Genomic DNA, 144,179 nt, shown 5'->3' on the forward strand with positions numbered 1-144,179 from the left:
ACCACCAAAAGTGTGGTACAAAAAGATAACGACAAAACAGAGGAGAGAAATTGGACCAGCCCAGGAAGGTGAAGAAGTCGCCAATTATCAAGTTCAAAGTTAAACAAAACCACGCCTATTGGGGACAAAAAGCATTGTGAAAAAAAACCCTCTCACGACAGAAACAAAGGAAACCAAACCATCCCCATGAGCAGGGGAACATAACTTACACAAACAATGCCCACAGACATTTGACAAAAACGTTTGAGAAAACAAGAAGTTATAATCAAAGAAACTCAAATCTCAACTTCTTTTCAACTTCCAATCAAATAAGAGCATCAGCTCTATTTACACACAAGAGCAGATCTACAAGGACCTTAATGCTAGAAAAACGATCAAACACAGGTAAAACAACAATTCTAAACAGAAGAGCTACTCTGAAGCTGTTTGACAGAATATTGGAGGAAAATCAAATTCGAAGCAAAGACATAAAGATCATAGAATTCGCCAATAAAGGGTGGACCGATAGAATCTTCCTACATATCACATCACAAACCATAAAGAAATGATTGCTCCTCACAGCTGGTAAACTTCATAAAATGGGATACCATCTCCGGGAAACGACAACGGAAGAGAGAGGACACGACTCACACTCCACAGAGCGAGAAGCAAGAAATCGGCTAAATGAAACTAACGGCCTTAACAGGAAAGAAACTAATACTGCAGTTTCGACCATGACTGATCAACCACTACAAAATCCATCAAATAATTCAAGAAGCAGAGACAGTGACCTTAATGGAGACAGATCATCAACCAAAAGAAACCATAATGATTCGATCTGGGAGCGAAACAAAATAACGTCTTCTCGCCTGCCCTCTCGGACAAATTTCCCTAATGCAGAGAGGGATCAAACTCGAAAACCAGTAGGCCCAAGAGCCAAAATTGACTGGAACAATGACAGTCGGAAGAACACAAACTGAGCCCCTGTAAAAATAGCACACAGGAAGACCATTGACAAAGAATCTAACAGATGGGCATGGATTCCTGCCGCTCTGGCACTATACACCAGAAAATAGCAACCACTCATAATTCCTGACTGTCATAAAATGAACGTAGCCAATGGAAACACTCCACAACAAAGATTAGTAATTGGATCATGGAACACTGGAGGCCATGCACATCTCATGACGGTCGGAGATATAAATATAGGCCATTTTGACCTTTTAAGCCTTCAAGAAATGTGGCTCCTCCTCATTCCCAGCATAGACGGTTATGAGACCTTACTATCTCCAGCACTTAAGGGAACCAAAGGTCGCCCCACATCGGGTCTTTTAATTGCGATTCGCACAGGAAGGAGCCTGCGATCAGTATGCAGTCTGGTCTCGTCCAACTTTATTCAAGCGGTTCTTCTGGAATGGTGGACCTCATTTTGCTGATCAACATCTATTGGAACCCCGCAGTACAAACAACAAAAAACTTCTTTGATCCCATCAATTCAATCTTAATGGAAGTGACAACGGCTTATAATGTGTCCCACATACTTATATGCAGAGACTTGAACGCCAACTGTCCAGATTCAGGAAGAGAAAATGTACCATCACAGAGCCAAAAATCACCACAGAACACAATCAACCATAAGAGGCCGTGCATGGACCGACCTCATGGACTCTTGGAACTTGCACAACTTAAATCAACTAGGCAAATCCTCACCGCCATAGCCAATGTGGGAAAGTGAGGGGCACAAGAGCACCATCGATTACATTTACGTTGCTAAAGAACTTTACTCAGTCATCAACTCATTCAAAGTAATCAAAACAACTCGTAGTGACCATAACATCTTAACAGCATCATGGCCAACAACCAAAGAAATACAACTGACAATGAATCACAAGGTTGAAGTTAACTCTCAAGGGACCAGGCTAAAGCTGACAAAAGAAGCAATCACCCGGATTACGCAAGCTACAAGGGACAGCACATCCTCAATACTGACGTACAGGGACCATCAAACCTGGACTACTGCCCGCTCTTCTACCCTTTCATACTCCAAAGACCAATAAAAACTGGCCCAGACAAACCGCATCTGCGTAGATACAACGAGGAGCTCAGAGCGAGGAAGGCAAGCACGCAAAAAGCCTCAAGGCGTGCGCAAATCCATCCATCATAACAAAACGTAGCGCTAGCTGCTGAACTAAGAAGAAGCTACAAAACTTTGTTACAGACTTCTCGTAGCAGACTCTACTAACACGAGGTAATACTACGTGCAATCTGAGGCAGAAATTCCAAAGTTGTCTGGCCTATAGTTAAAGACACAACAACAACCACAGACACAGCAATACTTAACAATGTCAGTGAGCATGCATGGCTGACGCATTACATCAACTTGTTCAAACCCCCAACAGCTGGTCCACCTAATGCTGTAAAACTAGTCCCTTGTGCATGGGCAATCGTATATGACAAACCAACTATCTTGGAAAAGATTAAGAGGCTAAACAACTCTAGAGCCCCGGGCTCTGACGTAATTGACGAAATATACATCTAAAAAAGGACCAAGAGGAATGGGCAACACTGATCCTTGAGATCTTCAACAGATGCTGTGCCACAAGAAACATACCCGTGTCCTAGAATACAGCCAACATAGTCCCGATTCACAAGAAGGGACCAAAGAATGACCCTAAAAACTACAGGCCAATAGCGTTGCTCGATGTTATAGGCAAGCTATTCGGGTCTCTCATCTTGGACGCATTTCACGACTGGCAGAAAGAATCAAAAACAGCGGACCCCTACCAATCAGGGTTTGTAAAAAAACCAGGGCACGTCGATTAATATCATGCTGATCAGCATACTGAAGGCCAACAAGAAGGAGGGTCACCGAAAAATATTAATAGCCTCTATAGACCTGGTCCAGGCATTCGACCGCATGAACAGAGAAAAACTGTGGCTAAAATTGAAGAAAATTAGATGTACAGCTGCTATCTTGGAGCCAATCAAAGCCTCACACCACAACACTTCAATGAGAGTGTGCCTTAGTGCAGCAGGCCAGCTATCTGACCCCATAACGACATCAAGAAGGGTCAAGCAAGGCTGCCCCCTGGCCCCAGCTCTATATAATGCTTATATGGCTGAAATAGTCAATACTTTTTTTAAATTTCATTTATTTATTCATTATTTATTATTAATTATTTATTTATTTTAGCATCAATTAGTTTTCAAGAAAACTTTAAATGCATATGGTGTAATTAATATTAGAAAAAAAAAAACGAAGAACCAAACTAAAAGTTACACAACTATATAGGGAGGAAAATTTGAAAACAAGAAAGACTATATATCTAAATTTAGGAAAATGTCTCTCACAAAATTCAACAATGCCAAAGTCAAGGATACTTTTCCTCCCCATCTTAAAATGGACCACCTCTCGTGCAAAGTTCTCAAAATGAAATAGTCAATACAGAAAACGACACCCGTTCTTTTCCTCCGACAATAGGAGAGTCCAAGGTTACAAGGCTCCTCTACGCGGATGACATAATCCTCTTGGATTAAACAGCCATTGGATTACAGCGCCAGTTAAATAGCCTTTCGGCATACTTATAGAAAAATGACCTAGACCTCAATGTAAACAAAATAAAGGTGATGATCATCGGAAACACAACACAAAAGACAAGAAAATCACATTTGTGCGCGAATTCAGAGAAGCTGGAAATAGTGACAAGCCTCACCTATCTGGGAGCCAATCTATCCTGCAACAGCATAGAAATGACTATGCAGGAGCATCCCTACGCAAAAACAACAACCTTGGCAGCCCAAGCTTCGATCTTGTAAAGCAAGTTTTGTAAGTTTTCACTAACACCAGTGATAAACTTCGATAAAGCTAAAGCCACCCCAGCTATCACATACGCTGCTGAGGCAATGCCACAATTACCATCTACACTCTGGATCAAACTCAAAGGCCTATTCTGGCGCAAGGTCTTAAAGTTACCAACCTCGACCCCTATGGCTTTAATCAGAAAGGAACTCAGCCTGTCATCATTGAAATTTGTGGTAGAGAGCAACAGCCTGCTATTTCTGGGAAAAATCTTAAGAAAGCCCAGACCGAAAATACTCGACATCATCTACAAAGAAATGACCAGTGGGAAAAGCCGGATGATGGCAGCCTGGTTAAAAAGTCACTTAGACCTGGTGGATACAATCGGAAGCTCCCAATGGGACTTGAACGCATCCCGGACAAAGTTAAAGAAAAACTCAAAATCTGGGACTGGATCGAGACACTGGAAAAATCAAAGGAGTATAAATCAACCACCAACTTGACATTGAACACTCAAAAAGTGGACGAGGTTTGCAACTATTTAAAAATGTTTCCCGACAAGGGCACTACGTACAACTTACCTAAGAGCCCGCTTAAACGTTTTGAAAACGAATGTCCTATTTTTTCATAAGCAATCAGTGAGCAATACGTGCCGTTACTGTAAGAATCCAGCCCAGGTCAAGACAGTGCGGCATCTTCTCTTGTCATGCCCAGGGACTGCAAAACTAAGGACCATGTACCTACAACCACACAGGCACAAACAGCTTACACTGGACGAAGAATCCTGGTGGAACTGGATGATGAGTGGAGACAATACATCTCTAACTATTGCTACAGCAAAATTCCTACAGAGCCTGGCACTTGAAGAAAAAGTCAAAATTCCGACTTTACATGGTTGAAAAAACAAGTCTAAAGAAGACCATTGTCTAAATTTGTAAAAATTGTCAAAGTCACAATTAAACACAAAAAAATAAATAAATTGCTGACCGGGGAACAATGGTACTGTGTACACGGTAAATGTATGAGATACCTCCAGCCAGTACCCTTACTCTGTTGATTCTCTGCCTGTGTCTGTCCATATAATTTTGAATGACCATGCTCACATGTATTTGTTCTCAGGCAAAGGCCATTCTATGCTATGGTGCACTTATTTTATATCTCATTAATAATCTCAAGTACAGTAAAAGGCAAAATTCATTATACAGCTTTAAAAAAATAGGTTTTGTGCTACATGTCTTTTTAGGTTTTCTTTGCTATTCATATGCTGAATAAAAATGCTACAAAAGCAAAGGCTCTTTATTTATTAGAATTAGTTATGGGGAGGACTGGAGATCTAACTAATTATACAAACATGGATGGCCACCCACGGCCTTTGACTTAACGATGACAAAACAGAGCTCCTCATCGTTGAGTCCCCAGAATAACTGGCTAAACTGTCCACACAATACAAATCCATTCTCATTGACAGAATCCCCATCAAAGGCTCTCACGCATTTAAAACTCTAGGTTTCTACCTCGATTCAGGTCTTAACCTTAACAAACAAATCATCACCACAGCATCCGCCACTAACTAGACTTGCAAACTGATACACGCTTGCAAACCCTTCCTGTCCACGGCAAGCTGCACCACAATTGCCAGAGAACTAATCCTCTCCAAAGTAGACTATTGCAATGCCTTATACCTAGGCACCAGCAAAAGCAATACCTCTAAACTACAAACTATCCAGAATAACGCACTTCAGGCAGCACTTGGCATACCCAAATCACAACAAATCTCACACGTGGGACGTGACACCAATTGGCTCTCCATTAATGACAGAATCAAACTCAAAGCACTCAACCTCACACATAAATGCTTGTCCAACAAGGCCCCTCTGTACCTAATGGACAGATTCTCAAAACACACTTCCATACGTCCCATCAGAAAAGCCCAAGCCAATAGCCTCAGAATACCCAGGTTCAATCTCATAAAACTGGAGGCGCCAGTTTCCCAGTCTTAGCAGCACAATTGTGGAATTCCATCCCTGACCCACTCAGAGCAATATCCCCCTTCCAGTGCTTCAAATCCAAGGTAAATAAATGGCTGCACTCCCTAGACCGTTGATGAGACTACACCCAATGCATAGACTACCCATTGTATATACTACCTTGTAAATTCCTTTGTATATTCCTGCTCAACTGTATATAACACCCTATATGTTCCTTGGATTGTATGTATATTGCCTTACTGTCATACGCAACTTTGTAACCTGATCTGCGCCCAGATGCCTCCGGGCCTGGCACGCACCATAAATGAATAAACAATTACAATTACAATTACAATAATATAAGATCATGTGTCAGGAGGACCAAACCTTCAACTCCACAATCTGCTCAATTTCCAGGCAAGTAACTACTGAACTGCACGCACTCAGGCAATGATGCATGTTCCGGGCCGTGTAAACCAACTTTTTGCTCAAGTGGCCTGCATGCATCCTGGACCGAGCATTAAAGTGCAAAGCATGTTAAATGATGAGTAGTCTCATTGAATGAAAAGGAGACAGCTGGTGGTGAAGCAATAGGCAGCATCTGGCATGGATGTACTGGCTACATATCAGGAATATTTTGGGACTGAAATAGTGGCAACATGTGTATATTAAATGGCCATTTCAATGGAGAAAAAAAAGGAACTTTGTCAAAGTGCTGTTCCCAAGTACAGTATTGAGTAAAGGCAAAAGGATTAAAGGGTAAGAAAAAAACAGTAGTTGGGTAGGGGATAGGAGGGGGGAAAGCAATGAAGCATGTGTGATGGGCCATCACCCTCACAAAGGAGAAGGAGAGCAATAAGTGACCGGTCAAAATAATGCAGTATCTGCCAGACCGTATTGAAAAAATATTTTTTTAAAGACGTTTTCACATGGAGACATTCTTTTCTAGGCTTCTAATGCTCTGGGCTTCTAATGTTCCGGGTGGCTGCTCGATTGATTTCCAGTGGCTGTCTCTGAATTCTTTTACTCTGAGTCTCATTTGTGTGAGTTTTAGTTCCCATGGAACTGACCATTGAAGATACATACGAAGTGCTGTCATCTCTAGTCTTCTGGGAGGTTCACCAATGATTTGATGGGACTGTGTAGGTGATGGTTGCTGTTTATTTGTCTATTCAGTTACTCCACAAGTGAAACCTATCAGTATCCAGACTTTTGCCCAATGTTATCTACCTGAGTTGGCCTCTGTGCTCGTGGCCACCTTGGCTTTGCTGCTGTCTGGGATATCACTCCAGCATCGATTGATTCACACATCACACATTACAAGATGCTTTCGGACTCTGTATATGTTTTGTAGTTCAGTTTGTTATTCATTGACAGCTAAAGCTAAATGCTTATCATCTAGTTGTGTACTATATGTACAGGCATCGAACGTTGAGTTATACACCTTGGAAACAAATGTAACCCGCCTTTCCCCCCTACAAGAAGATTCTCTCTGCTTTTTGATCCATGGACTACAAATGATCAACTTCTTCTTGTGCTCTTTGCAAAGTGAGGGACGACATTTCTGTTTTTTGAGGATGATATACATTGTCTAGATGAAGGGAATCTGTGACTCCATGTTTCCCAGTTATTAGGGTGTTTGGCTGATAGGACATTATGTACAGAATGGGTGAAAACAGTGTTTTTTTTCTTATCCTACATCTTTGCTGCAAAGCTGATCTGGTTGAGGGGTGTTGTAGCGGCAGGGGCTCTGTAGCAGTTACCCCAATTACGGGGAGAGAGATACTCGGGCCCATCAAAAACTCTCGACCGCAAGAACGGATGACTCAGCAATGGCGGAAAGTTTATTGTCTTTATTATCTAACAAAACGACAGGGATCACACTAGGAAAACATGAATTCTCTAGGGTTCTCATCTTCTGAGCATGTGTCACCAGTTTTAATCCAGGTGTGACATTGCGAAACCAACCTCCGTCCCCGAAACCTATTGGCCATTCACATTGGTCAGTTTAGGCAAACTAGGTATATGTCCTATACAAGTTAATTCTAATATTGAATAGCCATATGTGGTGGCTCCTCCTGGGTGAAAGGCCTAAGAGTGAGGTGCATCGGTCGTGTCTCAGTCTTTGGGCTGAGAGCTGTGTGTGGGTCATGAGGACCATACTTGAACCTCCATCTTCAATCCCCCCTCTGGTCGACATGCTGACCACACTACCTACACAACTCTCTCTGTTCACATGTAACTTTGGGAGTCAAACCTTTGTTATCCCTCCAAGATGTCCATGGTATTTTGCATTGGTATCAGGTAATATTATCCCCACCAAAAATATTGCCGTACATATGGCTGTCGGGAATAGCCGTAGGCGATATTTTTGGCGGGGATAATTTATGGACTAAATGGATGGGGGGCATTGCGGGTGTGTCCCCCGCTCCCTTTTAAAATATATGAGGGTTGCGGGGGTATCCCCCGCAGGTTCCATGGGATAATATCGCCGCAATAATATGGCGAAATGTTTGTATGGCAATATATTTGCGGCGATATTATCACATGGAACCTTTGCATGATCGTCCAAACTCCATGTCAAGTAACTGCAATCTCCATTAGGCTTGCACCAAACCCATTTTCCCAAATTGTCACGGGTGTTGAATGGGACCTCGAACACTGTACCTGCTGGGTTATTTATGATTTTAGCATATTCCGTATGTTTGTCTCTTCATCTTCTTCAGTCTCTAAGTCTACCAATACTTTCATCCCTATAGTCATTTCAGTGGTCTATTTGCATTGCGTGATGTCTATTCAGTTGACAATAAGGGTGAATAACACTAGTGCCAGGGCTGCCAACAGTAGCTTCAGTCCGTTGGCCATCCATGTTGGTATCCATGAAAAGATATAGCCAACCTTGGTCCTTTCCTACTGTATTCGTTTCTGCCTCCATCTTAGCATGCAGCTCTGATGACCGGGTAATGACCTCTGTCAGGGTCCCATTGTCTTCATCATGGGCAGGAATAAATGTACAGCAAGGAAATCTGATCTTGGTACAAACGCCTCCCTCCATGACCGCAAGGAGGTCTAGAACATTAAACTTAAACAGGACTAGGGGTCGGTGTAACCTGTACAGAATCCCTAACTCTTTTCACACACAATCGTCCAGGTAGAGTTAATTCCTTCTTATTTGCATCTTAGATTAAATCCACACTACCTCACCCTCCAACCATGCCAACTGGGTCCTCCAGGAGAAAGCTAACCCTAGTCGATGGTGGTGGGCCGCCTATCTAGGGTGAGGGGCAGAAGGAGGCTGACCCTATTCCTCTCGATAATTTAAAATAAAACACACTGGAACACTTTGCGCTGTTTCCAGGGTGGTGAGTTCTCACAGGGACCCCAATCTCTTTATTCACCCTCTTTCATGTGCACTACCAACATTCACTACTTCAAAAGTAGGGTGTCCCTTTAATAACGGGAGAACCCCTAATTCACTTGGCTGACCAGTTTCAGTGGTGTGGGCAGCTGACCATTTTTTTCAGGGCCTATGGTGTTGCAGTATACACTAGCAGACTGCTGTCTGGTGAGCACAGCACCTGCAAGGGGACGTAAATGGGTGGATGGACAAAGGAGATCGCAAATTGCCAGTCTAGCGCCCATTTGTTAATAATGCCTGCTCATAGTATCCTTAAAGGACTACACACAACGTACCCCCAAACTCTTGTAAATATCCTTACCCCAGTGGTAGCCCCAGATGAAGGTGCCACACCCAATCAGTAGTAAGAGTGGCTCGTCTCCCTTAGAATCGTCCTCTTGTGGTGCAGAGTGATAAATGCATGAAGCATTGTTCTCTGGTCTTTGGAATTTCAGTTGCTACAAATGCCCTGGATGCACTCATGGCATAGGGGATGAGAGAACAGACATAACAGCTCTTGCCTGTGGTTTGTTTCGCTACCCTGGCCATGTGTTTATACCACATGTAGTTTGAAATATGGGCTGAATCCGTTAGATAAGAATTTACCTGACTGAAGTCTATGTCTGCCCTGCGCCTAAATCTCTTTACTTCCTGAGCAGTGCTCATCGCCTGCCCAGATATGGCTTCCGTGATGGCATGGATAGGGGTTACGTTAGTAGGGGTTAAATAAAGCTTGTGCATGTGAAAATGACAATCTTAGTAGAACAAAGAGGGTAAAGAGGTAGAGACAGCAGAAGGCACAAAACATGATCACAGCATTTCGTTTTACATTCTCCATTTGTTACTACTGAGCGTTTTCTTGCGTTGCTCCAAGGGTCTGTAAAACTCACCCGAAAAGCCTCAAAAATGCTTAGTTATGAGGTTATTGTGTAAGGTTAAGCTCTATGTCTCTAGTATTGGGCGAGTACTCCGTAGAACAATCGCTCCCAAACTATACAGTTTCTCAAATCACTGAGTAGGTAAATGATGGCAGGGTCCCCGTGGGTCAACTGTGGGTAGGTCTGAGCTACCTAAAGCAGAAAAGCATGAAAAAACAATTGTGAAGGAATCATCGGCTCTGTTTCTGACTGTATTACGAATCTAATGAAATACTCTTGAAAGGACATATGTCAATTGGGGACCATATATCTCGGACAGTCTGTACTTTCTCGATGAATACCTATTGTAAGGAAAAGGAAATGAGCCTTGTTACGCGTATGGCGGTAATGCAGCGGTAACTTCACCATGGCAGAGTTAGCATTTCCGCGTGTGATCCAGCAGAGTTATTGATGAATTACAACCTGGCAGGCACACGCACAAACCAATGGAGGTACAGTAATTTCACCCAGCAGAGTTACTGCTGAACAACCTGGGGTATGACTTAATTCTGCCAAAAATTGGCAGAATTACTGTTAGCCCCATAATGGTCAGCGGAATTATGGCTGCCGGAATTTGTCACCGCCATAAAGGAAGCACCACAGTGGCCATTTTGGAGATCACAATCCATTGAATATCTCGAGACATCTGTCATCCAGACACCAAGCCAAGGCCAAACATGTCCACAGGAAAGGGCAATGTCATTGTGCCCGATATGAAGCAGCGGAATCCCAAATTCACTGAGCAGCAGCTCACAGTGTTGGCAGAGCAAGTGGTCGCCCACTGTGAGGAGCTGTATGGGGCATCGCACAGGTAGACCACACAACAGCGCAAAAACAATGTATGGGCGGAAATCAGGGACAAGGTGGTGGCCGTAGGGCACATCCAATGTGAGGGGGAGGACATGAAAAAGAGGTGAAATTACCTTAAGACCAGGCTCAGGAGCCTGATCTCCTTCCACCGTCGGGAGACAGTTGAACCCTTGCAACTGACACCGTGCAAGCAAATAGTCGGTGTCATCTTGAACATGGTTGGGATCGAGGGCATGGGCACGGGCGAGCTAGGAGCCAACAGCCAAGCAGAATCTGGTGAGTATCACAGTGACATATGCCCCAATGAATGGACAAGCCTGCTGGCATACACAAACACCCACACTGCCATGCAAGCAAGCGACGTGAACCCCAGTAAGCAATCTCCCTCCATGTGAGGCATCGGGCCGCAATGACATCAATCAGTGGCCACAGGACCCCCCTGACATGACCCTGACATGACCCATGCACAGTCAACATAGCCACCATGCAACCAAACAACCTGTCCATGCACAACTGTGAACAGTCGTGACGCAGCCACTGGCCCCTCGACTACAATGTCCCATGTGCATACACATTGAGGAGCACACATCTGACAAAATGGCCACCTGACCCACAAACAACCAAATGCACTGCACCCACCTGACTGCACCACCAGACACCTGTCACCAACAGTCCTGATGCACCACTGGACAGGACAGTCTGTGTCCCAACACATTACAGGGATGCACCACCGAATTCAGCTGGTCAACCCACACCTGGCTGTCCAGATGCAATGCATGCCATATACACAGTGGGTGACACATGATGCCAGCCCCCCACACCTGATGCCCAGCACACAGTGACGACATAGGACAAGTGACCGTGAATGTTGATTTACCAAGCCCCTCAAGCCAATATGGTAATGCACATGTCAATTTGTCCCAACAGGAACACAAGCCACCCAGGAAAGGAGCGAGGAGGCTGGCCACTCCACAACACCAGCACCAACCACTGCCAGCAAGCAGCCAGGACAAGGCAGAATGGGAAGTGGGAGTGTGCACCCAGGAAGAGGCAGAAGGCCATCAGGCCACCAACAGCCACTCCGGCTGTCTAGACAGACACGCCTACGGAGCCAACACAGACCTCAATTGTGAAATCCGTGCCACCGGAAACAAGCCAGGACATGGCCACAGCAGGTCCGGCCACGGATGCACAGGTTGGACCCGGTGGGGACAACAGCCTGCAATCACAGCAGGCCACTGCAGGCACGGTAGACGAGCAGTATAAGGATGCCTCCCCTGCAACCAGTCAGCTACATTTTCCCATCTGCTAATTTTGCCATAGTCCTCCCCCCCTGCGCAGCCTCTCCCCACTGCACACACCAACATCGCATTGTGATTCCCACCATGCCCTATGCTATGAGATGGACTCATCTGATGAGCAGGCCAGGAAAGCTCACTGTCAAGGCCAGCATGAGGACCATGACTGAGGACAATCACAACGGCCACTGCCTGTCCCCACACTCAAGGACCATCTGGACCGGATAGAACAGAGGCAGGTGGAAATGCGCGCCATCGCACAGGAACACTTGGTACATGTTGAGGACATGCGTGACTGCATCCAGGGAGCCTCGAGACAGTTGTCGAGGTCAATCAATCGCCTATGCAACACAGTGACATGCAATGTAAGCATGTGCCTCACAAGTCAGAGGGTGCGGGAGCTGGCTGAACAACAGTTGGACTAAGGGGTGGGGGTGGGAGGCGGGAGTTGGAATTTGGGATGCGGTTGGGCGGTGGGAGTAGGTGTTGGGGATGGGGTTTCCGTGTTGCCAGAAATAAACAAACTTGAATCATGATCAGTTTGTCGGTTTTCATTCCATGCAATTGAGACATATGCATTAATTGCATGTATGGGGGTCATGTCTCTGTAGTCAGAAAAAGCTTTCCATGAACTCCAGGCAGACCATCCATCCTTCCCTTACTTCCCCGTGTATGTCCTGTGGTTCCCTGTTCCCTCCTCCAGCCTCTTCTTCGTCAGAGCTAGGGGAGGTCGTAGTCCTCATCATCAGCCATTTCTACATTCCTACATATGCACATGTTGTGCAGCATGGCGAAGACCACTACGATTTTCCCAACTTGTTTGGCGCTGTACATCAGTGCACCGCCTGTGTCATTTAGGCACCTGAACCTGGATTTTAGAAGGCAAATTTCCACTCGATACATGATCTTGTTCTCCTCAGCACCTCATTATAGGCTGTCTCCTGTGGTGTGGCAAGGTTTCCCACAGGGGTCATTAGCCCTGGAAACTGTGGGTATCCAGTGTCACCCGCAAAACATGAATGGACTGTGTGAGATATGGCAGTGTGTGGGCCGGGGAACAAGTCAATGGTCCTGATGTGTATACCCCTATGTGCCTGACTCAGTGGATGGGCACGGTGCACCTTGTGTGCATCAAGGTTGATGGGACATGGGCCACATAGCTCACTTGCAGTCATTCACACTGTGGGATTCAGCAATCATGTGGTGACTGTCACTGCTGTGGAACTGGCATTTCAGTGGTCAACTATGGTGTGGCAGTACACCATGTAGTGTACATGGCAATGTTTACATCGATTGTACGTGGCCCTGACTGTGTGGCGCTGCCTTGCATGACTGGATGCCCTGTATCATCAGATGGATCATGTCTGTGTCCTGGGGTGGGTCAGTGAGGGTGTTTCGCCTATTCTGTGTATTGGTGTTGTTGCATCATGGGACTTGTAGTTCATTCACTTTAGTGTTGCTCATGTACCCCAGGTGTGTGCCGGTGCTTTTGCCAGTCAGGACTCAGTGCTACTTACCCCCGAGCCAAGTAATGTCCTCTGTGCCGCTGCATGTAAGCCGCTAGGATGCTATTGCGCAGAATCAGTGAGTCATGTGTGGCCCCAGGATATTGGGCACAGCAGTGACTGATGGTGAGGTCGGCATTATGGGTCGTCTGCACATTGATTGAGTGATATTGTTTCTGGTTGTGGTATGCCTGTTCTGTTGCCTGGCAGGGTACCAACGCCACATGGGTGCAGTACAATGCCGTAATGGTGTTGGGGAAATGGGCAATGCTGTAGAACCTTGCCTTGACTGCATGCACCTGTTCCTGGGTGAGGGGCATGGAGATATGCAGGTGTGTGTGCATCCTTAGAGCATCCAGAACTTGGTCCAGCACCTTGGAGAATGTGGCTGGGACATGCCATGCAGTGTCCCTACTGTGTGTTCGAAGGCACCTGTGACACAGAATTGTAGGACTGCCACAAGCTTCAGCAGGGGACGGGGGTGGCTGTTCTGATGTAAATGGCACTCTGCAGTTGTGCCTGTGTCAGGGTGAGCAGTTTGATGATGGTTGGAAGGTCCAGTTGGTATATTGTGACTAATTGGCTGTTTGTGAGTGTCCATGGGGATGGTCGGACACGTGGCATGGGTGCCCTCGGCAGGATGAGTCTCCTATGCCTTTGTTGTGCCGGTCTCCTTCCCTGCTGTGGTCCAGTATGCTGCTGTAGCTCGATGTCAAGTAGTAGGTTGTAGAGTCCATAACCTACGTCTACTTGTGGCTGCATGTTGCTTGGATGTGTGTTGGGGGTGGGCCTTTTATACTCCACTTGAGTGGATATGGTGCACCTAGCCCTTGATCTATGACACCTGTATGCATTTACCTCCACCTCTTTTCTGGAGGTAATTGTGCTGTGTTTTTGGCAGAATTACCTGTGATTTTTGGAGGTAATTCCGCTATTTTTGTACATGTAATTTGGCAGTAATGGGTTTTTGTTATTTGGGGGTACTCCCATCGGCGGAATTAGCCGTGGCGCTGAGTTCGCTGATTCTTGGTGGATTTACTGCTGGGGGTAATTCCGGAGGTAATTCCGCAGGTGGAATTACCGGCAACTTTTGGGTCACTCGTAATTTGGCGTAGTGGTAAAGTTGGTGGTGACAGAGTTACAACCAATTCTACCACTAAACGCCATACTCGTTATGAGGCCCAATGTGCCTAATTTAGGTGTGCGTATTGTCCTTCCCTAACTCTTTGGTGCTGGACCGGGTAAGCCGCAGTTGTGGTTCTTCTTCTTTGTCTTGTTCGTCTTCTTGCATCAAATCATCTTTGTTTGGGCGGGAGGAGGTCTCACCTCGGAAGGGCTTAACGTCTCCAATGTAGTTCCAGACCGTCTTACCGCTCAGTTTAACTGCACAACAGTCTGTGGCCTTCTCTACGATATACGGCCTGTCAAACCCGGGCTTATGCCAAAGCCGGACAAAGTTATTCAACAGGACAGTGTGCCCAAGGTAAAGTAGTGGTTGCTTTAGAAATCCTTCTTTCATTTCTGGGGTGTTATCTTCTTCATTGTTCTTAGACCTCTCCCGCCTTGCTTGCTGTTGTCGAGAAATAAAAGAGGCACTGGCCATCAAAGAAGCGACATATTTTTGCATTTCATTTCCAAACACGCCAGAGGTGTCATGGTCATCAGTCAATGCCCTAGTGGGAGGAGCCAGTGGAAGCTGCTTGCACGGTCCAGTTACCACCTCATGGGCGTTAAGTGGTTGTCCGATCTGGGCTGTTTGCACAGTGCAAACAGGGCTAAGGGCAAACAATGGAGCCATCCCTTTTTTAAGGTGGCTTTTATTTTTGCAATCTTTTTGTTTGAGCAGGTCATTGAAGTGCTCACAGATCCCATTCGCTTGCGGGGGATAGGCACAGGAGAATTTTTGCTGTTTCCCCAAAAGAGTTATGATGTTCTCAAAAGACTCAGTTATGAAATGAGGTCCATTGTCAGGCTGCAGGTCCTTGCACACCCCCCATCATGTTAACACCTCTCTAACAAGGAATGTTGAAGCTCTGAGAGCATCAGGGTGTGAACAGGGACTGGCTTCGATCCATTGGGAAAATGAGCACACACTCACTATCATTTATCGGTAGCCCTGGCACACCTGGATCATGTCTATGTAGTCTATGTGGAGGTATTGAAAGGGCCCGATTGAGCAGGGTATTAATCCTCTCACTACACATAAAGTATGCCCTGCTGTAAATTTCTTACAGGTGACATAGTTTTCTATGAATGCAGCTTTATGCCCTGCAATATTTTGACAGAACCACTCTTCCCCAATGTGTGCAGAAAGTGCGTTCTTACCCAGATGAGTAGGATAGTGCAATTGCGTGAGCACAATCTGAAATAGTGCTTTTGGATTCACCAGTTTGCTTGTGCACTCCTGTCCTCACAAAGCACCCATGGGGGATATCAAACATTCCCTTCTTACCCATAATTCTTTCTTCACCATCAGCGCCCTTCCCTGAAATTCTGTTATCTGCGTGGCTGGCAAAGTGTTATAGCCTTCCTTTAGAATCATATTGCGCACATGTATATGTGTGTCCGATGGGGTATAAAAGTCTATGATTTCGGAGAAATATGCTGCACGCTTCACTTCCGTGAATATGGCTTTGTTGCCTTGACAGACAAGGTCCTGCCCCCTCCTGTGGGCCTTGCACTTCACCACTGCTATGGCTGATGTGAGTTTCAGCGTGTCTTTGAGTCTGCCCAATTGGGCTGTATGCTGCACTGGTGTGCCATCAGTACGTCATAGGCCCCTCCTCTGACATCGTAACAGCACAGAGTGTACTGTGGATGTCATGTAGGCCAATTCAGAATGCACTGTAAAGTCCTGGTCCCTGCACGCTTCTAATGCAATTATGAGAGCCACTAATTCTGCTGCTTGGGCTAAAAAATGTTAAGGCAACCTTGCGCCTGCTATTACTTCAACTTTCCTATCTGTCTTAATTCTCACCACTGCTGTCCCGATATTTCTTTCTCCCGTTGTATGGTCTATCGTTGGAGACTCATCAATATAAAGCACTCCTCTGCCCTCAAGCAGCTTCTACCCCACTTTGGGAAGGTCCTCATACTGTTCCATGTACATAGTACAGTTGTGTACATAGTCTCCCCCCTCCACTGGTTCAGCTAGAAATGTCGCTGGGTTTACATTCCTGCACCTCACCACCTTTCTCGCTGGATTCAAGATAATTACCTCCTATCCACAAGCTCTCTGCGTGGTCAACGTACTCTTCAGTCTTTCGTAGATTGCAAAGAGAGCATGCTCCACGTAAATCGTGGTGCTACATCCCATTGTAATACTCACTGACTTTTCTACCCCGAATGCGGCAGCAGCCAGAGCTTGTTCACATGGGTAATGTCCTCTTATCACTAGGTCTAAGAATCCAATATAGGAAAATCTTAATCCTAATTTCCGTTTTCTTCTTTTGAGAGATTTTTATTTTAGGTTTAATAATCAAACTGACACTCAAGCCATTTCATTAATGAACCCCCTTCAAGCAATTGGCTTTAAGCAACATGTAAAGATTGAAACACACAACTCTGGAAAAATATTAGACTGGATTCGTACAGACATTCTTTGTATTGACTCCCTCAATATTGAAGCTTGTCCTTTGTCAGATCATCAAGTATTGTTTTTTGAAATTGCCTTCCCTGGTGAGGCGTGTAGACAGAAATCTGAGAATTTTAAAAAAAGGAAGAGCCTGACAAAACTCTCTCCTACAACTATTTAACCCTTCATTGCTCCTAACCTGGAGATTTTGCATACCTTTGACAATGTCAATGACCTTGTACTACACTTTCAACAAACTCTCCATGATGCGATTAACACACACGCCCCCATTCATACTAAGACACTAAAAACTGAAACCATCAAAAATACATGGCTTGATTACAATGTCAACAGAACCAGAAAAGATAAAAGACATCATGAAAGACATTGGCGTAATAACCCCTGTGCTGAGAGTTCATTAGCCTACAAAACAATTGCTGAGAATAAACAGGCTTTCCTTTGTGCCAACCAGCTTAGAAACCAAGAATCTGAAACGCTAAGCCTAGTTCGAGAGAACTATTTTTCATCCTCAAAGGACTGGAGGGTAAGGCCACACCTAAGGCACCTCCATTCGTTTCCAGTGAATGGTACCAAAGCATACAGAACGAATTTATGAACAAAATTACTAAGCATAAACAATCGTCTCTAAGGAACTTTTATTTGATTCTATTCTACCTGATGATGGAGATATTCCTGTTAATCTTCAAACAGAGGAGGATTTCCCCTGTTTTTCAATTCACCAAGTTATTGAGGACGAAGTCAAAATCATTGTTGAAAAGCTCAAACCTACTGTCTGTTTGGGAGATAGTTTCCCATCACAAACCTAAAGGACTGCCTGAACTCTTAACTTCCGTCAATCCCAGAATGTTAATGTGTTATTTTCTGATTCAAACATTCCCCCCTCCTTAAAACAAGCTTTGATCACACCATTGCTTAAAGGAAAGTTTAGATACAACTTTATCCAATAATTATAGAACAATAACTAATTCTCCTTTACTTATGAAGATTGTAGATATAATTGCCTATCTTCAACTCCAAGAATACAATGGCGAACATCATATTCTATGTGCTGTGATGGATCCTGTAGAGTCATCATCAAACCCCAGCCTAAAGTCTCCTCCCATGTGGCCAAGGGAAGGCGGCCGCTACCTGATCCTTACAATGGGGGTGATATCAGGGGGAAGGATCACATGGGAATAGATGGCTATCTGGGGCAAGTGGTGACTCCGCTAGGAGAGATGCACTATTTATCTTCTTCTGTGGATGAAAGTGAAAACATTCCCAGGTACCTAATTGCATATTGCCAATATACCAGTCCCTCCCATTTAACTACCCAAAGAACCTGTCATGGGAAAGCATAGAGAGAGAATAAGGTTGGTGCCTCAAGAGTTCAAGACTTAACATTGAAAACTTTGAATTGTTCTAATTCTGTCTTAAATAAAAATCCACATTCCAATGTGGAATTGCAAACCCTTTCACAACTTCTCCTTACCCTAATAACTCTCAATATATAAAACAGTCTGAATTAACTGAAAGTAAAATAGAACAAACTCATGTCACACAATCCTCTATGGACCTCAGTAACTATAATGCCAGTGGTATTGGGACGAGGAAGAAGGACTCAGATGCAATAAGGATTCATAATGTTGCTTATTCAAAGGTGTGGTCTAGTTGCTGCAGACCAAGGCACCTGAGAGGGATATTTAAATTCCAAGATGAGGCACAGCTGCAGGAAGGAGGTAAAGGAGAGGAAGAGGGCTGAGGAGTTATTGAAGGCTTGAAGGCCGTGCGGGAGGCATAGCTGATGAAGCGGAAGCTATCTAAGGTGCAGGAGCAGCACGAAAATAAGCACACAAGCAAGAATTTCAGAGTATGCGCAGCGGGAAGCGGCCTGTGAAGAAGAAGCCCAGCTGCAGAGGAGACATGCTCGCAAAGCAGCATACGGCAAGTCAGTGAAGCTGCAGAAGATCCACAGTGCTGCCGGAGCTCCAGAAGACCCACGTACAGTTTACCAAAGGTATGCAGAAGGAGAGAGAGCGGGCTGGATGCCAGAGGTCCACCACGATGCCTAACCGCAAGAAGGAGATGCCACAGAGAGCCAGTGAGTTGGCTAGAATGAAATGCTAACACCGGGGGGATCCATAAAAGAACGTTGTTACAAAATAAAAATGTTGAATAAAGAACAATTAATGAATCGAAGCAGAAACCATTTGAGTTTGAATACCGAATAAGTAAAGAAATAGAACCAAAGTGGCAGAGATGTAAAGTCTGTTGTAAAGGACTAGCAGTGGGAAAAGATTATAACAAGCATTACTTATATCCAGAGGGTGAGAGAAGATCCCGTTATAACTACCATTGGTGAAAGCATATATCCTCCATTGCCAACAGCCAAGAGACTGTGAAACCATACAGAGGTGACAAGGGCGCAAATCCTCCTTTTTGGGATCTCAACTGGGGGAAACTTGTAAGCCAAACTTCCAGCAGTCAAGAGACTATAAGAAAAGACAGTTTTTGTGCATCCATCCCTCCAAGAATGACTGGTGTGGAGAATCTTAGAGTCAACATTACCATAAAGTTTGAAAGTAGTTGTAGGAGTTTTCTTCCTGGCAGGTCAGTATAGCAGGAAAGGGATTATAGTAGTTAGTCCTGGCAGGCGAGTGCATCAGGAAAGAATATGGTTTGATGACATGCCTCCGTGACAGAAAGGTGTGGTGAAAGAACTCTTTGTTGAATTAAGGAAATCATTTTCTTTAACATTGGTTTAAAGGTACATTACGAAAGGTTGAAGTGCTATCCTGACAAAATTAATTCATTTGAGGAAGTTGTTCCATGTTAACTGAACAATTGCATTGCTTTGAACTTGTGTTATGAAAAAAATATATTTATATTTTCAAGAAGAATATTGTGAAAGACATCAGGTTTTTTTTACTATCAACAAACCTTTGTGGAAGAGACATTTATTGTTGCCACGAGAAAGACTTTTAGGGTAATTCATGGAATAAATGGTCGCCGGAAAGGGGATCGCAAGCATGAAAATCGCAGCGCAAGCGTGCTAAAGCCACGCACGCAGTCATTCGTCGATTCATGGAATGTGCTGCGCATGTAAAACCTGGGATGTGCGCCAAATCCATGGGTGGCGCACGTGGGTGCACACGTCACTAAATGCTGTGCGCGACACACACAGGGAAAGCGCACATCGTGTAGTGCACACAAGAAAAGTGGGCAGAACACGGGGCGTAACAAGCGGAATGGGGAACAACGCGTGAAAATGTGGGCGTTACGGGGGAAGTACGGGAGCTAAATGCTCGCAACGCCCACACGTGCGCTAACAACACGCATTCATGCAATCGAACAGGGGAAACCTGTGCGCCAAAAAAGACACGCTAATCCAGAAACACGTATGCCAGCAGGAAGCAGGCGTAAGCAGCCCCGCGAAGCATAAAAGTGCGCGCAAACAACAAACAAGCTCATACGCTACGATGAATATACCGTTCCTCGCAGCAGTGGTCGTGGGACACCGCAGGAAGAGGAGGATAGCCAGGCCCGCATTTTTTTACCCAGGACCAGCCTTTTTGGGATGCCTGATGACCAGGTGTATGGGAAGTACAGGTTTCCACCACTAATAATCCTAGAACTGGTCAGGGAGTGGGAGGATGACCTCACACCACCCACCCTGTGCTCCCAAGCACTGAGCCCCTTGGAAAAGGTGCTCAATGTACTGCACTTCTTGGCTACTGGGTCATTTCAGCAGACAAGTGCCATAGTTGGGGGTGTCTCACAGGCCACGCAGTCACGCTGCCTACAACAGGTGTTGGCGATAATGACAGCACGCCCCTCAGTCCACAGGCACATATACATGCCCAGAACACCTGCAGAAAGGCAGGGTGTCGTCCAGGACTTTTACGGATTGGCACACTTCCCCAAAGTGCTGGGTGCCATTGACTGCACCTATGTGGCTCTATGTCCTCCCTGGGCCACTGAGCACATCTATCGAAACCGCAAGCCTTGGCATTCCATCAATGTGCAGGTTGTATGTGATGCCAAGGGAATCATCACCTCAGTATATGCCAACTATCCGGGGTCCAGCCATGATAGTTTCATATTCCGAATGTCACCCCTAAACCGGGACCTGGAAGCTGGGCGGCATGGTGACACATGGCTAATTGGTGAGTATAAATGCCTCTGCACATGCATGCATGTCAGACACTGAGAAATGGGAAAACCCCACTAATGACAACCATTATCACCTCCCCAGGGGACAGTGCCTACCCTCTGAGCACCTACATGATGACGCCAATACGGAACCCCACCACACCACCCGAGGTAAGATACAACACAGCCCATATTGCAACCCGGGCATAGCGGAGCGCACATTCGGAGTGCTGAAGTCACGCTTTCGCTCCCTTGACCGCTCGGGTGGGCAGCTGCTATATGCGCCCCCAGTAGTGTGTAGGATCATAGTGGCAGCATGTGTCCTGCACAACGTTGCAACCCGGTGGGGCGTGCCAGTGGACATGGTGGTGCTCCCACATCCCCAACCACATGCACGCCCGCTGCGCATGGGAGGTGAAAGGGCAGGTGGTGAGGCAGCCCATACCCAGCTTGTGGCAAAAATCTTCACCTAAAATCTCACCCCTGTGGAGTTCAGACAGGCCTGGCACATACCAGCTGACAATTTATGATGATGACAAAAGGGACAGTCAACTATCACAACCATACCACCCTGAGATTGTTTACCTGGAAGTGCTACATTGTGTGCATCCTTAGCTACTTAAACACACCCAATGCTGTGTCAGTAAAAGGCACACATTCATGCAGCATGAAGGACTACCCCCTTGCAAAACACTACAAACAAATAGTGGCATGTCACCCAAACCCTCCCTAACCCCATCTCAGATACCCAACACACCATGGCATGGCATGCAATGTGAAAGCAACCAAATTAATGCACATCACATGACACAAGTGTCACAAAGTGCACCGTCCCAAATAGAAACAGGCCACAGACAATTGCCTCTCACCAATGAAACAAAAACAGCACACGTTAACAAATACTTACCAGCAAGACAAAACATCAGTACAGGATACAACAGTGGCAACATATCACAGTAAAACATTAAAGTAGTGCAAGTGTCACAACCTGACTAAGGCAGCACATCGACCCCTTCCAACTGCAGAGTGTTGCTTGTAGGGAAATGTGGCAGTGTACTGCATACAACATGAACTGCATCTGCAAAGGAGACGGGCTCGTTAAGACATGAAGAAGCTACATGTATATATCCAAAAAGTCCTCTATGTAAAACCATATACAAATCCACCATGCAGTGGAGAAATTAACAACAATCCCCACTAGGGATGTATACACAGTTTGGACTACAGACTGCCCACACAATTTATGGGAGCCCAATGCCTCTGTGTAAGTTACTGTCACTTGGTCATACCCTTTGCGAGCCCATAGAAAGGGAAAGCAGGAGGGGAGTATGTGTCAGGAAACCAAGTTTCTAACCCAAAGACAGGACAAGCCTGCATGTGCCCAGCTGGAATACACAGTGGATGCCTACGGGAGCCACACAAAGCAACACACTTTAACATTTATTCACAATCTGAAAGAAAATGGTTATGAACAAAAAAGTAAATGCAAATCAAATATACAAAAAGAAAAAGTAAATGTAAAATAAAAGAAACAAATAAAATAATAAAGTAAAAATCAGAAGCATAACCAAATAAAAATAAATGTATGAAAATCAAAATAACAAATCAAGAATTAAAATAAAATAAAAATAATAAATAGAAAAAAGAAGAAGAAATAAAGATAACACATGAATTAAATACTAATTTCATGTAGCAAATCGGAATGAAATGTGAAAAAACCAAAAAAAAAGAAAAAAAAATCTAAAATGGCCATGTGTCGACCGGGGGGGCACCCAGGAGGGATGAGGTACAGGGTGCACCCCAACACCCACATGCGTGGATGTTGAAAAAAAAAAACCTCCATCGTCTCATGGCCTGTACGGCTACCCTACGGTGGGAGAACTGTCGTCGCTGTCATCACCCTCTGGTGGTACATCAGAAGGTGGGCATGATATGGGAGGCAGACCACGCAAAGCCCTGGCATGCTCCTCCATGGCAGCAAGCATGCGGATCTGAAAGGTTTGGTTCTGCAGGATGATGGTACGGAGATCCCCATGCAGCACCTCACGGGTAGCACGCATTTCTACCTGCAAGGCCTTGCGTGATGCCGGGATCTCCTCATGGGTTGCCTGGAGCTCAGCTGAGAGTGTGCGTGTTAGCTGCTCCAGCTGCTGTTCTGACCTTGTATTCCAGGACACCTCAAATGCACCCAGAGTATCTCTGAGGGACGTGTGTTCTAACCTCAGGGCATCCCTGTGGGCCTGTGACTCTGCAGATATGGCTGTGCGCACAGTCTCCAGTCCAGCCCGTCGGTCCATGTTGGACGCCAACATGTACTCCCTGTGTGAGTAGCAAATGGACTCTGTGGCCTGCTGCTAGAGCTCCACCTGCCTTTCAGGGGGGAGAATGGAAGTGGCCACCCTATCCATGGCCTGAGCCATCATCTCACACGATGCCCCCTGTTGTGCTGCTATAGTGTAGATGGAGTTCTCCCACACAGTATTGCCTGGTGGCGCACGGCCACTGCGTTGGCGGGCACCACACCTGTTTGGGGCAAGGTCATGTGCACCTTGCTGTGCTGGCACTGCCTGAGGCTGCAGGACTGTATTCCTCCTCTGATCTGCTGGCCCAGGAACAGGAGCAAATATTGTGGAGTGTGACCCTGCATCCGTAACCGCCACAGGCGGACTTTCCAACACTGAATGCCCCATAGAGGGGTCTACCCCCAGTGCAGGTGGGTTGGACAGAACAGCATCCCTGCCAGAAACACTCACCTGGGATGGGACATATGTCTCAATGTCAGATTCAGCACCTGATTCATAAAGGTCTCCCGAGGTGTACCCAGAGACACCCGTGGACAGTATGGTCTGTAGAAGTAATGGGTTTTCACCCACCACCACCCCACGTCCTTCACTGGTGACTGGTTGTGGCTGTGAGAACTCCTGCATCTGCACCATCTCCTTCTCATCAACAGCATCTAGTGCCTCATTGTGAAAACAAAAACAAGATATCGAGGCTGAGTACCCCAAAAGGAAATACACCAAACGCGGGTTACAAAGAAAGATACAAAGATCTTTAATCTACACTGAACAGTTTCAAAGGACAAAGCAACAGATAGCTATTGGCCCTCAGTACAACACAACGAACTCCAGCACTGTTCGGTGTGCTCAGTGAGTGGGGCTGTACATTAGAATAGGCGCACCTTTTATACTATGAGAAACATGATGTTCAGCCCACCTACAAGTTAATACAAGTTAATACATCACGGATCTAGGGTTCGTGCCGGGTTCATACATCTATACATTTAGGGTTTACCATTAATACATTCACTAACAAGTCACAATGGCAACAGTTTGTTTTAGGATTTCCCGTAGAGCCTTCTCAAACAGTTTTATACAATGCAGTCAAACAAGTGTTCACATTTCGGTATTTGAATACATTGTGTTTAACATATGCTCGCGGATTAGCTTTGTTGGCGCAGGTAATCCTCTACACACAGGTCAACGAAGGACAAGATCTCAGTTCATGACCCTAACATGTGGCCTGCAGGCAAGTTACATATTAGTTTGTACACAGAGGTCAAGAGGGCCATGTTACATTCGGAATGACACTGTGCACCATCTTAGGACACAGGGTGATTGTAGAGAGAGAATCTAAAATGGCGGATAGACCTAAAATGGTGGCTTACTCAGATCTAAGGTCAAGACCTTGCAACGCGGATTTCTTCGTAAGTGGCTTGTAAGCAGCTTGGCGTAGGCCAATATACATATATTCATAGTATAGGATGCACGATATGATTTCCTGTTCGACATCATCACCTGCAAAAACATAAGAGAAAACTAATGGAAACAGGCATGAGCACCATAGCCCACACACATAGGCATGATGAGGTAGACATTGAGTACATAAATGACACATGTCACACATGACAATAACTCTGGAATGCATGCACTGGCAATGAGTTGGAAGGGGAGGCAAAAATCAGACACTGAGGACTCCAAGATGGAAAAGCAATACATGTGCTGCATGCTGGATAGCACCGGCATCACACATTAGCCTGTGAGTGGCATGGACAATCCGCATACATGACACTTGCCAGCACACAGATGGCACGTAGCATAGCCATGGCAGATTTGACAAGGACACCCAGATGGTAGCAAATCTGTACTGTCACCCATCCATGTGAGATGGACATCATGAAATAGAACATGCAAAAAAGTGTGACAAAACATGCATGTGCCACATGCTGCAACAAATCCAGTGTTCAATAATGCAGTGATGGCAGGCACATGGATACATCAATAGTTGGTCACTTTGGCATGACAGAAGACAATTGTCATGTTGAACATTCAAAGAGGTCCCCAAAGTGATTGTGTGCAGGCCATGTGTAGGTGCACATTACTCAATCAGCCTGATTGGTGAAATCATTCCCATAATAAGGAAACATATGTGGGCCATTGTGGGGTGTAATCTATGTCTGAAGTATGTTACATTTGGGGCAGAAGGACACAAAAATGTGTGGTAAACATGCAAAGGATTTCATCAATCAGGCAGAATGAACAGGAAAACAGTATGAACAATGTTGTGGCAAGATGGCAGTTGAAGGGCAAGTGCAGTAATCAGGTGCAAATTGTCAACTGTGGTCAGAAGGGATACTTGAAAACCCAAGGCCGGGGTATGGTTTGGAGGCACCACATGGGTGACCCATAGTAACGCTTAATCTGGTCCGTGGTGCACTGCCAGTGCGCTCAACGTAGGGCTCACTGGCAGTGCATCGCGGACCAGATTAGTGCCCTTGGATTTGTCAGGCGCACAGCTGATGATTGCTCTAAGCGGTGGAATGACCTCAAACGCAGAGCAAAGAACAAGCTGGCTTCCAATCATGCCTCTACTCTGGTGACTGGCAGTGGGTCTCTACCAGAGGAGGAAGTACTCACAGAACATGAGTCTATCGCTGGAGGGTTCATCACAGAGGATCAGATCCAAGGCGTGGGAGACCTACCAGATCTGGAGGCAATGTCCAGTGAGTGGCCATGCATGTGTGTGCAAACCATGTGTATGTTACTTGGGTGATGTGTTCTGATTGAGTGCCAGGTGAGGCTGTGTAGTCATGACTGCTATGGGTCACCCATGTGGTGCCTCCAAACCATACCCCGGCCTTGGGTTTTTCTGTGCATGTGTTTGGCACTCCCCGTGTTGCATATGACGTCAGGCTAACCTTCGGATGCTCATGCTGTTGTATGTGTCTGGATGGTGCTGCCTGCTGCAACATTCCTGCTAATTTGCACATGTGTGTGGGTTCAAATGATAGGTGTGTTGGGGATTGTGATGACATGTGTGAAGTTTGACACTGCCACTCTTGTGCAACTGTCATCTGTATATCAGACCATTGTGCAGTGCCCTGATGGCTGTGTTCTGCCTCTCCCTGTCTGCAGCGTCAACTGATGAAGAGGGCAGAGACGGTGCTGTGGAGCACAGCGGCAGGGATCCCACCGCCAGCCAGAGACGCAAGGCCCAGCTCCCCTCCCAGGTTGTCATCTCGTTGGGGAGTGAGGGGTCTGGTGCCGCGTCCACGGCCGCAGCTGCCGAGGGTAGGTCCAAGAGGCAGAGGTCAGAGGTGGACTCCTCGGCAGCAGAAGGGGCAGCTGAGACCCCACAGGAGCCTATGGAGGAAGATGGCACCGAGTCATCCAGGTTGGTGGAGGGTTTTGTTGAGGAGGAGGCCGTGGAAGGGCCACATACGGGATATGGAGGGGGGATTCCACTGGTGCTAGTGGTGCAGTCCAGGGACAGGAGGCAGCACAGGTGGCCACGGAGGTGTCTGTTTGTAATCCTATCCCTGATCCTGTGACTGCATCATCCCGCACCAGCAGGGATGCCTTTGTCAGACCCGTTTTCAGGGAGGGGATCCGCTAACAACAAGTGGCCTCCCTCACCCTGTGGACGTGGCAATCCGGGACCGTGTTGAGCCTGTCCTGGCTTGGGTGGCATTGCGTCAATTTGGCATCCGGGATAACGTTACTTCAGATGCCTTGTTGACCGCGTCGACTGGCTAGGAGGGATCACCGATGCTGGGTTCCTCCATATGCTGACCCCTTCCTCAACTGAACCCCCTATGCGCCAGTCGTCCTCCGTGCCATCTTCCGGCCCATGAATCACCTGGGCCCCTGTGGAGCTGCATCTGACCCAGCGGCCAGGCTGGTGGATGACACATCCCTGCCACAGTCGGGAGTCGGAGATCCAGCAGGGGTGGCTATCCCAACAACTGGACCCCAGCAGGAGGAGGACGTGCAGGCATCAACAGGCAGGCCACATGCATGGCAGCAGCAGGCTGAAGGTGGGAGCAATGATGGCTCGGGCCATCAACATCAGAGGCGCAGGCATTGGCAGAAGGGCAGGTGGACCCTGGATTGGGAGTGTCTTCCGTGTGGCAGCGGTTGGGCCAGCAAATAGATGTGGAGCAGCGGCAGGCGGAAAAGGCATGGCTCACTATGGTCAGGGCGGAGAACTCCATTCGCAGGGTGCTGAAGCGGGCTGAGTGCCTCAAGGAAATTCGCAGGGAGTCGGAGGTGGACATGGCATTATCCCTGCAAGACCTTGGGGCCAGGGAACAGGCCCGCCTCCAGGACGTTGAACAGGAGTTCGATGATGCCCTGGCCCGGGAAATCAACAAGTGAGCCGCAGGACTTGCCCGCCACCATTGTATATAGTTCATTAGTGTTAGGTTTCCTTTCTATTTTTCTTTCATTTGGGCCGCATGGACTATGCCCCACCTTTTTGAATATAGTTATTTATTAGGTAGGGTTTTTTGTAGGTTTCCTTTGGATTGTTGGGCTCATGGACCCTGGATTTTTACATTGTATATAGTTCAGGACTGGATTTGAGTTCATTGATTCTTTTTTCCCATGGAGCAATGGTTTTCTATTTTTTTAACCTTTGGATTTGGTTTGATGGACAAACCCTTTTGAGCTATTTTCATTTGGATTTATTTGGATTCAGCATTCATATATTGTTCATTCATTTTTGAAATCCAGCCTTTTCTTAATTATTTTTTTTCTTGTGTGATTTTCTTTCATTCCGTTGATTTTGTATTTAATACATTTTGATTTCATACTTCATTTGTGTGGTATTCTCTCATTGGTTTTGTGCATGTCACGATGTGGGTTTTCTCATTCACTTGCCCCCATTGTGTGTGTCTGACGGACATGTATTGATGTGCATACTTGTCATTTGGGATCTATCATGACATGGGGATTTCAATGTGGAGTGGATGGAATACTTGGTTGGGTGTTTGGACTGGGGTGGCGTGGGGTGGGATTTGGGAGGCCATAAGGGCCATGAGTGTGGATCGTGATGACGTGTTGGGGGGGACATGAGTCGGGGCTTGCTGGCAGGTGCCCGTCACTGCTGGGTGGGTGGGGTTGCAGGGGGACATGAGTCGGGGCCTGCTGGCAGGTGCCCGTCAATGGTGGGTGGATTTTCGGACATGAGTCGGGGCCTGCTGGCAGGTGCCCGTCACTGCTGGGTGAGTGAGTGGGTGGGGGACATGAGTCGGGGCCTGCTGGCAGGTGCTAGTCAATGGTTTGTGGGTGAGTGGGTGGGGGAACATTAGTCGGGGCCTGCCTTCAGGTGCCCGTCAATGGTGGGTGGGTGAGTGGGTGGGAGGACATGAGTCAGGGCCTGCTGGCAGTTGCCCGTCACTGCTGGGTGGGTGAGTGGGTGGGGGGCATGAGTCAGGGCCTGCTGGCAGGTGCCCGTCGATGGTGGGTGGGTGAGAGGGTGGGGGACATGAGTTGGGGCTCACAAGTGCATGTTGCTATGTGGGCTGCCTGCAGGGCATGGTGAGGTTTGTACGGTAGTCCCCTGTGGTGTGGGCTGCCTGCAGGGCATGGGGAGGGGGGAAACCGCACACCCGGGAGGGCCAACGATGCCAAATCGCGTGTGAAACTCCCAGCATACCCCACAAATACACGTACCCCACTCGCACAAGGCCTATCGCATGTGAAACTTCCCGCGCACCCCCACAAATACACGTATCCCGCTGGCGCAGGGCCTATCGCGTGTGAAACTTCCCACGCACCCCCAAATACACATACCCTGCTCCCACAAGGCCTATCGCGTGTGAAACTTCCTGTGCACCCCCAAATACACGTACCCCGCTCGCACAAGGCCTATCGCGTGTGAAGCTTCCTGCGCATCCCCAAAATACACGTAGCCCGCTCGCACAAGGCCTATCGTGTGTAAAACTTCCCGCGCACCCCCCAAATACACGTACCCCGCTCGCACAAGGCCTATCGTGTGTGAAACTTCCCACACACCCCCCAAATACACATACCCCACTCGCACAAGGCCTATCGCGTGTGAAACTTCCCGCGCACCCCCAAATACACGTATCCTGCTCACACAGGGCCTATCACATGTGAAACTTCCTGCGCACCCCCCAAATACACGTACCCTGTTCCCACAAGGCCTATCACTTGTGAAACTTCCCGCTCACCCCCCAAATACACATACCCCGCTCGGACAAGGCCTATCGCGTGTGAAACTTCCCACGCACCCCCCAAATACACGTATCCTGCTCTCACAGGGCCTATCGCGTGTGAAACTTCCCGCGCATCCCCCAAATACACGTATTCCGCTCCCATAAGGACTATCGCATGTGAAACTTCCCACGCACCCCCCAAATATACGTATCCCACTCGTACAAGGCCTATCGCATGTAAAACTTCCCACGCACCCCCCAAATACATGTACCCCGCTCGCACAAGGCCTATCGCGTGTGAAACTTCCCGCGCACCCCCCAAATACAAGTATCCCACTCGCACAAGGCCTATCACATGTAAAACGTCCCGCGCACCCCCAAAATACACGTACCCTGCTCGCACAAGGCCTATCGCGTGTGACACTCCCCGCGTACCCCCCCAAAATACACGCAGGCACCCCATCCACCCTGGGCATGCCCCACAGGCAGCCCACTCAACCTCCCCATGCCCCACAGGCAGGCCATCCACCCTGGACATGCCCCACAGGCAGCCCACCCCACAGGGGGTGCTTTATGTACCCAATTTACCTGGCGCGAGCAGGGTACGCATATTCCGTGGGGTGCGCCAGTACATTTTTACACTTTTGGCTGCCGTGAGCGGGGTACACGTAGTATTTTCACACCATTACAATGTACCGGCCCTGTAAACTGGTGCAGGTTTAGCGCGGCCCTTTGCGCTGCATTGGGGATTTCAATGTCTTTTCCTTGTGCAAGGGGCGTTCTTGGGGGCCTAACTGGCGCTGCGGGATGTTCTCTGCGCCAGCGCTCAAAATGGCCTGGAAATTCCATGAATACGCGGTGCGCCAGAATGCTGTTTAGCGCACATGGCTGGCGCACGCTGGCGCACGCTCCCTCTCTGCGCTGCTCGTGTGCGCTACCTCTGTGCTGAAATCTATGAATTACCCCCATAGTGCTTGTAAGAGACTTTTTTTTCTGTTACCGTGAACAGAACTGTGCTCAAAGTATTCCTGCATTGAACCAGAGTTCAACCATGGTCAAAAGGAGGTCTTTGCAGACTTTTAAGTTTGTGTTGAAAAACAGTTTTGTGCAACTATAATTAGCCATACTTTCCTTGAATGGTTTTGTTGTTTATTTTAGTGTGAGGGTCAGACACTTTTTGGACACTATGTCATTTTTCTTTAGTTTTAGTTGTCTAAGCAGGGACATCCTTATTAGGCTAGGGAAAGATAGGCGTTCATCCAACCCTTTTTCCTTCAATAAAATGGCAAACTTTGAGAAAACGTTACCTTTATATCCATCTTGCATTTCTTACCCTGTCACAATGCCCACAAGTCTGGCTTTAGGGCTAGACATAGAACAGAGTCAGTACTATTAAAGCTAAAAGCCAACATGAATAAGAACATTGAGACAGGGCATACTGCAGTTCTTATGCTGTTGGATATGTCCGCAGCCTTTGATCTGGTCGATCATTCGTTGTTGATAAAGAGACTAGGGGAGTAGCCAACTGCTTGGACAGTGCAGCTATCTGGATTAAATCCTTTTTGGGGCTACGCATTGTGATGGTAGTAATAGGTGACTCACACACACCCCCAGTGGATCTGGAGTGTGGAGTGCCACAGGCTGCATGCCTCTCTCCAACATTATTTATGTATTTATTTATTTGCATTTGTAAAGCGCACGAGCAGCCTGCAGGCATCGAGGCCCTGGAGCAGAGATTGTCTTATATGCACATATTTGGCTTAGTTACGCAGAGATAGTTAGCTCTTGGTTACATTGAGCTTAATAAACAATGTTGCATTAGTTACAAGTGGCGAAATTGCTATAGGAGAGTGCACTAGCTTGTGGTAATGGAGTGCAGCAGTAAGGTGATCTAATGAGGCCTCAGGTGAACAGCAGGGTTTTGATTAGTTTCCTGAATGCCAGGTGAGATACAGTATTCCTAGCGTGTGGAGGGAGGGCATTCCAGTGTGTTGCTTCCAGAACTGGGAAGCTGGATCCTCCTGATCGCGCTCTCCTTGTTTTAGGAACAGATATTCTGTTCACATAGGATGATCTGGTGGGTCTTGTAGGTTCTTGCTTAATAACACTTTCACCAGGTATTGGGGTGCCTGGTTGTGGAAGCATTTGTGAGTTATGGCCAGGGCTTTGAAGGCTATCCTCTCCTTGATGGGGAGCCAATGGACTTGTTTTCTTGTGTCTGAAATGTGTTCCCTTTTGGAGATGCCAGTGGCTGCCCTAAGGGCGTTATTCTGGACTGTCTGTAGTTTGGAGAGGTTTTTATTGGAGGTTCCTAGGAGGAGGCTATTGCAGCAGTCTAATCTTGATCCGATTATTACTCTTGCAATGGTAAGACAGTTGGGCTTCGAGAGATATGGTCTAATAGCATTGATGAGTTTGGAATGATAAGCAGAGGTCGAGGCAATGGCATTTACTTGTCTGTTCATTGAGAGGTCCGAGTTGAGGTAGACTCCTAGGGTTTTTACAGTTTGCAGTACTGGGATTGATGAGTGGTCAATGGTAAAGGAGCTGTACTGTTTATCCAACTTCTTAAGTGCGGCTGTGTGAACCAATTATCAGAAGCTTGGTTTTATCCCCATTGAGGCATAACCAGTTTTCTGCCATCCACATTTGAATTGTGGATTAGGTTGACTCGAGGGTGGCCTTGTTGGCTTCGTAGTCACCTGTCAGGGAATTGAGGACCTGTGTGTCACCAGCATAGTTGGTATACATGATGCCCAGGGCGTCCATGATCTGGAACAGTAGCCGGGTGAACAGGTTATATAGAGTGGGGGAAATGCAGGATCCTTGAGGGACTCCACATTTGATGAGGCTTGGGAGTGCACAGACTGAGTCGGAGAAGACTTTCATAACCCTTTCCTGAAGAAACGAGGTGATCCAAGCTATGGCTGTAGGGGAGAAGTTGGCGGCAGTGGAGAGGTGGTGACAGAGAGTATTGTGATCGACCAGGTCGAAAGCCACTGATAGGTCGAGGAGCAGGAGGAGCGCAGTCTCTCAAGTCATCCATTTCATTTTTTAGGTCTATTAGAGCAGTTTCAGTGCCGTGCCCTGGGCGGAATCCTGATTGTCTTAGAACAAGCACCTTGTTGGTTTCCAGAAACCTCTGGATTTGCAAGTAAGCTGCTTTGTCCAGACTTTTTAAGAGGAAAGGGACTGTCATGATAGCTCTATAATTCCCTGGGGCATTTGGGTCTAGGGTTGGTTTTTTAAGAAGAGGGCGTACCCATGCTTCCTTGAGACTGGTGGGAATGCGGCCTGTTTGGAATGATGCATTGATGAATGCAGTGAGAAAGGGGGAAAGGGGGCCAGCACAATCTTTAATAAGTTGAGCTGGGCAAGGATCCCATCTTGCAGGCGGATGGTTTAATTGAATTTAGGAGAGCGATAACCTCTTGTTCACTCATGTCCTTAAACTCGAAGGATGGGGCGTTATTGCTGGTCATAGTCGGCGCCAGTGTTATCTGGTGACTAAGGGCTTGTTGATGGGCTAAAATTTTGTTCTGGAGCAAGGTGAGTTTGTCCAGCATGGCTGTTTGGATTTGGTTGCACTGCTTTTCACCCTTGTGGAGTGTTGGTGGTGGGGTAGTGGGAGTTTACAGTTCCCTAAAGATGGCAAAAATGTCCTTCGTATCAGATTTCGCACTAGCTATTCTTGAGTTGAACGAAGAGGCTTTTGCTGTAATGATTGCCGTTTTGTATTCTTTAGATATGGTTTTGAGGGTAGATTTGGTGATGTCATTAGGGTCTGCTTTCCAGTGAGAAAGCGCTGCCCTTTTCTTTGCTCTTGAGGTCATATAGATCTTTGGAGAACCGGGCGTTGGAGTGCTTAGTTCGTTTGGCCTTTTTCAGGGCGAGAGGTGCAATAGCTTCCACTGCCTGAGAGATGATTGTGGTAAATGCTTCAGCAAGAGTTTCAGGGTCGTTAGAGCTGGGGGCCTGGAGGGCCGGCACTAATAGGTAGGGCGTGAGCCTGTCTTTAGTTAGTTAGTTACTTCTAGCCATGGCTGCAGGCAGGGGGTTTTGTTTGAGTTGGTCCCTAGAGACCTTGATTTCAAATAGAATGGAGTAGTGGTCTGACCAGGGGATAGGAGAGACATCAGTGATACAGATTGAGCAGTTATGGTGGGCTACCCAATCTAGGGTGCGGCCTTTGCTATGGGTTGGTACTTCGATGGCCTTAGTGAAGCCTAGTGTAGATAGTGCTTTGCTAAGGGAGGCTGCCTGGTTATCGTTAGGGTCGTTGAGTCCCAGGTTCAGGTCTCCTAGGAGAATGGATTGAGAGGTTTTCTTCAGATTGTCTGAGAGGGCATGTATTAATGTCTCTTTAAAGTCTAACACTGGGCCTGGTGGTCTATAGATGACATGCAGCGTAATGGTACGGTTGGCGGAGACCATTACTTTGAGGTGGAGGTAGTCGCAGGTAGGGCCGAGAACCCCTTCCATCTGTCTAATGGCAATACGATTTTTGGCAATCAAGTTTAATATATATACTAGACTATTGTTTGATCTCTTGGATAGCATCAACAATTCGTACACCAACTTTGCGGACAATTCTCAGATCCTACTGGATCTCTCTAATGGCTATGAACAAGATTTGCAGGCCCCCAATAATATTTTCAATCGTATCCAGGTGTGGATGGCAACAAACTCCCTGGCTCTAAATGACAGCAAAACGGAGTTACTCATTGTTGGCTCTGGACCACGCTTGAGCAAATTGGGCTCCAGGTACGAGCACTTCATTATTGCTGACTGCTGGATTAAAGTGGCAGCCTGTGCGAAAAACATTGGGAGTTTTCGTTGAGGCTCATCTGTCCTTTTCTAACCAAGTGGCTCATCCGAGCTCCACGTGTGGCTGTATTACCAAATTGCTATGCCAAATCCATCCATGTCTCTCCCTGGAAAACAGATCTATAGTAGACACCACCTTTTTAAATTTTAGGCTTGATTATTGCAATGGCTTGTCTGGCTGTTCCCAAAAAAACTTCAATAAGCTGCAAGTGCTCCAAAACTAATCAGTCAGGGCCATTTATGGACTAGGCAAGACTGAGCATGTCACGCCATTCAGGCGCACCCTCCACCAGCTCCCGTGATGCATCTCATCCAACATAAGGTGATGTAAATGACTCAGAAATGCATTCAAGCTGGTGCCACTGGCTACCTGGGTGCCCGTTTGCATGTCAAACCTATCAACAGAACTCTGCGTTCTAGCTCTAGCATTTTGCTATGTCAACCTGGACATAAACTTGCTTAATTCGGAGGATGCAGTTTTGACATTTGGGCACCGAAAATGTGGGATCTTCTTCCGGCTGATGGTCGGAATCTTTCCTGCTCTAAGAAATTCAAGAAGGACCTGAAAACGTTTCTTTTTAACAAGGGCCTTGATTGATTCCCCTCTTTTCATGTTTACGTCTTAATTTGTGTTTGTCAGTCCTGGCGCCCTGAGACCCTTGGGTGTGTGGCACCTTATATAAAAATAAATAAATAAATACATACATACTCATCAGCCAGGCCTTGCACTGCGGTAGTCCCCGCTATGAAACGTGCCAGAATGTTTTAGTGGATCACGTAGCTGCATATTGACTCTTGAAAGTGCACACACAAATGTGTGAAGAGCAAAGATGCTTCACAGATCATTGGCATGTTCATGTTGTACTGCATGTGCCTGTGCTGGAACAGCAGCTCTAGGAACCTGGGTGGTACAAGGGGCACACGAGTGCAGTCTAGGGCCCCAACCATGTTAGGAAATGCAGTGGTGGCATGGATTATGGCTTTATGCCATTGAAAACCGCTGCGTGTTTGGGTACGAAGTGATGCTACATGTGTGCCATCCTTGTGTCCAGGATCAGCGTTAGAAGCATTGCATTATGTAATGCAAGTGACTTGGTCCCCTTGAATGACCCACTTCCACAGAAGAGATGTGCAACGCACTGAGCAGCTCCAGCATGCGAGGTACTGCTGTCATGATCTCTCTGTTGTTGCCGTGGTCATTCTGGTTTGCTGCCGAAATTGATTGCATTGTGCCCATCCATGTCCAGCCACTAGGGGGCAAGTACCTGCCGGTCACTCATATCGAGGGAAGACAACCTGGGTCTGTTTGCTCTCTGCGTGCACACCCGTGCGACTCCCCTCCCCTTCCTTATATGATGACAACGCTGTTGGGAAGGGTTTTGTGGGCTGATGGGCATGATGCTGAATAGATGGGCTGTCGGGGTGGTGCTAGGCAGGTGGTTGTGGGGCTGATTTGTAGGCTGACGGGCAGGCTGTTGGGGGCAGATGGACAGGCAATTGAGGGTCCAATGGCAATGCTGTTGGGGGCTGTTGGGGCTGATGGGCAGGCTGATGGGCGCTGATGGGCAGGCTGTTGGGGGCCGATGGGCAGGCTGTTAGGGGATGGATGGGCAGGCTGTTGGGGGCAGACGGGCTGTTAGGGGCAGGTGGGCAAGATGCTGGGGGCAGATGAGAAGGCTGTTGTTCTACCTATTGCTTCTCCACCGGAGTGGCTACTACGATTAGTGGGATTTATCTCATAAGAATGAAGTAGGCTGCAGCTCCCTCCATGATGCTGTAATGTAGTGAATGTGGCTAGTTCTGAATGTAATGATCTGTTCTGGCTTGTTTTCATTGTAGATATACTGCTTACCACCCCCACCTCTGAGTTGCACCTTTTCCAAGTAGGTGCAATTTCCAGGTGTTGTTTCCGATGCTGGGCAACATTTCTGTATGCTTCATTATTCCGACATGCAGAATGTCTCCATCTATTCAATAGATCTGACCGCAAACAGCTGGTGGATACACCATTGGATTTCACCTATTCTGGGTGGTTGGTTTCTCTGCGTGGATATTCCAAGTGAGAAATCGTCTCTTAGTATCTGCATGCAGATGCATATATGTATAAAATAAACGTTCATGTAAATCATGAGTTGGGGTGTAATGTTGTGAGTCATGCCACTGTGCTGTCAGACCAGCCCTATAAGAGCTGCACCGGAGACTCCGCAGAGGATTTGATTGCTCTGCCAGCTACCACATATCTGCCCTTGGAGTCTGCCATTTTGAGATGCCCAGCCTATCCAGCAAGTTAAGCGCAATAGCAAAGATCAGCACCCCTGTGCCTGTTTGACTGCTCACCATTTCATCTGGTTTGCCCAGTTACTGCACAGAATGCAACAGGTTGGTCACAATCCTAATCAGTGTCCCCAGTCTCAGGGAGTACTGCATAAACATCTAGCCACAGATCTTACTTGCATGACTCCTGGGCAAAACCCTTGCCAGTCCATGTGCTTGTGTTCAAAGCCTGCGCCTATCTCAATGCACACCAGCAAATGTCACCCCAATAACATTCTGCATGCATGGTCCCTGGAATGCTCCATAGAGGAAGACTGAACATTTGAAAGGAAGTCTGATAATACTGCCCAGAACCTGTATTGTCTTTCATTGTTTCTATTGTCACCAGTATGCCTTGGAAACCTTTCTATCCATTCCTTTATCTTCCATCACTGCCTTCCCTCAGACAGGATCCGGAATGCAGGTTAAGCGTTCAGCTGTTAATGATGTCCCCTTACCTTCCTCCCCTTTCACCAGAACTTTAAAGCAATTTGTTTTTTAAATGTGGTGCATTGCAAAAACTCCAGCAAATATGGTCAATTCTGTATCACTTCTATACCACGTGATTTTGAGCTTCTAATGGCCATTCTTTTAAAGGAAATGGGCTTTTCATATACCACTTGCTGATTTTACTTAAGAAAAGATAGCCTCCTCTAAAAATAGTAAAGGGTGCTCATTCTGTATCCCTTCTCTATTGCCATTGCAGCGACCTGATACATTCAGCAAGTGGTAGCACTGTGTTACAGACCAATATATGAAGACAGATATTCAATGTATCTCACTTTTGCTACTAACAACACACAAGTAATTGAAAACAATTTCAACATTCTTTGTTCTCTTTTTGCCTGTATTGCCATCGTCCTATACAGAACGTTTTGTTTTGATACAATTTCTTGTGTATGTGTGGCTTGTTTTTTTAAATATATTTTAGCCTTTTGTTGAGTTTTGTATATTGATGAAAATATGTGGTTCTTTAACCTGGCCTGGTATCTGGCTGTATAAATAATTGATTACAGTATTTTAGTGGCACTGGTCGCTGGCATTGACGACCTGCGTGTGTGAAAGTAGGGTAGCTGGCTGTGGAACTCTTTTTTGTCCAGAGAACAATATGTTACATAAATGATCTGCCGGGATGAAAAGAGCAGTAAGGGACTGGGGAGATTCTCGAGGGGTGGGGTATACAGCCAGTAATGAAGAGGGTGGCTCACAGGAAAGGCACCAGTGAACAGGATGGAATGCAGACCTTCATTGCCATGATCTGCCCGCATTGATTACCACCCCATTGGCTAGCCTATCTCGCCTGGGTACTATATGTAATCGCACTTTCATTGGCGACACCTATCTCAGGGAAAATGTAAAAGCCCATCCAAAACAAGATTCACACAACTAAGGGGGTAATCCATAGAATTCAGCGCACAAGTGGCGCACGCGGCTGGCGCATAGAGTGCGCGTGCGAATCCCTGCGCCATCCGCGTGCGCCAAAATACATTTCCACGCACAGCGTATTCATGGATTCCAGCCACCAAAACCAGCCGTGGCGCACAGTGGCGCAGCGACCCTGCAGCAGCGGCAGTTACGCCCCCAAGAACGCCCCTTGCGCAGGGAAAAGCCATCAAAATCCCCAATCCAGCGCAAAGGGCTGCGCTAACCCTGTACCAGCATGGCAAGCGGGCTACGTGTATCACTGGGGTGCGCGGGAAGTACCTCACGTCATTTAAGCTGGGTACGTGTATTTCAGGGGTGCGCTGGAAGTTCCACACGCGATTCCATCAGAGTACGTGTACATCAGGGGTGCGCGGGAAGTTTCACACGTGAATACAGCAGGGTACGTGTATATCAGGGGTTCGCGGGAAGTTCCACACACGAATGTCCTGGGTACGTGTATTTCGGGGTGCGTGGGAAGTTTCACATGCGAAATCAGCAGGGTAGGTGTATTACTGGGGTGCGCTGGAAGTTCCACACGCGAATGTCCTGGCTACGTGTATCTTGGGTTGCGCGGGAAGTTTCACACGCGATATCAGCAGGGTACGTGTATTACTGGGGTGCGATGGAAGTTCCACACGCGAATGTCCTGGCTACGTGTATCTTGGGGTGCGCGGGAAGTTTCACACGCGATATCAGCAGGGTACGTGTATTCCAGGGGTGCGCTGGAAGTTCCACACGCGAATGTCCTGGGTGCATGTATCTTGGGGTGCGCGGGAGGTTTCACACGCGATATCAGCAGGGTACGTGTATTTCAGGGGTGTGCTGGAAGTTCCACACGCGAATGTCCTGGGTACATGTATCTTGGGGTGCGCGGGAAGTTTCACACGCGATATCAGCAGGGTACGTGTATTTCAGGGGTGCGCTGGAAGTTCCACACGCGAATGTCCTGGCTAAGTGAATCTTGGGGTGCGCGGGAAGTTGTCAGGCGACATCAGCAGGGTATGTGTATTTCAGGGGTTCTGTGGAGTACTACACGTGAATTGGCCGTGTGGGTCCTCCCAGGTGTTCGCTCCACAACCTCCACGGCCCCTGCAGGCAGCCCACACCACGGGGGACTAGCCTGCACCCCCACTCATGTCCCCCTGCACCCCCACCCCCAGCACTGTGGTGCACCCTCCACCAGGCTCCCACTCATGTCTCCCATCACCCCCACCCCCCAGCACTGTGGTGCACCCTCCACCAGGCTCCCACTCATGTCTCCCATCACCCCCAGCACTGTGGTGCACCCTCCACCAGGCCCCAACTCATGTTCCCCTGCACCCCCACCCCCCAGCACTGTGGGGCACCTGCCAGCAGGTCCCCACTCATGTCCAACTCATGTTCCCCTGCACCCCCCAGCACTGTGGTGCACCCTCCACCAGGCTCCCACTCATGTCTCCCATCACCCACACCCCCCAGCACTGTGGTGCACCCCCCACCAGGCTCCCACTCATGTCTCCCATCACCCCCACCCCCCAGCACTGTGGTGCACCCTCCACCAGGCCCTAACTCATGTTCCCCTGCAACCCCACCCCCCAGCACTGTGGGGCACCTGCCAGCAGGCCCCCACTCATGTCCAACTCATGTTCCCCTGCACCCCCACCACCCAGCACTGTGGGGCACCTGCCAGCAGGCCCCCACTCATGTCCAACTCATGTTCCCCTGCACCCCCACCCCCCAGCACTGTGGTGCACCATCCACTAGGCTCCCACTCATGTCTCCCATCACCCCCACCCCCCAGCACTGTGGTGCACCCTCCACCAGGCTCCCACTCATCTCTCCCATCACCCCCACCCCCAGCACTGTGGTGCACCCTCCACCAGGCCCCCACTCATGTCTCCCATCACCCCACCCCCCAGCACTGTGGTGCACCCTCCACCAGGCTCCCACTCATGTCTCCCATCACTCCCACCCCCAGCACTGTGGTGCACCCTCCACCAGGCCCCAACTCATGTTCCCCTGCACCCCCACCCCCCGCACTGTGGTGCACCCTCCACCAGGCCCCAACTCATGTTCCCCTGCACCCCCACCCCCCAGCACTGTGGTGCACCATCCACTAGGCTCCCACTCATGTCTCCCATCACCCCCACCCCCCAGCACTGTGGTGCACCCTCCACCAGGCTCCCACTCATGTCTCCCATCACCCCCACCCCCAGCACTGTGGTGCACCCTCCACCAGGCCCCCACTCATGTCTCCCATCACCCCACCCCCCAGCACTGTGTTGCACCCTCCACCAGGCTCCCACTCATGTCTCCCATCACTCCCACCCCCAGCACTGTGGTGCACCCTCCACCAGGCCCCAACTCATGTTCCCCTGCACCCCCACCCCCCGCACTGTGGTGCACCCTCCACCAGGCCCCAACTCATGTTCCCCTGCACCCCCACCCCCCAGCACTGTGGTGCACCCTCCACCAGGCTCCCACCCATGTCTCCCATCACCCCCACCCCCCAGCACTGTGGTGCACCCTCCACCAGGCCCCCACTTATGTCTCCCATCACCCCCACCCCCAGCACTGTGGTGCACCCTCCACCAGGCTCCCACTCATGTCTCCCATCACCCCCACCCCCCAGCACTGTGGTGCACCCTCCAGCAGGCCCCAACTCATGTTCCCCTGCACCCCCACCCCCCAGCACTGTGGTGCACCCTCCACCAGGCCCCAACTCATGTTCCCCTGCACCCCCACCCCCCAGCACTGTGGTGCACCCTCCACCAGGCTCCCACTCATGTCCAACTCATGTTCCCCTGCACCCCCACCCCCCAGCACTGTGGTGCACCCTCCACCAGGCTCCCACTCATGTCTCCCATCACCCCCACCCCCCAGCACTGTGGTGCACCCTCCACCAGGCCCCCACTCATGTCTCCCATCACCCCCACCCCCCAGCACTGTGGTGCACCCTCCACCAGGCCCCAACTCATGTTCCCCTGCACCCCCACCCCCCAGCACTGTGGTGCACCCTCCACCAGGCCCCAACTCATGTTCCCCTGCACCCCCACCCCCCAGTACTGTGGGGCACCTGCCAGCAGGCCCCCACTCATGTCCAACTCATGTTCCCCTGCACCGCCACCCCCAGCACTGTGGTGCACCCTCCACCAGGCCCCAACTCATGTCTCCCATCACCCCCACCCCCCAGCACTGTGGGGCACCTGCCAGCAGGCCCCAACTCATGTTCCCCTGCACCCGCACCCCCAGCACTGTGGGGCACCTGTCAGCAGGCCCCCACTCATGTCCAACTCATGTTCCCCTGCACCCCCACCCCACAGCACTGTGGTGCACCTTCCACCAGGCCCCAACTCATGTTCCCCTGCACCCCCAAACCCCAGCACTGTGGTGCACCCTCCACCAGGCCCCAACTCATGTTCCCCTGCACCCCCTCCCCCCAGCACTGTGGTGCACCCTCCACCAGGCCCCAACTCATGTTCCCCAGCCAACATGTCATCACAATCTAGATCCCTGGTCCCTATGGTCAGCCTCCAAATGCAAAACACCCACCCGAGTATTGCATCCACCCACTTAGAAATGGCAATAACATGATAGAACACAATTGCAAGTTTGGAAACGAACACATGTCCCTCACATACACCCAATGGGTGTCAGTGAATCTCAAAACCCATATCATGATATGCATGAAACCAATGAGATGATACTACACATTGAGGTTTGAACAAAAAATATGTATTAAAGGAAACATAAATTGAATCAAAAATAAACAAACAGAAATGGGAATGTAAAAAAATAAAAAGAAGCATGTCCGTGAAATAATGCTAAACCAAAAATCATAATCCAAAGGAATGGTGTCCAAAGTCACAGTCCACAAAAGAAAATCCAATGGAAAATTATAATTGAAAGCCATTGCTCCATGGGTAAATTGTAAAATAAAAAGAAAATCCAACAGTCAACTATGTACAGATGAACAAGCCAGGGTCCATGATCCCAACAGACGAAATGAAACTTATCTAATAACACTACCTAATAAAAAAAAACTATATACAAAAATGTGGCCCATTGTCCAAAAGGTCCAAAAAAATGCAAAAACGAAGGAAACCTAACACTAACTACAGAACTATGTACAAGGGCAGCGGGCTAGTCCGTCGGCTCACTTTTGGATGTCCCGGGCCAGGGCATCATCGAACTCCTGCTCAATGTCCCGGAGGCGGTCCTCCTCCATGGCCCCGAGGGTCCGCAGGGCCGTCGACGTGTCCACCTCCAAACCCCTGCAGATTGCCTCGAGGCACTCGGCCCGCCTCAGGGCCCTCCGCATGGAGTTCTCCGCCCTGACCATCATGAGCCGTGCCTCTTCCGCCCGCTGCCGCTCCGCATCTATGGCGTGGCCCAACCGCTGCCACATGGAAGACACTTTCTGTCCTGGGTCCTCCTGCCCTCTGGCCGATGCCTGCCCCTCTGATGTCGAAGGCCCCCTGCCTTCATGGCTCCCACCACGTTGCTGCTGCTGCTGTGCCTCTGCCCGTGCAGTGCCTCCTGCTGCCTGCGCATCCTCCGTCAGTCGTTGATTTGGCCACCCCTGCTGGACGTCCGACTCCCGACTGTGGCAGGGATGCCTCCTCCACCAGCCTGGCCGCACCGTCAGAGGCAGCTCCACAGGGCACCCAGGTGACTGATGGGTGGGAAGATGGCACAGAGGACGACTGGCGCATAGGGGGTTCAGTTGAGGAGGGGGTCGCAGCAAGCCCCATCAAACGGAGGAATCCGGCCTGGGTGACCTGTCCCAGTAGGCCGACGCGGTCAACGAGCCATTCGAGATGACGTGCAGTCTCCTCATGAAAAGACTGCAGGTCACCTCGCATGGCCCGTTGACGCAACGCCACACCAGTCAGGACAGGCTCAACCCGGACCCGGATAGCCACGTCCGCAGGCAGAGGAAGGCCAGTTGTCGTGAGCTCATCCCCTGCCTGAAAACGGGTCTGGACGTAGGCATCCCTGCTGGTGCAAGATGATGCAGGGACAGGATCAGGGACAGGATTGCACACAGGCACCTCCGCGGCGGCATGAGCTGCCTCCTGTCCCTGGTCCTGCACTGCACCACTAGCACCAGTGGAATCCCCACCTCCAGACCCCGTCTCTGTTGCTTGCACGGCCTCCTCCTCCACCAAACCCCCCACCAACCTGGATGACTCCGTGCCATCTTCCCCCGTTGGGCCCTGTGTGGTCCCAGCTGCCCCTTCTGCTGCCGAGGAGTCCAACTCCAACCTACACCTCTTGGACCTCCCCCCCGGCAACTGCGGCCTGGGACGCGGCACCGGACTCCTCACTCCCTGACGAGATCACAACCTGGGAGGGGAGCCGGGCCTTGCGTCTCCGGCTGGCGGTGGGATCCCCGCCGCTGTGCTCCACAGCACCTTCTCCGCCCTCTTCATCAGTTGACGCTGCAGACAGGGAGAAATAAAACACAGGCATCAGGGCACTGTACAATGGACACATACACACATGACAGTTGTACATGAGTGGCATTGGCAAACCTCAGACATGCCATCACAATCCCCAACACACATGTCATTTCAACTCGCACACATGAGCCATACCACAGCCATATCGCAACTGCCAGCACCATCCATACACATACAACAGCATGAGCAGGCAAAGCTGAGCCAGACATCACATGCAACACAGGAAGTGCACTACACATGTACACACACCACCACACTTGCATGCATGTGTACACCTCTGCCAAGTGTTGCAGTGTTCAGATGGGCATCCATGTCACATCTGCCAATCAGGCTTCCACATCCCGCTGTCATATGCATCCATGTTGCATCACTGTTGCACCCTTGTCAAATACACACACATGCACATGTACACAGTGCTGATACATGCAGCTGAAAACAGCATACATGCATGACATCACAAACATGCCTACTTACATACACATTCATCCAAACATGTGTGCCCACGCAACTGCATTTGGCATGCAAGCCTACACACACAAGCACCATCCATGTCTCACACATTACAGCCCTCGCATGTGTTAGCCTCACGGCCCTGTACACCCCCACCCATACTCGACCCCATACAAACAGATGTGCAACCTGCACACTACTGAAACACCACCACACGCACAGCTCACAATCAGGATGCATGTACACTTACCGCTCGACTCCAGACGGGTCTGCCTCTCAAGGACCTGGACGTGGAGCCCTGGGTATATGCGTTCCAGGACCCTCATCTGATCTTCCGACAAGTGGTCCCGGAGCCCCTTAGCATCCGCTGCCTTCAAGAGGTGCCGGGCCTTGTTCAGGGTCCTGCACCTGAAGTCCTCCCAGCGCTTCTTGACATGTTTGAAGTCGCGGACTGCCACCCCCTCCGCGTTGATGGCAGTCACGATGTCCGTCCAGATCCGAGTCCGTCCTTCCTTGTCGGCGCGGGAACTTCCGAAGAGGGCATCATACTGCCCCAGGACTTGCTCCACCAGGACACCAACTTCGGTGGCACTGAAGCTGGTGCCCCTCTGCCTCTCTGGCAGGGGGTTGTCAGTGGTGCCAGATGTTGCAGTGCCCGACATGACAACCCCAGAGGCAGGAGTGGGTGGGCAACTGGGTCCTGGGGCTGGGCTGTGGAGCGGTGGAATCCCAGTCGGGAGTCTTCGGTTCCAGCAGGGGTGGTCACAGCAACAGCACCCCTGGCTGATGTGCAGGCAGCAAATGGCAGGGCACGTGGGCAGCAGGCAGTCAGGCAGCAGCAGATGGCAGGTGGAGCATGCTCAGGGCTCTGGGGGGCAGTAGTTCGGCCTTCTGGGCAGGAGCGTGGTCTTCCGTGTGCTTACGCGTGGCCAGCTTGATACAGAGTGATTTGGCACGTGAAAATTATGCACGTCAGCGTGTAATTCGAGGAAAGGCCCTTAGCATGTAAGCCCGTCTGCACGCATACGCAATTTCATTGGACAGAAGGCCCCTCAAGCGCAAGCGCCCCTGTGACGTGACGCGCGCAGGCGTGCATGGGCATTTCAGCGCACGTGAAAAACTGCACGTCCGCGTGTAATCCGAGAAAAGGGCCCATGCGCGTAAGTGACGTGACGCGCGCGGGCGTTTCCCTCAGCACGGGTTAAATGTGAGCGGGCCCAGCAGTTCGCTGTACGTGCCTTTCGTGGAGACCGACGTGTGTTGCTGCTTCCTGTTGTTTCGCGCGCCATCACAATTTCATAGCTATCAAGGACGTATCTCTTCTTTTGGCGGGGGTATTGGCTACGCGTGTTTTTCTGCATCGCGCTAGTTAGACGGTGAGTCGCACACACTCTTTTTCCCACTGTGGGTGCCCCTGTGTATCGCACTCATTTTCGATGTCATAGTAGCCTGCGTGTCCCACGCGGACGCGTTATTCGTGTTACTGGGTGCCACCGCGTACTGCGGGAGGTTGAATCCACGCACGTAGGCTGCAGGGTTTCGTGCATGGTTTTACTGCAGTTTTGGGGTGCCTGAGCGTTGCGTGACCCGTCACTACATCACCGGGGTCACATACAGCCTTGCAGGTGCAGGGGGGCTGTTAACATCTTGCTCCCACCCCTTCACCCCAATTGCCCAGGTCAATTGTGGTGTACACCTCCCATTGGCACCACTCCATCTGTGCCGGCACTACTACATCTGTGCCATGGTTGGGAGGCCACCAAAGGTGAGGGGCGCCTCAGCTGGGCGTACTCCTCGTGGCGGGCGTGGTCAGGGACGTGGCCCTGGTGACCAGGGAGTAGGGGGACTCCAGGGTGTCCAGGGCGGCCACAGAGGGTGAAGAGGCTTGGGTGCGCCACTTGAGCACAATGTTGTGCCATGTGTCAGTGCAGTCATGCCACCACCCCCTGTGGTTCCGGGGGATGCAGCTTCCGCATCTGGCACTGGCGCCCGTGTGACCCGGCAGTCTGTTCCATCGACTGCCACAGGCCCAAGGGTAGTGGTAGCTGCAGGTGCAGCTGTGGACACCGCCACCCAGGCTCAGGGCCTGCCAGCGCAGGCTGCGTTGGCACTTGAGGAGCCCTTGTTAGATCTCCAACAGGCCAGGAGGGAAACCATAGGGGCAGGCCAGGCTGCTCAGACCAAGACACGTGTCCCTGGGGCAGTCATGTCATCTGCTGCCCCGAACAGCCGGGTGTTGGCAAGTGCAGGGGCAGATGCACCCAACAACACCCCCGTTGTGAGTCTGCCAACCAGGACTGTTGCGGTCAATGACCCTGCCACAGCTGATGTTGCTGCGCAGGGTCCATTAGAGGGCACCCAGCTGCCACTGACACAAGTCAGGCCTTTGGTCGTCCCTCCACCTGCCACTCCCTTGGCTCAATCCACCGAACCCACTGGCCATACTGGTCAGGGCGGCATTACCCAGCCAGGGTCTGCGCGACAGTCCAAGAGGAGGAAGGTTGCACCTGCAGCACAGGCTGGGACCTCACACACAGCCACGACCTCCTGCACGTCGAGGAAGAAGCCTTCCTGCAAGCAGGAACTGGACTTCCTCGTGGACTACGTGCGGGGCCACAGCCGTGACATGCTAGTGGGTGCCAATATTCAGACTACGGCTGCCCAACGTGACACCCACTGGAAGCATGTTGCGGAACATGTCAGTTCATTCGGCCATGAGGTGCGCATGGCGCAAGAGTGCAAAAAGCGTTGGAATGATATGAAACGCAGCACTAAGGCTAAGCGTGCCTCTAATTACAACTTGACTCTGCTGACTGGCGGTGGGCCTGCACCAGAGGAGGAAGTGCTCACTCCGCATGAGGCACTCGTTGCGGAGTTCATACCACCTGAATCGGTCAAAGGAGTGGGAGAGATGCTGGACTTTGATGCCCAGTCCAGTGAGTGTTGATGCGTGTTTGTTGAGGACGTGTGTGTTTCACTTGTGGGATGTGTTGTGCATGATTGCCACTACATGTGACGTGTACATGGTTCTGATGTGTAAGTAATGCAATGCTTCCGTGATGCATGTCTCCTCTGCCTGCATGCGGGGACTCCATGTAGGCATGCTCCCTTGCCCCTCCTCCGCCACTCTGCACCCCAGTTCCACCTTTGCACTGGTCTTATTCAATCTTGCCAATGTGTACTTTCTTGTTCATGCGTCCTGGGTAGATGCTAACTTCCAGCGTAGAATCTGCCAGACATATGCCGTGTGGTACAGCCTTAGTACTTGATGCAGGGTATCTCACTTGTACTGTGCATAGGTCAGATGTCCCGCAGGGACATGAGTGTCCATTCATGCTCCATGTGCATTGCACGCATGCCCCTATGTGTCCTTGACTGGATGATCACTGTAATACAAGTCCTTGGTTACATACATTGCCTGGCATCTCATCAGCCTTCCCATGTCAACTGTGGCTCAGTCCTGCGTTGCACACATGTTTAGGGTCTGACAATCTGTGTGGCTCACAGGCCTCAGCCTGTTCAATGGCCAATGACTCTGTCCAACTATTGTTGTGTCTTCTTCACACATGGGCGGCATCCAGAGTTTTCATCATGTGTCCTGCTTACTGTCCCAGCATCATTTGCAGTGTTGTCACTTGAATCACATTAAGCTGTTGATGCCAGTCAACACTGCCTGTCAATACACAGGTGTATGGTCAGCCTTTTGATAACATGCTAGGCATCCCTGCTTTGGTACTGGGGTGGAGGGGTGCTTGGCTTCTAGATATGGTACACATTGAATGCACAATGCACGTGATGTCTGAATTTGACATTGCACTGCCTTCACATTTCCTGGCACACACGATGGAGTCCTTGTACATGTAGGTAGTGAGTGGCGTACACATTTTCTGCACTGCATAGACCCACTTCCATGGAAACTGCCACCTTTCAACAGGTCTGATCACAGAAGCAATTCAAAGTTGACCCAGCATGCATGCCAGGTTATATGTTGTGTGTCACATGTCTGCCTGATGCATTTGCTGTCGGTGTGTATGTGTGTTGTGTGCTTCTGACATGTGTAGTGACCTTTTTTCTCTCTATTTTTCAGGTGATGACGCAATGGAGGCGGAGGTTGGTGTTGTCATGCCAGACACAGGGTTGTTACCACTACATCAACCTGGCACTAGTGGGGGTCGTGGGGTGGTAGGCCACGAAAACCCCCAAGTGCTACAGTCCATCTTGTCTCTGGCTGCCTATGAGTCCAGCCTTGATGACGACTCTGACGTCCATGTTGAGTTGGATGAGCATCAAGTCCATGTGCCAGGGGTGAGTGATTCTGATGTGGACACTCCTCTGTCCGCGACACCTGCACTGAGGGATCAGACAGTCTTGGTTCCTCCGCCCGTGGTGGATCGGGACGCAGGGTCACCCTCCACACCAGTCACTGATGTGCCTGGGACATCACGTCGACGGGGGCATGTAGTCGTGCAGCCGCGGGCGGTGCCAACACAGCGAGGACCCCCGGTCCTTGGGTCCCGCAGGGTTCAAGCCCGGCAACGCGGTCGCCGCGCGCAACCGCAGTATACTGAGTGGGAGCAAGACATGACTGCCAATTCCGAACGGCAGGGGGCAGCAATGGAGAACATCGCTGAGAGCATGGAGCGTGTGGCTAGGCAGGTGCTTCTCCAGCAGCAGGCGGCACGGTCCACGGCCCGCTCGCTCAGGCTGGGCATGGCGGCCTCAGACAGGGCACGCCAGGCTGAAATGTCGTCCCTGCGTCAAGCAATTGCTGCTCACGCAGAGGCACACATGGATGCCCTGAGGGAGGAGTATGCTTCCCTCGGATCCACTCTGGGTGTCCTTATGATGTCCCAGAGGCAGCAGGCAGAGGAGAGGTTTGCACAGCTTGAGCGTACCATCTCAGCTGAGCTACAGGCTTGCCGGGAGGTGCAGCGGTTGTCCAGCCAGGCCTTGCAGGAGGAACTCCGTGTTACACGTGCTACCTTGCAAGAGGAAGCACGTGTATCACGTGAGGTTCTGCATGCAGACCTACGTCACATCGCCATACAGAACCAGGCTCACCCATCCGGCAGACTTGCTGCCGACGAGGGGCAAGCTGCGGCTAGGCGTGGCCAGGCTACTGTGCCACGTCCTCCTTTCCAGGATGAGCCAGACTCGGACGACCATCTATCTCCCACATAGGTCGGGCTGTGCAGGCGTTGAGCCCATGGAGGTTTTTTTTTTTGGCTCAGCATCATCGCATGTGGATGTTGAGCAGCACCCTGTACCTCCCCCCTCCTGGGTGCCTCCCCTCCCCCCGGGTCGTATGTGGCCATTTTTGATTTTTCTTTTAGTTTAGTTAGTTAAGTTTCTGTTTGATAGTTAGTTTAATTAGGTAATGTAGGTTTTCCATAGTTAGTGTAATTAGTCAATATAGTTTAAAATTGCTTGTCTAATGTGCTTTCATGTGACGGTGCAGTGCTTTGTGGCTTTTGAAGGCATCCACTGTCTGTTCCAGCTGGGCCCTTCAGGCTTGTCTTGTGTATGTGTTTGCTGCTTGGGGTCCTTGACTCACATGCCACGCCTGCCTCCCTTATCCATGGGCTCGCAAGGATGGTTCGGTGTCACAACCTTTTACACAAGGGCTTTGGACTGTCATATCTGTGGCATGTCTGGTGCTGTGTGACTTGTGTTTACACCCCTAGTGGGGATGATTTTGGTGTTATTGTCCACTGTTCAGCTTTTGCTAGATGGGGTGTTTCATGATTAATGTGTACATTCATTGCTATGCATTGTGTAGTATGTTTCTTATCTTTACTGTACACGTGCTTGTTACAATTGATGCCGTAGATAGTGTTCCACACTTTGGATGTGAAAGACAGACTGATGGTGTGATTTCTGATGTGACTCTCTGACATGGTCAAGTAATGAGATGCCTGAAGAGACACACACAGATGACTTTGAAGCATTAATCATGTGTTTCATGCCCTTTCTGCAGGGGGATGAGCCTCCAGAGCACCTTTGCCAGCAGACATGGCCCATTGGACATCAGAATTCTGGACATGTTTGCTGGTGCCCACATGCACATGTGTGCACAAGCAGAGGCACAGGTATTGCAGACCTACATCCTAGAACTGCTGACGTGTTCCAAGGAACTCCAGGCAAGGTGAGCAGCACAGGGGGGCCACAACACAGCAAAGCTTGCACCAGGCGAGTTGCACATGCAGGCTTAGTCACAGCACTGAGGGTGAGCTTGGACGAATATTGGTGTTGGAGCACACAATGCAGCTCAGATGTGTTGGTGGACTGATGGCTGTTGATTGTAAGGTTGTCTGGGACACCTGCAGGGGCAGTGGCACATACCCTCCGGTACACCAAGGTCCATTGAGGCACTTGTATCAACCATGTAGCCTTCCAAGACATGGAAAAGGGCAGCTCACAGGGACATACAGCAAGGGACATACTCGGGTGCAGTGCATTTCATTTCCATGTACATTTTTATTAATGCACTGCCAACTTTGTTTCGGTCATGGTGGTACACAACTTGCTCTGAAGTCATGGCTTGCTATATGGGTATGTCTGCTTACCCAGGGAACATTGCATGTTGTGTGAATTGTGACACATTGGTGTTCCATTTGCCACGCACCCACCGGCGGCTGACTTACTGCATTGACTGTGTATGACCCATCACAGGGGTAATGTTATATATGGGTACGAAGCATCTACACCAGATTGTCTGTTTGTAGAGTAGTTTGTTGCTATGGGGCATGTTTGGTGGTGTGTTTTTGTGCAATTGGCACGTACAGATTGTTGACTGTGGCTCTCTTTGCAGCATTGCAGTGCTCCTGTAACCGGACCTGAGAGTGCGCAGGGAGGAGGCCAGCACTCAAAACCAGAGCTAAGTGTCTTGTTGTTTTTCTTTCAAACTGCTCTGCATAGGTTTTCTGGGGGGTGCACTAATGCATGGATGAATGTGTAATTCAATTTGGTATGTTTTTTTCCCTCTAATCACAAGGAATCCTATGCAATTTTGAACCCTGTACCCTCTACCCGGTGTTCCTGCTTCCCGTACCTATCCAAGCAACGTTCCCTAACCCTCTTTCCCCGCTAGGGTTGTGGATGCCTGTGTAAGCCCCAAACTTGCAGGCGCCAAAACCCTAGAGGGGGTGGTTGGTTCGTGCCACTCATAAGCCTGGACTACAGAAGGCCATGACAATGACGTCCAAGTTTGTTTGGATTGTGTACGTGTTCATGCAGGTAGTACATTTTCGTGCATTCCCTAATTTCATGTGTCATTCCTCCTCCCCTCTCCTGCCACTCATTCCAGTTATCCAGTGTGCCAACACCTGTCCCGACTGCATATCCCTGACCCTCCTTCCCCACCAGGGTCTCAGGGGCCTGTGTGAGTTTGACCTTGCAGGCACCCGGGACACGGTGGGGGTGGTTGTTTTGTGGCACTCCCGCGCCTGTACATGGGACCTGTGACAGTACACATCCGTTCATGGTGCATCATTCTATGTTATGTACCACACATGGTTCACATCCTGTTGTGACATTGTTTTACTCTGCTACCTTGGTTGTTGCATCATTGTGGTAGTACTTGGCCTTTGTGAGGTACTGCTACGTCAAGTCATCTACTGGAGGGTGTTCTGGTTCGTTTTTCTGGCTTGGATTTTGTGATTTTGGAAATGAGTGTGGATTCTGAGGGTGCAGGCACCTTTTTACACACAAGGTGGAAGATGGTGACGAAGGGGAAAGGTGATCCTGTGGCCAGGTGGAATTGAGGTTTGAAGGCTCCATGACCCAGGTGCAGTTGTTCAGTGGGTCATAGTCATTTGTGAGGGAGGGGGGGGGGTTGTTGTTGATAGTTGCCTTGCCCTGCAGTGTGATGGGAACCCTGACATTGTAATGGTGGTATCCTATGTACATGTTGTGTTCTGCTGATCAATGCCTGTTCATGTGCTGTGTTTACCTTTCAGGTGCGAGGGGATAGTTGTGGTTTGACATGCTGGGGTGTACACATGGTGAATGTTCACATGTGATGTGTAGGGAACACTGATGGTCACTTGATTGCACATGCATATGTTGAGTGCATGTCCTTGCTGACCCACACACTTGCACTCTGATGCACTACATGTACAACCACCCTTGCATATCCACGTGTACACTGTTTGCCTTATGGTGCCCACTGTGTCCCTGCAGCACATGTTCTGTGACCAATTATGGATCCTGTACATGCCTAATTTGCTTTTTGATGTGGTCTGTCGCTTAGATGTGATGCTCAGGGTGTGCATCACACACAATGGCTGTTCACTGTGCTGTGCGCTGAGCAGTGTGTTGCAGGAGTAGGACACAGCACACAGAAGCTGCAGTGTTGATTTTGCAATGCACAATGTGCATGTAGACAGGCATTCATTGTTATGTTACGTCTACAACTCTTGTAATGCATTTGGAAATGACTTATTTTGGGTGGGAGCTTGTTGGTCAGTCATTTCATTTGATTCCAGGTCAGGCATCATTGTCATTGGACATGGCAATGTGTACCTTATTGTTACTGTGTTGGTGTATGGGTATTGCTTGCCATGTCATGTTGTGGTTTGGGAGGGTTTGAGTGACATAACAGTGATGGCCATGGCCTGTTTTGCAGGTGTGTGTGATTCACACCTTGCATGTCAGGGTCATCCGCTTCTCAAAGCAACTAGCTGGGGGTAGATCTCTCTCCGCGGCAGGGCCCTCCCTCTGGAACAGCCTTCCTGCCTCACTGGAACTTGAGGAGAACCATCTCCGGTTTGGGAAGCACCTCAAGACCTTCCTCTTTGCTTCTGCTTTCTCTCTGCCTCTCCCTTGCTGAATTCTTCACTGGAACTACAATGGATCTGCAACTGGGCCACTCTCACCGACCTCGGTCCCTGGCCCAGCCACTCTCCACTTGCACTGCCTCCCTGGCAACCCCTGCACTGCGGTACTGTCTCTCTATCCCTACAGCCCCCCCTACCCAGCACTTGTCTGCACTTACCTTTGCAGTTGCCACCAGCTGGCCTATGTATTTGTTTTTTGGTCTACTTACCCTGTACTGCACTCCCCCCCTCCCCTTCCCCTTGCACTTTTCCCTTCCCCCTACCCCTGCACTTGCACTTTTCCCTTCCCCCTACCCCTGCACTTGCACAATCTAAATGACACCTGGCCTAGTAGTACCGTTGTCTGTCTTCCCTTGTCCCCCTCTTCCTGCCTCATCGCACCTTGAAGTACTTGTGTATAGGCCATATCATGCCATGTCATATGTGTGCCTTTTGGTCACACAGGATAGCTTATGTTTAAGTAGCTAGGGATGCAGACAATGTGGCACTTCCATGGCAACTATCTCAGGGTGGTAGGGTTGTGACAGTTCACTGTCTCTTTGTCATCATCGATTGTCACCTGGTATGTGCCAGGCCTGTGTGCACTCCGCAGGGGTGGGAGTTTAGGTGAAAAATGTGGCCACAAGCTGGGTCCGGGCTTCCTCGCCACGTGCCCTGTCCCCTCCCATGGGCAGCGCCTGTGCCTGTGGTTGGGGATGTGGGGGCACCACCATGACCACCGGGGCGCCCTGCCGTGTTGCAACATTGTGCAGGACACATGCTGCCACAATGATCCTGCACACTACTGGTGGTGCATAGAGTAGCTGCCCGCCAGAGCGGTCAAGGGAGGGGAAACGTGACTTGAGCACTCCGAATGTGCGCTCCACTATGGCCCTGGTTAAAATATGGGCGGCGTTGTATCTTACCTGGGGTAGTGTGGTGGGGTTCCGGATTGGCGTCATCATGTGGTTGCTCAGAGGGTAGGCACTGTCCCCTGGGGAGGTGTAAACGGTTGTGATTATTGGGGTTTGTTTATTTGTGTGTGTGACATGCATGCATGTGCAAGGGCATTTGTACTCACCTAGGAGCCAGGTGTCGCCATGCTGCCTAGCTTCCAGGGCCCGGCTCAGGGCGGACATTCTGTATATGAAACTGTCATGGGTGGAGCCAGGGTAGCTTGCATAGACAGAGGTGATGATTCCCTTTGCATCGCATACCACCTGTACATTGATGGAATGCCAGTGCTTGCGGTTTTGGTAGATGTGCTCAGTGGCCCTAGGTGGACGTAGGGCCACATGGGTGCAATCTATGGCACCGAGCACTTTGGGGAAGTGTGCCACCCTGAAAAAATCCAGGACAACGGCCTGCCTTTCTGCGGGTGTTCTGGGCATGTATATGTGCCTGCGGACTGAGGGGCGCGCTGTCATGATTGCCAGTACCTGGTGTAGGCAGCGTGACTGCGTGGCCTGTGAGACCCCCCCCCACTATGGCAGTAGTCCGCTGAAATGACCCAGCGGCCAAAAAATGCAGGACATTGAGCAGCTTCTCCAAGGGGCTCAATGCTTGGGAGCAAAGGGTGGGGGATGTAAGGTCATCTTCCCACTCCCTGACCAGGTCTAGCATGATGTGGGGTGGAAACCTATACCTGCCCTATACCTGGTCGTCAGGCATCCCAAAAAGGCTTGTCCGTGGTGCGAAAATGCATGCCCTGGCTATTCTCCTCCTCCTGCGGTGTCCCATGATCAGTGCTGCGACAAATGGGGCATTCATCGTAGCTGTATATACGTGTTTGTTGTTTGCGCGCACTTTTATACTGTGCGCGGGGACGCTTCCGCCTGCCTTCGTGTGGCGGACGCATTGACGCCTGTGTGCGTCTTTTGCCGTGCGCGGGTTTCCCGTATTCGAATCCATGAATACGTGTGGGCGTTCCGTGTAGTTCCCTGCAGTACTTCCCGAGTTACGCCTTCTTTTTCACGCGTTATTCCCCATTCCTCGTATTACGCCCACTGTTCCGCCCACTTTGGTTGTGTGCGCCGCGCTATGTGCGCTTTTGCTGTGCGCGTAGCACACGCCGTGTATGCCTGCGTGCGCCATGGCTGGATTGGGCGCACGGACAGCGGGAAACACGCGCAGCGTCTTCCTTGAATCGCACACATGTGCGTGCGCTGCGTTTCTCGCGCTTGCGCTACCTTGCGCCTGCTTGCGCTGGGATTTTCGGCACACGTTTGCTCCATGAATCGACCCCCAACTTTTTGTGTGGTCCCTTTTTATGAATGTATGTGTAACCACAGTTGAATGGCTCCAAAAGGCAGCGATCCCACGTTCACACTCCGGAACAATAAGCAAACTGTTTTGTAAAAATAATTTGGTTTTGTATAAAAAAGTAAATGCAAGTTATTTGGGAGTGATTTCAACCTTTCATTACAAAGAAAGTTCTCCTGAAACAATGTAGCACACATTTTGGAAGTAAACAAATACAAAAGAATGTACTATGCAGCCTGCCTACCTCCATCTTGCTAGTCAACATAAATACATAGTGCAGACTAGAAGTTCCATAACTTATTTAAAAAAAGGGCCCACAATTAAATCAGCAGGTGAATGATTGTTCTGAAGAATACATTAGCTAATCATTTTGTCTCACTTTAAATGCCAAGTGCAATAATTACAAAAACATTTAAAATATGTTCATATTAAGAACATAGGAAAAAAAAGGCAACAGTGGATTCATCTTGGGAAGTCACTTAATCCCTATTCTTAGGAAGTATCAAAATGTGAAGCACATGCTAAGAAAACATGGTGTTCGGATGATGGTTTTAGTAACAGAGCAATACAATGGTTGGTGTTAAGATCATATTTCTCTAGGGCAAATGAAAGGGCAAACTGACTCAACGTTATGTTATGTTATGTTACTTTATTTGTATAGCGCCAAAGCCCTAGGGCGTCCAGGCGCTGAGACAGAACAGATATGTACTTGAACAATCTGGTTCTGCTAAGTATTTCTGTGTTCCTCCTTCTCATACACAACTGCCCCCCAGCTCACTATGTGCTGTGAACAGAGATGCTTATTTAGGAAATTTAATTAGACAGTGGTTATTACTGGGCACAACGGATCAGTGAATTACACTGTACACTGAGAGTTTACTAATCTTCCTATAGCATTTGCTTCTGTGGTGGGCTGGGAAAAGAATTATCATGTTTTATCTCCAGAGGTAAATGAAATACCTTCTCCAGTTATTTAAATTTTAAAGAGCTATATCAGTGAAATACACCAAGAACTATCAGATCTACTGACTTTTTGAAAGGCTAGTTTAATCTAGGACAGTGGGGCTCATCCCAGGATGGATAGTCACATATAAACCAGTCCCTCTGTCTGAACCTTGGCAGGCAATCATCAGCTGGAAACTAGGAATTAAATCCATTTCCTTGTGGCTCAGATTCTAAGCACTCAATCACCTCTGCCCTGTCCCAGTCTGGCATGGGGCTTCATTAAAGGATTATCTCTTCTGTAAGTCCAGATCTGCTGTTCTTTCTGTCCTTCTATATATCCTATCGGTATCTAATCTCCTTCTTTTGGTTAGTGTCTGAGTATTTCCCATATGCTTTGGTTAAATAGGCCCTTGCCACTCCCAATACAGGTGTTGTGATGTAGAATACTTCTATCGGTTAACTGTTGCCATTGGATCAGTCTCCCAAGGGTACATTTTGCCTTCCATAAGCCCAGTTGGAGAAGGGGTTAGGAGCCGCACACATTTCAGACACCTCTCTTGAAAACAGACCAGTCATTAAAAGCATGGCAGTACTTCACAGGAGGTGAGGAGAAGGAGATGTTATAGTATCCTTCCGTGCATGCATCCCACATCCATAGCTCTCAACCATTTCTGTTGCAAAGGCGGGTGAAATCACCCGATTTTGTTTTTGGCGGGTGAGACGCCCATTGAAATGAATGGGCGTGCAGGAGGCTTGGCGGGTGAGTCAGCCCTTTACAAGGCGGGTAACACCCACCAAAAGCGTGTGAGTTGAGAGCTATGCCACATCCCATGCTTCGCCGCCCCAGCACTCAGCCCCGTGCACAGATACACGTGTGAGAGGAGAGCGCATGCGCAAGCAGCGACGAGAGCGACAGGGCTACCTCTGTAGGAATGCTGTTTCATGGGATGTAAGAATGTATTCCTGACCTCTTGCACAGATTACTGGCCCTTACAGTGTGGTTATCTATTACTCAGGACATTATTGGAAGCAGTGCGAAATCGGGGGGGGGCCTGGGGGGGCTTTGATTGCTAGGCGTGGTCTAAAGAGGGCATTACTAAGAGGATGGGATGCGGCTTATGAAAAGGCCACCTGCACCCATACATAACCATTTTTGGGGGGCGGGCCGACAAAACGCACATTTGGAAACAATTATTTGTATGTATACTGACTACATTGCAACAAAAAAACATTTCCATTATCCACAAGCCATACCTGTTTGCTTTGTCAATGCTGTACTGTCGTCTATTAAACCACAAGTATCACTATTAGGGACTCCCAGGTTTGGTAGCTGAGCCACAGGGAGATTAAATGATTTTCCTGGGATCATACATGTGTGAACTGATGAAGCCAGAATTTGAGCACTGCAGTCGCCTGACCAGATAAAGCCCAGATCTAGCAAGTTGAACCATGTGTTAATGCTGGGCTTCCCAGGGCTAAGTTGTAAAGATATTTTGAAAGGTGGACCAATTGCATGATGAACGAGACTGGCAATGTATGACATATGTCTCTGTTTTCATTCACTTCTTTTCTTTACTTCTCTAGCACACCCCCAGCCTTACCTTCTTTACCTTTGATTAATGATATGACACTGAGCAGCAGAGCACCACCCAAGCTCACAACCTGTTCTCCAAAATGCTCATCTAAGTAGTTTATCTTTTGCTTCAAAACATTTACAATTCATCAGTAGACTCTGTCCGTCTTTGTGGCTGTCTTTTTATATGCCAGCAAACTGCAGAGCCTTCAGCTGGAGAGGTGGACGCATTTGCTATCATTCTTTTCACTAGGCCCACCTCTCGATTAGTTACTTAATTTCGGCTCTGACCCCCGCCAGGCCTCCCTTTAACTGGAGAGAGTCAGGCGACAATCACACTCTCACTCCCGTCCACACTCAACAGTTCACACTGTTAAGAGCAAAGACTTTTGTTCTACTTCCTGAAGCCCTTGCATTTAACTAGAACAATCTGATGGGATGACGCAATTGCTCCAGTATGCTTGAGTGGCTTCCGGCATTAGGAAAAAAAATGCCTTTGCTTGTAGCAGCCTGATCAGCTCGGGTGACTATGGGACTTTAGGGAGCCCCGGCAGCGCCCCACATTAGAAGCACGTTTCAGAGACTGCCAGGTCTCTGCCCCGTCTAGCCCCGGCACACTGAAAGCCCTGCGTGTATGCTTTTCCTAAAGTATTGCGGTAGTAATGGACCAGAGGCATTCAGAAATATGAGTTGCCTATTACTCGACTGCGGCCAGTGCATGTTGCTGCTGGCAATGTTTTCATTTTTCAGAGCACTCATGCTTTTCTTTCCAGGTGCAAGGACTGCAGCAGCTTACTTTAAACAAATATATATTGTATTCTATAACTTGCAAACGTGCATTTATTGGTATGATACAGCACTGAATGGGTTACTTTCACATGATATAGGGTAGCTTGAGAGCTCTACTGTACATGTGTTGAGCATTATCTGTAAAGCAATCACTTTAGATTAAGTTTTGCCACCGACCATGGAGTAGGAAGAAGGGGTGCTGCAACGTCTTTGGAAACAGCGGATAGCTCGGAGAAGCAATCGTAAGGGATCTAAACTGGCATTTAGCATGAGGACAAAAGATGTTGCAGCGCGAGCAAAGCACCCAAAAAAGTTGGCAACAAGCACAGACATCTTTATCGGAGGACAAAAAGGAGCACGTGCCCCAGCTCCCACCCATGGAGCGCCCTTCATCTGGCTGCCGGGTAGAAAGAAGTCACCAGATGTTTTTGACCAGACATATGTAACACACATCATGATATCGTCTAGTGTGCTGCTGAGGTTCTGGGCCTGCAGGATGGGTGATGAGCATCACTAAAGTCACATCTGTAAATGTAATCCTGCAATGGGTCCTGTGTTCACCCTAGTACATTCAGCTGTCGGTTCACTATATTACAATATTGATCACATAGAATAACCAGATCTGAAATGTGTATTCATACGTTTAATTATTCAGAAGATAGCTGAGTGTGTTATGCACTTCTTGCAGAGATCTGTGTTTATATGTCAGATGACTCTACCAAATCCGGGCAAGGTGCACTCGCAGATTCTTTTCTCTGAGGCTCAGAAACTTCAGCATTTAAACGTTGGTGATAATAATAGCTGCTGTGATACGCAACAATGGGCCTCATTGGAAGCGGGTAAAAAGGGTGGAAATGTGGTGGTAATTACTGCAGCATTCATTCACTGCCATACTATAATTTTGGTGGTAAGGTGGATTTATCTCCAAAAAAAGCAGGCAGTAAATCCACCAAAATCCCTGTGGAATCCTATGGAACCCGACAATGGGGAGTAACCCTGCCCTAGGCCCACTTGTAATCCAGCAGAAAATCCGTGGGACCAAGTGTCGGTAACAGCAATTGAATTTGGTGGCAAGTTGGCAGATTTACGTCTGAATTACCACCAAACTCGTAATGAGGCCCAATCCTGCAGCAGTATGGTGAAGGACTAGAGTTGGTTTCCTCAACATGAGGGTTGTAAACAGTATACTGTGCAACTAAAGTGTGGAGGATCATATCCTGGCTTTGCCACTGGATGAAACTGTGATCTTGGGCATATCATCTTATCTCACTGTAGCAGTCGAGTGCTGTCTTGTGTGAACATGTTATCCTTCATATGTTGCATAGCCCATTGCCTGCTGTTTCTTTTCATTTAGAACATTTGAATGGAAGGCGTCCGAAACAGGAGAGGGTCGACCAACTCACACAGGCCTCTGTCTTATTTGACACAGAAACAGTTTGCTTGTATGTACAATTTCAGTTGATGTCCTTCAGAACACGAGTAACAATATGCAACTGTGTATGCAGCAACCACTATATGCAGGTGACCTCAGTTCACAATTTTCTTTTGGGTTCAGTGTATTTACAGCTTTAAAAGACAGTAGTACAACTCTGATGATATTTTTTAGGCTTACACTCGTTAAAGTTATATACCTGAATTTTCCTCATATTGAAGGAGGAAATAAAGCCACACTAGCATTCTTTTTTGCATAAAATGCTTCAATAAGGATTTTGAATAAAATATTGTGATGTTTGGTTATCATGTGATTTGTGTACTTTTCAAGTCAGATCTATAAAACAGAGTATGTTTATTTCATAAAAGTCAAATATTCATAAATAACTGTATTTTGTTGTATGGCAAGAACTGGGAAACAATGTAGCCAAGTGCCAAGATTGCAAACTAGTCTACAGCCTCACAAATTGAGCAAAATATGTGATTATGGACAATTAATTTAATCTCATAGTGACTCACCTGTACAAAATTCCAGACTCATCAAATTTTAAAATTGTCAGGCCCTAAAAGAGATTTAATTCTCAGATTTCACTCTTCAAAACAAAAAAAACTCACTCGTGGTGTTTCATATATGATGATAGTAACGTCATGTGTTGCTTTGTTCACTCAAAACCATGTGCAAACCATAACCTTCTTCTGATCTCAGTCTGTGTTCAGACATGTACCCTTTCCTGGTAACGTCTAATCTGTGTCTTATCTATCTTATCTATCTGTGCTATGGTATGTGCTATGGTATGTGTACTTTCCAATCTGTCTCCTGTATGCATGCTGGAGAATTTGTATATTCTGTCAGGCTGCTAATCTAATCTGTCGATAGTAGGGAATGTGTACCTTTTTTTATATGGCTAGTGATCTGTGTCCATTATCTATCTATTGTGACAAATTGAGGGAATTCGCCCATCTCCCCAAGGTGGAGCCCCCCCCCATGAGGCTGGAGAGGGGAGCACATTTAACAACACCTTCCATAGTGGTTGAGAAAAATGTGACCTAACCGGGAGAAACTCCCCCTTGTGGGCAAGAACTTCCGTTCCAGTAACTCTCCAATGCCCTCAAAGTGATGGCATATATGCATTTGTCTAACATAACAGAACATTACCAATTCCATAACGATGAAGTGAACTCCACAACAGGAAACTAAGACTATCTCATTAAATCAGTCCCTCCGATGGATTGTGCTGAGAATGCAGAAAAGGGATGATATGACAAAAGAGAGGGAGGGATGGCGAGTTAGGGCGAGAAGCCCAGAGAAGCTGTAAAGCAGAGAGAACCAGGGGAAGTGCCCTGTTCATACCAGAGCGAATGGAGGTGGGGCTCTTGCAGAACGCAGAGCCTGTGTAAGCCAGCCGAGCTCGGACACAGAGCCAAAGGCGCTTGGAGACCGGCATATAAGAATGTAAGAAATCACAATGCGATTGAAGAGTGAGTTTTGGTGGTGCCATGACCACACAGCAACGGTGCTGGGCAGTTTGCCCACAGAACAATGCATATACTACTGACGGGAGAAAACTATAGACGAGAACAAAATGCACGTGAAAGATACAGCGCGACAAGTGAGCCGCGGAGCCAAGAAGAAGCAGAAAGAGAGTCCAAGACCTTACCAGTGCTGGTGATGTTACCCTTCGGAATAGAGGATGATACAGGCAATGAGATTACTGGACAGTTAAGAGGGACTCATTACAACTCGAGCAAGACTCATCCCACTATTAATGAGAAAGTTATTGGAAATAAGCAGAGGAATGAGAGCCATGTTCATGAAAGACAGAGCTACACCAAGTGGGAGAGGAGTAGAGCTGATAACGTGATGCCTTGGGAAAAGGAAAAAGTTAGCCCACGTCCCGAAGATGAGAAAGAGGATATAATAAATAAAGGTGGTGGGGCAAATGTGTGCCTAGGCCCCAACATCCCTAAAAATGGCCTTGGCAACAGATGGCACCATAAAATATAATTCTGGCAAGGGAGGCAAGAGCCTGACAAGAAAGAGAGAGAGAGGGAACTTATACAAAAGTGTGCACAACCTTCAAATGGAACCATCCATGGAGGAACCTCCAGTGTCACGGTCTGGACAAGAAAATGGCAGCCCTTCCCATTGCCTCATTGTAGCACCAGATATAAACACAGAGAACAGAATGCCAAGCAGGAACGGGTATCACGAGGGGAAAAGCCCAAGGTGGGAAGAATGCAGGCTTACCAGGAGTACCTAGACGGACTGCTATAAAAATAAACACCTGGAAAGACCAGGCAAGGAGCTTGGCAGCAACCATGGAGGATGGAAGAGTTGCAACACGACTCCTCCCTGCTGTACACGGCCATGGTAAACAGGTTTATATGTATAACACGCCCAGCCGATCTGAGAACGCATCCATCACGTACATCACGTACAACACACCTGCCGCTAAAACAAGGTTCGAACTCCACAGTCACAACCCACATGAGCAGTGGAGTGCACCCCTTCACCACCATCAGTAAACCAGCACCACCACCTAAGAAAACCTCCCACACATCCTCCTCACTGCAGCTGCTCCACAGTTCTTTAGCACCTACCATGCATAGAACATTCTATCACCACCGCTGCAATTAAAATGAGAAGCAGTTCAAGAGAAGCACCACAATAACTGTCTGACTAGTCTGGTGCACCATTCCTCACTGTAACCCCAAAGCACTGCAAGCATGTTTCTTCACCTAACCCCTGAACATTAGTTTGTGCCTGTAATGGTTTCATCGAGAACATGCCAGGTAACGTGTGTTCTTCAAATCACAATGATTTGTTATCTATACAGTGCTTTCACGAAAGTGCTGTACAAGTAACATTTTTACATATAATTACATATAATTATCGCCCAACTGAAGTTGGTACGGAAGGATGAAAGGCTGAGTTGACCTTGCCGGGAATAAATCCTGTGAGCTGCAGATCTCACACAGATCACAGCATAACGCCCTTAACCAGCTGAGCTATCGTACCAGGAGATGTTTCAGTCACAGTGAAAGCACGATTTAGAGTGAAAGTAGCACAAACATATCGTTATAATAAAAAGCAGTCACTGTGCGAAGTGATTAAATTACAAATCCCAGACTGCTCTTGTCCAATTCCACTAACCAAATAAGGCAGATAATGTCAACGGGGGCACAACTGACGATCTAAGCTAGGATCTGTTTGCCACTTCCAATCATCATTCATCTTGCCGTCCTGGAGCTGATTTGCACACCGTAGAGTCCCCTTTCTACTCCCACTGTCTGTGATGCCAGCACACAATGGGTATGTCTAAGAAGTGTCGAAGGGCCTGCTGACGGGCAGTTCCTGGTGCCTTGAAACATCCTAGCGTGCATGAAAACTGGGCTAAACGGGCAGGGCTGCTGTGTGCCATGTACATCCACAGGCACTTAAACAGTTCGATCCACTCCTGAAGAAGGTCAGAGCCAACCGTTTGTTTTCCGTCCTTCATAACAAGAAAACACGTACTTATCAATGAGCAATGGCATGGTCAACATTTTTGGGATATGGTGCAGTGAGAATGCACAGAATATAATGTTAACAGTCGTATGCTTCTGACTGAGGAAAAAGTTGAATCTCTGAGTGGGGTGTGAACCCAATTGAAGGTGGCTCCGTGAAGGACACTCGAAAATATGATGAAAAAGAGAAAACCTTGGCTGCTCAGCCAGCGGTGTGGGCTGCACACCCTAATTCCCACTACGTGGTTCCGTAAAAGTGTAGTTGTGAAGGATAATAACACGATTTGCAAAAGAAATACCAATCTTAATGTATTCGCTGCTCGCAGTAATTATACTCAATAGCCACTGGGAAGCAGGTGCGCATTTCAGACTAGCAAGGTCCTTCGTCAGGGCCTGTATAATCATCTAGGTTAATTTGAGGTATCAAGACACCAACATGTTTGACATTTGCAGTTGTTTATTGCATTTTACATTTATAAGGAATAATGCAGTAACTGCTTGGCCTGTGCATACCCAGTAATTCCAAAGATGTTTGCAAGTTAATCTTTGCTGACACTTAACATTAACATACGAACAAGACTTGCGCACACCACAATAAAGATACGTCTGTTTAATAATGTAAACTTTTTAGGAATCCTGGTGATTTCAGGTGTGAGCTAAGGTAGGAGATTGGGCAAGGATAAGCTAAAGTGCAAGGGAGCAGGGGTGGGGGGGCTTGGGTGGGAAGCAGGGCATGTCAGGTGTGGGTGAGGTATTGTGGGTGAGGCTATCCAGATGAAAGCTAGACAGGTGCATTCGTGGGGGAGGAAGGGGTTCACTAAGGCCTGTGGGTGCGGCAAGGGTAGCTAGGGTGGGTGTTCCAAGGGCGGTCGAGTGCAATGTAATAAAAAGTAAAATTGTCTTTTATACAGCGTGTGGCTCTGTACAAAGAAGAGGGAGTGGGTTTTTTGTAGGATAGCAAATCAAGTTGTGTTGATGGGTGCAGACGGGAAGAATCGCGACATTATTGTTCTGCTTCTATGCGTTTGGTGAAGACTCTTGAAACTATTGCAAACAAAGGGGCAGAGCCTAAGATCTGACAGCACTTGAGGTCTACTTAGCTGCTGATATGGGAGAGTGAGGGGGGGTGAGATAGGATTGAAGCAGAGAGCTTACTCATAGCAAGATTAGTGTTGATGGCTTAATGGCTAGGCATATGGTGGACATTTGTGGGGATTGTGTGTGTGTAGTGTAAGGTGGTCAGAGATCTTAGACACGTCTTTAAGGCAGGTCCCGTTTCCCTTTCTTGCTTTGGCACTCACAATCACTCTCTCTCTCTCTTTCTCTCTCTCGCTCTCCCTCCCTCACTCTATCTCTCTCTCACCGATACATTGTACCATATGTGCTACAACGATCTTGAAATTGCTAGATCAGGGCGGGGGCAGTCTGGAGAATCCACTCATTCCATAAGCTAAATTTTAGAGTTCAGAGCAAGGAAGCCAATTTATGAATTTCTCAGTAGTTTGTGGTGCCCAGATTATAAGGCAGTGGCTTTGAAAAGTACTAACCATTGTTAGAGACTGGCTTGCCTGGCAAGTTCCCGCCCCCGGAGCATCAATATACTGGTTCAGCGTGAGTATTGCTTGAAATATGATGGGTGGGTTCGCCTTCCTTAGTTTGTTGGCTGGCAGGCCGAAAGCCACCTCAAACATCACTCTACTTTGCTTTGGTGTTGTGCTCCGTACCCAGCTAGGATATTTTCCTGTCAGGACAACGCCTGTTGAGGCAGTAATTGGCATTTGTTGGGCATTTGTCAGACGAAAAGGGAAGAGACGAAAATCTCTAGTTGTTTCTTGGCGAGGTCCACCCTAGTGTCTCCACATGCCTCAAGTTCCTCCCAAAATGAAATTGCCCCACCTGGCCCCATTGAGGTAGCTCCACAATGTTGGATTCAGAATGATGATGCAACCCTGCAGGGGATTCTTCATAATGAAATGGGGAGCCGGAAGCATACACCGGGGTGTGTGGATTCCTCGAAGAGGCCCACCATGCTGAGGTACAAATCCTGGGTCTGCAGGGGGTGAGAGGCTGAAATAAAGTGAGAAGCATGCTGACAGTGAAAGAAAGGGCACATGGGGGTAGGGGTGGGTAAGGGTAGAGTAGGTGATGCATAGAGGTCTGAGGTATTGGGTCAAAGTAGGGTGAAGGTAGGTTGGGACAGACTTGGGTGATGTGGGGGAAGAGTAGGTGGGGTTGAATGGGGTGATGTCGGGTGGGTGGGCCTACAGTGGGCTGAAGTAGGTTGGATGATGGTAGGGCTGGGTTGGGCTGAGTGGGGTGCGGATGGGGTAGATTGGGGTTAGGTATGATAGGTGTGGGTAGGTTGGGGAGAAGCGTCATAGGTGGGGTTAATGTGGGTTGATGTAGGGTGGGTTTGGGTGAAGTGGGGTGAGGAAGGGTGTGTGGGGGTAAAGTGGTGTAAGGTAGAGTGGGTGGGCTTGTGAAGGATGAGGTAGGATGGGAAGAGAGTGGTGAGGTTAGGTGGTGGTTTTCCCAAAAACAGGATGAGGAGGGGTAGGTAAGGGTGGAGAAGGCTGTGGTAGACAAAGGGGGTGGTTATAGAGAATAGGTGGAGAAGAAACTGTGAGGTATTTGGTAAAAGGGAGGGGTCTATAGGGTTAGTTTGTACAGATATGAGTGATGTTAGAGTGGGGTGGCACAAAGTGGGGTAGATTGGTCTGGGGTGGAATTGGGTGGGATGTGGTGGTAGAGTTGGAAGGTCTAAGCGTGTGTTTGGATGGGTGTGGGTGGATAGAGGTGAGGTGCATTGGGTGGTAGATTGTGATTAGGTAGGGTGGGTGGCAATAGAGTGGGGCAGGCAGGTGGAGGTAGAGTGGGTTGGGATAGAGTGGGTGGCTGGTGTTAGAGGGGTTGGGATAGAGTGAGTTGGTGGTGGTCAGTATAGGTGAGGTAAATTGGTTGGGTGGACATAGAGAGGGCACGGGTAGGATGTGTGGATATAGGGTGGGCTCAGGTAGGCGGGTGATGGCAGAGAGGGTGTGGTAGTGCTAGTGGAAGTAGAGAGGAATGTTGCAAGATGGGTGTGGTAGGGAGGTTGGGTCTGTCAGCATGAGTGGGGATTGCAGTACGGCGCATGGGTCACAATATCCAACCTCCCCTGGTTTGTGACAGACGTTTTCCAGCTTTGCCAGCTGAGAGCACTGACAAGTGCCCCGCCCCAAAAGTCTACCACCTCAAAGGACAGCCTGTATGTGGCTGGCTGAGACTCTATAATCAGTTTGAGCACTCAGAAACGGATTTCACAGCATTTCTCACTGCATCTCCCTCTCTCCCTGCATGGCACAGACTCAGCACAACCAACACCGAAACTGGCCTGGCCACCAGGGGTGGAGGAAATCCCCAGGAAGCATCTCCTCATTCACCAGCATAAAATCCCAAGCAAGCATCTCATCATTCGCCAGCATCATCAACGCGAAACACTCTGCTAGCGAACCTGCCTCCAAAGCACACACCATCCTGCATTGTATTAGACTGCGCATCAGCAATGCAATGGAGAGGGGGGGAATTATCCGGGAAAACGGAGCTATTCTCTGTGAGGTGCCCCAAGCTCACACAGCACGAGGATAAAAGCAAATCACTTCGCTGTATGGAAATGAAAAAAGGTCTGCAGCATCTTACAGAACTCCTGATTGGCGAAATTGTTAAGTAAGAACCTCATTGGATCATGTGGTGGAGAATGACAAACAACAATCAGTGCTTATATTAGGACAATAGGAAATGTACTAGTTTCCAATAGGGAAAGAGACAGGATTCACCACTTCTGCAAAAGTGTTTTGCCCATTTCCTGTCTGATCAGCCAGGCCAGGATGTGGCCCGGTCTTTTGCTTTCACCATTATGCTTAGCATGCATACTGCCTATACTGCCATCCAGGTAGTGCACTTCCTTAACTGCCAGTTGATTGACACATGCCATCTGCTCTTGTATCTTGCCAAGAGGTCCCGCCCTGTATTGCTGCACATATTCTAATTCCAGTCGCTTCATTTCCCCTTCACAGTGGTCCAGCTCACGTCTACTATGCTTCAGCAGGCCCGCCTCCTGTGAAATGCATATGCCCCTTATCAAACCCTTGAGTGCCTCCCATAGTACAGACACATTCCCAACAGATGACTCATTTTGTTTGGAGTATAGCTCTGTGTCCGTTTCAATCCTCTGTGGGTATCCCTCCTCTATTAGTGCATCTCCCTTGAATCTCCATGGCCTGGCTTGGGACTTTCGGTATTCCAGTATCATCGGAGAATGATCCAATAGCGTTCTTGAGAGTATCTTACACAATGTGACCACGCTGACCACCTGGGCTAATATCATGATATCATCTATTCACGTAAGGGCATAATTCACTGAGAAATAATATGTATATTCTCTGTTTGCTGGTTACAATGCCTTCAGGTGTCCTTATATGAATAGAAATTTGCTATTTCCAGCCAGGCACGTGTCGCTTGTGAAAGGGGTCAAGCACACGTGGCGGTCCTATCTAGTTCCATGTTCATGATCATATTAAAATCCCTGGCCCAAACCACCTGGCCCTCACTATATTTATGTGATCTATGGGCTGCTTCCTCAAAGAAGGGCGTGTTATCCTGGTTGGGTGCATATACAGCACATATATATTTAGGATGGATATCCTGTTTCCCAATATCTTCCCCACCAGCAACAGAAGCCTGCCCTCCCGGCCAGATTCCCTCACCAGCGACTTAAACTCTACAGATTTATGTATGGACGTCATTACTCCTCTTGCGCCTGATGTGTGTGAGGAGTACTCTTTAATTCTACTCGAAGAGGGAGCAAACGTAACCCTCTCCCCCTCGTGCAAATACATTTCTTGCACCAGAAGGATATCAACTTCATGCCTTTTGGCATACTCTGTGATTTACCTGGCTTCCCGGTTATCCTTCACCCCACTTACCTTCCATGTCATAACCAATATTAGCACCCTGGCGGGCAGGCGAGCCAGCCAATCAGGTGGATAGGAAAGCGGGCTTCCGCTGCTGTAAGCCCGCATTCCAAGCTGACTGACAGCCGGCTCCCCCGCCGCCATCTTCCCCCCATCCTCCGTCCCCGTTTTATTTTTCTTTATTAACCTCGTTATCCCCCCACTTACCTTCGTTTGGCTGCAGCAGTCCTTGCCGCCAAAGCTGCACCTTCGTCTCAGCTTCCCACGGCCACCACGGAAAGGGAAGAGAAGCTCTGTACGGAGTCCCGCATTCCCTTTCCATGGTGGCCATGTTGGTAAAGGATTTTCCTTCCTACAACGGGACCTGCGCGGTGTCACGTTATAGGAAAGAAAATTCTTTTTTTTTAGCACCCCAAGTTGCCGCTTTGGTAACCCTGGGTGCTAATGGCCTTATGTGCCCATTCCACGGGCAACACCAGGGGGTAACTGCCCTGGGCCCATGTTAATAACCCTCACTTCGCATGGCCCGTTAACTGGGGCCACGGGCCGTTATCCCCCGGTGTTGCCCATGGAACAGGTACATAAGGCCACATTGGTTTATTTATTTCTCCCATGATCTGTTCGAACCATACCCATCTGCATCCACCAACTATGTTTTCCCTGTGTTCCCAATACACATGAAACTAAGCAGGATGTACATTTCAACAACCTGTTTTAACTGTACTGCAAAACATTTGCATTCTGCCCGCTCCCAAACCAGTCACCCAATATGACCAGCCGCACCCCCCCCCAAACCTGTAACATTTCAAACTGCCCCTGCGTGGTATTCTCTGGAGTGCATAGTAGTAACAGGCCTCATCTACTTGCCACAAGTCACTGGGCTGTCAACGACAGCTAATTCCTGTGACTGTTCACAAACTGCACCAACCCATCGAGGGTATCTAAGCGCATCAATGCAGTAGGCCACTCAGTTACCATGGTCGGCTGCTTCCTCTCTCCCCTTATGTCGCGCGACTGTCCCTTTTCTCTCCTTGAGTTTACGTGTGGCAAATTCTTCTGCAGCTGCTGAGTCCATGAAGAAGTGTCGTCCCTACCCCCCACTCAACACTCTCAATTTCACTGGGTAGTACATGGCATCAACAATGCCAGCTCACCTCTGAAGTCAGGGAACAGAGGCAGCTTGGCTGGGCCAACATTTAGTGACTTCTTCTCACGGGCCCCTACCAAGAGGACAACACATGTTGGGTGTCCTGACCCACGTTTGAGCTATCATGCTGCAACATTTGGTGCTGTGGGCTTAGAAAATCCAAGATGGCCAAAAAGCCCACATGTGCGCCCGAATCCAGGAGAACCACGCAGTTTGCGCACACCAAAATGGTTGCCTAACTTGCCACCCACCAGTGCGAGCAGGAGGGTGCCATGAGTGAAATGTGTGCCAAAGGAAAAACCGCACTTTAAAATCACCTTTTGTTTCCCTGAATGCCAGCTCGAAATGCCTATTTCAAACATTGCAACATATTCAAAAATCTCACTGAACACCAACAGACATCTGGCAGAATGAAGTATGTGTGCATACAAAATCTGGGAAGTTGAAGAGCCCCAAAACAATGTTCATAACAAGACTGGCTGAGCTCTGCAGGTCTGCAGCAGCCTAACTGAAACTGGATTTAAAACTACCAAAAATCGAAAATGTTTAAATTAACTGAGTGACCTACTTTTGAGTGCCACATAGTTTGTCACTGTTGCAATGTCATAGTTTAGAACTTAGAATCAGTGTTTTAGCTGCATGTGTAAACATTGTATGTTTGATTTAAACTGGGAACAAAAAGTGACATGTTAGCTAAATTCTGGCTTAAAGGAACTGAATTCTGCCTGACAACTTCCCCCAACTGGAGTGAAACTGGATCCACAGCAGTTCCCAGGCCTAGCTGCCTTCTGCTGCCCACACTAAAAGGATATGCCATCTCTCTGATAATTGGATTAGGGGTGGAGCACCTACAGACTGCAGGAGGTTGAACAAAGCCCTTCCTTGACTCAGGCAGATGGTTTATTGGGGGGGCCGTAAAATAGCTTCCTCTTTGCAGAAGCTGGGAGGGGCGGGGTCTCTGAGCTTGGCAGAAACTGGATAAACTGGTTTCTACACCATGTGACCTGAAAAGACACACCCCTGTTGGCCAGAATATGATTCTAAGAAAGATGTATAACTCATGGTGCGGACTTGTCAAAATTATCTAAATGATACCATAATTCTTGTGATTTTTCTGCCCACATTTTGAGAGGTTTTAAGACCCGGTGGTATGATCTGGGGGGTTGCTAGCGGAAAATAGGGTTTCACTCCAAATGTCTGCATGTTAAAAATCTGACACTTCATCAATTAATGTCCACACTCCTTGCGCACATGTGTGTAAATTTGGGTAAATGTCCGATATTGCAAAACCAGTTAAAAAGTGTAAAATGTTGCCATTTATGAATGCAAGCCCCCAGGAAGAGCAGAGTTTGAACAGAGTATACCTCATGTGATATGTGATGGGTGCATGTAATTTTAAACAACTGTGTATCTCTGCAATATGTATTTGAATCAAATATAGATTTGTGGGCAAACTGACCAGGGGAGGATCCTCTGACCCATAAAACCTACAGCATCACTCTGACTCACATTTCCTTCCCCCAATCTTGGGAGAGGGGAGAATTGGGCCAATGACAAGTAGAGAGGGGCAGGCTTTGCTAGGCCCAGGCACACACCCATTTTCAAAACACATAAAAAGAGACTGCTGGGACAGGTAGAGACATTCAAATCCAGTTGCTGCAACGCGCTCTGCCGGACCACACAACATCCAGAAGATACCAGATCCAACACTTAGACTTTAAAACTCCAAAGAACTTGATTCAGAACTCAAAGCAAGGGCCTAAACCCACAAACTGAGAACTCTTCTCAGCAGGCCTCAGCATCCAGCAAACCTAACAGCGGTAGCAGCATCCAGGAGCCGTGCAGATCAGTGCTGTGTCCAGAGAAAGCTGTGCAGAAAGATCCAGGAGCTGTGCACAGACGCTGTACCCAGAGATCCAGGAGCCGGGCCAGGAGCAGTGTCAGACCAGACCAGCAGAGCAGAGACCAGACGCTGTGCGCAGAGACCGTCCGGGGCGAAACCAGAACCGAAGCCATCTTGACCCGATCCGTGAGACCTAGACCTTCCAAATACATTGTGAGTACAGCTAGGACGGTGTGAAACCAAATCTCTTAGTTTCCAAGTGATATAATTCAATCTATTTAATCTAAGTAGAACTGCCTCCTAACTGTCACTTGTCAATTCTGCAGCCGCATAGCTGTCACCTGTCATTTTTAAAAGCTGTCACCTGTCAATTTGAGTTACTTTAAATTCGAAAAACGACCTTTACAAAATCGTTCATATCTTTGGAACCGTTTGGGCTAGAAACTTGGTTTAACTTTCCTCTGAAAGCTTAGAATCTTGGCTTTTCAACGAACCTAGAACCGACTTGCTACTCCTTATACTTTTGCCGTAATCGTGATTCAGGCATTTGCGAATTTTGCCGCGATTTGCGATTTTTTTAAAAATCCAGCCACGTGTAACCATCAGCAGTCATTTCTTTCCTTGCTAAAAATTTCGTTTGCCTCCTAAGAACCATCCCTGAATCATTGCAAGAGTAAGCCTGAACTAATATTAACTAGATACCACTCGCCCTGAACCTCCTGAAGGGAATTAAAACCATTTTCAGCATATTCGTCACTTCATTGCCAGCACATATAAAAGCATTTTGGGCCTGTGTTTCAACTTCTATCCGTAGTCTAAGCTTGCTGGGGTGAACTGAATTACATTTGATTGCATGTCTGAGAACTGTGTGCTACTCTTCATTTCCTTACATTGCATAAGGGAGGGGGAGTGGATTGCCAGAGAAAAGTGATTACATTGTTTTGTTGAAATCATATTGAGTATTTTCTGTACTGCATTTTCATTCAACATTGCATCCATCTGAACTTATATAAAGCATTCTCTACCACCTTATTCTTCTGTTCCTATTCACAAGTGTGCTACCTCATCCTTATACTACTCCTGGGTAACCAAATCAGTTTACTAGTAGGACATTATTCACTGTTGATCACTGCTCATGTTTTAAGTGTGATATTAATTATTAATTCATTATAAAAGTGATATATATATATATATACTGTTAATTTTTTTTTCAAATAAACCTTTTAAACTTGCAAAACAGAACTGCCTCTTGGCTCAGTGGGGTCAGGGGCATTCTAAGAGAGGGGTGTTATATAGGGGTAGTCATCCAGAACTCATGACTGGACATAAAGATATATCAATAAGGGTTTCCATTCAGTATCCCAGACTAGGCATTGACTTAGCTGTAGTGTTGAATTGAATCTTCTTACAAAGTGGGGGCTCGAGCCGGACGTCTGGGTTAGAACTATCACTTGTGCAGCTTAATACAGTTTGCTAACTGATGGGATACATACATCCGGTCGGATCACCACGCTGTTTTACGCTGTAAAGCACTCTTCAAAGGGACACTCTAAGGAAAAGGTCTGTTTTGCAAAAATAAAATACTAATTTCTGTAAATCAGGACAGAGATCAATCTCTAGAATGACGACCTTGGTAGACATGAAAATAGCGAGGGAGCACCTCTTACATAAGCTATTTGTGAGAGGTGAGTGGACTCACCAGGACCAAACGGTCTGGTTGCAGGCCATCGCGCAACAGGTCACTGAAACAGGGTCAGACACATGGAGAGATCAGGGTCCATTACATGTGGCCCTGAGTGAACTATATATGGCTGCTAAAGCCAAAGATGAACACAATAAGATTTCCAGGATAGCGGCATACCTGTACCTATATATGGGAGACATGCAGGATAAATGTACTGAAAGCCAAGATCTGGCAAATAGGTGACAGATGGCGTTAGAGAAGGTCCAATCTGACCTGGTCTCTTCTGAGCAGAGGCTGCAGAGGAGCCAGGAGTTAGAAAATGATAGTAGGCAGTATATCATTAAAATAAAAGAGGATATGGACATCCTGCAACAGGAAAAGGCTGACCAGGATACCAGATTTCTGGCCTTGCAAAAGGAGTACCAAGAAGGTTTGGACTGCCTACTGCAGAGCCAGAAAAAGCTGGAGCAACAGTTAGACTTCAATAGGGCATGTGCTGAGCAGGTAGTCACCCTGCAAAGCCACCTAGATAGGGAGAAGGCAGAGAGCCATAAACTGATTCTGAAAGACCTGGATACCCAGGCAGAGTTTGATCAGGAGCGCCAGAGAGCTGGTGCCTTCCAAAGGCAAAGGGACGACCTGGCGGCACAGATGCAGACTCTTAGTCAGGAAAGGGACACCTTAGGCCAGGAAGTCTGCCACTTAAAAAGGAAAATGGAAGAAAGTCACCTGGCCCACCAGGGACTGGGTGACCTCCAAAAAGAATACCAGAACTTGTTAGAGCACACCAGGAGGGTGGAGGAGGCTCTGGCAAGAAAGGAGCAGGCCAGTAGGGATGGGACTGAGGAGTTAACCCTCCTGCAGCAGAGACTGGCCCAGTACTCCAGGACCAATCAGGAGGCACAGAGAGAAAATGAGGCTCTCTGTCAGCACAATGATAGGCTCCAGCAACAGGTAGCCATGCAGGAGAGACTGATAGAGTCTAGTTAGGTCTTAACTGAGGAACTGAAAGTGCAGGCTCTTGCATTGCAACAGGAAGCAGGGGCGGATAGAGATGAGGTTCGCTGGGACAGAGAAACTCCTGAGCATAACCTCAGGAGCCCTAGTACCACAGGCCTTCATCTCTCCCAGTCCCTGGACTCTGCCACCCCCATATCCCCTTGCGCACATGAGCCCAGGGCCACGGGGAAGGCAGATTACTATCCAGCTAGAAGCATGGGGCTCATAGGCCAGTACCTCCCAGGAATGGAGGGGCGGGCTTCCGGGTATGGGCACCCAAGCACAGTGCAATTTAGTGGGGAACCCCAGGAGAGTAGGCCCATTAAGGGCATCCTGAAAACTTCTGCCCAGTTAGGTCAGTGGGGGGGGGTACCCATCAAATCCTGGCAGCAAGGAGGAATCTGAAGACTCCTCTGAACGGCGCAGGACACAGGAGACCAGGTCCCCACATTCTGCCAGACATTCCCAGGCTCGCACAATCCGGGAAAACCTGGAAGATCAGACAGGAACCTCTGGGAGCAGTGCCTCTGAGTCAGAGGATGAATGGACCAGGGTTACCCGAACCAAAAAGGCCAATAAGGCAAAAAGGGCCTTGCTTAAGGACCCATTGAAGCAAATAAAGGCAATAAGGAGTGTTATCACGCCTTATCATAAGAACGCCAAGTATTCCGTTTGGGAACACTTGGCCCTCTATGAGCAAATAATGGAGACTTTCCATTTGAAGGACAGCAGTAGCTGCATCCAGTACGTCAAATTCTCCACAGAATACTCCAGTTTCTTTGCGGGGCTGGAGGACCAAAATCATTTAAGATGGTCCACCTATAAGGCGGCCATCTTGAAACATTTCTCTGTTCACAGAAATCCTCAAGAGGCTCGCAAGGCAACCTACAATTTGCAATGTGGGGAGGATCAGGCCCCACAAGAGTTTGTGCAAGAATTAAAGCGTGCTTTTGCGCAGACCACCAAAAGGGTGCGCACAGACAGCAAAGAGTTTGTCAATACATTTTTCCATGCTCTCCCTAAATATATAATGACTCAGCTTGTGAGAGATTTTCATGAGAAAAGATCTTTAGACTGGGTCATTGAACAGGCTACCCGGATATATGAGGTGCAGAAGCCTATCGAAAATAAAAATAACGCGCCGAAAAACCCCAAAACCAACAGCACCCCTGCTGCTGCCAAGGTGGCAGAGGTAAAGGTTGCCCCCGTTTTAGATTTGGAGATGGGGGGGCCTCAAAACCTGCCTGCACCAAATAATTCACAGCCCAGAAGGCCCTCGGGCCAGTCACTGACAGGGAGTCGAGGAGGTAGTCCCACAAATGGGGTCCCCCGCTCCCCTGACTATGTAAGTCCCCGCTACAAGGGAAACCGACCAATCCTGGGTTATGTGTGGACTCCTCCAGCCCAAGGGGGGGGATCCGGCCAAGCACCTAACCCAGGGAACTTCCCTCCCAACTTCCCACAGGAGGGCAGAAATTCTCCAAATCCTGGGCAGAACTTTTTCCCCAGGTATCCACCCAATTTCCAGCCCCAAAATCATCCATCCTTCTTTCCCCAATTCCCTGAGCCAAGACAACCTAATCCGGGATAGGGGAGGCCAAGGGTGGAGGGGTACCAAAATCTTCCCAACCAGGGGTACTACCAGAGATGGGATAGCTACCCTTCCCGGGATCAGCCCAGGGGAGAAAATAGAGCCCCGTATCAGCCTGAGCGGGTTTCCCAGTTAGAGCGCCAGGTCCAAAATATGGCACGGGATCTGGGTCACAAACTGAGGGCTCAACAGAACCCTCAGATGAGCATGCCACCGCAGAATGCCCCAAATTCTGGACCTGGTGCTCCAGAACAATGACGGGGACAGCACCCCGATAACACACCGGTTCCCAGGGAGGAGGCACAAGGGGAAGGGGGGGTGTAAAGCCTTGGAGGAAGCTTCCTTCCCAACTTGTAAACAGCCCCTGGAAAACCAGGACCCGGAAACAAAATCTCCTACCCCTGAAAGCCTGCCTCCCAAGGAGCAGAGGGGGGGTAGGAGAAACAAAGGACCCAAACAGACCCACTTTGTGGAGGAGGTACAGGTCTTCCAAGTTGAGGGGGAGGGATCCTCAGAAGATCCTGGGAAAAGGATCTTCTCCTTCAGAGATGGGGGAACTCCTCCCAAGGAAAAATGGGTCCCAAGGGATGCCAATTCAGACTGGGGAGATGTGGAGACTGAGCTACCGGTGCCCATCATCTCATCCCAGAACCGACAATACCAAAATCCCCTGGTTCAAACCCATCCTGGTGACTGCCTCCAAAAAGGGGGGGGGCCGGAACCGGAACCAGGGGAACCCACCATGGCTCTGATCTCCAGTTGCCAACTTTTTCTTTCAGATTCCCAAGACTCTCCACAGAATTCTGCCCAAATCTCTTCTCTAGCAATGTCCAAAACCAGAAAGTTAGCCCACCAGTTCTCCAAAAATGTGCATTATCTGTGCCCCCCTTGAGGAGAAGGAGGGAAGATACTATGCCCCGGTACAAGTACAGGGGCAGGGTACAATTTTGGCACTGGTGGGCACTGGATCCCAAGCTACCCTTCTGTCCAAAAGGGCCTTTGAGGAACTAAATGCAGGAATGGGGGAGAATTACCAAATTCCTCTCACCTCTCTTCCTGGACAACTGCAGAACTTTGACGGGAAGGAAATTCCCGTTGAGGGGACTAGAGACTTGGACATTAAAATTGGGCGACACAAGGTGAAACACCCGGTCATAGTAGTGACTCCAGAGGGCACCCCTTGTTTACTAGGGAATGACCTCAAGAGAAGGTTGTCACCCCTAATAGATTGTGTAAACAAGGTCCTCTGGACCCAGACTAGCCGACCAATAAAATTAAAACAGAGTGTCAACCATGTTAGTTTAAACGGCACCTGCCACATGGTTGAACAAAAATCTGACCAAGTAGAATTTCACTTCCAGAAGAACCAAACTCCAGACGTGACAGTAATAGCAGTAGGACAACAGACTGGTGATGGGGGGTCCTCTCTATTTCTGAAAATCAACCTTCCTTCCAGTTTAAGGTGGTATTCCACACTGGAAGGAAACACTCTGAAATTCTTCACCAATCCACAATCAGAAACTCCCACTCCTATAGTCCAGAAAGATGTGAAATCAGCTCAGAGCCTGGCTGATATACAGCAAGTTGGAGAGCAGATGTTCATCCCTGTTCAGTTAAATGATGGGAAGGACTCTGTTCCCGCTCGAGTGTATGTGAACAACGGTAAGAGCTTCATCAGCGAAGCCATGTTCCGCCAACTCCCAAAAGATCCAGCCATTCCCACATTCAAACTGATAGACAAATGGGAAATGGACCTGAAAGCACCCAATTCCAAACATCTCCTGCCAAGCAGGTGTATGCTCAAAATCTCCATTGGCAACAAGAGCATAGTCCAAAATTGTTGGGTCGTGCGAGACGTCACTGCCGCCTTTTACTTAGGCAGTGACATTCTCAATCGCTTTGCCATTAGTTTGGACCTAATAAACTTCAAAGCTTGGTCCCGATTAGCGGATAATCCCATGGGCTTTGATGATCGAGAAAAAGCATTTAGGTCAGCTCAATTGCTACCTTATGCAGTTGAAATTCAGATCAAAGAGGAAGTCACCATCCCAGAAAGGACCCGACAATTCTCCCTGGAAGTGACAGTTAAAAGAGGACAAAAATTGCAAAACCCTGATGCTTATATTCATCTAAATGCTTCTCTCCAACAGCAAGGGTTAGGGGTAAACCCAACACCATTAGTCAACATAGAACATGACACCATTCCAATAGAGGTGGATAACAGCGACTTAAAGAGTATTACTCTAGCCGCAGGCACCATTATTGGAATGGCGGTTGATGACCGACATTTTTCCATCGATTTAGAAAATGAACTGTTAGGACCAATCCCCAAGGACTGTTTTGACAGTGACAGTGATGACAATACAACACCAGACAGGATTTTTACCCGGCATGGGGGGAACTTCCTGGTGTACACTTCCTGCCCCTATGGTAAGGAAGATGTGACTTGTGACTTCAGGAGGGATGAGGTGATTTTCCAGGTCCATGAGGGTTGCCTTTCCCACCTGAGGCCTCCAGTCCAAATCAGCACTCTGACCAGGGACTTCTCCACCAAGCTGGAGGAGGCCGCTGAGATAGCCAAACCAGAAGTCTTTCCAGGCTTCAGGCAGATGGTGGAAGAGAGAGTCAACCTAGCTGATGCCTGTGTGACTCTGGAACAGAAGCAAAAGTTGAAACAAGTTTTCTTGGATTTCAAGATCTCTTTGCGGTAGACTCATATGACTGTGGTCGCACCGACATCCACACAACAACAATTCCCACGGACCCTGGAATGACTCCAGTGTTTGTGAAGCAATATAATTTGCCTCTTGCATCCATGGATTCCCTTACTGAAATAATTAAGAACCTTGAGTCCCGGGGAATAATCCGTCCAGTTCACAGCACCTTCAATAACCCGGTGCTGGGAATATTGAAGCCAAACGGCCAGTGGAGACTCTGCGCTGACCTCAGGGAGCTCAACAAACGGGTCCATACTTCCCGATGGCCTCTGCCCTACATTGACCAAGGGCTGGCTCAGATTCAGGGGTCACAGGTATTCACAGCAATAGACCTGACCAATGGATACTGGACCGTGCCTGTCAGTAGGGAGGACCAATACAAACTGGCTTTTACCTTTGGGGGCCAGCAGTACACATGGACCCGGACTCCCTTCGGATACCTCAACTCCGGCAATGAATTCAACATTTTCCTACATAAGGCCATGCCCGGACTGGGTGCGAGGGGTAACCTGGCTTATGTAGATGATGTCCTCATCAAAAGTTCATCTGTGGAGGAACACATAGCGGAGATCAGTTATGTTCTGACCCAGTTGAGGGCCACCGGAGCAAAACTTGCCTTTCAGAAAGCACAGTGGTGTAGAACCCGTGTTAATGTCTTGGGGCATGAGATTACTCCTCAGGGTCTCTGTCCCCAGGAAAAGAAAGTGGAAGCACTTCAGAAACTGAAAGACCCCACAACTCTGCGGGAACTAAGGAGCCTCCTTGGACTGACTAATTACAGCAGAAAGTTCATTGAGGGCTAAGCAGAGATCACCAGACCCCTGATTCAGGGGGGTCAAGTGGGAATGGGGTCCAGAACAAGCCGAGGCAGTAAGACAACTCAAAAGAAGCCTCTCACAAGCGCCTTGCCTAGCTTACCCTGTCAAAAACAAGGAGTTCTTCCTGGAGACGGGGTTCTCTAATACGTGCTTGACGGCAGTATTATACCAAAAGCATGACAAGGTCAATAAAGTAATCTCCTATGCAAAACTTTATCCTCTGTGGAGGAAAAATTCAACGATTGTGAGAAGGCACTCCTGGCAACGGTGTGGGCATTGAAGAATTACCGCCCGTTTATCCATGGGGAACACATCATAGTGGAGACTCCACACCAGCCTCTGCAATATCTCCAAAGTGACAGAATCCGGGCCGGAAATGTGAGTAATTCCCTAATTACTTCCTGGATTCTGTCAATGCAAGGCTTTCCTGGGGAGGTCAGATATGGCCAAAACAAGAAGAGTCCCCTCGCGCAAGTTCTGGCTGACTTGCATGATTGTGCCAGAGAAAACTGTCTCGAGGACGAAAGTCTAAAAATCAAGGACAACACGGAGGCATACTTTAATTCCCCACACAAAGTCTTTGAAGAAGAAAAGTGTGAGGGAATGCCCACTGTCTATGTGGATGGATGCTCGTACCATGTTGACAACAACGGGGAGAAAGAACTGGTGGCCGGCGTAGGGAATGCCTGGGTGAAGGAGTTTCCAGAACCCTCCGCTGGATACAAAATTGGTCCCCGAAGTAGTCAGGTGGCAGAATTGATGGCTGTGCATCAGGCCATCCTCACTGCTGTCCAGCATCAACTCCACGAACTGGTCATAATCACAGATTCAGATTATGTACGGAACGGGTTCGTGGAGCACCTGGTTAATTGGAAAACCAGAGGCATGTTATGCGCTAATAACAAACCCCTGAAACATGGGAAGCTAATCCAAAACATTGATGATCTGGTCACCTCGCATGGGATGACCATCTACTGGAAAAAGATCAAGGGTCATTCCAAAGTAGAGGGACCAGACAAAACTGGAAATGACTTAGCTGATCAGCTGGCCAAAACCGGGGCCATCCAAGGGGATCTAATTGAGATTGAGTACCTGTTGGGGGAAATCCAGGTCACTGCTATCACTAGGTCCCAGACAAATGCTCACAATGATCTTTCAATTGCCCAATGGAGCAAGGAGACCCCTGATGCTGATTTGATTACAGCTCAGAAGGGGGATCCAATTATTGGTAAGTTTTACCAACACCTCGAGGACCCTGAGAACTTTCCCCTGACGGATACCGATTACATTTGGAAAGAGGACCTAAGAGTGTTGATGAAATGTCCAAAAATGTTCCGAATCCAAGACGGTTTGCTGGTAAGGAAATCCAAAGCTGGCCACGATCAGTGGGTGGTTCCTACCTCATTCCGAAGCCTGATGTTAAGTCACACCCATGATGCGGCCACCGCCGGACATAGGGGGTTTCACACAACACTGGAAATCTTAAGAGAGGTTGCATACTGGCCACACATGGGGCAGGACCTCGACCAATACTTGAAGGGGTGTCTTGTGTGTGCACAATTTCATCCATCATCCCTCACACACCGTGCGCCTCTCCAAAAGAGGGGGATGACACTGCCATGGTCAGATTTGCAAATCGACTTTGTAGGCCCTGTGATTCGCTCGTTTAGAGGAAACAAGTACATGTTGACCGTTACATGCTTGTTTACCAAGTGGGTGGAATGTCTCCCAGCCCCAAACTGCAAGGCAGAAACAGCAGCTGCCTTGATGATTAACCACATCTTTTCCCGTTTTGGTCTACCTCAAAGGATTGAGTCAGACAGAGGTAGCCACTTCACCAGTGAAGTAATGACAAAGATGTGGGAGATACTAGGGGTTAAAAGGAAGCTACACATTGCTTACAGGCCAGCTTCTTCTGGAGCAGTGAAGAGATACAACCGAACCATTGTGAGCATATTAAAAAAGTTTGTGGCAGATTCTGGGCCAAGTTGGGATATCCGATTACCTCTGGTCCTAATGGCCATCAGATCTACCCCTTCATCTGCAACCAAAATGTCACCATTTGATTTGATGACCGGACGCAAGATGGTGCTTCCTCAGCATTTGCTCTACAGGACCCAAGAGCAGACACTGATAAATGCCTCCACAATTCATGAGTATGTGGAGAATTTAAGGAAACACCTTCAACATGCTTTTGCCTATGCTCAGCGGAATCTAGAAAGATCAGCCGAGAGTATGAAGACCCACTATGACCTGAAAACTTCCAGGAAGGAATATCAGGTGGGGGCCGGGTCTATTTATACAACTTCCAAAGAAACCAGGCAAAGCAGCGAAAATCTTTGCCTACATGGAAGGGACCCTATGAGATTATAGACAAGATCTCCCCTGTGGCCTACAAGATCCACATCCCTAAAGGTCCTTTGGCAGAGGGGGAAGACAAGTGGGTCCACATTAACCAGTTGAAGTGTTGCCATCCCAGGCACACTCTGCAACAACTGGAGGAATCCTCTGGAATCCTAGAGGGTACTGTCTCAGATTAATTCAGTTCTAACTTAAAATATCCTACATATAGCCTATCAAATTCTGTGTTTCTCAAGTTTATGTGTTCCTGTCGCTTAATTTAAAAAAAATGTGCATGTTCATATCTGTTGAGTTCTAAAATAGATATGCCACCCCACTATATCAATGGTGGGGGAGAAATGTCTGTGAATAGGTATTGCCGCTTTTCCTTTGTCGTCCTAGGAGAAAGAAAACCTGGAGACTGGCCAGGGAGGACGATCCGGAGACCGGGAGCAGAGACCCAAGGGGCCCGGGGTACCGCCCAATATTCCCATCAGGACCGGCGAGGAGAACCGATCGATCAGTACCGGATGGAGGAAAAGATGCTGAACTGTGCCATTTGCAGAATTGGAAGAAGATTATGCGGACATACCAGTGTGTGGGTCATCACCTTCTGTGCACCCGACTCCCCATCGACTCAAATTCAAAGTGCAGTCGCGTGGGAGGTCTTTGTTGGGTGTCCTGACCCCATTTGAGCTATCATGCTGCAACATTTGGTGCTGTGGGCTTAGAAAATCCAAGATGGCCAAAAAGCCCACATGTGCGCCCGAATCCAGGAGAACCACGCAGTTTGCGCACACCAAAATGGTTGCCTAACAAGCCACCCACCAGTGCGAGCAGGATGGGCTGGGGTGCCATGAGTGAAATGTGTGCCAAAGGAAAAACCGCACTTTAAAATCACCTTTTGTTTCCCTGAATGCCAGCTCAAAATGCCTATTTCAAACATTGCAACATATCTAAAAATCTCACTGAACACCAGCAGACATCTGGCAAAATGAAGTATGTGTGCATACAAAATCTGGGAAGTTGAAGAGCCCCAAAACAATGTTCATAACAAGACTGGCTGAGCTCTGCAGGCCTGCAGCAGCCTAACTGAAACTGGATTTAAAACTACCAAAAATCGAAAATGTTTAAATTAACTGAGTGACCTACTTTTGAGTGTTACATAGTTTGTCACTGTTGAAATGTCATAGTTTAGAACTTAGAATCAATGTTTTAGCTGCATGTGTAAAAATTGTATGTTTGATTTAAACTGGGAACAAAAAGTGACATGTTAGCTAAATTCTGGCTTAAAGGAACTGAATTCTGCCTGACAACTTCCCTCAACTGGAGTGAAACTGGATCCACAGCAGTTCCCAGGCCTAGCTGCCTTCTGCTGCCCACACTAAAAGGATATGCCATCTCTCTCATAATTGGATTAGGGGTGGAGCACCTACAGACTGCAGGAGGTTGAACAAAGCCTTTCCTTGACTCAGGCAGATGGTTTATTGGGGGGGCCGTAAAATAGCTTCCTCTTGGCAGAAGCTGGGAGGGGCAGGGTCTCTGAGCTTGGCAGAAACTGGATAAACTGGTTTCTACGCCATGTGACCTGAAAAGACACACCCCTGTTGGCCAGAATATGATTCTAAGAAAGATGTATAACTCATGGTGCGGACTTGTCAAAATTATCTAAATGATACCATAATTCTTGTGATTTTTCTGCCCACATTTTAAGAGGTTTTAAGACCCGGTGGTATGATCTGGGGGGTTGCTAGCGGAAAATAGGGTTTCACTCCAAATATCTGCATGTTAAAAATCTGACACTTCATCAATTAATGTCCACACTCCTTGCGCACATGTGTGTAAATTTGGGTAAATGTCCGATATTGCAAAACCAGTTAAAAAGTGTAATATGTTGCCATTTCTGAATGCAAGCCCCCAGGAAGAGCAGAGTTTGAACAGAGTATACCTCATGTGATATGTGATGGGTGCATGTAATTTTAAACAACTGTGTATCTGTGCAATATGTATTTTAATCAAATATAGATTTGTGGGCAAACTGACCAGGGGAGGATCCTCTGACCCATAAAACCTACAGCATCACTCTGACTCACATTTCCTTCCCCCAATCATGGGAGAGGGGAGAATTGGGCCAATGACAAGTAGAGAGGGGCAGGCTTTGCTAGGCCCAGGCACACACCCATTTTCAAAACACATAAAAAGAGACTGCTGGGACAGGTAGAGACATTCAAATCCAGTTGCTGCAACGCACTCTGCCGGACCACACAACATCCGGAAGATACCAGATCCAACACTTAGACTTTAAAACTCCAAAGAACTTGATTCAGAACTCAAAGCAAGGGCCTAAACCCACAAACTGAGAACTCTTCTCAGCAGGCCTCAGCATCCAGCAAACCTAACAGCGGTAGCAGCATCCAGGAGCCGTGCAGATCAGCGCTGTGTCCAGAGAAAGCTGTGCAGAAAGATCCAGGAGCTGTGCACAGACGCTGTACCCAGAGATCCAGGAGCCGGGCCAGGAGCAGTGTCAGACCAGACCAGCAGAGCAGAGACCAGACGCTGTGCACAGAGACCGTCCGGGGCAAAACCAGAACCGAAGCCATCTTGACCCGATCCGTGAGACCTAAACCTTCCAAATACATTGTGAGTACAGCTAGGACAGTGTGAAACCAAATCTCTTTGTTTCCAGTGATATAATTAAATCTATTTAATCTAAGTACAACTGCCTCCTAACTGTCACTTGTCAATTCTGCAGCCGCATAGCTGTCACCTGTCATTTTTAAAAGCTGTCACCTGTCAATTTGAGTTACTTTAAATTCGAAAAACGACCGTTTGGGCTAGAAACTTGGTTTAACTTTCCTCTGAAAGCTTAGAATCTTAGCTTTTCAACGAACCTAGAACCGACTTGCTACTCCTTATACTTTTGCCGTAATCGTGATTCACGCATTCGCAAATTTTGCCGCGATTTGTGATTTGGTTAAAAATCCAGCCACGTGTAACCATCAGCAGTCATCTCTTTCCTTGTTAAAAATTTCGTTTGCCTCCTATGAACCATCCCTGAATCATTGCTAGAGTAAGCCTGAACTAATATTAACTAGATACCACTCACCCTGAACCTCCTGAAGGGAATTAAAACCATTTTCAGCATATTCCTCACTTCATTGCCAGCACATATAAAAGCATTTTGGGCCTGTGTTTCAACTTCTATCCGTAGTCTAAGCTTGCTGGGGTGAACTGAATTACATTTGATTGCATGACTGAGAACTGTGTGCTACTCATCATTTCCTTACATTGCATAAGGGGGGGGGAGTGGATTGCCAGAGAAAAGTGATTACATTGTTTTGTTGAAATCATATTGAGTATTTTCTGTATTGCATTTTCATTCAACATTGCATCCATCTGAACTTATATAAAGCATTCTCTACCACCTTATTCTTCTGTTCCTATTCACAAGTGTGCTACCTCATCCTTATACTACTCCTGGGTAACCAAATCAGTTTACTAGTAGGACATTATTCACTGTTGATCACTGCTCATGTTTTAAGTGTGATATTAATTATTAATTCATTATAAAAGTGTGATATATATATATATATACTGTTAATTTTTTTTCAAATAAACCTTTTAAACTTGCAAAACAGAACTACTTCTTGGCTCAGTGGGGTCAGGGGGATTCTAAGAGAGGGGTGTTATATAGGGGTATTCATCCAGAACTCATGAACTGGACATAAAGATATATCAATAAGGGTTTCCATTCAGTATCCCAGACTAGGCATTGGCTTAGCTGTAGTGTTGAATTGAATCTTCTTACACACAAACACAGTAGTTTAGTATTTTCATGATGATTGGCACAGTGGTGTATCAGGAGGAGGTCTCGCCGTTAAGGATCTCTGTGGTCGCTCCACTATAAAGTACACTGAAACAAGTGGGTTGTCTAGGATATATTTCAAAAGGCATTCCATGAATGCCTCCTTTTTGCCATCGTTGTTGGTGGACTCTGGCAGCCATGTCAAGCGCAGGTTATTTCTAATTGTTCTGCCGTACAGATGCTCACAGTTGGCACTTAAATGCTTTATTTCCAGCACTAACTTGTCCATGGCGCTGCCCTGCTGCATCCTCAATTGCTCCAACGCATGCCTCTGTCTCTCTGATCCGGCACACAGTTTGTCAATTTGGCCCACTGAGGTAACAACCTTGCATGATAGATAGTCCATCTTCTAATCCATAACATCAATACCATCAATACTATCCTTGAGGGATACCAAAAGCCACCTCTGCGCTCTGCCTCTCGGCACATGGGGAGTTTGTGTAAGCTTCCATTTTGGCTTGCTTTTTATTGTTCCTCAGGGTGCTAGTAGGGCTCGCAAGGTGCTCCCCACCCCCACCGGGCCTTTTAATAGTGTGAAGTCTTGCACCGCAGTTCAGGCATTTCAAGCACAAGTATTCAATCAGCCCCAGCCTCTGTGGGTGGCCTGCATTCAACAGGGCATTGTGTCCTGCCTCAGCTCCCCTTTCAAGGCTGCCCAGTGCAACAGCTACTCTGACACTGAGTGGATGGAAGCAGGAGGTGCAGCGTCCATGCACTGCAGCCGCCGTGGCTCACATCAACTCCCTGACACTCTGCTTCATTCCCAGCAGGGGGAGCTGCACTTTCCTTTCAGTGTGAGGCAAGCACACCGGTCCACCCCCAGAAGCACAGCATGGGCACAGAGTGTCTACAGCACCCTCCTCTAGTCCATGTTACCCGGGAGCCCAGTGCCTCACTGTCTGATCATGCTGCATCCACTGTCGCCTCCTTGGTGCATCGTGCCCCGTGTGGATGGTCCCGATCTCGGTGCTCCCATTAGGTTTTCTGTCCTGCTCCGAACGCTATCAGCATCCTGTACGCCTCTGTGGGATGGGGAGATGTTATCACACTCGCTGATTTGTTTGAAGGATTTTCTGCCTGGCACAGATCTCCGTTAGGCTGCAGTCATCTTGAGTGCCATGCTCTAGCGGCCATGGGCAGTCTATTTTAAATATATGTTCACAAAGTTTGATTTTGAGGCCCTGTTTCCATTTCCTGGCATGGCTCATAAACCATGTTCCCCCAAAATACTTTCAATTGCTATATGGGATTTAACTAACTTTTGGGGCATACATCTAAAATGGATAGGTTATTGGTCTCACTTTCGGTTTGTCTTTTAAAGGCCCAGGACAGGTAGGGATATCAAAAGTTCCAGACAACTCTGCCAGAAAAGCTCGTCCTGTCTGTCTGCCTCCCTGCTCACACATCCCTCTCAGGCATCAGGTTATATTTTGGGAAAGGCTTCTGCATTCAGCTCCCTCTGGAAAAGGCCTTCTTAAGGATAATTTACTGTGCTGCATACAGATGAAACCCCAATCAGCTCTTATCCTGTCTGACAGGCTCTGCTTCTATGCTGCTTTCCCAAAACCTCTTTCAACTTCCCATGTGTTTAACTTCAACTACTTGAAAAACTTCACCAATGCAGCATCACTTGGCATGCCCATTTTTGATTGGACGGATCCTGTGATAGCTTCCCATCAAATATTCAAACCCTCAACTAACCTCCTTTTCGCTTTTATTGGCTCAATGTAGTTTACCATTGCAGAAGGAGATATATTTAACTATAAATTGGCCCTTTTCTCAAGAATTGTGATGAAATTGGGCTGGAATATGCCTTTCGCTTTTTAATTTCTGTTTGGACCTAGGGCATTACTGAGGCCTATATTCAGAAATGCAATAACATTTGGACTTCATCTTTCCGGTTTCTGAAACTACTGACATAACAGTGTTATTAAAATATGTGAATGTACTCATTATTCATACAAATGAATATATAATTTGTATATATAAGTCACTTGGCTGCTTCGCTGAACTCAGATCTAATTGTGATTGTTTAATGAAGCCGGGGGTGAAAAAGATAAAGCTGATAATCTGTTTAAATATTTGATCACCTTAAATGCATTTAATTTCTAAGGCTGTACTTTTTCCTAATACAATCTACAGGCCATTGCTTTTAGCTAATTCCAATATCTAGCTCACACTTTGCTCTTTTATTGGAATTTTACAACATGGAATTTTGTTCTTTGGTTTTGTTCTGAGGAAACAGAGCTGTGCAAATTCTTCTCTATTACATGGATTTTCACAGTTGAATGATTACTTCTGTTTTATAGAAAGCTGACCACTACATAGTGCCAAGCCCTGGTTGAACAAATCTAAGGTTTAACTAGAGTTCAGCTAAGTCTATCATTTAAAAGTTAAGGGACGAAAAGCGGAACTGCTTTGTGAAATTCTTACTGGTAATATCAATTTAATAAATATAGGCCTTAATAAATTAAACTAAATCAATATAACGTCTATTGAACTTTTATTTTTTACTCACAAAATGTTAAAATATAATTTGTATAAATCTGCATGTTTTTCATACACATATCTGCCCAACAGCTCTCTTTGAATCAGGAAATATGTTTTTCTTTACAAAAACATTTCGGTTATGTTTGACATTAAGTTACATCATGTATACAGTCCTCTAAAATGTGCATTGTTTAATGAATGGCCTGTTGAATGAAAATAATGTATTTATTTATGCATACAGGGAGGATCAATGCTTTTCTGATCACAAAAGAATGTACAATAGATAAGAAATCAGATTTGATGGGAAGGAGTGAACTTCTTACAATGGGGTGAGTTTGAGTTGCATTCTAACCAGGCTGTGGGGAAATTAATGGAACAATCACCTAGGACAATTCATGGGTGGACATACATAGATTAAGGACAACCAACATTAGAAATGGTAGGCCAGCTGTGTTAGGGATGTGACCAATGTGGATGAAGGGCTAGTGTGGAGACAGTAGAAAGTTAAGGACAGGGTAAAGTCGAGGACAGAATGTTAGCTAGAAGGCAGATGAGAGGTAGGCTAAGAGGGTAACTCAGAGGCGAGAAAGTAGGCTTTTAGTTTGGTTTTGAACAAATCACTGTGGACTGTTTCTCAGACGTCCGGGGAAGAGCATTCCATACAAGTGGAGCAAGAAGAGAGAAAGAGCAGCAGCGAGAGGAAGCACATGGAGGCTGAGGTGTCACGAGGGTCGTCAAGGAGGCAGAGGGGAGATTACAAGAAGACTTATAGTGTTGGTTGGATTAGGAGAAGTATGGTGGTGCCTGTCCAGGGATAGATTTGTTAACCAGGAGGAGACATTTTAATTTGGCCCTATTTTGAATAGGCGGCCATCCACCATGCTGACGGTACATACAAATAATAAGTGTGAAGTGAAGGAGTTCAAAGAGACCCCTGGTAGCAAAGTTAATGATCTTGCGGAGAGGACAGAAGAGCACCTCTGTTTTGGTCGAGCAAAGTCATCCAATATATAATGGTAGTTTGAAATTTGGCTGGGGGGGGAGGGTACTAATAGTGATGTACCCCGCTCAACACTTAAGTCCTCCTACACATTTTTTGGCAAAGGTAAAACTACTGCATGTTGTAGCTCTCCACAACTATTATTGATTTAGGAACCAATTTTCGAAAATTCTGCCTGCTTTTGTATGGAAGTAATTACCTACACACAAAAGCATTACTGCCTGGGGTGCAACCACATGTGGTTTTACCACATGTGGTAATGCCTCATTTTACCAATGGAGTCCAATTAAGGGTCTGCATAACTCTGAATCATAACTCTGAATCATCCAGTCTATTCCACAACATGTTTTAAAGAGGCCCTTAAGAGGCCCTTAAAGGGGTAGACAAGGCACGGTTTGCAGTTTATGGAGATCAAAGTTGCAGAGGGTAATAGGCGGGGGATGCAGTTAGGGAGGGCATCACTCTTGCTGGTGAATGGGTATATGGGCTGGGGAAGGTTCCAAGGCAGATTGTGGTCCCTGATCCCTTTAAATGTACACAGATTTGATTACTGGGTCGATGCGTGCTTCGCAACTGTTTTCTTTATGCTACACAAAAAAGACAAAAAACTCAGGCACAAGGGCAGTAAGCTCATGTAACCCCCCTCCCCGTTGTTGTGCAGCAGCCGTCTCATGTGACTGGGCGTCTCCATTGAAAGCAACATTCTGCTCCATGGGGATTGCGCGTTTCCACCCCTATTGTAAAAGAAGATAATGATGCTCAAGTGGAGACGAGTCTTCCATTGTCCCCCACCACCAATCAAAGGCTGAGGCCTAATCTTCCTCTCCACACCTGTCACTTGGTGGATATTAGCAGACAATGCCAGAAATACCTTGCCAATCCTCCTCCTCAAGGATGGGACTCCTTTTTAAGTGATGCTTTATGTTGTGATTTTTGCTGCGCGCTGGCGAGCTTGACACATTTCCTGAAGTGAACAATGTTGGACAATCTAGGGAAAACCTGGCAGAGGTTTCACCATACAGGCACCAGCCTCAGAGAAGTCAGCACTCAGGGAGCAAAAGCTACTCAGAAAGGCCAGGGTAACCTGTGGTCCAAGTAGGCACATCCCCCCAAAAAACGGAAAGGGTCACAGAAATGTCCTAAGAGCCATTGCCTATGTTTATGCCAGAAGATTATGTTTAAATATTTGTTAATAGTTGTCCCCTAGACTAACACCTTTATGACGCATCGAGCAGTAGCACTATACAGCGCTCTCAGTGAGGTCAGAGGCTGCTTAAATATCAGCAGCAGGGCGAGCGCTGCAGCCTATCAGATTTCTTGCATCATGGGCTAAATCACATGACCAAAGTCAACATTCCGAGCAAGCTGAGAGACAGTGGCGCCCACGCCACCAACTTGCCCCCCTACGTCCTGGTCCCGAAATCACCTCCTGTCACCTCCCGCCTCCCCGCCCACTTACCTTTGGTTTCTGCAGGCCACCATGCTGCCACCCATTGCTCCCGGTGCGCCATTGGCAATGGAAGAGGGGCTCTACACACCCACCTTCCTTTTCCATGGTGGCCATCTTGAGTGAGTATTTGGTTCAACGAATGGGTTGCGACAAGTGTTCTGCCCCTTTGTTGAACCAAAAACATTGCTCTATGTACCTTTGTTCTTAAACTCGATATGCTGATGGCAATATTACCCATGCCAGTGGACTGGATCAGACGGGATCGATCAGCCCGCAGGCGCAGGTTTTATTGTTGCATTACAATCATAGACAAAGCCCTTCCATCTTATAGTTCAAGATGGATACTGCCATTTTAGACACCCTCAATCCAGACTGAGTGATGATAAGCCACTGGCCTAAAAATAAAACCTGGAGGGACAGTGAGCAGTGGCATTTTTTTTTCTTTTTCTCTCTCTCTCTCTCGAAGCAGAGATCAAAGATTGAAAGGTGATTATGAGAATCGTATAACTTTGGCTGTACAGAAAACGTTCCCCAAAAATGTTTACAAAGTATTGTGGAACAAAGTAATGTGGGCAGTGGACCTTAAAAGACCATTCCCCATGTAAACCCACAAAGTGACTTCTTACTCTGATTTAGCGCAAAACATGCTTGAGCGGAGTGCCAGCTGCAACCTCTTGATGAGTCCCGGATTATTTCTCAACTGATGTGAATGTGCCCCACTTGCACCGTCCCATAGTTTACAACTTTCTTTCTGAAGGGTCACTTACGTGACACACGTGTGTGGGACTTGTAAACTCAGGGTGCAGCCCGGGGAAATCCCGAGCAAGTACTACTTTAACTTTTTTTTAATAGAAAACACATACCTCAAAAAACCTGCTTTTTGTGCCAGGTTGATGTAAACACATACCATAAACCACCTCTCTTGTACATGGAAAAAATGGGGAAAAAATGGGGGTGAGAAACCTTTGTAAAACCACTTGGTCCGCTGGACATGTTTCTAGAAAGAGCAAAATCACATAGTTGAGACAAGCCCAGTACAGCCACTGCCCACATCTATAGTACTATAAACCAACCTAGCAGAGATAAGGGCTATCATGTCTGGGTCACTAGATGGGTGTCATGCTGCAGTGACAACACCGGTGGACAAGTCATCAGGGAACCAGCATCCACTCAGATCGGCAAGACGAAGATGTTCTGAAGTCTCACTACCAGCAAGCGCAGAACCCAGAGACCTTGCAGCGTTCCTAGAGGGCTCGTAGGACCACCAGCCACCATGGCAGTTACCAACACCATACGGCAGGCACCATCGCTACTGGAAAGCAGCTCACAGGTGACCATTTTGTATGAGCCACTCCACAGGAAACACGGAGAGCATCTTCATCTGGGATGGAATTCGATTCAAAGGCACTAAACTTTGGAGACTCGCCAATCTCAGAAAGGCACAAGGACCTTCTGAGGGAACAGCTCACCCAGTATGCCAAGGTTATCTCCACCAGTTCCTAGGAAATTGGCAAGGCCCATGGGGTGCTACATAGGATCCTTGAGAAAGATGAGACTCCCATCTGGGAATGATCCCGATGCCAGGCTCCAGGGGAGCTGGAGAATGTACACAGCACCCCTGGATGACCTTCAGGCAGCAGTGATCATCCAGGAGCCCTGGATAGTGTTCCTGGATATCATCCAGAATAGTGCAGATGTTCAGTCTGCTACAGTCGATGCATATCTGGACATCCTTGTTCTTATTCTGGTTGACGAGGGAAGAAGTGTTAGGGCTCCTGGATGACCTTCAGAAGGCAGTGATCATCCAAGAGCCATAACACTTCTTCCCTCGTCAACCAGAATAAGAACAAGGATGTCCAGATGTGATTCGACTGTAGCAGACTGAACATCTCCACTATTCTGGACCAATGCCCCACTCACTGGGTGGAGAAGGCTTTGGACTGCCTAACAGGGATTAAGTGGTTTCTAGTCCTGGCTGATGCCAGAAGGCCTTTGAGGAGCTCAAGAACACCCTCACCAAAGCACCAGCTCTGGCCTACAAGGTTGTCGTGTATCTTGCCAGTGCATGAGAGTCTGGAGGGATTGGGATCTGTCCTATACCAGGAGATAAACTATGCGATGAGACTCGCTTTCAGCAGCCAAGGCCAGCACCCAGTGAGAAGAATTATCCAGTTCACAATTTGGATTGTTGGCATTCAAAGAAGTTCCAGGATTACCTCTACAAAGGTACTTTCACCGTGAGGATGGACAACCACCCCCTAACGTATGTGTTGAAGTCAGTGAACCTAGATTCTGCTTGAGACAGATGGCTCATCTCATTGTTCACATACAATTTCAATCTATAGAACCGATCTAGGTGCACTAACACCAATGCCAATTCCCTCTCTCTGAGGCCTCATTCACTGCCAGAGGATACAGCTGGATCCATCTTTGTGGAGGCAGTTGTCTTCAGCAGGCGTCAGAGCTATCTGCGAGCCAGCAGGAGCCGAACAGAGCTAGGGTCATGGACGGCTTGGGATCATCCACTGAAGCTGTGCGAGCTGTCGACTGCAACATCACCAGCCTGAAGGAATATGAGCTACCTTGTCTGACCTGAGATGAGATCCGACTCTTATGACTAGAGGATCCAGGCATCGTTCCATTCCTTTAAGCCAAGACCATGGGAGGGAATGTACTCAGAAGTGCCTCCAGAGATCAAAAAGTTGCTGCAATGCTGAGGGAGTGGTCGTAGCAGTTGAGTTAATTTCAGTAAACCCTTATAAATCCTTCTTGTTTCACACCATGGAGGATTACTCACTCTTGATCTTTTGTTACAAATGTTGTTCTTAATGACGTCACTTATTTTCAGGCTAATCTTTCAACAGTGCCAAAATACCTTCGGGTGGATGATTGTGCTTTACAATCTCCCATACATATATTGCATTGTTTTGAAGTTGTCATTTATATAGCACCTTTTACCATTATTATAGTCTCAATGCGCTAGTGGTGGGATCACCCTTGTGGACTGAAGTCCAGAGTATTAGAGATCAAGGGGTAAGATTAGAATGCATATGTGCATTTGGCCTCTGTAAGGCTTAGCAGGGCTGGCCATTCTCTGGCAGAAAGCAGCCCACAAGATCAGGCATGTGGATGGGTGCCGAGAGGGGTCAGGAAGTCGTGTAAGTGCTTGGGATTCACTATGTGTCCAGCTGGCCCATATTTGTCATAGTTCTTCACTGCATACTGATGTCAGAGGTGTTGAGGCATAATCTGGTGTAAGTAGGTGGAACAATTATGTGACCAACAAGACCGAATTTGTCATAGTAGTTGCTATATTCTGATGTGTGTGTGTGGCCGTGCTTGCAGTCAGTGTCCACCAGAGCGGTGCATTTATATACATACATATATACATACAATCAGAGCCACCAATCATGAAGCCTTGCCCAAGCGGTACCTCCAGTTGTCACTGCCACATCCCATCAGACATCTCGCAGAACATCCAACAGCACCCGCACAGCAGCGCATCCCCTCTGCCCCTCACTGCTCTGTTTCCCTTCAAAGGATCTGCATCACAGGATCCTGTTTGGTTGATATCAGATTTTACCTGCCACATTCATCGGACTGCCACAATCCCACAGGTATCAAAGATGGCTCATCTGACCATGTTCAGGGTAATATTAGTTGAGGGGGGCCCAGAGCTCTACCGTGATCAGCCAACTTGGACAGTGTCACCTGGTGTTTCAAAACTTTTGTTATTTTACCTTATACAGGTTGATGTTAGGCTGGTATGATGAATCTACACAATAAACATTTTAATCTATGCATAGTTTTCCTAACCTTAAGAAAGCGAGTTTCTCAAGCAAAGGTTCCAGTACTGCACATTTACCTACAATTCTAGAACTCTGATATTTATTTATAATCACTGTTAACCTCTTCATCCCCACTGCAAAATGAAGATGCTGTAGAACCTCTCCCACAATTGTTATTACTATAGGTGAGCATGCCATATGTTTTCATTTTCCCTCTTCTCTGGGTAGGTTAGCCTGATCCCTGCCCAACTGAAGGACTTAAATACAAAAAAGGGACTTCAGCATTTCATTGTTGCTTTACTCCCATCATACCCCTGATTTTATCCAAAGTGCTTACCAGACAAAAATTGCAGGAAAGGAAAATGCAATGTGGGGAGGCTTATGAGTTTGACACACTGCATACACCAAAGTATTATTTGGACACTTTCATCACGAGTTGGGCGCTAACCCCGGCGGTAACACCGCCGGGGCTATTAGCTCTACCGCAAAACCCCCCCCAGTGCTATTAGCGCCGGATCATGGGTTTGGCGGAACGGTAACTCCCCATTCTCCATTGGGCCCATTCGGGAATTTCCAAATCCCCATTGGGCCCAATGTGGAATGTTCGGCGTTATTACCGCCGATGTTATTACCGCAGGCGGTAATAGCCTGAAAATCGGCAAAGTTGCAGCAGATTTGCCCCCAGCTCAGAGCTGGGGGTAAATCCCTCAAGTCCGTGATTTGGCAGACCATTAAAAGCAGCGATAATAGCGTTACCGCCACATTTAAGGGTTACCATCAAACTCTTGATGAGGCAGTTTGTGTATCCCACGATTGCTGTCATACATTCTATACCAACACATTTCAGATGTATTCCTGACTAGCACAAAAAGAGTGCCTCCAAAGACCCTCAAAAGTGCCTGTAAACCTGCATGATGGGCCTTTCAAATGCTTGTGAGGATGAGGCTAAACAGACTCAAGTTGAAGACATTCACTGAGGAGGGGCTGATTCACAAATACTTTTTCAATGGGATTGCATCATTGTAAAACGATTTTGTAAATCAGGCCCAGAGACCTGGGACTTGATTCAGGGAGAGTTTTCCAATTGGGGTGAGCCATTATAAAATGCTTCTGTGAATCAGGGCCTGGGTGGTTGGAGTGAAAAAAAAGGGTGAGTTACTGAGATCGGGAGATGGAGCCAAGGAAAGACACTGAATGCTGTGAAGTGAGACTGATGGGGGAAAGGCAGGATGAGGGAGTGAGAGACTCAGGCATGCATGAAAAAGCCATGAGGGAGTATGAGGTACGTAAGCTTGGGTGCAACCAACTGGGCTGAACATACATGCAGACACAAACTGACAGAGAGAGTGGGGGACAGAGACTGAGACAGAAAAGGATTGAAGCAAAGGGGCAGGGAATGATCAGGATAATGATTCATGTTGATGTATTGGGGAAGGTGTGCTCTCTGGTGGATATGTGATGCTCATATTCTGTGATAAAATATGTTTTTAGGATGCTGATTATCTTGGATAGCCATGGTTTTTCAAAAGCATTTAGTTTTGTTAGGGCAATTCATGACAATATGTGAAATGTTTGATATTTGGACTCTTCAAGGTGATTTGGGGGGCACTGAAGTGCTGATGCATGGGAAATGTCATCCTTAGTTCTGACATTCTGTAAAAATGTGTACTGCTGTATGGCTCTTTCAAGATGCACCTTTCAACTCACCTTTTCCAAAAAATCTTTTGGAAACTGCCCACAATACCCCTCCCTCTCAACTGCAATTCTTTTTGAAGCTGCAACTATTCTGGCCAGAAAACGGTGCTCTAAAACTGCATGTGTCCAAACATTGGGGCTCATTATAAGACTGGTGCTATACGTTAAAAGTGTCGCTAACTGTGTTACTGCCACTTTTACCTGTTCTGCCAAATTAGGAGACAACGATAATACCGTCGATGGAATTAGCACTGACGGATTTTACATTGGCGGTATTACCGCCGAAATCACTAAACAGTTTTATGGCTGTATTGCAAGTTGGAAAATGGCAGTAATACTGCCAAAATCACAGTGTATTAACCTCCACATAAAAGCTGGATGCGACGTGCATGTGACATTAGTAAGAATGGCATGGTTGGTATTGGGCCAATGAGTGCGGCTACCACTGGGTGGAGGTAGTGCCTGCTGCAGATGTACATGGTGCGTGCACGTACACGTTGCTTGATAGCCTGCAAAGGTGGCTTGTTGTTGTGTGTGTGGTGGGGCTTCTCTTGCCAACATGGTCAATATTAGCATACATGGGTACTTCTCGTGTTTCCATGTGTTGGCATGCACATTTCACCAACCGTGAATGTGCATTTCTACATTTCCACACCTTCCCTAGCACAGGCGTGTACTCATTGTGCATTTAATGTGATTGCCATGTGTTTGCCCATTCCCTTGCCCATTGTGCTCATCTATGCTGGGGGACGCATGCTGTTGGCCACTGCATTCACATATGTGTGGGGTCTGATAGACTTACCGCCATTGATTTGCCTTCCTGATCTGGCCTCTGCGCTCTCGACACCCTTCACGCCCTCCATATGGAGGATGGAGCCGGCCTTCTCCTCCCACGGCAAAGGGGTGATGGTTTCCACAGTGTCATCTCGTCTGGCAATACTATACCTCCTGTGGCGTGAAATGAGGCTCTGGACCCTGGACTTTAAATAGTTCCCGCCCTTGCAGCAGTCCTCTGCAGCATGTGCAACAGTGCCTACCGCCGTCACCCTATCCATGATGGTCAACCAAATTGCTGCCTTCTTCAAAGCAGAGGTCCTCAGAGTGCTTTACAACCTCACCTGCCAGGGAATTTGGCTCTGTTTATGTGAATCTGGGCTTCCTTAGCCTGAGGTCTGGGAGGCGTGCCTTTCCTTTTTCCTGAAACATGTTGAATCTGAGTGTTTCCTGCCTGGATGGCCATCAGGAAATGGGAGATTCTGAGTGGAATGAGTTTTTATAGATGGCCACCATTGTGCTTCCCGTTCTGACGGTAATACCGGATGTGGTGGCAGTAACAGTAATACCATTGTATTTGGACATTATTACCACCCAATGACAATTGTCAGCGGTAATACCTGTGGGTGGTGTGCATGCCCGTCAGGTCATGATATGGTGGTAATTCTGCCGGTCATTGCGGCAGTAAGGATGATACTACTGGAGCAAAATTGCTGCCGTATTACCACCAAACTCGTGATGAGCCTCATTGTATGCAAAACACACCTGCAAACCCACCTCGACTATTGTTTCTTTCTGGTGTATGCCTTTATGCTTCATTTTGGACCCACATGTGTTTGAAAATCCAGAAATTTCTAAAAGAATTGCAGAGACATTTGATATTATACTATAAATATATCAAGAGTTAACATAATAGGAGGAAACCATATTATGTTAAGGCAAAAAGCTAAACAATACTATTAAGGGGCCGATTAATGGAACAAACGTGCGCCGAGAATCCATGCGCAAGCAGGCGCAAGGGAGCGCAAGCGTGAGAAACGCAGCGCACGCGTGCGATTCAAGGAAGACGCTGCGCGTGTTTCCCGCTGTCCATGTGCCCAATCCAGCCATGGCGCACGCAGGCATACACGGCGTGCGCTACGCGCACATCAAAAGCACACATAGCGCGGCGCACACAACCAAAGTGGGCGGAATAGTGGGCGTAACACGCGGAATGGGGAACAACGCGTGAAAAAGAAGGCGTAACTGGGGAAGTACTGCAGGGAACTACACGGAACGCGCACGCGAACAACCCGTATACATGGATCCGAATTCGGGAAACCCGCACACGGCAAAAGACGCACACAGGCGTCAATGCGTCCGCCACACGAAGGCTGGCGGAAGCGTCCCTGCGCACAGTACAAAAGTGCGCGCAAACAACAAACATGTATATACAGCTACGATGAATGCCCCATTTGTCGCAGCACTGATCGTGGGACACCGCAGGAGGAGGAGAATAGCCAGGGCACGCATTTCCGCACCACGGACAAGCCTTTTTGGGAGGCCTGACGACCAGGTCTATGGCAGGTATAGGTTTCCACCCCACATCATCCTAGACCTGGTCAGGGAGTGGGAAGATGACCTTACATCCCCCACCCTTTGCTCCTAAGCATTGAGCCCTTTGGAGAAGGTGCTCAATGTCCTGCATTTTTTGGCCACTGGGTCATTTCAGCGGACTACTGCCATAGTGGGGGGGGGGTCTCACAGGCCACGCAGTCACGCTGCCTACACCAGGTACTGGCAATCATGACAGCGCGCCCCTCAGTCCACAGGCACATATACATGCCCAGAACACCCGCAGAAAGGCAGGCCGTTGTCCTGGATTGTTTCAGGGTGGCACACTTCCCCAAAGTGCTCGGTGCCATAGATTGCACCCATGTGGCCCTACGTCCACCTAGGGCCACTGAGCACATCTACCGAAACCGCAAGCACTGGCATTCCATCAATGTACAGGTGGTATGCGATGCAAAGGGAATAATCACCTCTGTCTATGCAAACTACCCTGGCTCCACCCATGACAGTTTCATATACAGAATGTCCGCCCTGAGCCGGGCCCTGGAAGCTGGGCAGCATGGCGACACATGGCTCCTAGGTGAGTACAAATGCCCTTGCACATGCATGCAAGTCACACACAGACAAATACCCAAACCCTAATAATCTCAACTATTATCCCCTCCCCAGGGGACAGTGCCTACCCTCTGAGCAACCACATGATGACGCCAATCCGGAACCCCACCACACCACCCCAGGTAAGATACAACGCCGCCCATATTGCAACCAGGGCCATAGTGGAGCGCACATTCGGAGTGCTCAAGTCACGTTTCCGCTCCCTTGACCGCTCTGGCGGGCAACTACTCTATGCACCACGAGTAGTGTGCAGGATCATTGTGGCAGCATGTGTCGTGCACAATGTTGCAACACGGCAGGGCGTCCCGGTGGACATGGTGGTGCCTCCACATCCCCAACCACAGGCGCTGCCCATGGGAGGGGATAGGGCACATGGCGAGGAAGCTCGGACCCAGCTTGTGGCCACATTTTTCACCTAAACTCCCACCCCTGCGGAGTACACACAGGCCTGGCACATACCAGGTGACAATCAATGATGACAAAGAGACAGTCAACTGTCACAACCCTACCACCCTGAGATAGTTGCCATGGAAGTGCCACATCGTCTGCATCCCTAGCTACTTAAACACAAGCTATCCTGTGTGACCAAAAGGCACACATATGACATATGACATGATATGACCTATACACAAGTATTTCAAGGTGCGATGAGGCAGGGAGGGGGGAACAAGGGAAGACAGACAACGGTACAGCTAGGCCAGGTTTCATTCAGATTGTGCAAGTACAGGGGTAGGGGGAAGGGAAAAGTGCAAGGGGGATGGGGGGGGGAGTGCAGTACAGGGGAAGTAGACCAGGTCAGCTGGTGGCAACTGCAAAGGTAAGTGCAGACAAGTGCTGGGAAGGGGGGCTGTAGGGATAGAGAGACAGTACCGCAGTGCAGGGGTTGCCAGGCAGCCAGTGCAAGTGGAGAGTGGCTGGGCCAGGGACCAAGGTCAGTGAGAGTGGCCCAGTTGCAGATCCAGTGCAGTTCCAGTGAAGAATTCCGCAAGGGAGAGGCAGAGAGAAAGCAGAAGCAAAGAGGAAGGTCTTGAGGTGCTTCCCGAACAGGAGATGGTTCCCCTCAAGTTCAAGTGAGGCAGGAAGGCTGTTCCAGAGGGAGGGCCTTGCCGCGGAGAGAGATCTACCCCCAGCTAGTTGCTCTGAGAAGCGGATGACCCTGACATGCAAGGTGTGCATCACACACACCTGCAAAACAGGCCATGGCCATCACTGTTATGTCACTCAAACCCTCCCAAACCACAACATGACATGGCAAGCAATACCCATACACCAACACAGCAACAATAAGGTACACATTGCCATGTCCAAAATGTACAGTGGCATCAGACAATGATGCCTGACCAGGAATCAAATGAAATGATAGACCAACAACCTCCCACCCAAAATAAGTAATTTCCAAATGCATTACAAGAGTTGTAGACGTAACATAACAATGAATGCCTGTCTACATGCACATTGTGCATTGCAAAATCAACACTGCAGCTTCTGTGTGCTGTGTCCTACTCATGCAACACACTGCTCAGCGCACAGCACAGTGAACAGCCATTGTGTGTGATGCACACCCTGAGCATCACATCTAAGCGACAGACCACATCAAAAAGCAAATTAGGCATGTACAGGATCCATAATTGGTCACAGAACATGTGCTGCAGGGACACAGTGGCCACCAGAAGGCAAACAGTGTACACGTGGATATGCAAGGGTGGGACTACATGTAGTGCATCAGAGTGCAAGTGTGTGGGTCTGCAAGGACATGCACTCAACATATACATGTGCACTCAAGTGACCATCAGTGTTCTCTACACGTCACATGTGAACATTCACCATGTGTACACCCCAGCATGTCAAACCACAACTATCCCCTCGCACCTGAAAGGTAAACACAACACATGAACAGGCATTGATCAGCAGAACACAACATGTACAAAGGATACCATCATTACAATGTCAGAGTTCCCATCACACTGCAGGGCAAGGAAGCTATCAACAACAACCCCCCCCCCTCACAAATGACCATGACCCACTGAACAACTGCACCTGGGTTATGGAGCCTTCAACCCTCAATTCCACCTGGCCACAGGATCACCTTTACCCTTCGTCACCATCTCCCACCTTGTGTGTAAAAAGGTGCCTGCACCCTCAGAATCCACACTCATTTCCAAAATCACAAAATCCAAGGCATAAAATCGAACCCGAACACCCTCCAGTAGATGACTTGACGTAGCAGTACCTCACAAAGGCCAAGTACTACCACAATGATGCAACAACCAAGGTAGCACAGTAAAACAATGTCACAACAGGATGTGAACCATGTGTGGTACTTAACATAGGATGATGCACCATGAACGGATGTGTATTGTCACAGGTCCCGTGTACAGGCGCGGGAGTGTCACGAAACAACCACCCCCACCGTGTCCCGGGTGCCTGCAAGGTCAAACTCACACAGGCCCCTGAGACCCTGGTGGGGAAGGAGGTTCATGGATATGCAGTCGGGACAGGTGTTGGCACACTGAATAACTGGAATGAGTGGCAGGAGAGGGGAGGAGGAATGACACATGAAAGTAGGGAATGCACGAAAATGTACAACCTGCATGAACACATACACAATCCAAACAAACTTGGACATCATTGTCATGGCCTTCTGTAGTCCAGACTTAGGAGTGGTACGAACCAACCACCCCCTCTAGGGTTTTGGCGCCTGCAAGTTCGGGGTTTACACAGGGATCCGCAACCCCAGCGAGGAAAGAGGGTTAGGGAACGTTGCTTGGATAGGTACGGGAAGCAGGAACACCGGGTAGAGGGTACAGGGTTCAAAATTGCATAGGATTCCGGGTGATAAGGGGGACAAAAACATACCAAATTGAATCACACATACATCCATGCATTAGTGCACCCCCCAGCAAGCCTATGCAGAGCAGGTTGAAAGAAAAACAACAAGACACTTAGCTCTGGTTTTGAGTGCTGGCCTCCTGCCTGCGCACTCTCAGGTCCGGTTACAGGAGCACTGCAATGCTGCAAAGAGAGCCACAGTCAACAACCTGTACGTGCCAATGACACAAAAACACACCACCAAACATGCCCCAAAGCAACAAACTACTCTACAAACAGACTATCTGGTGTAGATGCTTCATACCCATATATAACATTACCCCTGTGACGGGTCATACACAGTCAATGCAGTAAGTCAGCCGCCGGTGGGTGCGTGGCAAATGGAACACCAATGTGTCACAATTCACACAACATGCAATGTTCCCTGGGTAAGCAGACAGACCCATATAGCAAGCCATGACTTCAGAGCAAGTTGCGTACCACCATGACCGAAACAAAGTTGGCAGTGCATGTATCAAAATGTACATGGAAATGAAATGCACTGCACACGAGTATGTCCCTTGCTGTATGTCCCTGTGAGCTGCCCCTTTCCATGTCTCGGAAGGCTACATGGTTGATACAAGTGCCTCAATGGACCTTGGTGTACCGGAGGGTATGTGCCACTGCCCCTGCAGGTGTCCCAGACAACCTTACAATCAACAGCCATCAGTCCACCAACACATCTGAGCTGCATTGTGTGCTTCAACACCAATATTCGTCCAAGCTCACTGTCAGTGCTGTAACTAAACCTGCATGTGCAACTCGCCTGGTGCAAGCTTTGCTGTGTTGTGGCCCCCCTGTGCTGCTCATCTTGCCTGGAGTTCCTTGGAACACGTCAGCAGTTCTAGGATGTAGGTCTGAAATCCCTGTGCCTCTGCTTGTGCACACATGTGCATGTGGGCACCAACAAACTTGTCCAGAATTCAGACGTCCAATGGGCCATGTCTGCTGGCAAAGGTGCTCTGGAGGCTCATCCCCCTGCAGAAAGGGCATGAAACACATGATTAATGCTTCAAAGTCATCTGTGTGTGTCTCTTCAGGCATCCCATTACTTGACCATGTCGGAGAGTCACATCATAAATCACACCATCAGTCGTCTTTCACATCCAAAGTGTGGAACACTATCTACAGCATGAATTGCAACAAGCACGTGTACAGTAAAGATAAGAAACATACTACACAATGCATAGCAATGAATGTACACATTAATCATGAAACACCCCATCTAGCAAAAGCTGAACAGTGGACAATAACACCAAAATCATCCCCACTAGGGGTGTAAACACAAGTCACACAGCACCAGACATGCCACAGATATGACAGTCCAAAGCCCTTGTGTAAATGTTTGTGACACCGAACCATCCTTGCGAGCTCATGGATAAGGGAGGCAGGAGTGGCATATGTGAGTCAAGGACCCCAAGCAGCAAACACATACACAAGACAAGCCTGAGGGGCCCAGCTGGAACAGAGAGTGGATGCCTTCAAAAGCCACAAAGCACCGCACCGTCACATGAAAGCACAATATAACTATATAAATATAATTTTAAACTATATTAACTATTAACTAATTACACTAACTATGGAAAACCTACATTACCTAATTAAACTAACTATCAAACAGAAACTTAACTAACTAAACTAAACGAAAAATCAAAAATGGCCACATACGACCCGGGGGGGAGGGGAGGCAACCAGGAGGGGGGAGGTACAGGGTGCTGCTCAACATCCACATGCGATGATGCTGAGCCAAAAAAAAACCCTCCATGGGCTCAACGCCTGCACAGCCCGACCTATGTGGGAGATAGATGGTCGTCCGAGTCTGGCTCATCCTGGAAAGGAGGACGTGGCACAGTAGCCTGACCACGCCTAGCCGCAGCTTGCCCCTCGTCGGCAGCAAGTCTGCCGGACGGGTGAGCCTGGTTCTGTGTGGCGATGTGACGTAGGTCTGCATGCAGAACCTCACGTGATACACGTGCTTCCTCTTGCAAGGTAGCACGTGTAACACGGAGTTCCTCCTGCAAGGCCTGGCTGGACAACCGCTGCACCTCCCGGCAAGCCTGTAGCTCAGCTGAGATGGTACGCTCAAGCTGTGCAAACCTCTCCTCTGCCTGCTGCCTCTGGGACATCATAAGGACACCCAGAGTGGATCTGAGGGAAGCATACTCCTTGCTCAGGGCATCCATGTGCGCCTCTGCGTGAGCAGCAATTGCTTGACGCAGAGACGACATTTCAGCCTGGCGTGCCCTGTCTGAGGCCGCCATGCCCAGCCTGAGCGAGCGAGCCGTGGACCGTGCCGCCTGCTGCTGGAGAAGCACCTGCCTAGCAGGGGGGAGCACAGATCGGGCCACACGCTCCATGCGCTCAGCGATGTTCTCCATTGCTGCCCCCTGCCGTCCTGAATTGGCAGTCATGTCTTGCTCCCACTCAGTATACTGCAGTTGCGCGCAGCGGCCGTGTTGCCGGGCTTGACCCCTGCGGGACCCAAGGACCGGGGGTCCTCGCTGTGTTGGTACCGCCCACGGCTGCACGACTACATGCCCCCGTCGACGTGATGTCCCAGGCACATCAGTGACTGGTGTGGAGGGTGACCCTGCGTCCTGATCCGCCACGGGCGGAGGAACCAAGACTGACTGATCCCTCAGTGCAGGTGTCGCAGACAGAGGAGTGTCCACATCAGAATCACTCACCCCTGACACATGGACTTGATGCTCATCCAACTCAACATGGACGTCAGAGTCGTCATCAAGGCTGGACTCATAGGCAGCTAGAGACAAGATGGACTGTAGCACTTCGGGGTTTTTGTGGCCTACCACCCCACGACCCCCACTAGTGCCGGGTTGATGTAGTGGTAACAACCCTGTGTCTGGCATGACAACACCATCCTCCGCCTCCATTGCGTCATCACCTGAAAAATAGAGAGAAAAAAGGTCACTACACATGTCAGAAGCACACAACACACACACACACTGACAGCAAACGCATCAGGCAGACATGTGACACACAACATATAACCTCCCATGCATGCTGGGTCAACTTTGAATTGCTTCTGTGATCAGACCTGTTGAAAGGTGGCAGTTTCCATGGAAGTGGGTCTGTGCAGTGCAGAAAATGTGTATGCCACTCACTACCTACATGTACAAGGACTCCATGGTGTGTGCCAGGAAATGTGAAGGCAGTGCAATGTCAAATTCAGACATCACGTGCATTGTGCATTCAATGTGTACCATATCTAGAAGCCAAGCACCCCTCCACCCCAGTACCAAAGCAGGGATGCCTAGCATGGTATCAAAAGGCTGACAATACACCTGTGTATTGAAAGGCAGTGTTGACTGGCATCAACAGCTGAATGTGATTCAAGTGACACCACTGAAAATGATGCTGAGACAGTAAGCAGGACACATGATGAAAACTCTGGATGCCGCCCATGTGTGAAGAAGACACAACAACAGTTGGACAGAGTCATTGGCCATTGAACAGGCTGAGGCCTGTGAGCCACACAGATTGTCAGACCCTAAACATGTGTGCAACGCAGGACTGAGCCACAGTTGACATGGGAAGGCTGATGAGATGGCAGGCAATGTATGTAACCAAGGACTTGTATTACAGTGATCATCCAGTCAAGGACACATAGGGGCATGCGTGCAATGCACATGGAGCATGAATGGGCACTCATGTCCCTGCGGGACATCTGACCTATGCACAGTACAAGTGAGATACCCTGCATCAAGTACTAAGGCTGTACCACACGGCATATGTTTGGCAGATTCTACGCTGGAAGTTAGCATCTACACAGGACGCATGAACAAGAAAGTACACATTGGCAAGATTGAAGAACACCAGTGCAAAGGTGGAACTGGGGTGCAGAGTGGCGGAGGAGGGGGAAGGGAGCATGCCTACATGGAGTCCCTGCATGCAGGCAGAGGAGACATGCATGACGGAAGCATTGCATTACTTACACATCAGAACCATGTACACGTCACATGTAGCGGCAATCATGCACAACACATCCCACAAGTGAAACACACACGTCCTCAACAAACACGCATCAACACTCACTGGACTGGGCATCAAAGTCCAGCATCTCTCCCACTCTTTCGACCAATTCAGGTGGTATGAACTCCGCAACGAGTGCCTCATGCGGAGTGAGCTCTTCCTCCTCTGGTGCAGGCCCACCGCCAGTCACCAGAGTCAAGTTGTAATTAGAGGCACGCTTAACCTTAGTGCTGCGTTTGATGTCATTCCAACGCTTTTTGCACTCTTGCACCGTGCGCACCTCATGGCCGAATTAACTGACATGTTCCGCAACATGCTTCCAGTGGGTGTCACGTTGGGCAGCCGTAGTCTGACTATTGGCACCCACTAGCATGTCACGGCTGTGGCCCCGCACGTAGTCCACGAGGAAGTCCAGTTCCTGCTTACAGAAAGGCTTCTTCCTCGACGTGCAGGAGGTAGTGGCTGTGTGTGGGGTCTCAGCCTGTGCTGCAGGTGCAACCTTCCTCCTCTTGGACTGTGGCGCAAACCCTGGCTGGCTAATGCCGCCCTTACCAGTATGGCCAGTGGGTTCGGTGGATTGAGCCAAGGGAGTGGCAGGTGGAGGTATGACCAAAGGCCTGACTTGTGTCAGTGGCAGCTGGGTGCCCACTAATGGACCCTGCGCAGCAACATAAGCTGTGGCAGGGTCTTTGACCGCAACAGTCCTGGTTGGCAGACTCACAACGGGGGTGCTGTTGGGTGCATCTGCCCCTGCACTTGTCAACACCCGGCTGTTCGGGGCAGCAGATGACATAATTGCCTCAGGGACACGTGTCTTGGTCTGAGCAGCCCGGCATGCCCCTATGGTTTCCCCCCTGGCCTGTTGGAGATCTACCAAGGGCTCTTCAAGTGCCAACGCAGACTGCGCTGGCAGACCCTGAGCCTGGGTGGCGGTGTCCACAGCTGCACCTGCAGCTACCACTACCCTTGGGCCCGTGGCAGTCGATGGAACGGACTGCCGGGGCACACGGGCGCCAGTGCCAGATGCAGAAGCTGCATCCCCCGGAACCACAGGGGGTGGTGGCATGACTGCACCGACACATGGCACAACATTGTGCTCAAGTGGCGCACCCCTGCCTCTTCCCCCTCTGTGGCCGCCCTGGACACCATGGAGTCCCCCTACTCCCTGGTCACCACGGCCACGTCCCTGACCACGTCCGCCACGAGGAGGACGCCCAGCTGAGGCGCCCCTCACCTTTGGTGTCCTCCCAACCATGGCACAGATGTAGTAGTGCCGGCACAGATGGAGTGATGCCAATGGGAGGTGTACACCACAATTGACCTGGGCAATTGGTGTGAAGGGGGTGGGAAGCAAGATGTTAACAGCCCCCCTGCACCTGCAAGGCTGTATGTGACCCTGGTGATGTAGTGATGGGTCACGCAATGCTCAGGCACCCCAAAACTGCAGTAAAACCGTGCACGCAACCCTGCAGCCTACGTGCGTGGATTCAACCTCCCGCAGTACGCGGTGGCACCCAGTAACACGAATAACCCGTACGCGTGGGACACGCAGGCTACTATGACATCGAAAATGGGTGCGATACACAGGGGCACCCACAGTGGGAAAAAGAGCGTGTGCGACTCACCGTCTGACTAGCGCGATGCAGAAAAACACGCGTAGCCAATACCCCCGCCAAAAGAAGAGATACGTCCTTGATAGCTGTGAAGTTGTGATGGCGCGCGAAACAACAGGAAGCAGCAACAAACGTTGGTGTCCACGAAAGGCACGTACAGCGAACTGCTGGGCCCGCTCACCTTTAACCCGTGCTGAGGGAAACACACGCGTGCATCACGTCACTTACGCGCATGGGCCCTTTCCTCGTATTACACGCGGACGTGCAGTTTTCCACGCGCGCTGAAATGCCCATGCACGCCTGTGCGCGTCACGTCACAGGGGCGTTTCCGCGTGAGGGGCCTTCTGTCCAATGAAATTGCGTATGCGTGCAGACGTGCTTACGCGCTAAGGGCCTTTCCTCGAATTACACGCTGACGTGCTGAATTTTCACAAGCCAAATCACTCCGTATCAAGCTGGCCACGCGTAAGCACACGGAAGACCACGCTCCTGCCCAGAAGGCCGAACTACTGCCCCCCAGAGCCCCGAGCATGCTCCCATCTGCCATCTGATGCTGCCTGACTGCCTGCTGCCCACGTGCCCTGCCATTTGCTGCCTGCACATTAGCCAGGGGTGCTGTTGCTGTGACCACCCCTGCTGGAACCGAAGACTCCCGACTGGGATTCCATCGCTCCACAGCCTAGCCCCAGGACCCAGTTGCCCACCCACTCCTGCCTCTGGGGTTGTCATGTCGGGCACTGCAACATCTGGCACCACTGACAACCCCCGGCCAGAGAGGCAGAGGGGCACCAGCTTCAGTGCCACCGAAGTTGGTGTCCTGGTGGAGCAAGTCCTGGGGCAGTATGATGCCCTCTTCGGAAGTTCCCGCGCCGACAAGGAAGGACGGACTCGGATCTGGACTGACATCGTGACTGCCATCAATGCGGAGGGGGTGGCAGTCCGCGACTTCCAACATGTCAAGAAGCGTTGGGAGGACTTCAGGTCCAGGAACCTCAACAAGGCCCGGCGCCTCTTGAAGGCAGCGGATGCCAAGGGGTGCCGGGGCCACTTGTCAGAAGAGCAGATGAGGGTCCTGGAACGCATATCCCCAGCGCTCCACGTCCAGGTCCTTGAGAGGCAGACCCGTCTGGAGTCGAGCGGTAAGTGTACATGCATCCTGATTGTGAGCTGTGCCTGTGGTGATGTTTCAGTAGTGTGCAGGTTGCACATCTGTTTGTATGGGGTCGAGTATGGGTGGGGGTGTACAGGGCTGTGGGGCTAACACATGCGAGGGCTGTAATGTGTGAGACATGGATGGTGCTTGTGTGTGTAGGCTTGCATGCCAAATGCAGTTGTGTGGGCACACATGTTTGGATGAATGTGTATGTAAGTAGACATGTCCGTGATGTCACGCATGTATGTTATTTTCAGCTGCATGTATCAGCACTGTGTACATGTGCATTTGTGTGTATTTGACAAGGGTGCAACAGTGATGCAACATGGATGCATGTGACAGCGGGATGTGGAAGCCTGATTGGCAGATGTGACATGGATGCCCATCTGAACACTGCGACACTTGGCAGAGGTGTACACATGCATGCAAGTGTGGTGGTGTGTGTACATGTGTGGTGCACTTCCTTTGTTGCATGTGATGTCTGGCTCAGCTTTGCCTGCTCATGCTGTTGTATGTGTATGGCTGGTGCTGGCAGTTGCGATATGGCTGTGGTATGGCTCATGTGTGCGAGTTGAAATGACATGTGTGTTGGGGATTGTGATGGCATGTCTGAGGTTTGCCAATGCCACTCATGTACAACTGTCATGTGTGTATGTGTCCATTGTACAGTGCCCTGATGCCTGTGTTTTATTTCTCCCTGTCTGCAGCGTCAACTGATGAAGAGGGCGGAGAAGGTGCTGTGGAGCACAGCGGCGGGGATCCCACCGCCAGCCGGAGATGCAAGTCCCGGCTCCCCTCCCAAGTTGTCATCTCGTTGGGGAGTGAGGAGTCCGGTGCCGCGTCCCAGGCCGCAGCTGCCGGGGGGAAGGTCCAAGAGGCGGAGGTTGGAGTTGGACTCCTCGGCAGCAGAAGGGGCAGCTGGGACCCCACAGGGCCCAACGGGGGAAGATGGCACGGAGTCATCCAGGTTGGTGGGGGGTTTGGTGGAGGAGGAGGCCATGCAAGCAACAGAGACGGGGTCTGGAGGTGGGGATCCCACTGGTGCTAGTGGTGCAGTGCAGGACCAGGGACAGGAGGCAGCACAGGCCGCCGCGGAGGTGCCTGTGTGCAATCCTGTCCCTGATCCTGTCCCTGCATCATCTTGCACCAGCAGGGATGCCTACGTCCAGACCCGTTTTCAGGTAGGGGATGAGCAAACGACAACTGACCTTCCTCTGCCTGCGGACGTGGCTATCCGGGTCCGGGTTGAGCCTGTCCTGACTGGTGTGGCGTTGCGTCAACGGGCCATGCGAGGTGACCTGCAGTCTTTTCATGAGGAGACTGCACGTCATCTCGAATGGCTCGTTGACCACGTCAGCCTGCTGGGACAGGTCACCCAGGCCGGATTCCTCCCTTTGATGGGGCTTGCTACGACCCCCTCCTCAAATGAACCCCCTATGCGCCAGTCGTCCTCCGTGCCATCTTCCCACCCATCAGTCACCTGGGTGCCCTGTGGAGCTGCCTCTGACGGTGCGGCCAGGCTGGTGGAGGAGGCATCCCTGCCACAGTCGGGAGTCGGACGTCCAGCAGGGGTGGCCACATCAACGACTGCACCCCAGCCGGCGGAGGATGTGCAGGCAGCAGGAGGCAGTGCACGGGCAGAGGCACAGCAGCAGCAGCAACGTGGTGGGAGCCATGAAGGCTCGGGGCCTTCAACATCGGAGGGGCAGGCATCGGCTGGAGGGCAGGGGGACCCAGGACAGAGAGTGTCTTCCGTGTGGCAGCGGTTGGGCCACGCCATAGATGCGGAGATGCAGCGGGCGGAAGAGGCACGGCTCACAATGGTCAGGGCGGAGAACTCCATGCGGATGGCCCTGAGGCGGGCCACGTGCTTCGAGGCAATCCGCAGGGGGTTGGAGGTGGACATGTTCAATGATGCCCTGGCCCGGGACATCCAAAAGTGAGCCGTCAGACTAGCACGCTGCCCTTGTACATAGTTATGTAGGTAGTGTTAGGTTTCCTTTGTTTTTTGATTTATTTTGGACCTTTTAGACATTGGCCACATTTTTGTATATAGTTTATTTTATTAGTTAGTGTTAGTTAGATAGGTTTCATTTCTTTTGTTGGGATAATGGACCCTGTCTTGTTCGTCTGTACATAGTTCACTGTTGGATTTTATTTTTCTTTCACAATTTACCCATGGAGCAATGGCTTTCAATTATTATTTCCCATTGGATTTTCTTTTGTGGACAGTGACTTTGGACACCATTACTTTGGATTATGATTTTTGGTTTTGCTTTTTTTCACGGACATGCTTCTTTTCATTTTTGTACATTCCCATTTCTGTTTCTTTATTTTTGAATCTATTTATGTTTCCTTTAATACATATTTTTTCATCAAACTTCAATGTGTAGTATCATCTCATTGGTTTCATGCATATCATGATATGGGTTTTGAGATTCACTGACACCCATTGGGTGTATGTGAGGGACATGTGTTTGTTTCGAAACTTGCAATTGGTGTTCTGTCATGTAATTGCCATTTCTGAGTGGGTGGATGCAATACTCGGGTGGGTGTTTTGCATTTGGAGGCTGACCATAGGGACCAGGGATCTAGATTGTGATGACATGTTGGCTGGGGAACATGAGTTGGGGCCTGCTGGCAGGTGCCCCAAAGTGCTGGGGGGTGGGGGTGGTGAGAGACATGGGTGGGGGCCTGATGGAGGGTGCCCCTGCACTTCTGGGGGGTGGGGGTGGTGGGAGACATGGATGGGGGCCTGATGGAGGGTGCCCCTGCACTGCTGGGGGGTGGGGGTGGTGGGGACATGAGTTGGACATGGGTGGGGGCCTGCTGGCAGGTGCCCCACAGTGCTGGGGGGTGGGGGTGGTGGGGACATGAGTTGGACATGGGTGGGGGCCTGCTGGCAGGTGCCCCACAGTGCTGGGGGGTGGGGGTGGTGGGGAACATGAGTTGGACATGGGTGGGGGCCTGCTGGCAGGTGCCCCACAGTGCTGGGGGGTGGGGGTGGTGGGGACATGAGTTGGGCATGGGTGGGGGCCTGCTGGCAGGTGCCCCACAGTGCTGGGGGGTGGGGGTGGTGGGAGACATGGGTGGGGGCCTGGTGGAGGGTGCGCCTGCACTGCTGGTGGGTGGGGGTGGTGGGAGACATGGGTGGGGGCCTGGTGGAGGGTGCCCCTGCACTGCTGGGGGTGTGGGGGTGGTGGGGACATGAGTTGGACATGGGTGGGGGCCTGCTGGCAGGTGCCCCACAGTGCTGGGGGGTGGGGGTGGTGGGGACATGAGTTGGACATTGGTGGGGGCCTGCTGGCAGGTGCCCCACAGTGCTGGGGGGTGGTGGTGTTGGGGAACATGAGTTGGACATGGGTGGGGGCCTGCTGGCAGGTGGCCCACAGTGCTGGGGGGTGGGGGTGGTGGGGACATGAGTTGGACATGGGTGGGGGCCTGCTGGCAGGTGCCCCACAGTGCTGGGGGGTGGGGGTGGTGGGAGACATGGGTGGGGGCCTGGTGGAGGGTGCCCCTGCACTGCTGGGGGGTGGGGGTGGTGGGAGACATGGGTGGGGGCCTGGTGGAGGGTGCCCCTGCACTGCTGGGGGGTGGGGATGGTGGGAGACATGGGTGGGGGCCTGGTGGAGGGTGTCCCTGCACTGCTGGGGGGTGGGGGTGGTGGGGACATGAGTTGGACATGGGTGGGGGCCTGCTGGCAGGTGCCCCACAGTGCTGGGGGTGGGGGTGGTGGGGACATGAGTTGGACATGGGTGGGGGCCTGCTGGCAGGTGCCCCACAGTGCTGGGGGGTGGGGGTCGTGGGGAACATGAATTGGACATGGGTGGGGGCCTGCTGGCAGGTGCTTCACAGTGCTGGGGGGTGGGGGTGGTGGGGACATGAGTTGGACATGGGTGGGGGCCTGCTGGCAGGTGCCCCACAGTGCTGGGGGGTAGGGGTGGTGGGAGACATGGGTGGGGGCCTGGTGGAGGGTGCCCCTGCACTGCTGGGGGGTGGGGGTGGTGGGAGACATGGGGGGGCCTGGTGGAGGGTGCCCCTGGTGGCTGGGGGTGCAGGGAGACATGCGTTGGTGAGCAGTAGTGCAAGTTGACATGTGGGTTGGCTAGGGGGCATGGCCATGGAAGATGGGGTGCCTGCAGGACATGTGCAGGGTAGGCCCCTGTGGTGTGAGCCACCTGCAGGGGCCGTGGAGGGTGTAGAGGGAACACCTGGGAGGACCCACATGTGCAATTCACATGTGGTGCACCCCGCGCACCCCTGTAATACACGTACCCTGATGGAATCGCATGTGATACTTTCCGCGCACCCCCGATATGCACGTACCCTGCTGACTTTGCGTGTGTGACTCCCACGCACCCCTGGAATACACGTACCCTGCTGATATCGCGTGTGAAACTTTCCGCGCACCCCGAAATACACGTAGCCAGGACATTCGCGTGTGGAACTTCCTGCGCACCCCTGATATACACGTACCCTGCTGAATTCACGTGTGAAAATTCCCACGCACCCCTGATGCACACGTACCCTGATGGAATCGCGTGTGGAAGTTCAAGCGCACCCCTGTAATACACATACCCAGCTGAAATCGCGTGTGGAAGTTCAAGCGCACCCCTGGAATACACGTACCCTGCTGAAATCGCGTGTGGAACTTCCCGCGCACCCCTAAATACACGTAGCCTGGACATTCGCGTGTGGAACTTCCCGCGCACCCCTGGAATACACGTACCATGCTGATATCGCGTGTGCAACTTCCCGCGCACCCCGAAATACACGTAGACTGATGGAATCGCGTGTGGAACTTCCCGCGCACCCCTAAATACACGTAGCCTGGACATTCGCATGTGGAACTTCCCGCGCACCCCTGGAATACACGTACCCTGCTGATATCGCGTGTGCAACTTCCCGCGCACCCCGAAATACAGGTAGACTGGACATTCGCGTGTGGAACTTCCCGCGCACCCCTGAAATACACGTAGCCTGCTGATATCGCGTGTGCAACTTCCCGCGCACCCCGAAATACACGTAGACTGGACATTCGCGTGTGGAACTTCCCGCGCACCCCTGGAATACACGTAGCCTGCTGATATCGCGTGTGAAACTTCCCGCGCACCCCGAAATACACGTAGCCTGGACATTCGCGTGTGGAACTTCCCGCGCACCCCTGGAATACACGTACCCTGCTGATATCACGTGTGAAACTTCCCGTGCACCCCGAAATACACGTAGCCTGGACATTCGCGTGTGGAACTTCCCGCGCACCCCTGGAATACACGTACCCTGCTGATATCGCGTGTGAAACTTCCCGCGCACCCCTGAAATACACGTACCCTGATGGAATCGCGTGTGGAACTTCCCGCGCACCCCTAAATACACGTAGCCTGGACATTCGCGTGTGGAACTTCCCGCGCACCCCTGGAATACACATACCCTGCTGATATCGCGTGTGCAACTTCCCGCACACCCCGAAATACAGGTAGACTGGACATTCGCGTGTGGAACTTCCCGCGCACCCCTGGAATACACGTAGCCTGCTGATATCGCGTGTGAAACTTCCCGCGCACCCCGAAATACACGTAGCCTGGACATTCGCGTGTGGAACTTCCCGCGCACCCCTGGAATACACGTACCCTGCTGATATCACGTGTGAAACTTCCCGTGCACCCCTAAATACACGTAGCCCGGACATTCGCGTGTGGAACTTCCCGCGCACCCCTGGAATACACGTACCCTGGTGATATCGCGTGTGAAACTTCCCACGCACCCCTGAAATACACGTACCCTGATGGAATCGCGTGTGAAACTTCCCGCGCACCCCGGAAATGCACGTACCCAGCTGAAATGACGTGAGGTACTTCCCGCGCACCCCAGTGATACACGTAGCCCGCTTGCCGTGCTGGTACAGGGTTAGCGCAGCCCTTTGCGCTGGATTGGGGATTTTGATGGCTTTTCCCTGCACGATAGGCGTTCTTGGGGGCGTAACTGGCGCTGCTGCAGGGTCGCTGCGCCACTGTGCGCCACGACTGGTTTTGGTAGCTGGAATCCATGAATACGCTGTGCGCGGAAATGGGTTTTGGCGCACGTGGCTGGCGCAGGGATTCGCACGCGCACACTGTGCGCCAGCCGCGTGCTCCACTTGTGCGCTGAATTCTATGAATTACCCCCTAAGTATCATTATACAGATGTCTGGAGTGGTGGCATAATATGTGATATACAGACAGATTTCTAAAAACATTTTAGGCCTTGGCACATATTGTTTTACGAATTAAGTATGGATTAGCTTTTGAACATGTTGCGGCTGGACCTGCCGGGCACTATTGGCACTCAGCGGCATGTGCCATCGCCTTACGACCATCACGTTCCATCTGCACTGCCACCTACTCTATATTGCAGGTAAGTTAGAGCAAACAGCTGTCAATGTGATCAGCCTTCACCCATAGTGGTACTCTTGCCCCGTTGCCCTCCAGGTCACAGTGCGGCTGATGCCGACTCACTTATGAGCAAAAGCAAGATCCAGGGGGTGAAGTGGAAACAGTAATGAGGGATGGAAACTGAGGGGGGGAGTAGACTGGGGACTCTCGAGATCAGCAGCAGACCACTTACCAGAGTGAATGGTGAGAGTGATGTTTGTTACATGTCTTTACATCATCTCCACATCTTCTCTTGAGTAACATCCTAACTTTGATGGTACCAGTTGGCTAGAACAGGTCTATAGCAGTCGTCCTGGGCTGGCTTTGGTTCCATAGCACTGTGTACTGTGATGCCATGACATCACCGAGAGGTAGGGTCATAAGCTGAGCCAAGTACCAAGTGGAGACTGGAGACCAGATCTGGACTTCCTAAGCCCTCCATTAGCTTGTGATAAGTGGTGACATCTCTTTGGCACCACCAGCTATCCTATTTCCACGCATGCTTGGTTGTGGTAAGCAAGCAACTGACTCAACCCCAGCCTGCATGAGAAACAGAATAGAAGTTGGGTCAGGGTCATCCAGGGTTCGTGGGAAGTTGCATTTAAGTGCCCCAGCCAATGATTTGGGATACACTTGGAAGTTCCTGCTCCCGAACCGAATGACCACAAACCTAACTGCACATGTGCATTGAAGAAGTTGCAGTAGATATGCAGTTCAACTTCCATGTCCATGAGTGAAGCAAGATGTCACTCATGGGCATGGGTGTGAGTAGCGTACTAAGCTGGTAGGGCAGAGCTTCTGCTGCTAAAATGGGAAACGTTACCCATGCTCAAATCATTGTATCTGCAATGACTGCAGATACTTTGTATTCATTTGAATAAGAACAGAAATGTCAATTTAGATCAGGAAGGACATATACTAATTAATTTACAGATGGTGGAGGCGTTACCCCGAATGGCGCCTGTACAGTAGCACAAAGATTAGAACAGGTGGTGAGACAGTTTATGAGGGTGTGCAAAAAGGTTGGACATAGACCAGGGACAAAACAACAGACAGAAAGATAATATAAGAAGCAGGTGAATTACAAAGTTAACATTCACCTAAGCGGGCAAGTGCTTCAAACAAAAGATGAGTACTGTAAACAAAACATATAGTTTGATTATTAAGTGTTACTGTAGGGATTGGTGGGGTCAGGTAGGGATGATGGGAGAAAGGGCAGGGGGAAGTCTCTCTTTAGCAAGTAAGTGAAGTTTAAGCGGAGCTGTAAAGGTATCCACAGTTAGGCTGGCTTTGATTGTAATGGGCATGGGCAGCGGGTTTCCAGTGGGGCGTGCAAGTATGATAAAGAACGAAAGATCAGAATTAAAATGAACCATTGAGGGGGGCATTGGACATTGAGGCTGAGTGTAGAGGCAGAGCCGAAATAAGGAGATGATCGAACAGTGACACAATCATTCAAGTACTGATGAAGACCTGTTGATAGGTTTGTAGACTAGGAAAAGGAACTGGAAAAGAGGTTAGTTGTGTTTTGAGAGCAAACCAGAATGTTGGTCGGTAGAAGAAGAGGGGGGTCTGGGTAGGTTCTAGAGAGTGCAGGTAGAAAAGTTAATGCCTTTGTCTCTAGAGGGTGGAAGGAGTAGAAAGGAAGCCCATATGGTAGGTTGAGGGAGCAAGAAGGTCTGTCGAGAAGGGAAGGGATGGCGTGGTTGCCATTGGATGCTGGGAGTACAATGACTTCCATTTTTTAGGAGTTCAGCATGAGGCAACGGAGAGCCACCCAGGCACAACTTCCATTGAGACAGTTGGTAATCCATTCTGAGATGGCTGGAATGAAGGAGGGAAAGGAGAAAATGATTTAAGTCTGATTATCAAAGAGGTGAATGCGAAAGCTTGAATTCAAGATGTTGGACCAAAATCAAATTACCTGGATTCCAAGATGGTGGCCAGACAGAGAGGATGCGCATGTAGCCAGCTCTGTCGCTGATGAGGCCTAACTTATAAAGCAGGGCCCTGGTAGCGGGGATCCCACCGTCACAACCAATGAAAAGAAGCAGATTCAAGCAGTGCGGGCGTCACAGAAGGCGAAGTGCAGAGGGACAGCCCAGCAGCGGCATCTTGAGGCGAGAGTGGACCGTCCCAGAGATAAGTAAACAGAGGCGCACTGAGCACAACTCAGACATTGGGCAGCGGACCCGAGGGGCCAAAGCAGAACAGCAGAAGACCAGGGAACCCAGAGAAGCCCTACCGCAGACGAGTGTGGGATCAGAGCCACACCCAACAAGTGAGCAGCGAGCCGGCTGGGGGAGACCTGCGCGGCGGCGGACCTCATACTAGGCAGATGCTTCCTCCTAGGCGAAAGGAGAGGGCCACCCCACTGCCGTGCCCGTGCTCCTCACAGCAGGGACAGAAGATGCAGAAAAACCTAATCCCTCATACAGAATGCCCCGGGCACCGCCAGATAGTCACAGCATGGCAACCCGGCCAGCATACAGGGACCCACCTTCATGTATATGCCCCTCCGCGGAAGAGGCCCCTAATCAATCAATATAATTCCTGCATCACACCCGGGATACAGGTAACAAAGGGGGAATCCGAACACGAACAGCAGTGGCAATTGCTAAGCAACACCCCCTACACACCGGGAAACAAGGAAAAAGCAGTCAGACATCTAAGGCCGTGCAGACAGACCCTCCATATCACTACCAGGCAGCAATCCACAACTCCCCCGGAAATCCTGGGCCGATGTGAGGAAGCCGGACAGAAGGAAGACTAGAGAGAGACTGAAGAAAATACTGTGTCCTCCCCAGTAACTCCTGATCTAGTGCAACCCATGGGCGGGTCCCGCGTCCACCCAGATGAGAACGCTCTCTCAGACACAGGACCCTACTGCCGGCCACAGATGACGTAATATTCCACAGTTGGTTATCATGAAGAATTCCCTGTTTAAGATCCTTCTTGCTTTACTTTGAGTAGCCCTAATGTGCCTTTGCACTTTGAAATGGGTCATGAAGGTATCGTGTTTGAAGCACTGATAAAGAGTTACAATCTGGAGCATGAGCCCTTATAATATGGATAGGTGTGGTAAAATGGCGACCATTCCACAGGATTAGGGATGAGTAGTGTAGCACTACTAGTCAACCATCAGTGATTCCAACCATAAAGGTTAAACGGGCACAGTCCAGCAGGTATACTGCCTTTGCCTCTTTGAGTATTGCAGGCTGAGGGCAGATAGGAGGGATGTGAGCTGGCACAGAAGAAGTCCAAATAACAAAAGTACTGCGGTACCAGAATAAAGCAACGTCCAACCAAGGTTCCGTACAAATAGGATGCTTTAATTAAACTAAATATCACAAACTTTAGTACCCACCCTGTGAGGGAAAAAACAAAGAAGACAGACTGTAATAAAGGGGCACTCTGGGTTTGATGACACAGGTGCACATGCAACATTTATAGCAGAAATGTCATAGACACTGAAGATGTCTTTAAAAAAGGTAGAGAGTGGAGTCTTGCAATTTATGAGGTCCCCTTAAATCAGCCCATGGCACAGGACCATTTTCAGTTCCTTTATTCTTCCTTTGCAAGCTTTTTGGGGTCAAACTTGAATCAGAGCACTTTCGGTACTGAGCAGTGGGATTCGACAGCAGCAGAAAAAGTGTGAAATGGCAGGCTGTATCCGGTCAGTGGCACTGGAAGACTCTGTGACTTTGGATGCAGAGAAGTGAAGACATGCCTTCTGCAGTGAGTGTGTTCAACTAGCTGAAAATGGCATTTCCGTGCTGCAGCAGAGATAGCGTGGGTCTTGAAGAGGCAGGCAGGTGCTATCAAGCTAGTGAAACTAGAAGATTCGGTGGGTTTTCAACATAGAGACAGCAGAGCTTTGGCATCTGGGTGAAGCGGACGTCAGAGATATGTGAGGTAGTCTAAGCGGACAACAACGGTTCCCTTGAAGAAGCTTGCATTGCCTCAATGGAGCCAGGTGTAACTTCATTGGTTCATTGGTTCTTATTTGCTGTAGGACCCTGTAATGATAAGGGTAATCCTTGTGCTCTCCTTCCCGGCTGCGAAGGTTGAAAAGAGCACTGGTCCGGTTGCTATCTCCAGTGAGAGAGACCCTGGGTAGCAGTGTTCTGATTGCAAGCAGGTCTTGTCCAACGGCTGGTCACCCCAAATGTTGCATTGCGATGCTTAAGGGGAAAAGTTTTCCTCTTCCTTGGAAATCTTTGTTTTCCCCTCTCTTGGCAATGGTGTTTTGGATCAGACTGTAATCACAACCAGGCACCAGATTAATCCTTCGTCAAAAGGGAGTTGTGTCAAACGGAACTCAACAGTGCATGAATTGAACAGGACTTCAAATGAAGGGCTATAAACAATTATAATAGAGATTATAATAGAGGCATAGCTGAAAACACATGTTACAATATAAACATTTTTATTGATATCAAATAGATAAAAAACCTTTAATATATAAATTAATTTCATAAAAACATCTTGAACTTTAGTGATAGAGATAAGGCACCAGTCGCTAAAGTGCTGAATAAAGAGATATTATATACTGTGTATAGACCCAGTATATGGTTAGTACCAGAAAGTGGGAACCAAGAGGACAGAACTTGCGTCAAGTGAAGGAGATCACGTGGCGAAAGGCTAGCACTCCTAATCCCACCCAACACTAAACTTCATAAATAAACATGAATAGTGTGCAGTATAATGTTCATAGTTTCATACATAGCCAAAAGTGCATACAAACACAAAAATTGCATCAATGGTGGCCAATGTTGCGAAAAAAGGAAAAGAAAGAAAGGATATGTGCCAAATAACTAATCTGTCAACAAGTACGGTGCAAATAGTCAGATTAATCCTTCGCCTTCAAAAAGGAATTTACTAAGTGGAGGGTTGGCCCCCTTTCATAGGCAAAACACCACAGCAGATTGGTTCCCTCCTTACCTTCTGTGAGTGGTCCAATCCTGACTGGTGTTTCACAATCTTCTTGCCTGGTGATCCCATACCCAGAGTGCTTCGTCGGTGGGAAATGTGAAAGCGGACAGGACGTTTGGTAGCCCGAGGAAAATCCAAGATGGTGGAATCCCTCTCTAACTGGAAAGTCCTTGCACAGGATACTCTACTCCACCCCTTCCACAGTCTACTACATTAAAAATCTCTTGAGCATATGGACCTTTAGCAATGTGGAATGAATGCATGGAATAGATGGAATGAATGGATGGAAAGGAAGAAATGGATGGATGGAAAAGAAGAAATGGATGGATGGAATGGATGGATGCATTGATGGAATGGATAGATGGATTGATGGATGGAATGAATTGATGGAATGGATGGATGGATGGAATTCTCCTACCCTCTAGTTCCCGTGTGTGCCCACCGTGCACATGTCTCTGTGTACCCTGCTTTCCTATTCCCCATGCTATTGCTGTATATCCCTATGTCCCCCTCCTATCGCTATAAACCCAGTGCCCTGTCACTGTGTGCCAGTCTGTTTCTGTGTTCCCTGCCATCTTGTTCCTGTGATGTTACTATGTACCCCAATGTATTACCCAACCCTCTCGTCACCGTGTGTGCCCACCGAGCCCATCTGTCAATGTGTACCCTGTTACTTGTTTCCCATGCTGTTGCTGTATATCCGATTCCCCCCTACTATCGCTGTAAGCCCAGCCCCTGTCACTGTGGGTCAGTGTGTCAATGTGTTCCCTGCCATCCTGTTCACATGCCTGGTCTTGGGTGCTTTAAAGATGAACTATCATATCATATCACCTCACTACGCTTACTCTCTACTATACACCATCACACAACTAGAACACAGCTATACCCCTAATAAATTCGGCCCAGCTGTTCACATACGAACACTACCCCATGGACACCTCATCACCCTAATAAAACGCAGCTATGTCAAGACATTCTGACCTAGTTACTCACATAAGCTTCCTTCAGGCCTAACAGAGCTTGACCCCAGTCTGGGTGTCCACCCACCAGACTGCACACATCCAACTGATATCTTCAGCGCCACATCTAACGCTAGCCTGCAGCTACCATCCGGCAAATACATCAGCTGCACACATAACTGGTGCATCCACAACCCTATAACACTACCTCTCACGACTGACCAGAACTGCGGTTCCGGAGGACGTTCAACCTACCAGTGCTTTGCGATTATACCAAAGATATATAGAGTGCTATATAAATGCCAAGTAACATAACATAACATAACATAACGTGCATGCAATGGATGGGGTAGCAGAGTTTAAATAATCGAACCAACTCTGGATGATGGCAAAGGTACAATTTATTGCAAATGATCTAAAACAGTGAGGTTACAACCAACATCAACGGACGTTTGCTCAGGCTTTCGACGATTTTCTCATAAAAACATCCTTATATTCAAAAAATACATCAGAGGTGACATCATACGATGTGGCAAATAATTAAAACCTATCAAAGGCTGTGATAGGCTTAAGGGGAACATGTAAGTATACATTGCATAGGGACTAGGATTGTGATTTGCTGCCCACTGTCAGGTGAACAGCTTATGCCTACCTCTCAAAACATGTCATCTTTAGCACTATTAAGTACACAGTTTATCATTGGTCTTCACACTATAAGGCCCTTCATTATACGCCCTCTACAATTGGTTGGCATGCTCCTGCCATATCTGGGACATTCAGTTCACTTAGCAGCAGGTAACTTCAAACCCAGGTGCCAGGAGGTGGACTTGAATTTACCTCCCCACCAAATTAGCCCAGCATCTCTCATTACCCAAGCCTTCTGACATGAAGATTGTCTTTGAACCTGGCCTTGCAAAGTATCCTTGTCTGTGGGAATATATGGGAGTGCAGGCTCTCCCTATCAGTGTTCTAGGATTCCAAGCTCAACTCTTTTTCCATTCTTGACTCACATGACAGGAGACCACGATTTGGTCAATTTTGCAGCATTTAAATGTCTTAAATGAATAAAACTTGGCACTCTTGGTGTTCTTTCTTTGCACCTTAACAGGGGATGATTCATCATTTGCACATTCACTGTTTTCAAGAATAGATAACCGACCTTGCTTGCTTCAGTTTTGATATCAGGCCAGACAGCCTCGCCATGTGCTTCCACAATCTCAGCTTATTCTTACTGCGACACAAATCTCTGCCTTTCCCCTCCATGGGTCCGGGCTTACTAAATTCATGATACCGATGTACAGCACCTATGCAATGGCAGCTTCGCCTGCAGTCTAATCACTACTTATAGACAGCTTCTATGATGACTTAGTGTACTTGCGTTACAGCATCTGTACATTTATTGAACAGTTGATTTTCTGCAGCTCTTCACACACGTGCAATCTTCTTCTTGCACATGAAAGTTTACTCGATACTTAACTTCGTCATAGTTTCTGTAAGATCCATGTATTCTCTTCAGCCATTATTCTTGGGGTGTCACACATGTTTCTTGTGATGTCACTAGCTTCTCTCTTTGCTCCTTTGCATATTCCTTCAGGGAGTTCCTCCCTCAGAGTGTCATCTCTTCAGGGGTACATTCGATTGGGTTTTCTCAGTGGGTACCTTCTTTCTAATATCCGCTGCTGTATTGGCACAACTGCTGGTTTCAAGCATGGTACGATGTCATGCTTCCAACATATCAGAGGTAGGGGTGCGGGATTTCCTGCAGAGGCATGTAACTGCTTCTCTACATTCCCCCTTCTGGTCGAGTCCTCGATGACCTCCTCAATTGTCTCCACATCTTGATATTTTCTCTTGAAAAAGTGCTTCTTTGGAGTTCAAATCTTCATTACCCCCTCAGGGTACCGACTGATTTAACATACTCATCTGCACTCAGTGTCATGTAGTTGCACTGTCCATTCAGATTAAAATAGACCCATCATCCCACATACTTCGAAAGATTCTTTGGAGACAGGAACTTTGTTCCTTCAGGTGCTTCAATGCTGGCCTCTATATCTTTCCTGACATCTTTATCCAGCAATTCCTTAGATCCAAACTCAGATTTCACATTGATCAAGATCTTCATTCCTACCACCTTATATGCTGTTTTCTTACACTGGGCGATCACTATCCTGATCACACAGAATCCAAATGTCACCATCACCAATATTACTAAAAGAGTCTTGAATATGTTTGCCAATTACTGCAGTATCCATGAGAATATGGAGGCAAACCAGCTGTCATCCGCAATGTCCTCTGTCTCGTCTTCCATCTTGTTATGCAGGTTTGTCAACAATGTTATGGCCTCTGTCAAGGTCCCATTCTCGTCATCGTTAGGAGGTATGAACGTGCAACATGATGGCCCGATTCTGGTGCAAACTCCTCCTTCCATTGCTGTGACCATGTCAAGGACATATCTGTCCTGCAGGGTCATTAGTCATATCGCCCTCAGCTCTTCCTTGATAGCATTGAATCTCTTTATTGATGGTATTGATTGATTGTCTGCAAATGCTCCCATCTCGTAATCTGCAGCCACTTGGTGTTGGCCATCGTTTGGATCCCAGGGCTGAATATAGTCGTAAATATTGAAGCAGTTTTGCTGAACAACCTGTGTTCATAAGGAATGGAGTCATATGCTTATATTGACTTGGCTGAAAAGTAATTCTCTCTTCTGGTCCAATTGAGAAGTTCAAGCGATTTTCTTTTTCTTAAATGGGCATCTGCTTTTGGAAATTCTCCAATGTTCAGGTCACTCTGAGGAATCACTAATGCTGGAACATGGATGAGCACCAAGGAGCATAGTCCACCCCAATCCTCGGGCAACTTCATTCAGTCTCTAGACCCACAGACCCAATATCGATCCATGAGGATGGCTGTCCATTCTCCCATCCTGGAAACATCAACTGTAGTCTTGCACTCCTTTTTATCCCCCATATGATTTTTTCTGTGTCTTTGGAAGCACAATGATGCATTAGCCAATGGGATTGCAACCAATGGACATGATTCATCTTCTACCCATGTCAGCAGGTTGGCATGTTTGGCCCATGACTTCAAACATCCACTGTTCACCCTTAGCACTTCCTGTAGATATTGTGGCTTCAGTAGATGAGCCTAACAGGACATCAATCCTTCTTCCCATCCCTTCTTAGATTTCACTCATCCATGGTCTAGGACTTTAGTTCTCTCCCAACATCCAGGTGATCCAGCTATTTCTGTCACATCAAGGCAATTCATTTTCTTCATCTCTTCAATGACCACCTCGTCCTGTCCTTGTGCGATACGCAAGCATCTTGCTCTTCCATCCAGGTTCCTTTTCCATCTGTTTGGTCTTGATATAATCATCCTAGTAGGGAAATGATTATTTCAATCTCCATCGCATAGTGGCCCAACTTCCTTGAAATTGTCATCTAGTCATATATGCTGCAAGATGACTGAGGCACATTGCATCATGTTCTGGTACTTCTCTGGCAATGAAAGTTTGCACTGTATTTATGCCATAGGGGATGAGAGAGCAGATGTAGCAACTCTCCTTGGATCTTCTCTCCCCCACTTTCCTCATGTGCTGGTACCACATGTTATTCCCCAAGTGTGCTGCATTATGTAGATAGGTATTTATCCCTTCATATCTTCCACTACATTTCTCCTGTGTCTTTTAGAAGCCTTGTACCATTCATGAAGTATGTGAAAAGAAGTTCCCATAGTGGGAATAACCACAGGGACTTCTGCCTCAGTGGGAGTACTAACATGATAGAAACTGTGAAAGATGAGGATCCTAAAGACAAAGAGAGTAATTGTTCATGCATATATTATGCACAAAACCATAGGCATGCATCTCTCCCACCACCCTACTACTCATTGCACTTGTTCTTTGCCTACAACCGTGCCATTTTCTGAATTTCTCATTTTTAATACAAGCAACACATTTCTTTATACTTGTAGCTGTAAAATGTGCTCAGTCATCGAAATAAGAAGCCTTCTTATCACTGTGCAATTTAAAGATCTTGTAAGAAAGTGCGAATATCAGTGTCTCTTCTGACAAGAGCAGGATAAGATATAACACAAAGACAGAAAGCACAAGCCGATGAACATCACTGTCAGTAAATACCATATGTTTAACTGCTTAGAACAGGTATTCTCCAAGAAATGAATCTGAATATTGATCTTGTTTCCAATTTCTAAACAAGAACTGACGTTTAGGCATAACCTCTGATGCTTCAATATATTTCTAAAAGTTCATTTCAAACTTCCTAGAATCCTCGGCAAGTCTTTGCACTCTCTGCTGCAATATCTATAAAGAGTGTCCACTGAATTCTAGTCCAATACAAAACCTGTATTAAACGCTGGTTGCTTTATCACCCTACTTCTTTGTCATCGATCGAGTCTGCACACGCTGAAATTCTTCTTCTTGTCTTGCTTCTGTATTAGCAACGGTGGGAGGGCGGGTCTCGCCTGTATAGGCCTTTACGTTACTCGGGTGAAGCCAAGTACATCTCCCGTTGACCTCCACAGCTGAAGGGTTATAAAACATGGCTCATGCCATCTTCTAGTAAAATTATTGATGAGAACTAGGTCTTCAACAAATAAGCTAGGTGCTGATAATATTTGAATTGTGTTGGGTATTGAATTGTCTTCTTCTGTGTTCTGAGACCAACCCCCTTTGTGGTTGATTTGATCTGAAATGAAAGAAATAGTAGAGGTCATCCATGTCGAATAGTCATGCATTTCATCACCTAAAGTTTTAGCTACACTCTTGGCATCACTTTTACTTCTAGATGGAGGGTGTTCTCATTCGACGCCCTGTCACTAGTTCATGTGGGGGTGAGGTGGTGGTCCGATCCTGTCTGATCCTGAAGGACATATAAGGCTAGGGGTAGGTAATACAGCCATCCCTTCTTCAAAGTCAATTTAATCTTGGTAATCCTTTCTTTAAGGAGGCCATTGAGTCTCTCACATTTTCTGTTCACTTGTGGGTGATACGCAGAAGACAACTTTTGCTTAATACTCAATAGTCTGTTCAAATAGCTCATTAACAAAATGTGGCCCATTATCAGATCTTAGCACTTCACACACCCCACCTCTGGAAAATTTTGCGCACTAAAGACTTTGCTGCCCAAGTGGTGTCAGGGTATGTACACGGACCTGCCGCGATCCACCCACAGAAGAGACACACCACCAATAATAGATACCTATATCCATTACATACTTGCAACATATAGCCATAGTCAATATGTAAATGCTGAAACTGACCATTCGGTTGAGGTATTACCCTTCTAATCATTCTCATTGTATGCCTAGCAGTAAACTTTTGACACACAATGAGGTTAACCATAAATAGAGAAACTTGCTCCAGCGAATTAGGAATGAACTAGTCTTCTGCAATTATAGCAACAAGACCCTCCCTAGTAACATGCGCGGGGTAATGCAGCTGTTCAAGCGCAACCTTTAATAATGCTACTTGCATCACCGGCTTTCCAGTGCTGTCTTGTCTCCATAATGCTTCTATGGGGGATAAAGAACACCCCCTCCGTTTCCACAATTCATGCTCTTCTTGTGGTGCACTGCCTTGAATCTCCATCAGTTGGGTTATCGATAATTTATTAAACTCTTCTTGCACTAAGATAGTTGTAACTACTTTTTCCTTAATATTCTCAGCATCAAAACTTGAAATGTCTGGGGAATATGCAACCCTTTTGGCTTCTTCGTCTGTGGCTTTGTTCCCGCAAGGGATAAAATCTGTTCGCTTAGTATGCGCTGTGCATTTAACGACCGCTATGGCCACTGGGAGTTGTAGTGCCTTAATAAGCCTATCCAATAAGTATGCATGTTGCACTGGAGTGCCATCTGCGCAGAGGTAACCCCTCCTTTTCCAACATGCTAACCCTGCGTGTACGGTTGAAGTTACGTAAGTGGAGTCACTGTACACCATCACATCCTGCCCTTTGTGTTTCTCCAGCATGACAATGAGCGCTACTAATTCTTCCGCTTGCACTGAAAAGTGAGATGGTAGCCTTGCACTTCCTACAACTTCAAATTCTCCATTTAATCTATGTCTCACTACTGCTGCGCTTGAATGCCTTTCCCCACTAGTCTCATACATTTTCGAAAAACTGTCAATAAAGAGAATTTCCCCTTCTGCTAAAGCATTTTCCTTCACACGGGGTATATCATCATAAAATTCGACATAATTAGCACAGTCATACACATGATCACCTTCTATTGGCTCAGCTATCAACATAGCAGGGTTCACTATTTTACATCTCACAACTTTAATCGTTGGTTTAGACATAATGACCTCATAAGCTGAAGCTCTCTGGGATGTCAATGTGCCCTTGGGTTTCTCTGAAAAGCAAATAGAGCATGCTTCATGAAGAGGGTCATAGAGCAGCCCATGACAATACTTGTAGACTTCTCAATCACGAACGATTGAGATTTATAATTGGGAATTCCTAAAACAGGTGCTGTACAAATTGCTTTTTTCAGCTCCTCAAATCCTTCCTCCATTTCTTCAGTCCACTCTATTTTATTTTTTTCCTCTTGTGCTTTCTTTAAAGCTTGCAAAAGTGGTCTTATGTACGTACTGTAATGAAACACTCTGTCTCTACCATAGTTGCCTAACCGCAAAAAACTGTTGAATCTGTTTCACTGTATTTGGTTTTGAGGTCATCATAATCACCTCAGCTTTTTCAGGTGTCACTTTCTTTCCTTCATGTCAAATCAACTGACCTATGTATAACACTCCTTCTTGACAATAGTGTAATTTCTCCTTGTCTACCTTATAGCCCTTTTTTGCTAGAATATCATCAACTGAACAGAATCTTGTCTGCACTCAACTTCTGTGGTGCTGCAAATTAAAATGTCATTTACGCACTCTTGAGAGCAATATTGCCTAAATCCATCTCACAGTTCCCTCGGGGGAGTCTAGTATGTTTCAGTCTAGTTTGGCGAAATGTAAAAGAGGTCAAGTCTTGTGAGTCCTTGTGCAACGGGATCGAGAAGAATGCATTCTTCAAATCGACCACTGTGAAATATCGAGCTTCCACCGGGATACTGCACAGTATCGTTGCCAGATTAGGAACAAAAGGAAACTCTGTATCTACAATCTGGTTAATCGGTCTCATATCTTGTATAAATCTCCACAACCCTCCTTTCGATTTTTTGATAGTATACAACGCAGTGTTGTACGATGATTCTGATGGCACCAGAATCCCTTGTTTCATTAGTGCTGAAATCAGCTTATCAAGACATGGGTGCTGTTTTGCTTGAGGTAAAATTGCTCCTGGTTTAAGCTTTGTTTTTACCTCCCCTATTCCCTTTAATAAACCTTCAACATATGGGCCTGTGATCCAGAGGACCATTGGTACCTTCTCCAGGTCTTCCTGAGAAAATGCTGGCCGTTGCCGCATTAGCTCCATTCGCTGTGGGAATTCCCTCATTTATATCCATATCCAGTATTTGATGTTAATGAAGAACACTAATTCATCATCTGTTCAGTCTTCCCTGAACATGTCGCCATCAGTTATGTCAGTCAATATGTACCCTTCCTCGAGAGTTGATACTGTTCTCCATGGTCTGCCCTCATCATCTACTTCTTTGAGCATTGCCATTTCCCTTCGTACTATGGCTGCTTCTAATTCCATAGGGATAGTCTGTCCTCCCTCTTTGTCCACAGATATTTGCGGTCTAAACAAAAACTCATCAGGTATCTTCACAATTTTTCCCACCAGGCCAGGTAGCCATGTCAATAAAATGCTTACTCCATATAGAAAAATCTCTGGAACTATTGGAACGCCCCGCAGAGTCACTTGCCCTGTGAACGCCACTATAAAGTCTCCCACATTTAAATAGTGTATTCCTGGAGTGGAGCACACTATTCCTTGATCAGTAAATGAAATTGTCATGTTTAGTTTTGTCATTAAATCTCTCCCCAAAATGTTAACCGGTGTCTGTTGTGAATATAACAAAGGAACAGACATGTCACATTCTCCCATAGAGACTGGTAATTCATTGGTAAAAGGAACTCAACTTGTAGCTCCAGAGAACCCTTGAGCATTCATGGCAATCCTTGACATTGGATATTTTCGCTCCCGTATACATGAACAAATTGCTCCAGTGTCTACAAGAAATGAAAAAGATTTGCCTTCTATCGTCACATCGACCCTTGATTCCTCTTGGGGGTATGGTGTCAAAGATAGTCCTGAAGACATCAAGTCAACCTGTGAGCTGTCCTATTGTGGGTACAGGCTCATTTCAGTCCCTGTGAAAGGATTTCCTCCTAGCAGAGTAGCATGTCCTATTCTGGGTGTCAGTATATGTCCGGTGTTTGCATATTGCTGTGTCTGCATAGGGGCCTGTTGTGACAGCACTTGTGGTGGATTAATCTGCACTTGTGGTTGTTGCTGTACTCATGGCACTTGTGTCTGATAAAATGTGTGACCTTAGGCAAACCCTTCTCTAGTCTGTGTGCTATATGGTGGAGGAAATGCTGCCCCCCTCTTGAAAATGTATCATTGTGTACATTCCCTTGACTTCCACATATGCGCGCAATATGCCCTGTCATGCCACAAGTCCAACATACTGGGGGTGCCCGTCTGACAAGCCCTCCTTGGTTATATCCTCCCTTAGTACTCTGGTTCTCATTCTGTGTTCCCTGAAACCCACCTTTATTATTTTGGAATCCACCTCCTCTTCCTCTATAGCCTGTACCTCTACCTTGTGGCACAAGCCCATATCCACCTTGATCCATCGGGTGTAGATTACTCACCTACGATGCACCTATGGTTTCCTGCATTCCCACTCCTTCTCCGCTTGTCAATACCGCCCCTTGTATGGCAAATTTTGTAAAGTTTTTCTGAACTTACTTGGCTTCCTCAATTTTCCTATTGTCATCTTTCTTCTTATTTTTCTCTTGTAATAACTGACAATGATGTACTATTGTCAGCTGTATCTCAGCCCATGGCTTCGCTTCCATCCTTACTTGTTTTTTCATCTGCCTCTGTACTGGCTCAGGCAATCCCTGGCATAAAATGTTGTAAAATAATGTCACTGTCTTTTTCTCATGGCTCGCTAGTTTCAAGTTGCCATTTCTCCTGAATATCCTGAATGTAAGCAATAGGATCTTCATCTTCCTTCATCTTATATGCCATAATTGCACCCATATCTGATGTATCAGGGTACTGTACCCTGAGAGCCCTCCAAAGTCTGCCCTACAATTATTAACTGACACTCCATCATGCGCTGTGTTCTGTACTGTCACACTTGAATATCCCGCTGTTCTCCATATGCCATCAGCCCTCTCCCCAAGAACAGCTGCCAGAAGACCTTTTATGTCCCCTATGGCCAGAATATTTCCTCCTGTTATTTTTTCTAATTCGTATATACATTTCCCGGCACCTGAAGTCAAACTCAGGAGCTTACACCTTAAATTATCCTTGTCCATCTGTGGCCATATAATATAATGTGGTTTTGCTCCCCTTTTTTCCAATAAGGGAAACTGAGTGAACCCCCTCCCACAGTCAGATCCATCAATTGATCTATCTATGGCAGGAATCATCGTCCTTGTCTGTCTCCTTGTGGGTAACAACCTTAACCTGCTCACATATGGCGGCGATTTCTCACTATACAATCGTCCTATGCTATGGGATCTGGCATCCTATCTATAGGCTGTTCCATATCTGACCATCTCACTTCTTTATCTATTTTCAGACCTCCTTCAGGGGCGCACACGCTCCCTCCTTCTACTCCAAGAATGGACTCTCTTTCCTCATCCTACATGTGTATTCCCCAACCAGTGTGACTATCATCCCCTTCACCTTTATCCAGATTCAGTCTGCTTGAAGACAATGTTCTACATTCGTGACTGAACAGATTTTCTTCTTCATTTCATAACTGAAATACTGGGGATTGACCCCTCTTCCCGCAAATTCCATACTTACCACCTTCCTTTAACTGTTGATAGACCTTTTCAATCCTTTCTCCAATGCTTGCCACATCAAATCTTTCTTCTTCCAATACTACTCTAGATGCTGTTGGTGTTGCTCCCTTTATCAAAGGGAACTCTTCTTTTCTAACCCGTCATATTGCAGGGCTTGACCCCATTGGTTCCTTATGAATGAGACTGGTACCATATACTTCGTTGTCTCCTTTTTTGTTCCATTTCTTCATCTATTTCTCTTTGCTTTCTCTTATCCCATCTAATTTTTTCTTCCTCTTGCCTTTGTTCTTCTCCTCTCCTTATTTCTTCCTTCTTTCCTCTTCTTCCCTTTGTTGCTGTAATCTTTTGTCCTTTAGTATTTGTGCTTCCTCTTCTCTCTTCCTTTCTCTTCTATCCCTATCTTCTATCACTCTCTGTCTATTGTCATACTTCCTTTGTTCTTCTGGCTGTTCTTCTTTTTTCTCTTGCTCCTCCTGATATATCTGTTCTCATCACTCTGTGCTCTTCTTTTTCCCCTCTCAATCTTTTCTCTCGTTCCTTGTCTTTTCTTTCTTGTTCGTCCTTATATTATCTTTGCTTAACTGCATGAGTTGTCTGACCCATAGAACACGCCCCTTCTGGACTTCCTGGTCCTTATCGCGGCGGGGCTTGCATTCATGTTTCTCCCAACATGGCCGTATCACGTGAAACGCATCGCACTAGCCTTCACGGCGGATGAAGTACGTCCCATAAATATGCCACGCCCCACGGCCCCGCGTGTCTCAACGCTATCAACAGGTAGTGACTAGACATGTACTTCGCAGCTTGGCGAACCCTTCTGTTATCCAAGTTCCTGGACCCTTATACCCACTCCTTCCACCCTCTCCTTTCCACCCTGTTCCTGGAATCCACGTATCCTTGCGACCGCTTCTTCCTTCCTGGACGTCCTGAACCGGCGAGTATCCTGGAATGCTGAGTGCACGCTGGAGTCGGAAGAGACTCGTGCCGCCCTGTACAAAACCCGATCCGCCCGCAAGAAGAATCTTCCCGCGGATCCATGCAAGAAGCGATCTCAGGTGAGACGGGGGGAGATTCATGACAGTTTGAGACGCCGAACGACCGACATTGAAACCGATATGGAAAAGGCCATCCAGGATCTCATGCGTGGCATGCAAGAACTAATAACCGAGGTGCAGAACTTAAAAGCGGAGAATGCCGCACTGAAGCAACTTGTTTTGTCTCGCGATTCTGCTACAAAAGAGAGTGAGTTACTGGGTGGTGTCGTAGACAAGTAAGATGGGTCTGCAAAATTCCTTCGTGGATTCCTGGACTCCTGTTTGGTGCATTTTACCTTAAAGCCCCATTATTTTTCAACTTCCAGGGCAAAGGTGGTCTTTATAATCTCACACCTCGCAGGAAATGCATTGACTTGGGCTAATCCCTTAGTCAATTCTGGAGATGCCCTCCTAGATGATTATGACGGATTCATACAGGCTCTCAAAACCATGTTCGACCACCCAGAACAGGTTTATAGTGCCCATGAACGCCTACTTGACTTTCGGCAAGGATCCCAGGACATGCTGACGTATGTCACAAGATTCAAACAATTGGCCAAGGAAGCAGATTGGTCCTCAGAAGCAAGTTTCACTCTCTTCCGTAGGGGCCTAAACGAGGATATAAAAGATGAATTAGCCAGAGTGGCTCATCCTAGCTCATTCCAGGCTCTTATGGATTTAGCCATGCAGATAGACTTTCTTATCCAGGAAAGAAAGGCAGAGAGAAAAAAAAGACCAGGATGCCCTTCCATAAAAGTTCTCTTGAGACTTCAGTAAAAACTGATCCTGTTCCAAACCCTGACACTGACCCAGAACCCATGCAAATAGGAGCCTTCCGTGGACCCATTTCCCCACAAGAAAGGATGAGAAGGATCCAGACAGGCTTGTGCATGTATTGTGCATCGGATAAACACCTGGTTAGAGAATGTCCTCTAGCCCCTCCACGGCATTCGGGAAAAGCCAGCTCCCGATCCTAGATGGAGCGAGGTGATGGGAGAGAGATGTTTGCTCCACATCTATTCCATCCTTGAACTCTCCTGGACAGAACAACCTAGTGGTTCTACAAGCCTTCTTATCATTATCAAGGAAGGAGACGAATGGAAAACAGCCTTTAGAACACCTTTTGGACACTTTGAATATCTGGTCACGCCCTTTGGACTTGCTAATGCCCCTGCAGTCTTTCAACGATTCATGGATAGGGTGTTCTCTGACATACTGTTTCTCTTCGTCATCGTCTACCTGGACGATATCTTGATTTACTCCAAGGACCTTTTAAAGCATGAAGAGCATATAAAGGCAGTCTTACAATGACTATGTGAACCCAGACTCCTAGCCAAACCTGAGAAATGCCTGTTTCACGTTACTTCTGTTCCTTATCTAGGATTTGTCCTTAGTCCAGAAGGAATTGGTATGGATCATTCGAAGGTAAAGGCCATACTATCTTGGCCGGCTCCCACTTCCATGAAATAAGTTCAATCCTTCCTGGGGCTTGCCAATTTCTACCGAAAGTTCATACCCACCTTTTCTGAGATTGTTCAACCGATCATCGCTCTCTTGAAGAAAGACACTCCTTTTCTCTGGTCTGCACCTCAGGACAAGGCATTCCAACGCCTAAAGACAGAGTTTACTCAAGCCCCCATCCTAGCCCAACCTGACATTAATCGGCCATTCCAAGTGGAGACGGATGCCTCTAACTACGCCATAGGAGCAGTCTTGAAGCAAGAATTTGAGGACAAGTTGGAACACCCCATTGCTTACCTTTCACGAACCCTGACTCCCAGTGAGACACATTATTTCGTCTTGGAAAAGGAACTGTTAGCCATCCGCCTAGCCTTCACAGAATGGCGACATCTACTCCTGGGAGCTAGACATCCAGTCCAGGTTCGCACGGACCATCGAAACCTTCAAGTTCTACAATCCTTGGTGTGTAGGAACAGACACCAGGCCCGTTGGGCCTTCTTCTTTGCCCAGTACCAGTTCCACATCAGTCATGTTCCTGGATCACAAAACCTAATTGCTGATGCCTTATCTCGACGTCCTGATTACGAAACTATTGAAGATCAAGCCTATCCCAAGATGTTTCCCCACACGATTTTTGTAGCTCAAGCAGTCAGTCTTTTGGAAGAAGTCCGGATGCAAACCCAATCCTCTGAGCTCCGGAAGGATATTTCAAGGAAGAATCCATGGAATCTGAGATCCAAGGATGGCTATTTGTACAAAGATAACGCTCTAGTCATTCCCACAAAGAAACTACAACAAAGGATAATAAACCTCTGCCACGATACCCTTCACTCCGTGACATCACCAACACTCTCCGTCTTATACAAAGACAATTTTGGTGGCCTAGAATGAAGACTGACGTACAACTGTACATCCGAGCCTGCTCTAGCTGCAGTCAAAACAAACACGATAACAAGAGACTGGCGGGTCTCCTACTGCAACCTACACTACCGACAAGGCCATGGAAATTCATCGCTACAGACTTCATTGTGGAATTACCACCTTCCAGGGGATACACGACTATCATGGTCACCATTGACTTGTTCACTCATATGGCTCATTTCACACCCCTGTACAAACTACCATCCTCATCAGAACTCGCTGGAATCTTCCTTGAATACATTTTCCGCCTTCATGGACTTCCTTCCAAGATCATATCAGACCGAGGACCTCAATACGTCTCACAATTCTGGAAACATCTCTGTCGCATTCTAGGAATCCAACGTGCTGTTTCATCAGGTTATCACCCACAAACTAACGGAGCTACGGAATGTGTAACGCTAATCTTTTCTTGAATTTCTCCCCTTTGTACGCAGCATGCAAGTATGTGGTCATGTGTTTCAATACCGCTTTTGACAATGATCTCCCTTGTGGCAACGGCATGAACATTTTAATCTGTTGTAACTTTCACCCACTCCGCACTATACTGTTTGAGCTTGGGCTTGTGATTTGGTAAGGGTTTGGATAAATGCATAAGAGGAGTGTCTCCCATAATGACAAGTCTCACTTGACTGTCAATACTTACCAGATTGTTAAATAACCTCTACGCCTTTGCTTAAATCACCACCTTTCAATGTTTCAAAACAACAAATATGAGCATGCACCATCAATTGCTGCTCAAGCCTCTTATTTCAATATCTTATCTATTTTCTTATTTGATATATCTATTTTTTTGACTGGCTATATCTATATTGTTGATTGTCGCCAATCACTTCACTAAGCCTCAATCACTGTTGCTCCTCAACCTTTCATTTTTTTCACAACTTCTATTGCTCTTCGATATTTTTACTCAACAAACAACATTCAGACTCGTCGACAATACAAATTTATAAACACTTTGATCACCTTATCTCTCTCGCCTTTATTCCATACCGTATACAGGGTTTGAGACGTCACCTTAGGTAATCCTGATTATGTGTTATATGTTTCAGATCTACCCCCATTTGTATTTGAGACATCTCCTTCTGAAACTCCCTTGAGTCAGGACTCCTAGGCGCAACCTTTACTCTTCACAATATTTCCTGTTACTCAAAAAATTATCACAATCCCATCCCCTTCATTTTCCATTGCCCTTCGTCTACTCACTATTATTTAATCAACTCGAGGCCTTCGGTATCGACTCCTTCGTCAATCTGACCATTTTGCCTTCCATCCGCAGAGCGTCTGTGGAAATCGGACATGGATTTTGTCAAAGAGGGACCTGCCCACCGTCTAGGTTCTTCTTGCAAGTTTATTTCTATCGGCCACTCTCCACAGGAAACCCTGTGATCTTACAGCCAATGGCAGAGGATGCCCGATCATCCGAAACTCTGGAGACTAATTTGTTTGGATATTTTTCAAACATCCGCAACACTACCACTTGAGCATATGGCCCATTAGTAACGTGCATGCAATAGATGGGGTTGCAAAATAATTCTGAGTCCAAATAATTCAACCAACTCAGGAAGATGACAAAGGTACTGTTTTATTAAGAGTTATCTAAAACTGGGAGGTTACAATGGATAACAACGGATGTTCGCTCAGGCTTGATTTTTTCATAAAACATCCTAATATGCAAGAAATACATCAGAGGTGACATCATACTACGTGGCAAATAATAGAAAACCTATCAAAGGCTGTGATAGGCTTAAGGGGAACATCTAAGTATACATTGCAAAGGGACTAGGATTTTAATTTGCTGCCCACTATCAGGTGGACAACTTCTGCCTACCTCTAAAAATGAGTCATCTTTAACACTATTAATTACATTGGTCTTCACAGTATAAGGCCCTTCATTATACGGCCCTCTACAATTGGTTGGCACGCTTGTACCATGTCTGGAATATTCGGTTCACTTAGCAGCACGTAAGCTCAAAACCAGGTGCCAGGAGGTGGACTTGACTTTACCTCCCCACCCAATTAGCCCAGCATCTGTCATCACCCATGCCTTCTGACATGAGGATTGCCTGTGTACTTGGCCTTGCAAAGTATCCTTGTCTGTGGGACTATATGGGAGTGCAGGCTCTCACTATCGTTGTTCTAGGACTGCAAGCTCAACTCTATTTCCATCCTTGGCTCACGTGACAGGATACCTCGATTTGGTCCATTTTGCAGCATTTAAATGTCTTAAATGAATAAAACTTGGCAGTCTTTTTGTTCTTTCTTTGCACCTTAACAAGGGATGATTCATCCTTCGCACATTCACTGCTTTCAAGAATAGATAACCAACCTTGGCTGCTTCAGTTATGATACCAGGCCAGACAGCTTCGCCATGCGCTTCCATGATCTCGGCTTATTCTTACTTACGCAATTCTCGGCCTTTCCTCTCCATGGGTCCAGCTTACTAAATTCATGACACCGATGTCCAGCTCCTATACATTGGTGGCTTCGCCTACATTCTAATCACTACTTATAGCCAGCTTCTATGATGACTTAATATACTTGCATTACAGCATCTGTACAATTATTGAACGGTTGATTTTCTGGAGCACTTCACACATGTGCAATTTTCTTCTTGCAGATGAAAGTTTACTCGATTCTTAACTTCGTCATCAGTTTTAGTAAGATCCATGCATTCGCTTCAGCCAGTATTCTCGGGGCGTCACGTATGTTTCTTGTGACGTCACTAGATTCACTCTTTGATCCTTTTCATATTCCTTCAGGGAGTTCCTCCCTCAGATTGTCGTCTCTTCGGGGATACATATGATAGGGTTTTCTCAATGGGTACCTTCTTTCGAATATCCGCTGTGGTATTGGCACAACTGCTGGTGTCAATTATGGTACAATCTCAGGCTTCCAACATATAGGAGGGAGGGTGGCAGGATTTCCTGCAGATGCATGTAGCTGCTCCTCTACACTCTGTTAATTAACACCTTGATATGGCTTTGCGTTGGCCTAGTAGATCCTGCCTTTTGAAGTACTGGATTTCTCCCTGGTCCCTTGAGGCAGTCCCCGTCATCCTCGGAAGCGACAACCCTTTCCTAGGAAAGACAAAGGCTTTCACTAGGACTATGCTCAAATGTTTTTTGGGTGGAAATTCCATCCCAGAAAGTGAATACTAAGGAGCTTCTGACAAGAAGTGTTGCTAGAAACGAAGCTGATAATAACATGACATCATTAGGTTCTGGCGAATATAATTGTGGAGTCCCACAGAGCACCATGTCATAAGCAGACATGGCTTATATTTAAATTTGTCATCTGCCACCTGATCCTGGGGCCTAGAAGTATATAATGTTAATTCAGGTGTAGTATTGCTATAAGATAAAGATTGATCCTGACTGCTGGTCTTTTGGTTCCAACACTTCATGGCAGGAATGCAAATTACTGTGTGACTGCCATGTTGCCAAACAACAATGCAGCTGTTAGGCGGTGTCAGTAGACAGTTCAGCAAGGCCACATGTGTGCAGTATGCTTGTCTGGCATGATGCACTGTGAAAGGGTGGGGTTCTGTTTAGCAGATCTTACTTTCAGAGACACGTCTACCTATGATATGATATGGTATTTGTAACGCGCCTCTACACAAGTGTTTCATTTCATTCATATCATTCTACTAAGGTAGAAGTTCTCACTTGTTTACCTATTGTCCTCCATCAAGCCACACACGAGGCGAAAACGTTCCAAAATGGCCGCTCGATTTTTCACCCAATGGCACAAGTGCCCAGCAATGTTTTCCTCATGCATTATCCTAGCCTGATTGGCTGCCGGGGCCATTTATCCCTGATGGCCCGCCGGCAGGCGTAGCCGGCCCCCTCGCCTCAAGGCCCACGATCGCAAGGCTACTTCCTGTTTCTTGCCTGTTGCTTGCCGGAGCTGCCGTTTGCTAGTCCCCCTGGCCTACACAGGCGAGCTTTAGTGTGGAAGTTCGACGTGAACCTTCGCCCCCATGCGCATGAAGCAACCTGGTAAGCGACCCACCAGTATTCTACCCGCACCCCCCATGAACCCACTGACCAACGCCATCCCATGCGCTAATCCTTTACCACCAGGACGCCGCACATACCCCTTACTGACTCTGGCCTAAGAGCACATGAGCGCATTAGCAGCGCACCCCGTGCACGCATAGCTGTCCCTGATCTCTGTTACACCCGGTCACCATCTACGTGCACCACCCTCCAAAGGCACGACCATGTAGCTCATAGCAGCTCCCCAATCCCTCATGTGACTATCTAACTCTGAACCTGGATCTAACGCCCCTATCTGCCCTATTGCATTTCAGCGCCGCTCGCTGCACCTGATTGCATAGTTGTCTGATTGATGTTCATCTGATGACTTGAAAGCCTTTCACCAATTCAACAAATTCGATTGCCTATAATACATCTATTGCTATTGCCACTGAATGCCACTGCTATGTTCCTGTACCTTGATCTATTTGGCTTGACCAGTCTGTTACACCTACTTCCATGCATGCCTGCCGACCAGTGAGCATTAGCACTGATCCTTATTGCTAGTGGCCCACATACTGCATTTTTGCCATATGTCTGATTCTCGAATCTAGATGGGTTGTTACTGCTTACCTGCACACTGCACTTTGCCATATGTCTGAATCTCGAATCTAGATGGGTTGTTACTGCTTACCTGCACACTGCATTTTGCCATATGTCTGATTCTCGAATCTAGATGGGTTCTTACTGCTTACATGCACACTGCATCTTGCCATATGTCTGGTTCTCGAATTTAGGTAGGTTGGTATTACTTGCCTGCACACTGCACGTCTTGCATTTAGCCCCATGTTTTATTTTCGAATTTAGGTGGCCTGTATGGTCACTAACAGACTACACTTGATTGTGTTGTGCCTTATGGTCGCTAGCTAGCCGCTACCTAAACTTACCTGTTAGTCGCTCCACTTCAAGCCACTTTGCAACTGTGATTCTATCCTATCCGATTCTAGCGCTACCTCTAACTAGCTTGTCTGCCCCAGGGCGCACAAGCATTAGCATAGCCAACAACATCCACCATCCCTCCAGCATCCCACCCTGAATCCTTATCAAAAGTATGCCAACCTGGCTAGTACTCATCATGTTCCCTTTCTGCATTATGCCCGATCTCACACCATGTAGCAGAAATAGTTTTATCCCACTTAGTAATGGTCTCGCCAAGCTTGGCTGTCCCAGACACCACCCCATTCCCTGCCCAACACCCTTTCTGCCCTCCTGACCTCCCTTCCCCTACAGCTTACCCACAGACCACAGTACTAAAATCAGATTACTTCAGGTAATCCTCCACCCAACCTTGTCACAGATGACCATTCTGACATTATCCAGAACTCAAGTAATATGCTAGTACATCGCCCTACAGCCTACCCTAACCTCATGTCCCGTAACGACAGACTAGGCTGCAGACTCCCCACTTTACTTAACAAAATGACCAATAATCCTACAACCAAAGTCACTAATAAAAACATCATTGCTAATACCATACCACTAAAAGGAGCCCTACTTAATGTTAGATACCTCGTGGCCCACCCCACAGAAATTGCCGACATCATCGGTTCAGCAAACCTGGATTTCCTCGCCACCACAGAAACCTGGCTTCATGCTGCAGCAGGTCCCTCTCTAACCCTCGCGGTTCCAGACAACTATTCTATCCTCAGGGCCGACAGACCTAATGCCGTGGAGGAGGTGTAGCACTTATATTCAAATCCTCGCTTGACATCAGATCTGTGACTTCCCTTCCTCTAAATTCCTGTGAACACTTATCCATTAAAATTCAAACCACCCCTAAGAATACTATCACCCTAGAACTAATATACAGACCTCCTGGTCCCATAGGCTCCTTTGAGGAAGACATAACCTCCCTAATAGATGAAAAATCTAAACCTTTATTACAGAACATCATTCTAGGTGACTTTAACTTGGGATATAACGATCCACATGACGCTCCAGCATCCTCCCTTGCTAATACACTTCGCGAACAGAACTACACTCAATTTAACACCCTACCCACACATCAGAAAGGTAGAACCTTAGACTGGCTCGCTGCCTACAACTGTAACATTATCTGCAAGGACCCACAACCACTTATATGGACCGACCACTTCCTACTTTCATTTGACATTAGCACTAATAACCCACACCTTAGACAGTGCCCACCAGCACCAGCATGTCTGACAAGAAATAAGTGGAACATCACCGCTGAAGTCCTCATCCCACTAGTTCTACCCACTCTAAATACGGTCTCCAACTCATCGGACCCTAACCTACTAGTAGACACCTACAACAACGCCATGAGCAAAGCTATTGATCTTGTTGCCCCTCTAAAACTACGTAAAGGTAAACCTAAAGCACATCTTAACTCGTGGTACACACTAGAACTTAAAATTCTAAGAAAGAAAAAATCCAAATTGGAAACCCTTTGGAAAATGAACCCATCAGAGGAAAATAAAATTAACCTCACTAATGCATTCTCCCTATATAAAAAAGAAATAATTTGCACGAAGAAGGAAGCCTACAATACAAGAATAAGCAATGCCTACTCCAATACCAAAGAATTATTCACTATCTTGAAGGAGCTAGAAAACCCCTGTCCACCGTCGGACTTGTCCGTCAACGACCAATTCTGGTGCACTAGTATCGAAGATGCCCATGCGAACAAAATCACTGGCCTACAAACAAAAATAAAAGACTACAACTTTCCAATAGCAGCCCCACCTCTAGCCCCCCATCCCTAACCCACCCACCACCTCTAACACTAATTATGGCTTCACTTTCAAAAATGTAACCACCCTAGAAGTGCAAAAAATCATAACCTCAAACCGTCAAATTACAAAGGGGACAGTTGCCCTGCACAGATTATAAAAGATGCAGCAAGAGACCTCGCCCCTTTTATTTCCAAGCTCATAAATGTGTCATTCTCTACCAATTCGGTACCCAATAATTTGAAACAGTCATGGGTCCTCCCGCTACTAAAAAAACCGACCCTGGACCCAGCCATCCCTACTAACTATAGGCCTATCACTACCGTTCCTTTCCTGTTAAAAATCCTTGATAGAGTTGCTTACTTGGAAAATCAGCATTACCTAGAGGCCAACCAATTACGCGGTTTGCGTCAGTCTGGCTTCCGACCTCAACATGGAACAGAAACTGCCCTTGTTGGTCTCAAAAGTCAGATTGACGAAATTAAAGATAAGGGCAAGGTTGCCATCCTACTCCTCTTAGACCTTTCAGCAGCCTTCGAACTGGTTGACCATAAGATACTTTGTAACCACCTCTCCTCTGCCGCCCACTTTTCCCCTTCTGCTGTCTTGTGGATACAGTCCTTCCTGGCCAATAGAACCATGATAGTCTTCTCTCCGGTGGCTGCAGCAGACCCTATCCCTATCACATGCGGTGTCCCACAAGATTCTTGTGTCTAGCCGACCCTATACAATATCTTTACAAAGCCCCTCTTTGATAAACTGGACCGTCTGGTTGTTACCTACACTAATTACGTGGATGACACCCAGATACTGCTCACCATCTCGGGCAACTACAATACTGATGTAGCCAGGATCAATGAAATTTTCTCTGTCATTCAGGCATGGATGGCCACACATGGCCTCTGCCTGAATGACGAGAAGACCGAACTGCTCATTGTTGGGTCACCGAACAACCTACAAAAACTAAGTCCCAACTACTCCAACATCATAATTGATGGCAATACCATCCCGATCGCCAAACATGTAAAAACACTCGGCTTCTATCTTGATGCCAATATTAACCTCATTAAACAAGTCAATTCAACGGCTTCAGCCACTGCCTATACAGGTAATCTAATTAGAGCCTGTAGAACATTTCTTTCCTCTAATAGCTGCCTCACACTAGCTAGAGCTCTTATCCAATCCAAGTTAGACTACTGCAACAGCCTCTACTTAGGTGCCAACCAAGCGATAATAAGTAAACTCCAAGTCCTCCAAAACAATGTGTTATGGGCAGCGCTAAACATTCCTAGGCGTGAGCACATCTCTGCCACTAGATCTACATGCAAATGGCTTACCATCCAACATAAAATTGATCTCAAAACCCTCTGCCTTACTTACAAAGCTCTCAACCATCTAGCCCCCCCTACCTTACAGATAAATTCACCATGAAATCTTCCATCAGAACCACGGGATCGTCCAATACCTTATGTCTTACTGTACCTAGATTTACCTCCAAAAGAGCCGGAGGCTCGAGCTTCACTGTCCTCGCCTCCCAACTCTGGAACTCCCTGCCACTGAATATTAAGTCTTCCAAATCCTTCCAGTCGTTCAGGAAACTTGCCATTGGGTGGTTTCTGACAAAAAGTCAACTGTGAATTTAGACTTAGTTATAAATTGTACATATTGCAAAGGTCTCATTTTGCCTTATCTGGTTGCTATTACCTCTACTGTCTGTATATTCTGTATATATTTGCTGCCCTACTGTTATTGTTTTTACCATGTATTATGTCTTGTAACATGTACTAAGCACCCTTTTACTCCCGGGTCCGGAGCGCTATAGAAATAAATAAACAAACAAACAAACAATAAACAAAACAAACTAAAAATAAATAAAAAATGTTCACGCTATTTCACACTTACATCGACCTTTCTTTACATTAGTCTCTTGTCTATGTTGTTAAATCTTTAGGTTCTTCTTTATTGCTTTGGATGAAAAGCATTAGGCAAATGGCTAGAGGTTTTAGATTCAATTTCATTTGGTACAACCTTTCTTTGATTGGTAAGCTTACTTAAGACATAGTTAAAAACATTTGTCCAGGGCCTATTGCGACTTGGCTGGGGAAATATAGATAGAAGGACTTACTTGTGAAAAGTTGCAAAATAAATTCATCTTTGACTTTAGAGGTTGTTTGGATGAGATTGAGCCATTTCAGGGGAAGGCCTTATGTGTATGTGAATCTCTAAGGATATTTGTACATTGGGGAATCGTGATGCTCACACTAAGATCCAACCACTCCTTTTCTAAAATTCTCCAAAAAAAAGACTGTAGACAGCCGCAGCAAATAGAGTACAGGTATCACAGCTACTTAAACCACAAGTCCAAATTATTTGCTTGTCCGAATGAATATATCCTATGAGTGCCAACGGAAGACTTCCTGATTCAGGCATGCAACACTTTTATCGCAGATATTTGTCAAATGTAGAATTCTGTGGTTATTCTTATGCCCCCAAAATGTTTTTGATTTTATGCAAAGCAGCAGAAAACCCTCATTGGTTATCTTTGTCCTCTTTCCCTTACAGAAGGGTATTTAGTACAAGAGGAGTGTACCGGACTGTTCATTTTGCAATGATAACCCATCAGGAAATAAAGTATTTGGTTATTATAGGCTTTCATGATGTGTGTTCTTCGGTAAGACAAGTGTAAGATTCGTATTATGCCTACAGTATGAAATGGAAGTGATAATTAGAAATAAACATTGTCTCATTTTAAAATTAGCACTTTACAATATTAGTACAATTAAATAATGGTCTTTTTAATAGCTTAAATGGCAACAAAATAAAAACACAACACCCCTCCTCCTTCAAGATGTATGCGTTTTCTCTGGTTGCATTACTGTAAAAAAGGCTGCTGTGGTTTTAGAAAACACTGACCTGACTACACGACTCCCACCTGCAGCGAAAGAGAGAGAGAGAGATAGGGTGGAAGAGAAAGAGAGAGAAAGAGCAAGACAGTGAGACTCAGAGAAAAAGAGAGCGGGATATGGAGAGAGAGAAGAGATACATAGCGCTAGATCAGCATATGATACACCGAGTACAGCTGGTTTATTAAACTGCACCTGTGCACACGTCCTCAATCTGACTTTACTTGTCCTTAGGGGGTTGTAAATTGGGATTCTTGTCCTTTCTGTCCTTT

Source organism: Ambystoma mexicanum, chromosome 3q, assembly GCF_040938575.1.
Source record: "Ambystoma mexicanum isolate Mex_15411 chromosome 3q, UKY_AmexF1_1, whole genome shotgun sequence".
NCBI lineage: Eukaryota > Metazoa > Chordata > Amphibia > Caudata > Ambystomatidae > Ambystoma > Ambystoma mexicanum.